We start from the raw sequence: 143,807 nt of genomic DNA, 5'->3' as shown, positions 1-143,807 counted from the left end.
ATTAGGAGCAGTAAGTCTTAATCTCCCATCAGATATCTGTCGCAGACCCCAAATGCTACAGATTCCAGTCTGAGAAACTCTTTTATCTCAATTGTCTCTTATGTTATGGTTTCACTTTGTATCTTGTACAGCAATATAATTCTGTGCATTGTACCTTCCAAGGAGCACAGAGATTGCCCATAATATTCCTTCTCAGCAGGAAATTTTGTCAAATACTTAAGAAAAACTCATGTAAGGTATAATAGACTATACCTATGTAACTGAACTACCTATGCTTTGCAATTCAAAAGCAAAAATTAAGGAAGTCAGGGAAAATGAAGAGGAAGCCCAAAAGCAGAGTGCCTTATATTTAAATAAAAGCAGGTTAACTTACTTTATCTATACATGGCTTGACGCCAATCATGATAGATTCACCAAAAATTCTTCCATCTTTGCTTAAGGCTTTCCGGGCTTGAAGCTTAGACTGATATCGAACATGCATCCAGTTTCCTGTGTTGGACATCTGTATGAGATTAAGTGAAAATTGTGAAATTTAGCCTTTTAAAGAATGAGCCAGAATGTTTTCAGAAATAAGTCTCAAACTAAGACATACCACATGCTTTAATATGTTTCCATACTGAGCGAACTGTAGAAGAATATATGAAGCTGATGCTTGAGGAAATCTGAAAGACAAAAAATACCCCCAAAATTATAATGAGTAGTTTAAGAATTACGGTGCTAAAATACAAACCTATGAATGGCTTTTAGAAATTCAAGCGAGATCAGTGTGTTCATGCCATTTTAGAATCAGTGACTTGAGGAATATTATCTTCTAGGCATTTTTACTTCACCACACAACTCAATGGTAGACCGCTGCCTTTTTAACTTGAAAAAATTAACACGTAGCTTAAGTTAAGGTGCTTCACTAAAATATATGCATTTCCTGGCTTTAACCACAGTTGTATTTCCGGCAGAACCTAGGAATGCCAGACAACAGCAACGTCCAAGTACTTCCTTCCATATGCTGCAAAGACTTCACCCATGTTTTTTCTAATACTTTCGAAATCAACTTACCCAAACACAGTTACCCATGTGTCATCAAGCTGATCTTCTGAAGTCAGGGAATCACCCTGAGTATAAAAAGGATCTAGCTGAGCAGGAGACAGGGTAGTCTTCCTAGGCTGCCCAATACTTGCAGGACTGAACATACTTGAAGCTGTTAAATTGAAATGGCATTGTTTAACAAATTACTTTTGCAGGACAGATAAGCTTAAGAGCCTTAAGAGCCTATAGGAAAAGAATAAATTCAGTACCAAGCATTTCACTTGTATATGGAAGAGTTTGATGGCGATTTATTTGCAGGCACAGACAAACAGTAAGTCAACCCTAACTTCACGCCTGTAAGCATGCTAGTAAGTTTTACGACTAGCAACCTAGCTTTCTCCTTGACCTCTAAACACCAGCAGCTTAATACAGAAGCCAAATAGGAACAAGACAGCAGAATTAAGCTTAGCAAGAAGCCACAGGTTCACAGACAAGATAAGAAACCTTACGAAGATGGAAGGCAACCCATCAATCTCAGATGCTTCACTCAAGTACAACCACCTCTGTGCTCAGTTCAACAACAAATTTTTAATAAGTTGATTGAAATTCAGTCAGTCTCAGAGTGGAAAAGTACTTCCTATTCACAACCACATACCTTTTGAAAGCTAGTAAAGAAAGACACAATTCCTTTGCAAATTAGCAAGGAGTTGATGTACCTTGAACAGCGATGATTTTTGTGTATTAAGGAAAGCAGCAAGAAAGTAGATAATATATTTTGACAGGACACCTACCTGTTCCAGGAGTTGATGGCATAGTTCCAACCAATGGGCTCTGTGTTAGGGAAAAGCTGGCCTGCATTCAAATACAGAAAGTAACAGATCATTCTTACAGGCACACTTCTCAGATCAGAAGAGATCATTTTCTTAACTTAAGCATCAGGCAAGAATATTAACTGTTTTCCTTAAGTTACTCCTAACTTTTAAGAGTAAGAGCAGACATTTACATGTATATTTAATACAAGATTATTAAAAGTTATTAATGAAAAGTTACTTGTCAATGTTTTTACATTCTAGCACACAGTCTAGCAGATAGCCTGAACATCCAGCAAGCCTCAGCTGTTACATTCTGGAATTTCGAGCTGATTACTAAGCCTTAGAAGAGAATGCAGTTAACTTTCCTGATCAGAGGCTTAAATGGAAGCATCAAAGAGAGTATGGGAGTGTAGAGCAAACTACAGAAGGGAAGCAGCACAGGCAACAGGATTCAGGGTCTGTCTACAATATTTTATCATCATCTAACAAGAAAGAGCTACTGGTATACAAGAAGAAAGCTTATTTAGGCCTAGGGTGAGCTTTAGGTAACAGGAACTGAAAAAATCTGTCACCTAACACTAATCACATATGCTTTGTGAAACCAAGTAGCTTTAGGTATCAATACTCAGAAATCTTATAGTTTAACTTTTTCAAAATGGGCATCTCACTATTGCTGAGGTAAAGTAATTCACACATTCACGTGCCTCCTGATGGAAAGGATGTCAGTATCATAAGTTACCAGCATCTGATTTCCACTGTCTAAAGAGCTTAGAAATCATGGGAGCATAACCCCCACTTTTATTCCTCATCACTAGACTTACTTTCCCTCTCAACTACTTAGTGCAACTGCACTGAAGGAAAGTATACGTCAATATTTAGCTGCTAGCAGTTATTTTCTTTTTAACATAGAAGCATTTCAATATCCAAAACAATTTTAGTTATTTTTAGCCTGAATCATGGCATTTCTTAGATACAAGATCAAACTGGAGCACCTGTAGACATAGCAACATGCATTCTGATAGCTGCCCATTTTTTTTTTTTTTAAATATCCAGTCCTTTAAGACAGTATTGGATTCTGTCCTTCATAGAGAACTTGAACTTTCAGAATAAACTTTTCAGAAGGCAATACTCAATAAAAAGACTGCTCATTCAGTGAAAGGCCTTCTCCTTGCATCAAAAGAATCATGTTCACTGAGAAAGAACATACTAACACACGACTGCTCAGTAGAGGTAAGTAGCAGAGCTTATTATTAGAATGACCTTGCAGAAATTTTACTGTTACTCTTTCAAAATTAACCCCACCTCCCTGCCCAAATTTGGTTAGATGTTTTACTGAAATGGAAGGAATTTTGTGCGGAGTAAGTGCCTCTATTGCCCACTAAAAGAAAAGATAACGCATATTTGGACCCTTATGGCAATCAGCAGCCCAATAAATTTGCAAGAAGGTGAAAAGCTGCAACAAGTCTACATTTGTCATGTACAAAGCATAGAAGAGACATGATTTGTATTCTTCATTCTCTACAGTATCAAAAATCACAACTACAGCTCTCATTTAGACTACACAGGAACAGGCACTCCAAACACCCAGACTAAGCAACAGCATGGTCTGAGGACTCACCAGTCATTTTGCTACAGCAGTTTATACAACTGAGTTAAAGAATTCACTGAAGCAGTAAGCTACCTCACATCTTCTTCTAAGAGGAGGCCAGTACCTAAGCCACTTACTGGTCTTCTGGAGGTTAGAGGTGTTGATCCAAGTCCAGGACTAGATAATTCATCATATATGCTTCTAACTGGTGGAGCACCACTTTTATCTTTATGCGTAGGGACTACTGGCTGTGGGGGAGATCCTCCTGCAATTAAAAGGAACAAATGAAGAGCATGAGAAAACTTGTAATTTTACTCCACTGCTACTTGTTCTTGAAACTTCAGCAGTAAATTCAGCCGTAAAAGACTGTTGATTGTTTCACTGGGGGTTTGCAAAACTATCTGGCCCACCAAACTGTTCAGGTTTGAACATTCTACATAAAAGTATCACATACATGTCAAAACTGCCTCCTTACACAAGTATCACCTAGAACTCTTATTAACCCAGTATATTCATTACTTACATGCACAGTACAGTGTATTATATAAAGCACTCTCCCATCAAGGTTTTCAGTTTAAGCGATATACTTAATCACTCATTTTGGGAAGCCTGTGTTAGGAACTTAACAGGTTCCCCCTTTCCTAGAATTGATACTCTGAGGCTGTAATAAACCCTTTTAAAAACAATTACGTGAAATTCACATGACTATTTTCAATTTCATAAATATTTTCTTAAGAGGCTTGTATGTGGGGGGGACAGACAAGAGCAAGAAGCAGGAGACCAACAGACCACCAATCACAGAATATGTCAAGTTGGAAGGGACCCATAAGGATCGAGTCCAATTCTGCTTGAAATTGGAAAAAAAAAGTATCTAAAATTATCCTGCAGTACTTTAATCCTCAATTTCTCCTTCAAAATCACTAGCTCACTAACACTATCAGATATTTAGATTATGCCAACTGATTTAATACAAAAGCCAAGAAGACCCATGACATGAAATAAATCAATGAAGCTCTTCACAACTCACTCATACTTCTCAGACAAGAAAACACACATATAATACCACCACCCCCTTAGAAACACGGGTGAGGACTTTTTTCAGTAAGATCAACTAGGTGGTTGGAAAGAAATGAGCATCTATAGCTAGGAAAAGTCACTACTACAGCCCAATTACAGCAGACATCAACACTGTAAATATAACCACTAGATAGTAATTAAGAAGTATTTTTTAGTTTTTCTCCACCCAGTTTTTAGAAGTCTGACAATCTGTAAGTGACTTTTTGGAATTCATTGCAAAATCAGCAACTTGCACAAGTCGCATTTAGTTTGCCAGCAGACATCTCTGTTTTAAACAAAGAGAAAACATTGATGGCTGTATGTGTAACTGACTTGTAAAGAGCTGTATAAATTTATTTTATATTAGGAGAAGTTCATATTACCTTTCCTGTAAAAGCAACCTTTCCTGGTACCAAAACTGCCATGTTTAAAACATTTATTAAACTTAAGTCTGCTTTGAAGAGTTTAGGCCAACTCCATTGAATACACTTGAGTTCACCACTTATTCAATGAGTTGAGCTCATTTATAACAAGTTATAAAACTACAAGAATTCAAGTCTGCAGCAGTCATGTAGAGCAATAAAACAAACCAAACTTTGACTTTCAGGACAATTTTTCAGCATGTAATGAATTCTGACCTGCAAGTAGCGGAGACCTCATTTCCATTACACCAACTGAAGGGCCACTTAAAGCACGTGGCTGCGGAGTCACTGGCGCAGGTAAATCGCCCATCAAGAATCCAGGAAGAAACTGAGCACTAGCTCCTGGTTTTGGAGATGTTGGGGAGCCAAGAGTCATTGGCTCAGCTCCTGTGTTAATGAGAACAAAATTTTAAAAGATGGAAGAAGCCAAGTGATCTAGTTTTTTCCATCGCTTAAATAGTGGTTCTATTAAGAAAATGTAAAACAATATACAGTAAGTGATTAAGACAGTTCTAATCATTTATTTTCCAAGTAAGCAAAGTTTATTACAGTCTTGCATTTTTTGCAACTGCAAGAATGGCCACACTCGAGACTTCGTTCTTAAAAATATACTACTGTGGTTACGGCTGGATTTCTGGTTTTGAGGATAATTATGGGGTTTGGTTGCTTTAAAGGTGTTTCTTATGTAAAAGCAATCACGCCAAGGCTGGTTTCTCCTCCCCTGCCGGCCGCTTCCGCGCCCCAGCCCGCAGAACGTGCTCCGACAGAGCACCGCGGGCTCCCGCCAGCCACATCGCGGCTTCCCCGCGGCCCTGCCGCCGCAGCTGGGCTCCCGCCACACCCCTGAGCTGCCCTGGGGTTTCGGGATGCTTCAGGTACGGATCTTACATCACGGAGCACCGGCGCGGCGGCTGCTTAGTTTAACCCCACGTCCCCTTTCGCTGTCCCCCAGCGGAAGGCGCTCATCCTGGCGCGGTCTCCCATCACCCGCTTCAGCCTGGCGGCGTCCGGACTCCCCCAACGCGTCCCCCCGCCTGGAGCAGGGGACCGGCCCCGGCCCCAGTCCCCTCACCAGGCCAGAGGAGCGGGGGCAGCGCCGGGGGGAAGCGCCGGGCAGCCTGGGCCAGGCAGCAGCGACCTGAGGCGCCTCGCGCCGCCCAACGGTCCTGCACGCGCCCAACGGCCTCACGGAACACCGCGCGCAGGGCGAAGCGGCGCCCGGCAAAGCCGAAGGGGGCACGACGGCGGGAAGGGGGGGCGGCCCCGCGGCCCGACTCACCTGCGGCGGGCGGCTCCATGGCGAAGGCGGCCATGTCGGCCCAGGCGGCGGGAGAGGACCGGCGGCAGCTCCGCCGGCCGCTTTCAAACGGGACGGAACTTCCTCCTGTCGTCACTTCCGACCCGCCCTCCCGCCATCTTGTGAGCGGCCGCGGCCGGGGGGTGTTACCTCACAACGGGGAGGGGCCCGGCTGCCCTCCCGCCCCTCCCGGCCGCCGGGCCTCTCCCCCAAGGCGCCGGCCTCCGCCAGGGCTGGGCCGCAGTAGCGGCAGAGGAAGCTGCTCAAGGGGGGGGCCGGGTTCCGCCGGCTTTCCTCGCGTCCTGGCGCCGCTGCCGGCGAGCTGCGGCCGGACCCGCGCCTGACGTCCCCCGACAAACGGCCGCCTCCGCCGCCGCGCGCCGGCCGGGCTCTCGGACTGAGGGTCAGGTGTCGTGAACTGCGATCGTTACGCACACGACGTGAAGAACCGTATTTATCGTTACAAATGCTGTCCTGGATTATTTCCGTGGGCTAAGAACTCATACACCTGCCGCTGAAATAAAGCGGGAAAGCTTACTCACCAGGGAGGAGACTGTCATTTCCAAGGCTGACAGCACACACAGCCCTCCGCAGCTGAAATGGAAACACAGTGACCAGTTCCCCCATGGAAATGGGGAAATGATGACCACAGAATAGCAATCATATGCGGGGGGGTAACCTAAACCTTGCATTAGCCTTTAGCATGAGCAATTAATATTGAGAACAAGACACAATGTAGTTCATACACAATGACAGCTATAGTTCAAGCTAGTGGTATGGAGAGAATACTGTATCAGTTCTTGAAACCAAACCTTTGAAATCACTTTAGCACAAAATTTATCCAAACACAGTGTTCTTTTTATTTTATTGTATATGAATATATCAAACCATTCAGAACTGGCATGAAGGCCACAAAAAATACTGTTAAAATTTTTCACAGATTTTTTTTTTTTTAAATGCCATCTTATTCCAGCCTGAGATCTGTCACGAGGGTCAAAGTTACCTATCGTATGAAACCTGTTCTTTATACATGATGTGGAATGGAGTGAGGGGACAGCAAATGAGGACCGAATGCAAAGCGAGTCAGAGAGAGCTTGTTACAAACATTTTTTTGTATCTCCACCGAAATGATCTACAAAAAAACCCCAATAGCTTGGTTCCAGCACTTTGAAAACACCATGTTAGTGCACTTCAAATCACTACTTCATGAGAAACAGAAAGACATGAAGCATTAAAGCATCCTATGTATTTTGAGCATGCTCAAAAGACCACCTATTTTAATTTCCAAAAATATTTACTGGCTGGCTAGCCCACAAAATTCAATAAAATCCTCTTTAGTTGCCATATTAATTTAAAATCTAATATCAAGGTACTTCATTACATGAACATTTTATTACCTAGATTTTACAACCAACTAGAACGCATAGATTTGGTTTAGTATTAAAGTAAACAGGGCAACTTATCTCAGTTACTTTATTTCCTTTCTCTATTGCCTGCATTTTCTGATGGTTCAATAAAAAAACATCGTTCTGTTTTTTTCTAATATGTCAAGGAAAATTGAACTTTATCTTTTTATTAACGCCATAGGAAGAGCTTGTTCTTGGGCAAAATCATCTCTGAAGTCAGTGGAATACCATTTGGCCTTTAGACTACATGCTAAAAAAAAGGGGGGTCAAAGAGGGGTAACAAAAAAAAATAAAATATGTGAAGACTTCAAAATGCACATGTGAAAGGGGACTGCAAAATGACAGGTTAAAGTACATCCAACATCTGTTGCTGTATAGTCAAAACAGATTGTTTCACTTCTCCCCTTTGATCAGTCGTGATCATTTATGCTTCCATTTGCCTTTATATTCTGTTCTTGGTACTTGTGAAGCTGCTCCATGAAGCCAGGATTTGGACAAGCCGCAGGCCTTGCATTTTTCACCAAGGAAAAGGCTGTAGCAAAACTCAGTCTTTCTGAATTCATTAGAAAACCGATGACTACTGCCGCTGCACGGGAGACTCCTGCATTACAGTGGACCAGTACCACGCCATCCTTCAAGAAACAAATGAAACATAAGTTGGGATATTCATTAAGTAAATAGCACCAAGTATTAGAAACTTTACATAAAAATCTATTAAGACTTGTTAAAAGCTCCTTGCTGAGCTCAAAGCAAATATTTACACATACAAGTAACTCCAAACATAGATATATATATGCCCAAACCTAAATATTTTTCTAACCAAAGCCACTTGATAATTATCAAATACTTCAAAGCTCATTCATACCTTAGAACTAAAAACCACTCCTCTGTCCCTTTCCCCAAGACCTTGCATGTAAAAAACAAATCACAGACATCTGGGATACTAAGGGATGTGATCTAATTGGGTGCCAATTTTAAAATAGATTTGCAATATGGAAAAGAACTTGACTGTATCTTGTTACCAGGTGAAAAACATAGCAAGGCAGCAAACAGCTAGGCACAGAGGCAGATTTAAAACATCTTGTAGTTTCAGTCGCACGCTTCTTGCGTACTCTGGAGTTCTTCAGCGAAGATTCTGGGTAAGCAGGATCATGCATAGGAACAGAAAAATCAGAAAAGATATCGTGTGATTTGCAACAAATCTCTACCTCCCCATCACCCTGCTGGTACAACTGCAGTGGCTGGTACAGCTGGTACAACTAAGGTCCCTTAACTGGGGGACTAGAGGTGCAAAATCCAAAACTACTGATCCTCCCATAAATTCACAAATGTTTCTCCTGGGGTTTAAATTCAGGCTTATCCTGAACTATCTATAAAATTAATGTTTTTATCCTACTTAAACATTTCCCACACAATCTTTGAGACACCTGAATGACTCTTTAAAAAGACACTGCAAGTTTTGTTAAGAAATAACGGGTGTGAGTCAACACAAAGACAACTAGACAATCTAGTGTGGCTTAGGCAACATTTGCAAGGCCCAGGCTTTGTGATGATGTCATGTTTGTACGTCAGACTATGACCTGGAAAAGACTTGGTCCAAACTGTCTGCCAGATGCCACTTTCACAAAAAAACAACCCCAAACCCCTAGCATCTCCATATGCTGAATAAAGGTACTGAAACATGACACAAAGTGCTCAGATACTTGAGGCTAAACAAATATATTCTAGATACAAACAGCCTGCTCTGTCTGCCCTTAACAGGCACAAATTATTCAATGGGCATTTTACCCAGAGGAAAAAAAGACCTTATAACCACCAGGGTTCCTTTCCAGGAACTTGATGGCTTATGTTACAGACGTGGGCGTTGCAATTATCTGGTATATTAATAAACACAGAGCAGAAAATGGTTCCTGCTCCAGAAATCTTCCCATTTAAATAATAAGACAAAGAAGTATGAAATTGAGTGTTATTATCCTTGTTGAAGAAATGCCAAGCTGAGACTAGAAGAATGACTTGCTCGAGTTAACACAACAAGATTATGGCAGAGCTAGGAACTGAACCTAAGCTCCTGCATCCCAGCACAATGAACTGCAGTACCACCCTTTTTTGCAATGGAAATCACATCCCCTTTGCATTGTCTGCTGGAAATTGTAATCTTCATTCCCTTCCTCACATTCGCAGGGGCATGCTTTCTGATCACACAGCCTACAGCAGAGTGCAAAGCAAACTTATACATGTATTTCAGCTACCTGAGGAAGTGCCAGTGGTGACCTGTAAATCCACTATCTCCTTTGTAATAATGACATTAAAATTACGACATTAAAAATTACGTTTTTGGCCCTGCTAATGAAACAATTGCTGAAGCTTATCCACTGTAGATCTGGAAGAGTTTTTACTGATTTAGTGGGAGGTATTTCAGAGAGAACGTACCATAATCAAGATGGATATCTAGCAGTGGCACCGAGGGCAAAAAATAAGCATTGAAAGTGATTCTTTTTTTTTTTCCCTTTGTACAGTTCATGCTTTATTTTTCTCTTTCACATTTCTTTTAAGTGTTTGTTTGGTCTTTTTAATGACTGTTCTGTTGTACATTGCCAAAAATTATATAGTGATATCCACGGAACAGACCTGAAAATTACTGAACGTGAATGAACATGGGCAATAACATTAAACCAAATTCAATACTGTGAACATTTTTCTTTCCTTGCTAAACCCCATTGTTTCTTTATACAAAGATGAATTTGGCCTGTAATTCTGAACTAATTTCGTATTAGATATGAATACCGAATAAAAGTGAGAAACAGATTGCAGATACGAAATTAATCTCTATTTACCAAGAACTCCTTGCTCTGATCCTGATAGCCTAACCTTTGCCTACCCAGAAATGGTCCACGGTCTTGCAAGAACCTCTTAAGATTCAAGACCAAGTTGGTTTTTTTAAGTTTTTATATAGAGGGAAGCAAAATCACCTTCCACCAAGAGAAAAGGTAATTATACAGTGCTTATACAAGTGCGCAAAAAGCCTCACTGAGAAAAGAAATGAAAAAGAAGCATAAAGCTTTTGGTGAAGAGCCATGGGCTAATGTAGTTCCTTAGGGATCCACTTTGCAGTGGTGCCAGGGCTTTTTCTTTAGGAGGGACAGAGGGATCAATAAGGAGAGATGTTCATGAATGAGCTAAGATTTCCTCCCTGGAAAGACAAGACTTCAGAGGTTTTATAATTAGACATTAAACAGAAAGATTAAAAAAAAAAAAAAAAAGAAATCCCTCATTCATAGCACTATGATCTGACATGGGTCATCTAACCTGTCATGGAAAATCTGCCTGCCAATTTGGAGCCTAGAAGAAAAGGTGAGCTCTGATCAGTATCAGAATTTGTACCATGGCCTCTACAGACTTGAGCAGTTACAGTTTTAGAAAAGTCAATCCTGTTACACGTACCAGCTGGCAGTGACTTACTGAACAGTGCAGGCTTTACTTGCATTCTCAAATTCAAGTGCTCTCATACTCCTTCATTAAGTTAACCACTTTCTAGTAATAATTTCTTATATATCACGCTCTCTCACCAGTGAACATCTCTCCCTCCCCCACGGTAGGAGATGAAACAGTAGTATCTCTTTGCAATTACTTAAACAGAAGAGCACTTCATGATACAATTTATCACAAGATGTTTTAACAGTATTTTGACAAAGCAAATAAAGTGATTCAAACCATCCAGAGATCTGTCTCCACATACTACTATCACACACTTCATGAACTGATCCTGGAGAACATCTATTCCATCAATTACCTGCTCTTTTACCCAACTCTCCCATTAAAAAACTATTAATATTGCTGTAAAAGTTTTCAGGAAAACTCCTTCGCTTACAAAATAGTAACTGGAACATAAACACTGGAGGCAGAAAGCAACACTGCAGTTATGAATGGCAAGTCTCATTTAGAAATGAAGTGGAAACCGTAACTAGAAACCTTGAAAAGCTCATTAAGTGACAATGCGTATCACATAGCTCATAAATGATAAATGAGAGAAGGAAAGAACATTGTGTGACACAAAGAAAGCCTGGGCAAGATTATCTTCTTTTATCCCAATCTACGTAAATAATGAATATGGTAGATATGGTGGAATAACATGCAATAAGGTGCGGTTGTCAAGTCGTAGTGTTGAGATCAAAGCAATGGTTATCATAAATGACACGCTAAGCCTGAATTTAACAAATAGGAGTCAGGGATCGTCTTGGTTACAGACAGGGCTGCCAAGCAACCCCAGAAGGAGTCCCTTCACCCTACTTCCTATGTCATGTCTTTTTCAGGATTTTGTTAGCAGTTAAAATCACTGGTTGGCTCCAAGACTACTAACACGTTCTCTGACAGTCTTGGTACATAGTTGTATGTGGACTCATAGCTCAATGTGTTGCATCTTCAACGGGTGGTCAAGAAAAAGCACAAGGATGGTGGACAGCTGCTGACAAACCACACAGATCTGTAAAAGCCCTGTTAGGCTTCCTCCTAATCCAAAACAACATCCCCGATGGATAAATTAAAGTAAAGTTTCTCCTTTTCCCTCTGTCAGATGTAGTGACTTGGACATACGATGGGATTTCTTTATCTAAAGTCAGCCACTGGTCCAACTGTATTAAAGAAGCATTTCTCTAAAACATGCAAGACAGTCATTCTGAAAAAACAATACTGGAGGGAATGCAGATTAACAGCAGTGCCCTGTCTCTACGAATGCTTAGAAATTGCTTTGATTCTCGATTTAAAATTTAAAAAGGCAAAGGCAAAACTATTCATTTGGTACCATACTTTCTTTTGACAAAAGAAGCTGGTTTTGATTTTAAATAGTGCAATAAATAATCTAAACAGGATAACTACTAACATTAATTAGTGCTATACCATACCTGGATCTTGGCTTTCTCAATAAACTCAAAACATTCTGGGAAATAGGAGGTAATATCAGTTTCTGGGAGGTCCAGAATAGAAATGGTCTTGTATATAAAGTCATTGAGAAAGGCGTTTTGGACTCCATATGCCACATTTAGAACGTGAGTAACCTAAGTCAACAAAAATAAAAAAAAAAAAAAAAGAAAAAAAGGCATTTTCTGAAGACAGCAAGCAAAATGAGCAGTAGCAAAGGTAAATTATTCTTTAGGCATACATAGACTGTACCTTACACAGCTGCAATGTTCAGTTTTACATACACACAGTGTCTATGGTATGTTTTCTCCAAGCAAAGTTCTAATGCGTGTTAAAATATATTGTGATAAATTTCAGTTTCCTTGGTTTTTTGAGAGGAAATGAAAAGATCCGTGCTCAACCAAACACCGACTACAGTAAGGATTGTCAACAGAGAAGGGAGTTGTCAGCGCACAGACGGAAAATAAAAGAGAAAGCAATAGGAATGAGAGGACAGACCACTCAACAGTCCCCTGAATTTCAAGCCTGCCCTAACCCATCAGCTTAACGTTCCTCCTGCTGAGTTACCAGTACCATTTACTGGAGCAGAAAGATTTCAGAGCAAACTATACCTGTACTTGGCAGGCGAGACCACCTCTGGCCTCCTGCCATCTTTGCTCTGCTCAGGCTACGGCCAGGTTGTGGGTTCTTTTAACTTACAGTGAAGTGACATTTAGATGGCATCAGATGCCAGACTGGTGCACTCCCTGTCCTGCAGAAGCACCACTGTCCGAAGGCCTTATCACCCCATTACTGTAACAGAGAAGAGTAAAAAGACCAAAGTTCGGGACAGACTTAGAGCTGCTGCTTGGTTTTTCTTGTTTCATCAGCCCCCATAAGGCAAGGAGGCCTGATGCTGCTCAGTGTCTGAAACCGAAACGCATATGGCAATGCAGGAATCTGTTCCAGAAAACAGCTCTAAACAATCATGAGCCTTGCAGCAAAGTATTTCAGCTTCTTGTGAAGCTCAAAGGCTTCCACACATCTGCAAATGGAGCTGCCTTTTAAACGTGCAAATGTAATATGTTTTTTCTTAAAGTTACTTGAGAATATTTTAGACTTTTTAACTTAAAAAAGAAATCCACTAGCAAGCACTATGCGAGATGCATTTTTATTTCCCTGTCACGTTACCTTATACTTTTTCATCGTCTCCAGGTCGTGAGCGGCATCCTGCGACCCTGAAGAGAAAGCGAGCCGGTTGCCACGCTAAGCCCCCTCCCGGCCGGCAGCTCTGCCGCTTCGGGAAGCCCCCGGGCCCGCTCCCCCCGGCAGGCGCCTGCTTGGCGGGACGAACCGCGGGCTCTCGGGCCCGCCGCCCCCCGCCGCCCCCGGCCCCACTCACCCAGCAGCAACCAGGGCTTCACCACGCCGACCTGCAGGTCGGCGCTGAGGTCCTGCACGTAGCCGCCGCCGCCGGGCGCCGCCTCCTCCTCCACCTGCAGGCAGGCGCCGCGCCACGTCTCGATGATCCTCCGGCCGGTCAGCGTCGTCACGCGGGTGCGCTGCTTCCGCAGGTTGGCCCTGGAGAAGCTGCGGATCTCCTGGGCGAGGGAGTGCATGGCCCGGGCACCGCCGCTGCTCGCCCCGCGACTGACGGCGCGGCCCGGCCCGGCCCCGCCCGCCCGACGCCCCGCGCCTGCCCCCGGCCGCTGCGCCAGGCCGAGCGCGGGCGGCCCCCATTGGCTGCCGGCCCCTCGGGGGCGGTGCCTCGGCGCGCAGTGGCGGGGGAGCGCGATAAAGGTTCCCCTCCGCCGTGAGGAGGGGCGAGGCGGCGGGGGGCGCGGCCGAGGCTGCGGGCGTGGGGCGGGGTCGTCCCGCCCGGTTTCGCGGTGGGAAGGTGGGTTCGGGCCGGCCGTTACCGGGGCTGGACTCTGCGGCCTCCCCCTGCCCGCTGCGTTGAGCCCTCGGAGCGACGGGAGTGGGAAATAACCCCCCGCGAGGCCTTCGGGTCGCCCTGGAGAGCGGAGCCTGGCCTGGTCTCTGGTGGGGCCAGCCACAGGAGATCTGCCAGTGCTTTTTCTTCGGTACTTACAAGCCTGGGAGAAACCTTTGGGTTCACCTAAAGCTTTGGAGGTTTAATTATTCTTATTCCCGTTAAAACAAATCATGCAGCAATGCCTATCTGACTGTAATTGGGGCTTGCTTCATGGGAAAATATTGTAAGCAGTTAAATGGAAAATATTAGAAGTAAATACTCCCCCCCCCCCCCCGCCCCCCCCAAGCCTTTGGGCTTGTGACCAAAGGCTAAATAAAATCAGCTTCTTATGTTTACAAAAGAGGCAAAATAGGAAGAAAAGGGAGACAAGGTAAGGCTGGTTTTTCCGTTATTCCCAAGCCACTTAATGCCCATGTTTTCATGTATTCTCTATAGAGTACTATCTGTAGTGTTACACAGCTAGTATGTAAGTGTGTGAAATTTTTGTCTGCAAAGTTAAATGGTAATACTGTTAACTTAAATTGTGCCAGAAATGCATTTCAGTTTTTTAACAATCCTCCATGCTGATTTGTAGAATAAGGATGTATTACTACAGTACTTCCCCTCTGATGTAATAATATTCCTCAAACCTATGCTGGCAGGATGTGACTCTGAACACATCCTTCTGATAGTTCCCAACAATGCGGTACAGAATGGCAACTTCTGTTCCATGTAAAGTGGTCTGCAAATGCCTTGTCAATTCAAGAAGCACAGAACAGTGTTAGGAACTGCAAGGGCATAAGTTATTTCTAGGAATGCCAGAGGCAATCTTCTCACAGGAATTAGACATAAAATCAAGTTCATCTGAGAAAGGCGGAATACCCCACACACTGTCTGGAAAAGCACGAGTCTAAACCAAGAGAGAAAATCAAGGAAGATGCTTAGGACAAGGAGAGGAACAAAACAGAGATCTGGGCTGGATCAGAGATCAAGGTAACAAAGGTGCCAAACAGAAGGCTCCAGGACAAACCATAATTCTCAGCAATCACCTGCAACAAAAATTAAATTAGAAATACAAGTAGGAGGTTTTACAACATTCTGCGTGGTAGATGTATATTCAGTAGCCTCTCTGAAAGTGGACTGCGGCTTATAGCAGTGAACTTAAAACAATAATGGTGTAGAAGTTGATTAATTCATTTTTGTTAAGGTCTTATCAATACTTTTGATGCAATTGATCAGAAGAAAGCAATGGAGAGCTTTAGCTTTGTGGGTTAAGCCAGCAATTGCACAGTATTTCATGGCTGTTTTTCAAGCTGCATTAGCTTGCTACAGCTGCCCCTGTGAAAGACCAAGAACAGTAGGGTATCCTGCAAGAATGTGGAGAGGCTCATGTGTCAGGCAATTGGCAAGGTCTGAGCAAAATTTACTTGCAGTCCAGACCCAGAAGCCTGCCATTTGAGTAGCAAGGCTGGAGGATGTGCTTTGTAACCAACTTCTGCCCCATACAAGTATGGGACACGCTGTGTAAGCATTTGCAAGACTAAGCTGTGGCAGATCTGCAATTAAACTTAATAATACAACTACATATTGTTCCTTAACTTCTGAGGAAGAGTCTGCAATATGTGTGGACAGAGAAAGGCAGCTGATTCCAAAGTAATGGACTCATTTTCTGCTAGGAATGTTTTATCATTGTTATAACTACCTTAAACACCAGGGGTCACTACTGGACATAAAATCTATACTATTATTATCTCTCTGAAATCCAAATATTCTGCAGATGTTTATATGCAGAATTAGTATATTATTATTTAATTAGTGAGTCCATATCATAAGCATTAGATCTAGCCTGAATATTCATAGACGCTATTTTTTGTGATGCAGGCATTTACATACTGCTGTCTAGTTGTTCATACTTTCCATTACAAGATAGAAGAGAAGATAATCGTGAGATTAGAGTTTAAAATTGGGACCTCAGTTCACAGATGATCACTGCCTCTTGCATGCTTTGCTGAGGGTAGAAGACTTCTCTAAAGATATGGAGGAGCTGGATGCTGTCTCTGCTTCATTGGTTGAATGCATTTATGGTATTGCTGGATCTTTAGGTTTTTGAATAAGCTACCTACCAATGCAAATGCAGTAGAGTTTTAAGTCATTTTTAAGTTTATGGTTCTTCTGTTTTGTCTGTCAAGAAATTCAACAGAACCTGTTCTAGTGGGTATAAACTAAGAAATGTGTAACATAGACACTAATTACAGAAAGCAGCTTGTACATATTCAGAAAGCTCATATGATGACACGTCATCTCTCTGTTGTATTTATTTCCTTCCACTATTCATTTTGGTCTATGTACTCCCTGTACTTATCAATGCAAAAGAGCTATCTTCTATCAAAGAAATGATAAGCAGACATTCTGGATAGCTGACTTTGAGAAACCAGCCTTGCACCCTGAAGAATGCATATGTTAGAGGGCTGAACTTGATTGTAAAATGCACCAAAAATTGAGAATCAATTGCTTATGTCAGTAATTTAACTGAAGTGGAGAATCAAACCCTTATTAGTACACTAATTACATCACATTTCAAACTGCAATAACCAGATGAATTTGAGGAGTAAGAGAAATGGGGCAAAAATCAGAATATTGTCAGCTAATATCTAACTAATAATACAAGCCTCTGCTGCAGACTCTACATTCATTAGTTGAAAATAACTGAGAAGTTGAAAATAACTGTGTGCACCAGTTGGTCACAGGATGACTCTGAATCATGAATGTAGTGTGGTGATGAGAAAGGCGAGCATGACCGTAGAATGCATCAGGAGATATTTAAAATAGAAAGAGGGAAATAATAATGCTATTGTATAAAGTTCTAATAAGCCTTTTCGAAAGTGTATTGTGCTATTCAGGGATGACCATATTCAAGAAAGATGATCTCATACTTGAAACAAGTGCGGAGAATAGCTTAAAGCTTAAATTGCACTACATGGGTTAGACTCTCATCAAAGCACTCTGTGGTACTTGGACCCCTTGGGACAGGCAGCCCCTGTCCGTACTGACTTGAGCGGGAGTTGCCCCCTGGCATAGTAACTATTTCACCACCGTTTGTGCCAACGCACATATAAGCACTTCTAGCGGTGACTTGTCTGCCTCATACGCTCCAGAATGATGTGCTCCACACAGCGTGGAGGCCCTTACCTGACAGAGAGTCTCAGTTTCAGCTTTGCAAAATTGTCAAGACATGATGCCTGCTGCTGCTGTCTTTCCTATTTCTGAAAAAGCAAGCAATTTGGAGGCACAAGCTCAGGGTCATTCACACCCTAAGCAACAGGCCAAGATAGTACATGGGAGGATGGCTGGAGCATGACATGCTAGAGGGGGGGAAAAAAATCACGTTTCCCTTCAGAGGCGTTTGCTTTGGCACGTGTCTGGGCTCCATGCCCTTTCCCTCATGTAGAGAGGTTTTGGCTGAGACGCAACCACTCATTTGTTCTCACCCATTTGTTTTCCATCCTTCAGACTTGTCTACATCTGGTAGGCATGGAAGGAATATTCTGGAAGAAAACTAGAGTCCCAGCAAAGTGAGAGTGGGGTTGACGGAGAATGACTTGTCCTCTTTTCCAGCCTGGTTGTGTACCTTTGTCCCATATTCTGAATAAGGATGCAGATGCTACCTCTTTTGTCCTGGTATCCAGTAATGTGCCTGGAAAATCTATATAGAGTCAGATCCTGACTGGGAAGTGAAACCTATGACCTTAAAAAGCTACTGAAGTGTAGACAAAATCTTGAAATGTCATTTTTGGGGAAGAATGAATTTGTAGCAAGGCCTCTTCTGGAATGGAATATAGTGAAGAGTGAAAAGTCTGCAAGGATTGTCAGTTTTGTGTACTGAGATCACTACATTGCTGAGGTGAGCCATATAGGCCTAAGAAATTAAAAGTCTGTCAATTATTGTAGTTGTTTTTTTTTTCTCCTAGGATGGCAGGAAGAAGGGGTGAAGGCAGGGGCAGATTGTTAAGTATATGCCATTTTAAAAGTGTCGCCATAGTACTTGGTCCAAATAGGGAAAGTTCTGGGAAGCAGGACTACGCTGAAGGCTGTGTACAGAAAGTTATCAAAACAAAAATTTGACAGGGCATTGCTGCGCGTATTGGTGCAGTTACACGTGCTGTGACCTAGTTGGTAGTGAGCCAAGCTCCAGTGTAAGGTGTTAGTTTGTCTCTGGATTTCTGCCTCTGCCAGCCTGTAGCACATTAGAAGCCCTAGACCCTGTTGGCTAAACAATGGGCCGTTGCTTGTGGGTGGGAATGGGGTGAGGCCAGAGGTGGTGGGAGTCATCTTGAAATCTTTTGTGCTTTGGTTCTACATAATTGTGGTGCTCATCTACTGCTGCAGAGGGTTTCCCATTGTAGGGGCTAGTATATATCCTAAGCACACATTTACATATCCTCTCTTCCTATACCCCTTTAACATACAAATCAAAACATACATTAAAGCTATGCTTCCAATGTATGCTACATCATTCTTGACCAGCTTCACCTATGTAGTGTTTCTCTGGGTGAGAGCAGGGGATCCATCTTGGTCAAGCCCTGAAATAGAGCCAGTTCCTCAAGTCTTTGAGTCTGTAGCCTGGGAGACTGAGTGGGTGATCTGACGCTGACAACGTGCATATGAAAGCCCAGTCCGTGCTGCAAATGACTGTGAATAATCAGAGGCCAAGTGGTCGCTCCTAATAATATTAATAAGTTTGTGGACCTCCTCCAAACACTGCCTTCTATCCCTGGCCTGAAGGGTAGGCAGCTTCTCTTTATTCTATTTATTTATTTCAAGCAGCATTGTTTGCTGGTTCTTATAAAGCTAGCCTGAGCCAGTGGTGTTTCCACTGGCTTATCTCCTCATATTGCTGCAGGGAAACTTCCTCAGAAGCAAAGCCAGGCTCATAACCAAAGGCATGGCTCTACAAACACTTATCAGGGCATTCCTCTCTGCTCTCACCACACTTTGTGAGCAATCCATGCAAATGAGCTGGCTGATTCACTGATCTAAAGATGTGTATTTTTATAGTGTGTCATGGATTATGCTGAATAATGAGCACTGAGGAACAGGGTAGAATGCAAAGCTGAAATGTTTAATAGCCATAGGAAGTATCCCTGGAGACCTCTTGGTGTGAGGAAGATCTGACATACCTCATGTCTGTGTTACATAAGTAGGATCTGAATTCCACTCCCATTTGTGCTCAGGTTTCTCTTCTCCAGGAGCACTTCGACTTGCTTCAGTGCAGTCATGTGTGAACGAAGATAGATCTATATAAAGAGAGAGAGATGTATAAAATGTTCACGTGTTCATGAACCTTGGTGTAAAACTGGAAATGTCAGCTCAGTACTAGAGACACAGGTAAAGTTAATCAGGGAAAGGAACAGCTATTAAGAGACTATAAAAACGTGACCCATTTTAACAAAAATGGACACATACAAAACACCTTCCATTCAGGCTAGCTGCTCTGCAAAGGAGTGATAGTTAACTATACAGTTAGCACAGGCCATCAGTCACCAAGGCAGTTGTTCTCCACCATTTGTGTGTTATTTCATTTTAAGAATACCTTCACTTCAGAAAAAAAACGACTTAAGAGAAGCTGACTTCGCAGTAAGGCCTGAAAAGAACCTGTAAGGGTCAAGACCTTCAAAAAGAGAAGAAGAGATCTGAGCTTTTCAAGAGAAATGATGCTAGCATAGGTGAGCTTCTGTAATGTTTTTAAGTCCTTTGAAACCTGAAGCATGGTTTTCTTTCTCCATTTTAGGGGGCAGGGGTGAAGTAAAAGGTAAAATTATGATTTTTGAATGGCTGACCATTATGACTACTCGCAATTTGGTTTTTTATCAGGACACTCAAAAGAGCAATTTCCATTCTGCACTTCAGCCTCTAGCAGCCTACTTCTGCATAAATGCAATTAATCTGTCTCCCAACCTTCCTGTTTCTCTACAGGTTTATTTCAGTGGTCATTCAAAGACATGAGAGCTACTTTAGAAGAGAAGTCCCTGAAAGTTTCTCTTGCAGCAAAGACCAAGCCTACAGCCTGGAAAGTTAAAATTAAAGAAGGTAAAATCAAAGTTTATTTCAGAGTTATTGTAGCATCTTATATGTAGCTTTTGCTTATATGTAGCTTCCACAAGCATAATAAAATATTAATGTTACAATTTGTACCAGGATGCATAGCAAGTTTTTCTAGCTTCACAGAGATCAAGAAGGAAACCATTATAGCTTCTAGTCAGGATCATAAACTGAATGCAGTAGGAGAATTATTTTGTAGATTAGCTTAGTCAGACATGGAAGTAGGCCCTATTCTTACTGTTTACCATGCAGAGATGCCTTCTGAAAGTAGGGGTTAAGGTGAAGTGGAACATGCATAAGCATAGCATCTCACTTCCTGGAAGAAAAAAAAAAAAAAAAAAATTGGAGAATACGATTCCTCTGCATGCCCTTTTCTTGCCTTAGCATATTGCTAATATTGCATTGTGCTTGCATGCTTGTGTGTGGGAAGAAGTTCCCTGCAGGCAGGGAAGGAAAATGAAGCTAGCTATCTGTGCCCTATCTCATTCTACGTCTACAGCTTGATCCAGCCAGCCTAGAGCTTCCTAATTAACAACTTCCGTCCCACTAACAAGGAGAGATCTAATTTTCCTTTCCTTCTCCAAATGCAAATATATTAAGGCAGGAGCTGGCCTGCGTTATTTCTTCAAATTCCTATATACAAGACACAGTTAAGCTAAGTGAGCTTTGCTACAGAATCCTAAAAGTTTGCATGGGTTCAGAAGGCGATGGACACATTCATAGAAGAGATCAACAGGTATTGAATGCAAGACAGTGTCTCTGGCTCACGAAGTCCCTGAGCCACAAACTGTTGGAGTCTGGGAGTACATTCTACAGAGGCAGTGGTACGTGCTTAGTCTGTGCTCACACTCTTCCTTAGTGCTCCGTTCTTTGGCCATGGGATAGAGGCAGGGTACTGAGCTGGATGGGCTTTTGCTCTGACCAAGTTCTTATGTTTTTATTTTCTTTCTGGTCAAGTGAATAAAAAAAAAATGAGTAAGCTTAGCATTATAAAGCTTAAAAATTCCATAAAATCACTTCATATTTTAATTACATAAAATCCCTGACCCCAGAGGCTGTATCTGCAAACTGTAAGAGAATACAAATTGCAGGTGATAAAGCCTTACTAGTCAATAGTGTTGAGGGGATAAAACTACCATTATAACTAAGTTTGTAATGTGATATTGCATGTGTCAGCAAAGAAAGCGATACTGCTGGGATTTATTTTTTCTGTGAGGACTGAGATAGATGCATCTATCAGTATTTGGGGGATAGCTGAAAGTATTTGAAAATCAGGGCTTCCAAAAGAAGAAAACTGATAACTTAAAGGAAAGACATTTCTAGAAAAAGAGGTGACATCCTGGAATATACACATACGCACACACACAGTTAGAAAAAACTAATCATTTTTGTTATACTACAGAGTCAAAGAATGACCCAGATTGACCTAAACTGTCTCTTAGCGTTTAATATTTTTCTCTTATTCTTCAGTAAGCAGACAGACTGAAAGGTCAGGGTTTTTTAACTATGTCTTCTCTTTGAGTATTTCAGTAAAGAGAAAGTACAGAATCGTTTTGCTTCAACTCAAAAGTAACTCCTAACTTTATCTTATTCAATAATTATTTTTAAAGTAGTCAAAACTTCCATTCTGTTTGCTTATTAAAATAATTGATTAATTATTTGATTTTTTAATATGGAATTCATTTTTACATGTAGACCATAAATGAAATTCAAGATGATGTAGCAATGTTTTCTGATTTACTTTAGAAAAAACATGTAATTCATTTAGACTTAGACTAATGGTAGAAAATTACAAAGGGATGTCAATATGAATACATTTGACGTAATTAATTTACTACTTTGATAACATCTTAATTAGGAAGATTTCTTACCTTTGGGACTATCTGGTCAAAACACGTCATGACCAGCATTTCCCTTTCTTCCTTTTCCCCCCACATGTTTTAACCACACTTTCAAAATCACCAAAAGATTACTGAATAACACTGTCCTTGAATGTGAAAGATTTCCATTCAAGTTTGATTGTGAAGACAAATGTCCTTCCAAAAAGGATGTTTAGTATTTAGAGTACCAGTCAATGACTTTTTGTGAGCAGCACTGAGAGTTCTTGGCTTCACCTTAATTTTAAAACTTCACAATTTCTCATACGATGGAATTGCTGTTTTCTGTCCAACCCTAAACAATGAGCTTCATTAATTCAAGCAGATGAAATCTCTGATGCTACTTTGCTAATGGCATCCCTTGTTACTGGAACATAATTCAGCAAGCTGAACAAAAGACTATTTCTGACATGAGCGCTATCTATGAAGGGAAAACATTTTCCTGGATTAGAGATGATTATTTTTTGTGAGTAGCACATGCTAGATCATTAACAGTTTCATTATCAACGTCACAAAATATTGCAGGGAAAGCAAAACCAAAACTCAACCCTGGAAGATATATATAATGAGTTATACCTATAAGCCAAACTTTTTTCAAACATGTTAAATGGTATTTAGGGGAACATCCTTTAAAAAACAAACAAACAAACAAACAAACAAACAAAAAAACCCCAAACCAAACATTACAACAACAAAAAACCTGAAAATTTTATCACCAAAGAAGAAATGTATGTGAAAAGCCCTAAATGCAGTAGAACTAATCTATCTAAGGAGATCCACTAGGAATAATTGGTATAGATCTTGTAATTAATTATTTTATCACCTTTTAGACATCCTTAAAATTTTGTTTGTATTATTTCACATTCTGCTTTATGACTCTTAAAAGGATTACTTAAATGTAAAAAATATTTAAAAATACGCAAAGCATTAGTTGTTCAACTAATCTATACAAGCAAATTCTTTGATATCTAGTCCTCTCTTCAGTGAAGGCAATCATGCAGCGTTTCCCTAGAGAACAAATAACTAGGAAATAAGTATTTTTTGAAGTACTTATGCTCCCTGTAGTAAAATTACCGTACCTGGTTTCCCCACAAGCAAAATTTTCTGCATCTTATTTCAAAGAAGAGCTCAACAAACTAGGCTATTTGAATGGCAAATGTTAAGATCAGATTAATCCCGTCTGTTTGTTCAAGTGATGTAAATTTGAAGATATGACCACATATAATTTTTATTGCAGCAATCTTAATGACCACTGAACTTTAGTTCTGAGCTACAATTATTTGAAGTATAAGCACTCCTCATTGTTCACAGCCTTATCCTGTCCTGCTACCCTTCTCCACACATAGGGATTCACACTGCATACCAGAGATAGACTTTTGTCGTATCTGTCACAGTATTGTTTCCGTTTCTGTTTTAAGTTGTATATTTCTGTGCTGTGTGAAACAACTGGTTTGGTTTTTTATACCCTCAAATGATTCATATTTCTCTGTCAAATGGAGAAAACATTACAGATGGAAATGTCAAAGATAACTGTAGTAGGTTTTCAATTTTTTTTTTTCCCAGTTTGGTGATAGCTCATGGGTGTGACAATTTGGGTTATGCTTGTGTCATCCTTCTCCACTAGCTTGCTTTTCTCCACACATATTTTCTCTATAAAAATCTACAGTTGGACTGTTCTGTCATATGTAAACCTCAAACTTTTAAAGGGAACATTTTAGCTTGATTTTTACTATAATCAGTATTCAAGATCCCCACTGACTGGTAAATGTGATTCCTAGAAACACTGGGGGAAAACCCTTCATTCTTTGGGTGTTCCTTAGCTAAAATTTTCCTCCCCTAAATGTAGGGTAAATTTAAGGCAAAGGGCTTCTTTCTTAGTCTTTGCTGGATGGACCATAAAAGCTATTGTATTTAAGAGGTACGTGCTACTCCCCTGGATTCTCATGAGAGAGCAGGAGAGGAAGGGAGGAGACAAAGAAACCTCTGATAGGTTATTTTTGTACATTTATAACTGTAGCCACACATTAGTCCCTGGAGTTACCCCATTTATCTAGGACAGAAGGAGAAGTGCAACAGAGGCTAAAGAAGGTAGGTCAGAGCACATGAGCTTGTATGTGCCTGCCGAAGAAGGCTCTGTAGGTGGACGAAGATACTGAAAAATGTGGGGCCAACAGAAGCCCCCCATTTTTTCTGTGTGCAGGACCACCTTGATGGGTCCTGTTTGATTAGCTGGCACCTGTATTCCAGCATCAACGCACAACTTTCTGACCACATCCCAGTTTCAAAGAGGACAGAGATCATTCTTTGCAAACTGATCACCCGTGATTTTTTCTGGTCCCGATTTATTAGCATAGGCTAACTCATCCTTATGATATAGATTTGCAAGCCTGTTAGGCATTCCGTCTCTATTTAGTGGCCTCACAGGCATCTCGGAGATCGCTGTTAGTTCTTCTTGACTCTTCAGCCTGTAGGGAAACTGTAAATAAAATGCCCTTTTTAATCTAGGTGGACTCCTAATCCAGTGCCCTTTCTGATTTCAGTATTTATCAGGATGTTTTTAAAGCTGGTGATGTAACCCCTGCCTAGAAACCTAACTTAAGGTCTACACCCATATCAGTTCAAGACCTAAATTGTTGGGTGACTCATTCTGACAGCCCTCCTAAGCTTTGTTTGATAGCCAGTGAGAAAACTCTTTAATCCATTTGCTCAATGGTTTCTGCAAGAGTTAACTGTAATCCTAACTCTGAAACTATGCAATTGGATCTAACCTACCATCTTGATTCCACCTCTGTTCTAAAAGTAATCAGTGCTTCGGGCTGAAACAAGCCAAATCTTAGCCCAGTACTTTCTAAGCTCATTCTCTTTAGCCATGCTGGTAGCTCACACGTAACCAATTTTCTTCCTGCTGTCACGAACTTCCATAGCCAGCAGGGTGACATTTGATTTGCCAGTTAAGCATTACTGGTTAGTCATGGACCTGGGACACACTGAGAAAGCTAGCTCTCAAATGTTGATAACAACCTGCTTCCCTGCTGATTAAGGCTCATTCGCATAGTGTTGGACTAGAAGTTCTGGAGCAGGCTCATCATACTTGTCCCTCCAGTATGAGCAGAAGTGCTCGTGCGTTCTCAAACCAGCAGGTTTCCGCAGCGCATGAGAGAATAGCTGCTCTAATATTCATCGTCTGTTCCAAACTGGCTTTGCACACCTCTTTTATGTCTTCCCTATCCAATGTTCATGCTCTTTTCTTTTAAGTTCAAAGGCTTAGTATCTCTGAACAGCTGCTGTATGTCATACACAACCTCGGCTAGAAGGACTTAGAGACATGCACAAAATTGAACAGGGAGCTGGTACACATATGAGCTTGCATGTTAATGACAGAATAGATTAAACTAATGCCCAAACACCTTTAAAGAGAGGAGAAAAAGAGAACGTGGGAAATTGCGGACATGTTGGCTTCATGACAGATTAAATAAAGAAAAAGGTTTGGATTCATCAAGAAAATTGTAGATTAAAATACAATGAATCATCAGCTTGGTTTAGTGAGGATGATAAGTCTTTTGAACGTGTTGCTCCTTCAGATAAGATTAAAAGTCTGTCTGATAAAGGCAACCATATTTGTTCAATGCTATTTATTATTTTTATAGGTGATCTGAACAATGATATAGCCTTTGTATGGTAAAGTTTTCAGCTTGTGTGCCTTTACATGCAAGTTTAAGGATGTGATAAATATTTATGCATTATTAACAAATAAACACTACGACATGACCCAAATAACTGGGATTATCATGACCATTTAAAAATTCTGGTCTGTTCAAATAACAGTTTGGTTTTGTGTTTTGAATTGTTTCTACCTGAAAAGGAAATATTGAACAAAATGAGTCTGTAGAAATTGCTTCTTGATTTCTGTTGGCCAAATGGGCAGAAGTCATGCAGTGGACCGTGCTAGATCACTCATGGAGAGTGCAGCTCCTGATGGCTGCCATTTCACTGAAACTACTGGTCATGGAGTTTTGAATAGTCCCCAAGTCAGAAGAAGTTAAACCAAGGAAAAAATGCAGACAGGAAAGGAAACATATATATAGAAATACTTTTACAGAAATGTAAGTTAGAAGTGTAGCAAAGACTTAGGTGGCAATACAGTCTACTCTGCGGTAGTAAATTGTCCATTACACGTTTTAAAGTACCAATGCTAGAAAAGTATATGTACAGTTTACATGCTTCACTGAACACCAGGTGGAGTTGATATATGTGGAGCTACTTGGTGATTATTCTTTTGAAGCTTCTCAAACAATATTTTCATTACTGTCTGAAAGCCCCATAGTGAATAGCACAATTAAACCCTGAACTGAACAGAAAGTTGACTTTAAAAGGACCAGAGCTGAGCTCAAGCCAAATCTAAAGTGCTGTTTGAAACTTGCCCTAAATTTGTACTTTTGGAATAAATATAGAAAGCTGTTTGAATGTTAATCATTAATAATCATCAAGCAAATAGTAGTTGTGTGTTTTAAAAATAATGGTTAACCTTATTCTTCCCTTCATTTAATTTTGCCACACCTGTAAGAGCCATGCTCTTACTGACAAAGCTTGTATTTCCACTTTATTGTTATGCTTGCAGCTAGACTGGTGAACCCAGATTGTACAATGCAGCTATTTTTATAGTCTAATAAGCAATAAATCTTTCTGCCAAAAACCTGTACATATTCCTGCAGTTTCTACACAAAGTTGCAGCAAAAGTAGTACGACAACATGGGCTTTACCCTGTCACCATTAAAAGTGATGACAAAACTGTTGACTGCTTAGGGACATGCATTCACATTAACCCAGTTTGATCTCGGTGACATCTGCTTTCTGTTACTGTGATTTCTTCATTCACATATAGCAAAGGTTTCCAAGTTTTTCTGATGTGGTTTCTGTGAAACCTAACTTTTCAGCTATACTGTATCTTCCCTAGATGTGCACATTTTCTCCTTCTAATAAACAGTAAGTGTTTAAAAGCAAAAGGAAAAAAAATGCATGCTTTGTAGTTCCAAACTTGACACCAGTCCTGACACTCAGATTAGCAAGATGCTGCCAATTATGTGATCAGCGGCATCTTGTGTCTGTGTGGGCAGTAACATCTTCTGTCACTGAGTTTTGAACTCGCCTTTCATGTCTTTCTCTGAGTTGAGATATGGTACACCTTCTTTTCCTAATCAGGTCTTGGCACCTCACTGATACCTTTGCTGAAAAACCCTCATTTCGTGGAAGGTGGCAAGGGACACTGTACTTGAAAACATCTGGTCTACTTTGTCAGGCTCTACTTAAAGAGGAGATTATTTTTCATTTTCATATATCTGCTTGCATGTTAGAAGAATATTGTTAAAAGCCTGTGACTAACCCCGTTACAGTGACAATTCAGATAATCTAGTATTAGGTCTGTATGGCTGCATGGTGGTAAAAATTCCTTGTATCAGAAATTCTTGTTTACTGATATTGATGCTTTGCCTATTCCGGTATTCAGTATGTTTTCAAGAAATGCAGCAAACTCAGCACCATTTGCCTTAAAAAAAATTATAGAAACCAGAGGTGCTCCTTATAATAGGATCTTGTAAACAGCCTCGTGAATAGCGTGGGAGTTTAAAAACAGGATGCTCTGCCATTACTACAAAGGAGAAAGAGTCAGTCATTTCTCCCTTCTGTGCCTCAACCTGTTATCTGTGCAGTGTGGAGAGCGACTGTGATTCCTTTCATGTTGAAAACTACATTAGTAGTTACAGAGAGCTTGGAAGTTCTCCAGCAAGCTCTATAAGCACAAACTTTATCAAAACCAAGTGGCTTTGACCCCATTGTAAGTTTTTCTACTAATAGTTTTTATACGAATTCCGGAGGAAGAAAGATTGGGATATTAGATCATAGACGATTCAATATGACGCACAAAAACTCCCAATGAACTGTCATGATGTTTATATCATTCCACTTGCTTGGCTATATATAAATTACAAATTCTGTGATTGTTAATGTTTGAAACTTCCAGAAGACTCAATATGGCTGAAAAATAATTAAATGTGGAATTAAAAATTGGCTGCTGTTGTTTAGCTGTAGGTGAGAAACAAAAAAATTGCTCTCAGAAATAGTATTTGTTCTTATTTTGCAGTGCAACTACGTGGGAAACATCTTTATTGCAACTAGAAATATTTTATTCGATATTTTTAAAAAATTAATAATAGAATGAAGATGCTTTGTGTAAAAATATTACTATAGATATTATTCATTAAATACTTTGAAATTACATAGCATTTTATGCTTTATAAATTTAAATACTGATTTGAATATTTCTGATGTTTTCCATAGACTCCAGTAGTGAAAGGTCAGGTCTAAGCTAATTAATCATTACAACATTGTTGCTAGGTATTCCTGACTCTTGGACACAAAGCCGAGGCAGAAAATCATCTGATAAAGGCCAAAGAATGAGTCAATAGCAGACTTAAGATTGGAACTCTAAGTTCTTGCTTCCCGGTTTCATTCTGAATCATAAATTATCTTGTAACTGCTGAAGAAGGAGGTCAGTAACAATTTAATTACATTTAGGCTTCTCACATTCATCTCTATGCTTTCTAAAATCTATTAGCTTAAAACCGCTAAAAGACTGAGATTGTCTGATTCCGATTTCTGATGCAAAAATGCAAACTGAAAATTAAATAGAAGTATTAATATGCAAAAAAGGCACAGATGGTGGTGCCATTATAAAAAAAAAAATGAGATTAGAAGGTTAATTCTTAAGCCTATCTCCTATTAACAAGACCTGAGAGCCCTGCATCCCAGCTGGTTGCGCTGGCCGCTGAGCAGCGCAGCCGTCTCAATAACAGGTTGCAGTAAGGGAGAGCTCTGGTGGAAGCCTCTCGTTGACATTCATGGCACGGAAATCTCACCATTCTTAAAAATATATGCTTTTCATTCCCGGGGCTTCAAGAGAAAAAAAATAGCAGTGATGTGACTCATCTAATTGGCAAAATGGTATTTCTCTGAACGTGCTGTACATCGGCCTGGAGCAGCGGCTCGGGGGAATGGTGAGAGCCCCCTCTGTGGCGGGGGGTCGCCGGCTGCCTCGCAGCCCCCCGCTCCGTGGGTGCCCCCCGCTCCGTGGGTGCCCCCGGCTCCGTGGGTGCTCCCCGGCTTCTCTCTGCTTCCCGGGCCCCGCCGCCAGCGGGGCTCTGCGGTGCCGGCAGAAGCGCCCTCGGAAAATTAGGGTCACCGGCGATGATAGTTGTGTCAATACACGCCGTGCAATGCCTTTCTGAGCTTCAGTTCTTGATTTCAGTCGGTTAAGTGAAAAAATCGGGTTTTGTTTTAAACCTTGAAGAAAAATGAACGTTCTCCATGGTTTTGAAGCACACCTTGGGCTTCCACCTAAAATACAGCCTAACGGCTCTGCTATAAAGAACAACGGCAGAAGACGCCAGCCAGGAAGGCCCGGCGCCGCGGGTAAGCCAGCCTCAGCCTCTCAGCCCGCGGCTGGCGGCGGGGCGGCCCCTCCGCTCCCCGCCGCCGCCGCCCCGAGCCCGCCCGCGCCGCCGCCCGCCCGCAGGGGGCGGCCGAGAGCCGCGCCACGTGACCCGCGCCGCGCCGCGCCGCGCCGCCGTGGCCACGCCCCGCGGAGGCAGCAGCGAGCGAGGCCGGCGGCGGCGGCGGGGGGAGAGGGGCAGCGCCGGGCCGGCGGCCGCGCCACGGCGGGGCTGCGAGCGGCGGGGCCCGGGCCGGGGGCGAGGAGCGCAGCGCGGCAGGATGTCGCGGTCGGTGCTGCAGCCGAGCCAGCAGAAGCTGGCGGAGAAGCTCACCATCCTGAACGACCGGGGCGTCGGCATGCTCACCCGGCTCTACAACATCAAGAAGGTGCGGGGGCCCCGGCGGGGAGGCGGGGGGAGGAACCGCCCCGGCGCGATCCCCACCGCCGCCGACCGACCGGGCCCCGGCCGGCCCGGCGCTCCGCCGCCGCGCGGCTTGCGGCTCGGCCGCCCGCGCTGCGGCCTAGCTGCGGGGCCCGAGAGGCAAGGCGGGGAGGCGGCGGGAGCCGCGCCGCCGCGGTCAGGCGCTCCGGCCCGGCCCGCCGCTGCGCCGCCTGCGGGCCCGGGGGCGGCGGCGGCGGCGGGGGGCGGGCCGGGGCTTCCCGGGCGGCCGCCGCCTCGCTACCTGGCCGGAGGGAGGGAGGCCCGGTGCTGCGCGGCGGCCGCAGGCCCGGCGCCCCCCGCCGCGGGGCCTAGGCCCGGCGCGGCCCCCGCGGCAGCCGGTGCCGCCCGGAGCCGCTCCCGCCCCGCCGTGCGTGAGTCACGGGAGCCGGGAGTGGGCTGCTCAGCCCGTGCTTTCCCACGCCGAGTTGCGAAACCTGTCGCTACCGAAGGGAAGGGTTTGGGGTAAAATTAGTAAGTTTAATTTCAATAAGTTCGAGGCGCGCGTTGCTTAGCAGCTCCCGGCGTGAGATGGAGCAGATGTTTGAAGCTGCCGTGGGTGCTAGCACTGCTCCCCGCCTTCCCGACGTGAAATAAATGGGTGTTCGCATAGGTGAGTGAGGTGGTTCGGCGGCGCAGGAAGCTGCGGGTCTCCGTATTGACGGAAAGGAAGGGTTACGCCTCCCTGCGTAGTTAATTCCTCTTCTGGAGGAAATCGTTGTGCTTTCCTATGTGGAAGAACGTAGTTCATGGCCATCCCCTGCTCCGGGTGCTTCATGTATCCTTACCAGCTTCATTTTCCTGACGTGCGATGCATCATCTGAATGTGTACGGCTGCTCGATCCACTTCGAATAATGAATATTCGTTAGGATTTTATTGCTTTGCCTTGAACGCAGTTATTTCTGAGAGGTTTTTCTTATTTCGAAGAAAATGTTAGTTATTACCTTCAAGCAGCGAGCATACCTTTGAAGGTTTAGCGTGTTAAAATTTCTGTGCCGTTCGCGTGCTGCGTTCAGCTGGCCTGTACTGCAGCAATAGCAGAGGGAGTTTTAGGTGCTTACTTGGTCGCTCTGTCTTCTGAACCCAGGTTGCTGTCAGGAGTGATCCTGCCTAACAGATCTGAGCTAAAGGACATGTTTTGTCAAATTGTTTTGCTCATATGGGAGACTTGTACTCCAGAAGTAATAAGGGCTACTTGGCTATACCAAGTGCAATGTTGATTTTGCTTAACATGTTGTTTCCAGGAGAGAAAAAAAAAAAACAACCAAACAAATGATTGAAGTATTCAGAAGTCAGTGTTGAACCAAAGCAATGTCAGGAGTTGATGTGCACTTGAGTGTTTCTGCAAATCTTCACTGACATAAATAAAGCATTTGAACTAAATTATTGCAAATTCCTATCTTTCTGAAATAGAAGTGAGGTTCCTTTTAGTTTGCAATTATGTACGTTGGAAAATTGCTTCAACTTAATAATTATATCAATATACACACTTTTAACACAAAACAGAAATTCCCTATTTATAGGGAAAAGCATCAAAATGGGGAAGACATTCATGTGTGCACTTGTTATGCTTTAAGAGAAATATACCAGGTGAAAAACAGGCTAGGGGAACTTTGGCTGAGCATAGCTGTGCTTTGGGGGGAGAAGGCAGGAAATGAGACAGGAAAAATGAAACCTCATCTTGACGTACAGCTATGCCTTAACCGTTGTGAGTGCAGACTCTGTTTTCATTACCAGTGTTCTGATTTGGGGACGCTTACTCACGTTAGGCGGTCCAGTGCCTGCAGACATGTTTTTGCTGGCATGTTCAGATGGCAGAGTCCTGAGCACGTTTGCCCATATGGTGGTAGCTTCTGCCGTTACTCATGTTAGTGAAGTGATGCGAATGGATAGGTTCTCTGTAGCGGAGCATCAGTGCTAGAGGTGACACCAGTTTTTCCTGCAAATGCCATGAACTGAGTCCAAAATTGCATAGGTCTTACATGCAGAGAGAGAGGAGGCATGGCCAAGCGGTTTGATTATTGCATGACGTGTAGTTTTGCAAATCTGGAGATGTCCCAGGCGCAACTCTGTGCATTCATATAGTGATTTGTGATTCAAATAGTTGTTTTCTTAAGCTGCAGTCAGTACTGCTTGACAGTGGTAGCTGGTTAGCTCTGATGGTGAGCCCCAGAAGTCTCGGGATTGATTGCTGTATTGTATTGGGGATCTCTCTTCAGCCCAGCTGCAGCATAGCTAGCTGCTTGGAACACTTTATTTTTCTTTATTTCTTTCTTTTCCCCCCCCCTTACTTTTTCCATCTCTGAAAACAGTCGATTCCAACACTGCTGTTTAAGATTCTCATAGCTTCCTCCATTGAAGATATCGAAACTCGAGTTACTAGAGATAACCACACAATATGTGGTATTGCGGTTAAAGGAAATGGTTAAGACTTTTTTTAATAAGAGGAAGTGAGAGGTGAAGTATTCATAGTTGCCTTTCAGATTGCTGTAGATGCTGTCTAGGGAGTAGAGATTTTAAAGGATTAATAATTTTCTCAACTGTTAGAAAGAAAGCAGGAAAATTTTACTTCCCAAGGAATTACAGAAGTTGTTAAAAGCCATTAGAAACTTGATATTTATACTTCATCTTCCTATATAAATTTCAGTTTTGATGTCATTCTGCTTATAGCTGTTAATTGTTCATCGTTTCCTGTTTACTGCCCTTCTGTACTGTTGTTGTCTTCTCAGATAGTTTAAAGTTTGTTGTTTTTAAGATAGAGTATCTGAATGTATGGGTTTTTGCATCTGAGTGTGACATGGAAAATACGAAAAGTGGAGTTACTAAGGTAATAGTGGACGATGAGACAAAACTCACATTTGATCTGCATGGAGGTAGATTTTTTGATGCTGCTGTTATTTTGAAGGATGACCCTTTGGTTGCTGCTTTCAGCTGTCTTTTGTGCTGGGACCAGTATTAGTCCTGAACTTGGAAATCTTACCGTTGTGGCTCCTCTCCTGGTTTGTTCCTTCTACTTTTTAAGAACTTATCTGCAATTACCCAGGGTAGCAACTGTATTATTGTTTTCCATGTAACTCTTTTGTCATTACTTGCCTACAACTAAACCTCTATAAATCAAAGACAGCAGGGTTTTTTTCATGCCATCCTGGCTCAGGTGAAGCTTGGATTTTGTGGTTACCTTTCAGAGCAGACCGAGACTGTGTTGGTAAGCTTTGTGTAACGCTGCCAGTACTGTCAAATAAGTGTATTGTTCAAGAGTGGTGGCAGAGAAATAATCTTGTTTTCTGTGGGCCTGTCTTTTGTTTGTTTATAAAGCCCTTGGAAACCGGGAAGTATTTGCAGTGAGAGATTTCATCTTAAAATACCTGAAGTATAGATTTAGCCACAGCAAATCAAGAGAGTGTGATTTTTGATGAATGTCAAAGCAATGCTACCATTGACAGAACTGCTAGGGATAAAATTGAAAGTTTTGAATTATTTAGAGTATATGTTATGCAAACGTGATGTGTCTGTTATTTAGCATTAATTGCTTTGCTAGCAATGTTCTCTTGTTATTCACGGTACAGGTTTTATGTTTGTGTGCAAAATTTTTTCTTAAAATGTCATTAACAAAACAAATTCTTTTGACTTTCACAACTGCGATGATTACATAGTATCTGAAAAGTGAGAATCTTAAACCAATTCTTAGATATTCATAACCAAACTGAAGTCATAGATAAGGAACAGAATAAATATTTGCAGGGGCTTTAGCTGACTTTATTTTTACTGTTCCAAACTAAAAACGTGGTCCTAATCCTGTTGTGAGCACCACATAGCTGAGTATGAAGCCAGATTTAAATCATTTAGCAGGTGATTAATTGCCAGTTAGTTCTTTAAGGATGTAATAGTGGGAATATTGGAATTTTACCTGTATTGAGCACATTACTTGTTAGCCATTTTAAAGACTGAGTACTTTTTATTTTCCCTATTTATTTTCTCTTCTGCAGCAGTTGAAGTACATACTCTTTTCAAAAGAGCAAGACAAGGCACATGCTGTGAGGGAAAGAGGAGGACTGCATCAAGTCTCCCGTGGTAAAACAATGACAAGTTGACCAGATCAGCCAAGGCTGAATAGAGGTCAAATCTTACTTCACCAGCCTTTTACGCTGCTTATGAAATTGCAGCGAAGAAAAAGATCCCAAAAGCTCCAAAACTGGACGGGAGAGGACTTGACAAAGCCTAAACATTGCAGGGGACAGTTGTAAAAGCCAGTTGATAAACTGTACTGTTTTGCTCAGGCACTAGAGCGGTTCTTCAGGAAAAAGTAGGAGAGATTTTAGGTGACTGGGAGAACATGGAGAAGTTTCCAGTCTGAAGTTTGGAAGGGTGTAGGATTATATCACCCTTTTGACACGGAGCTCTGTGCTGGAGGGCAGAGCTTGGAGCTGAGGGGAAAAGCTCACAACTAATCTTGTTTTGAATTCTAAGTCTGGTATTGGAAAGAACAGATGATGTCTTCAGGTCATCAGGAAGTGTCTTAGGGTGGGGCAGTATTGCTTCTAGTGCTTGACAGATGTCAGCAGTTCTTTAAAGATTAAGATGACAGTATATGTTGGTCTATTTGTGTTTGTGATCTTGGAGGACTGGCTCAGAATAGTGTCCCACTGATGATAAGAAGAGGAGGAAACCTCGAACAAACTTACAGTCAGTGCTGGCAATAAAAAAAAAAAAAAAAAAAAAGATTCCTTTGCTCAGGAGCAAACACAAGCTGATGATACCATGTCACGTTATTTTTTTTTAGACTCAGAAAAGCAACTAATTTTGTAAAGAAACAATGAGACTTTCTAATACAATGTAAAAATATCCCTTGGTATCTTCTAAAATATACAGAGAGAAAGCCAGGTGGATTTTTCCTTTTGCATCAAGTGTAGATCCCTGGAATTATCTTGCATTGTTTCTTTGTTTACAAATATGAATTACCTGCCCCCCGGTTCCCGTTTATTTGCCCTGCCATGTGTTGACACAAAAAGAAATCCAGTTTTAATTGCAAGAGATTTTTAAGGTCGTGTGCAGAGGAGATACAGCTAAAAAGCCCTAACAGTTCACGTTTTAGATTCAGAATAGACAGGGCATTCCCATTGCCTTGCTTTCTTTTATTAAGATGTTACTTTATAAATCACATTTAGGGAAAGTTTTGTGGCAGTGAAACTTCTCCTTATTTTTGTGCTTTGTATTTCACCTGCCCCATATTTGATTAATAGAACCAAGTGCTTACTTAAACAGGTGCTACAAACACAAGAGGACAATGTGAATTAATCACTGTACAGATAGTGTCAAACTAAGTGTATTTCTTTCATTGGCGAGGTGACAGGTCACTCTAGTATGGATAACTTAGCAGAAATTTTACACATTGACCTTAGCAAGGCTGCTGACATTACCTCATCTGATTGTTCTCACGAACAATCGAAGGAAGTACAGTCTGGATGAAATTGTAATGATGAAAGCAGATGGATAACCATATTAGGGAATGCTTATAAAGATCTTACTGTCAGATCGTGGTTCAGCAGGGTCCTGTTGGGGTGTGTCTTACCTCTGGTTCCAGTCGCTCTTTGTATTAACAACCTAGATAGCGACTACAGTGTGCTTAATGAATTTGTAGGTAGGAAACTGGGAGAAGCTACAGAAATAATGAAGAACCTAATTGGAATTCAGTTTGAGGTTAACAAGTTGTAGGTGTGGTCTAACAAACTTGGAGGTGGCTGAGCAAGTATGATTGTAAGCTATTCTGTGCTTAGTGACATTTAAAATACAAAATGAAAAGTAATGAGATAGGTCCCCAGAAAATAGCTGGGAGACGTTAAAGACATGCCAGGGCAAACGTGAGCCAACTAAGTTTCACTGCAAAAAATCAGGGACAACATGAGGTTTTATAACGTGTGAGCAAGATACTCTGAAAACAAAGACAGTAATCCTTTTGCTCTGCATGGCACGCATTGAGACTCATCTGAGATGTATCTGATTCAACACACTTTTCAAGAAAGATGTGGACAAAATGGATAAAGTCCAGAGCAGAATAATAAGAAAGACCAGTGGTGCAGAAAATTTCACCCATTAAGAAAATGGGGACATTTTTTAAAAAGTAAATTAATAAGTGATACAAATTCTTAAGTATTTAGGACTGCTGTAGAGAGAAGGGGAGTAGTTTGTGCAATTCAGTATGGCCACAGAGATCAAGAAGTGATTGATTAAATTGTAGAGAGGAAAGTTCAGTTTAGATCTCAGAACTTTCTAATGAAAAAGATCATTAAATATTGAAAAAGACTGTGAGAATGTTTTTGAACATAGCCTGTTGGAGACCTGTAAGTAAAGATTTGGCAGACATCTCCCAGGAGCAACATAGGTACAGTTGATCCTGCTTTGGAACAAGAAAGTAGGGTAGGCAATTTTCCAAGGTCCTTTCTAGCCTTTTCTTCTGATTTCACATGAGTTTACATTTTAATGGGTTGGATCTCTGAGTAGGGATACACTAGGATATAAAATATATACTTCGGGGTTCAAGACACACTGAATAATGAATAATGGTGGGGAAGACATCTTGCTTAGCTCTAGAAAACATTAGACTGACTTTTAACACCTTTAATTGTAATTTTGAATTAATATGAAAGTGCATTATCTTTCAACTTTTGAACCTTCATGCATGAAAAGTGCGATAGCTGTTAAATTTATAATAATTTTGAGCCATATTTTGGATATGTCCGAGGCCTATAGAGACTGTCCCAAAATGAGTTAACTAGAGACTTTCTTCTGATTCCAGGTCCTGATTGGATCATGGAAACAATACAGTTCTGGTTGAATCTGTTAGCATAGTTTATATATAAAAAATATAGGTTTACCTTTTGTACAGGTATCATTTACGTAACTGGAAGCATCAGTAATGTTATTTACTTGGTACAGGATTACCCAAGTGATACTGGTGTAGGACAGTTAAATTTTAGCCATCAAAAGCATTAAACTATACTCTAATAATTTGTCCATGTGGGACTGACTAATTCTTGCATCTGCTTGCATTGCTGTTGAGAGGGACAAGGCTTCATTCACAAAGCTTGTCTAGGACCAGCCTGTTTATTATTAAACTTAGGCTTCCACAAAAGCTAAAATACAGCAAAGCGGTTGTGGTAGGCTTCTTCAGAGATGTTAAGGCAAACATAGTGTGAACTGTTTCCTTACATATTCACCATTCAAAGCAGCTCTTTATTGATTATTCACCTCTCTCCTTCTCAGGAGTTCTGCTTTTTCAAAATTATAGATTGTCAGTTTGTAATCTCATTATTTTAAATGCATGGCAGAAACAAAGAATAAATAATACGTTTCATCCTACTGAAATCTAGAGTTAATGATGAACCTGTCTCTTTGAATGTTTCTTTGCCATGTATTATTTAGTATAATTTATAGGATGCATAGCCGCAAACCAGGCATTCAAACTTATAGATACATTTTAGGGTGAAGTCTTTAATGTCAGCAGCTATTACAAGGGAAAAATGGTTTTACTGTGCATGCCTTTCTTGCGTGTCAAGAGAATGTGCTGTAGTAAACTGTAAATGGTACATACAGGAGTGTTTTTCCCATTTTTTTAATACGAGAAATTCCATTTACTAATGAAATTCCGTTTACTAATGGAAGTTGCTAACTCAGGGGATGGCTTATTTTTTTGCTGTTGTTGAAATTCCATCAATTTGCTGGTTAAATTCACAGAGTTTTTTAGTGCAGATTCATTTGTAAATGAAAGTTGAAGGTGAGGTGATTTGTTGACTAAGATTTATTGCAGTATATTTTGTCACAGTCCAGTCGAACTGTGCTCAGCAGTGTTTTATCTCAAGTCTGCAGTAACAGTAAATCAAGAGCTCTTGAAGTAATAAAAGCATGTTAAATTGCTGCAAAATATGACTTGTTTTATAACCATCTTCTGATGTAGGAGGTTTGGGGGATGAAAATAGGAAATTATTGATTCAAATGGCCCCGTTTCTCTTTTATTGGGAAACAGCCCTGCTAATCATTTGGAATAGAATAATTTAGGTTGGAAGACCTTTAAGATCGTCAAGTCCAACTGTTAGGTTGGGCTTAGCATCAAAAAGAAGGGTATAAAAGGTATTTCTATAACACAGTAACATATTTAGGCTTTTGTTTTTTCAATCATCCTACACTATGTAACTCAAGTAATACTTCACAATGTTCTTACTCAAGGGCATGTGGCAGGTTTAGGTAAAAAGCATGAGTGAAGTTTAGGTTTTCTAAATGCAAGTTTGCACCCTGTGTATACTATGCCGTGGCACTGGCTTTTGGCAATCATAGAATCGTTAAGGTTGGAAAAGACCCTTAAGATCATCGAGTCCAACCCTTAACCTACCACTGCCAAGTCCACCACTAAACCATGTCCCTAAGCACCACATCTACCCATCTTATAAATACCTCCAGGGATGGAGACTCAACCACTTCCCTGGGCAGCCTGTTCCAGTGCCTGACCACCCTTTCAGGGAAGAAGTTTTTCCTAATGTCCAACCTAAACCTCCCCTGGCGCAGCTTGAGGCCGTTTCCTCTCATCCTATCACTTGTTACTTGGGAGAAGAGACCGAGCCCCACCTTGCTACAACCTCCTTTCAGGTAGTTGTAGAGAGAAATAAGGTCAGGTACAATGATTGTACCTGAACATAAACTTCCCTTTATTCATGTCACATCAACTGGATATATGTAGTTATTTTGCTGATGGATGATTTTTTTGTTCTCATCCAACATCCACTGTCCTCAAGTAGGAAATCAAATGTTAGGCTTTGATTTTTGCAGTGATAGCTGTAACTGTATTGGGGAAAAAGGTCTCTTTGCTGTATCTCTTAATGTTGGTACACTCGGGGCCAAAGGCAGTTGTACTGGATTCTCTGTTCTTCTTTAGAGGCTACTTATCTTAAATGTAGACCTTAAGCAGGTTTTTGTTGTTGGGTATTTTCTTGTTGGCTGCTTCTGAATGAGTACAACCTAGAAAGTGAAGCTATGTAGTATTCTTCATTTTCAAAGTGGAAATAGTATAGAAGAACCTAATAGCATCAAGTGAAGAATAGAGTCTGAATTTTGTTTAATAACAATAATCTAGTTATCTAGATTATTAGGCTAGGTAGGAAAACGCTGCTTTAATTCAAAACGTGTGGCGTAGTAAAGCATCTCTAAGCAGTACACGTAGTCTGATGTGTCTTATCTGAAGTTTGATGGCCTATGCATATGATAGCAAAGATGTATTCTAAATAATGAGTCTCTTAGCTATAGAAATCATGTTGTTCTTGTTACAGCTGGATGCACAGAATCAGATCAGGGAAATACGTTCACTTAGTTGAGAGCTTATCATACCATTCTAAAGCGCTGTGGAAAGAAATGCTGTGTAACTTGATAGAAATCCAGTTTCTGAGTCCTTTTTAGTTTGTTTTTTTTTCATTACTTAGATTAGTCTCTGATGGTAGCTTTGCATCATCTTTTTCAGCGTAACTGCTTGACAGCTGTTTAGTAATGTACAAAGGAATTTACAGAGGACTGCTGGGAGATTCTTTCAGTATAATATTTTGGGGCTGAAGCAGCTGGAATCCCATAGCTTCAGAGCTGTATTCCATGAATGCTGCACTACTAAGAACATTTTTAATTCTCAAATTTCTTTTTAATGCTCAAAAAATGTAGCCATTCTTTTGTTTGGTTGTTTGTTTTTTTTTTAAAGATGAGAAATGAAAAAAGGTTATTTCAGCCCACTTAGGGGAAAAAGTGACATCTAAGGCTGATTGAGGAAGGGCTACTGCATTTGGCGAATTCTCAAAATTCTGTTTGAATGCTGGAGAGCTGTATATGGCAAAGTGATCTTTGTATGCTGTACCAGGATGTTCCTGCCTATTACAGTACTGACAAGGGATTTTATATTGACTAATACAGCTCTTAAAAGCTACCTTTCTTATCTACATTCTAAGACCATTGCCCTCAATGTCTTTGTTCTTTCTGCAGTGCAAAATTGTGGTTATGTGCCTTACCACACTTTAACACTTGTGTGAAAGTGCTAGGATTGAGGTTTGTGTTTTCATTTTTCTTATGCTTTCTCGAGTAAACTGTAGTGAGCTTGAGCTTCATAGGTCTGTTTGCCATTTTAGGAGAGGTTTAGCTTACGTAGACTGTTTTACATGGGATGCTGAATGCAGGTAACAGTATGAATGAAAACTGTATTGATGCAACAACGCTAGTAATCAAATAATAGCAGTTCTTAGAAAGGAGCTGAGCTGCTGTGGAGTATGGGAGAGGGAAGGAAAAGGCATTGACCCACTGGTTTGGTGGTGTCTGTTGTCCTCTTTCTATTCAGTCCACATAGGTAGGCTTGTACAGCTTTTTAGAAGCTGGAATTTTGGAACTGTACCAAGGATACCTTTTATATCTTGCAGCAGTTTTCTTTCTTATCTATGGATGAATCTTGTGTAGTTTATTAGTAGAAAGAATTACAGTTGCTTTAAGTGTGATGTTAGCAAACAACGGGAAGGAGCAAAGCTCTCTTGCATATTCAAGCATATCGAGGGGATTGCCAGTTAAACTGAGGATACTATTTGTCACCTCTGGGAATGGAGTTCCTGAAGCCATGCCAAGATGTGCATGTTAGCATTTTCAGATGTCTGTTTCCATGTGAATGATCTGTGTGTAAGAGCTTGGGTAGAACATAATTTTTAGTAAACATTTTGGAAAGCTGATTTATAGGAGGAAAAACATCTGTTGCTAGGAAAAATAAGGAGTGTATGTAGAAGTAATGTTTCAATTCAGACTGAAAACATTAGGAAGTCAATGGTGGCAGATACCTCATCTCCTATATAAGAGCAACCATATTGGATTTTAACAGGCCACAAATATATGTTGTCCATTAAGCTGTTTTCTTAGCTTGTAGTCCTTCTTTTAGTAGAGAAAGTGATATAATGTATGGCAAGGACAGAAAATGGAAACAATCTGACACAGATTCTGACAAACCCATGGCATCTAGTTAATTAAGACTTTGTAAATTTGAAGCGCGCATTGTTTGCTTTTTTGATGTCGATTTACAGTATAATTTTTACTTTTGAAATTATGTAAAGACTTCAAAGTGTGTACAGAATAGATCTTCTGTGGCACGCATTGTTTGCTGCTGTAAGAATATCAAAGCAACTATTTAATATCTAATTGATAATGTGGATGTTGCTGAATTTATGTTCATTATAAATTCCTCTTGGAGTATTATAGATGTGACGTTTTAATACAATTTAGTATTTTTGTGGAAAAAATTAGTGAATGTGAGAGTTTTGGTATTAGAGTAGTATGTTAGCATACGTCATGATGGTCATGTACTGCTGGTAGGAGTTTTAGAAACTTAAAATAATGACTCTTTTGTTTTTTTTCTTGGCTACCGTTTCTTTTTCAGGTATGTAAAACTTCACTGAGTTTCTCTCCTTTTCCCCCCCGTAGTTGCATGTGATGTTTGTTAACTCCTTTTTTTTCTCTCCCTGCCTGAACTTAGTTTGGAAATACTATTAGAAGTTACATGTTTCAGCATATAAGCAGCACTTTGCACAATAGTAAAATTCTAATAAGTACATGTAAAGTTGTTTGTGAGTATTAGAATAATCACCATTGAGTAGAAAGTATGCTGCCTAGAGTAACAGATGATCGTAATGTTCTCTTGGATGTAGGTAATAGTGTATTAGTTCACTTAAATGTAACATATTTTAGAATTTAAGAGTAATTTGTTTATATGTAATTTTTCTCTCTTTTTATTACACTGCTTTCCCAGCAAGGACAAGTTTGGAAGGTTTGCAAAGCTTTTCACCTTCCCTTTGCCCGCTTGCCCGCTTTCAGAATCGGTCTCATACTCCATGACTTCTGTCTCTACAGTCCACAACTCGGTCATAGAAATCAATGTGGAAAAGTTTTTAAATGAGCTGTCATTTAAAGTTCACTATGTTGCGTAGAAACGCCTAGCATGTAATTTAGTTTTGCATGAGACACGAAACTCCTTTGCAAACCCCTATGAGGACTATAAAACTAAATGAATATTTGAGAGAAAACACAATTTGAGCACAAATTTTGTCATGTAAGTAACGCTGCTTTTAGTGTGTTTCTCCAAACTAAATGGTATAGCATGGCTTGCTAGTCAGAGTAGTTGAGAAGTGTGTCTGACAGCATGCACTGTAGCTGGCAAAAGTAGGTGCTTCGTCAGTCGTTTGTCCACAGAAGCTGTTCTGATATGTCTGTAAGTTATTTAAGAGACTTAACACTTAGTTGCGACTTCTGTTCAGATCAAAATTTAATGACATTTCTTGATTGCTGCTTTTAAAGCATAGCCTATGCTACTGTCGGAGTAAAGAAAATGAGCAAAACTTGAGTTCTTAATTAAGGAAATAGGATACTTTAGGCAAGTACTGGTGGTTTTATTGTGGGATGGAAAATTGTCTTGCAGTTAACAATTTAAAGAAAAATTAAATGCAGATTGGTGGTGGGGCTTTTAATTCTGTTCCACAAAAGATAGTTTAATCATTTAATGTGCCCAGCGCTGTCCTCCACAGATGATGACATGATTGAATTTTCTAACAGTTATTAACTCCAGATGAATACAACACTACCTCAAACCAGGAATAGCATTAAAAGGAAACCATTTTTTTTTCCTCCTTCTTTTAGGATTGAGTTTTTTCCCTCACTGCTGTTCTGCACTAACTGCTTTGATACTTCCATGCATCTTTTTCAGTAGAAGAGCATCTCTGTACTGTTTCCCATTGCATATTTCAGCTGTGACAGTCCCTGCACTTTGCCTTTCATTTTATCACCTGCTCACTAAAAACAAACAAACAAAAAAGAATCTTTCTAGTTTGTCTTCAGATTTGCACCTATCACTTAGCTTTAGACGAGTGATTGTATTTTTACTTCATTTTTTATTGTATTTTTTTATAGGCATGTGGTGACCCCAAAGCCAAACCATCCTATCTTATTGACAAAAACCTGGAATCTGCTGTCAAATTCATAGTCAGGAAGTTTCCGGCAGTAGAAACACGCAACAACAATGTAAGTAACTAAATGGCTATATAAGTATTTTTCTCAATACCCTTCAGCACTTGTTGCTCAAATATATGAGATTTTATGTATTCTTATAAAGCACCTGATGCTGACAGTTGCAGTTGGAATATAGTTGTTGATTCAAATGTCTGACAGAATACTTCAGAAAGAACTGTCTCCAATGAGAGACTATTATACTGTAATTCTGGATTGGTTTTGTTAGGGTAGGACACTTTCTGGTTTTCCTTTTGCCTACTCTTTTCTGTTCCATTTCGAAGAATTGTCAATGGGAAGTAGTCCTCGAAAAAATCATGCCCTATTTTGATAGCAGAAATTCTTGGTGACCAGCCTGATTGCAGAAGATGGAAGTTGCATAACTTTATTTGTGATGAGAGCTGACCAGCAGATCAAAAAAAGGCACCTGACTGCAAAGTGTGAAAATCTGTTTGTACTTTACAGATGCTCGTACCGTATAGGTGCCCTTGCCTATGAGGTCAGTCCCTGTGGGAATAAAGACTGCTTTAGTATGTCAGGAGAAACCTTGTGATGTACAAAAATACAGAAATGTAATTGTTTCCTCCTCAGATGTAGTGAGTTCAGTTGCAGTAGGAAATTATTTTTCACCCTTCTAAGTGATCCAGTATTGCTGAATTTGACTTTGTAGCCTTTTAGAGATAATGAAGATTGTTAGATTACAGGTAGGCTTTTTGACAGGTGATGTACCCTTGTTTCTCTGTTTCAATTTGAAAGTCAAGGGAAAGCTTTTTGTTTTACCTGCTTATATTTCTTTCCAAAGGTGGAAGTGGAGGTAGGTGTTGGGTTTGCATGTTCCCTGCATGCAACTACTTGCATGTGTGCTTGAGAGGTTTAGGCTGGCTTTAAGCATTCAGGTTTCTGCAGAACGCTAGTGGTAATAGCAGTGGGAATAATTAGTTTCTTTTACAATGCCATCTAGAATTTCTATGTAATGTCTCCAGTAATACCAATGAAAAAAAAATCAGAAAAACTTGCCCTTATGGAGGAAACTATTTCAGTAACATTGCTTTCTCACTTTAAAATTTTTACATGTTTTGCATTGTTTAGTATCACTCATCTTTGTATTGAAGTTGATTGTGTTAGTAACAAATATGGCAAATTCTTTATCAAAGTTATGTAAAAATAGTAAACCCTTTAAACCCTGTTTGGTCAATGCTTCTGTATTCTCTAAACTTCAGTGGCAGCTCTACTATTAAAAGTGAAAGATTATGCACACAGAATTTGTTTAATGCAGTTGCATGTATGGTCTACATGTCTTGCGGTTGTTGACCATGAATTTGGAGCTTAACTAATGATAGATATTTAAGGATTTGGTACTGTGAAGTTTATGGAAAGAGATCAAAGCTAACTTGATATATTTTGACAATCACAGTTTCTAAAACAGGACACGCTCATAATGTTTTGTCATTGCCTTGTGTTTATTTACCATGAGCCAGCCAGGCCTGTGTTTATTAAGCACAGTTATCAAAAGCCTACCCTCTTTATGTATGAGCACAGTTTAAAGTAGGGATTTTGAGTTCTAACAGTAGGCAGCTGAGGTTTCCCTCCCTGAGGTCAGAGCTGACGGCAGTTTGCTTGTCTTAGTTATTTACAGATGTTTTCCTGTAGTGTGTTGTGTGTCCCAAAAGAAACCTTTACCCATAACAGATACCTAGTGAGACAAAAGCCATGTCATGTGCAGAGAAAGTTCTAGTTTGATGTAAGATAAATTTTTGTTTGTAAACCTTAGCTTCAAAAAGGCAGAAGCATCTAGCTCCTGGTCAGGAAGGTGTTCCCCTCCTCGCTCTTCCTTTGTCTCCCTCCTCCCACTGGCCACCAGCCAGCTCACTGTATATTAGGAGGGCATACCAGTGAGTTCCTTCAGTAGGGAAACGGGTGATCAGAGATTTGAAAGGGCAGGAAGCTTATTGAAACAAGGACACATCAATTAATGAAATATTACAAAGGATTATTGTAGGGGAAATAGTGGAGAAGTCATAACCTGGGCTTCCTCCTTGCAGTGAAAATTCCAGGACAGCCTTTCAGGGAGGCATTTTGGATTTTCTATGTTCAATTCCAGCGGTTGCCATAGCTTACCATTGTGCATCTATACAGTTAGTAATACCTATTGACTTGTCAGTAGGTGATGTTGCTAAACAAGCTTCCATTCGGTGAGAGAAGCAGTGGTGCCTGCTTTTTTGATTTTTTGACCTATTCTTAGCTGGCAGTTTGTTTTTCTCGGGTGCCATCATTTAGTGTGTTTTATGTCTCAGAGGTGAACAATGCATTTTATTGAAGAGTGAATCAGATAAATGCCCGATCTCGAAAAGCCTGCATTTTTAGTCTTTTGAAACAAGTGATTCTGTTATGTTTGCTATTGATAGCTTTTACATCTTTATTCACAAAAAATACAGCTCCTGGTTTTGTTCCTCCTTCAGTGTTTGACATGCTGAGTCAGACTACAGCGATGTCTGACAATCGCTGATTTTCAGTATTGTAGCAAGAGTAAAAGTTTATGAGCAGTTCAAACAAAAATGAAATGCCCGATGAATCCTTGCTGACCAGGCTAAAAAATAAAATGGAATAGTTCATCTTCCAGAGGATCGATTACAGATAACTCTGGACCTCATTAGTTCATAACTCACTCTCTCCTGTTGTCCTAGGGCAGTCCCTGTGATCTCTTACACTTGCCCTTTCTTCTCCAGTCACCATGTGAGCCACATAACCTTGCAAATGTGCAGTTTGAAGACTGAGCTCTTAAATCAACTGTTAATGATGTTGGCCAGCAATGTAGTACTGCTTAATAGTGTACGAAATACCTGCAAAGGAGGGACTGTATGTAAACAAAAAAATTAAAGGACTGACAAAGTGAGAAACAAACATTTTAGAGTCCTATCTGAAAAGAAAGCTGTATAATAATAAAGAGTATCTATCTTCTGTGTTTGGGAAGCCTTAGTATTTATATTTGTTTTAAATTGACTAAAGCTTTGCTTTGAAAAAGCCTTCTAAACTGGAGAAGCCTTCCAAAAAGCTTTATAGCACCATCATTCTTGGTCAGATCAGTGATCTGATTGTGCTAGTATTGACTCAGGGTAACGTTTATTTTTACTGAATTTCCTTGACTGGCTTCAGAAGAAAAGTTCCAAAGTAAGCGACGCAGAAGCAGCCTGATTTTTCTGAAGGTTTTTTAGACCTCATCCTCTTATAAGGTGTACAGGCAATGTTCTCACCACAGAGAAATCAAAAGGGAATATACAGAACTCAAAAAAAAATGTAGTAGCACCTAAAAATTGCTCTTCTCAGTCAATGCTAACATTTAATGCCATTGTAAAACCAGAATAAAATACTTCACGATGGGGAACTGAAGATGCAGGGAGAAAAGACGTAGGTTTTCTGTAGATGGTGTGTGGGGTCTGAAAAATCTGCTGCCTGCACAGGTAAAGCTCTGTGTCTTAGTGTGATGGAGCTAGCCTCCTTTCTGCTTTCCAAAACACCACATATGGGAAGTAGTGGGAATATCAGCCTTCTTTCTTGAACATATGTTTTTCTTTTACTCAGATTGCTCCTCAGCAATTGCCCTGTAGAAAAACTTCCTGTATTTTTAAATGTCTACTGGAGAAGTTAAGGCTTAGTCACTGCTTAGCAGTAAGCAGACCAGCGAAACATTACTCGGAAGTTTGTAAGTGAATGGTTAGTGGGAGAAACCTCCATGTTTTCTGCGTACTGCTGATCTTCATCTTTTAGTAGCTATCTTCCCAGTATTGTTCGTATCAATTCCATTATGGTTTATATTGACTATACATTCCGTTTCTTAGGAGATAGTATTTTGGGGCATTATTTCCCTGATTAAGTTGTAATAATTTTCTGCTGTATTATGTCAGCAGGGACTGAAAACAAGATCATATGAGAGTAGAGTACAAGCAATGCGAGCATTTCCAGCCTGCCTGTGTTAAGATCTGTAGATGTAAATTAGTTCACTTTACATTTTATTTACTTTTTCTTCATGGGTGTGTTGGCTTTTTCCTTTTAGATCCCAGTATGTATGTTTGGTCTGCTTACTGTGTCTTTCACAGTTTCACTTTATAGTGAGCTGGTTGCGTCGCAAATTAGCTGGATGTGGGAGAGGTGGTGCGGGCACAGCGTGGCTGGACCTCCTTGGCTAAAGCTTATTAGAAGACATGTTAATGCATGCTTTTATTAAATGCTTTTTTTCTATAATAAAATTATTGAAATATGTGCTTTATAACCAGTCTTGCTTTTTAATTTGTGATAGGTGCTTGCAATAATTAGTCTTTCTCAAAACACTTCACTTTTTGAAATACTCCTTTCAGCCCCTGCAAGGGGTACAGTGTCAAAAAGAAGATGTAATTTGTTTGTCTGCTTGTTTCTAAGGAAGCTTTTAATATTGTAATTTGCACAATGCTAGTGAAGATAACTTTAAATAGATAAAATTAGATAAAATTCTCTTCCAAGGAGAAATCAGGGTTTCAGCTGTGCTGCTTCATGTATTTGTAATTCTTTTTCTCTAAAAAACTTTTGAGGAAACGGTAGGGTAATTAACACCCATGGCAGCTGATTTCTTAAGATTAGCTTAAGCAAAGTAACTTAAATCCCCAAATTCAGTAAACTTAAATATTTTTCCCCAGCTTTCTGGAGTTCTATATCTGTCTGTCGAGTCTGGGAGACTCGATTTTTCAGACACCTTATTGCTTACTTAAGCAATAAAAACCCAACTCCCTATATTCTACCACAAAACTAACTGGGTTCCTGGCCATGAAGACTAAAATCTTTTCCAGGTAAGAGGATGCCGTGCTTTCCTTGCACGGCTGCCTGTTCAACTCTGCTCACTGCTGCTCAAGGAACATACATTGCTGAAGGGACTGCAAATGAAATTGGTTTTCCAAAACTCACCAGGGCAGTAGTTTAGTTTACAGGAGATCCCCCTGCACGAGTAAAGCCAGACGACAAGTAACTAGTATCTGTTCAGCTTTGTACAAGCAGTTGAGATTTCTTGTGCTCCAGAATAGGATGTACTAAGTTTATTTCAGAAGAAACAGCAAAATATCTGCGACAAATAAAATTTTATCTACATTTAACTAAAAATCATTCAGAATTGAAATTGCTCTGCTAATGCCTTGCTCTGATCCAACCACACCTACTGTTCTGATTTTGTACGCAGTATCATGTCTGATATCTTCAGTTGTTGCTTGCATAAGACTGACTTTGCAGCTTAAAATGACTTATGCTATAATATAATCAGAGAATAGTACGTAAAATTTTTCAGCCTATCATTTGAAAGTGAGCATTTTTTCCTAGAGATTCCAAAAGGTAATGTGAAATCTTAAAGTCTCTTTAAAATGTTTCACCAAACAGAACTGTCATAATGTAACTTACCTTTTTTCAAAATTGTAAGTATTATCAGCAGCGATGTTTATATTCATGGCTTAACCGCCGATTGTGCATGAATTTGAGATGGAGTAGCATCCAAAACTAATTTATTTTATATCAATTTTTGTAATAAATCATTGTAGTACACTGCTGTAAGTCAAATCAGTCCATATGAGTCACTTGCCAAGCTAAACCAACTAGTCATGTGCTCACTCTTGTTGCTTAATAGCGTATGCAATACCTGCAACGGAGTGAATGTTTGTAATACTTAACCTGTTTTCTTCATCCATTAAAACTGAAATCCTCTTTGATTTGATGATTGACAATTTAAGAGCTTGGGCATTAGAAAAAAAGTGAAACAAAAAAACCCTCATTAATACCTAAACAGTATTTTAGTTAAGCAGTGTTACTGAGATGGCATTCCAAAATAAGTTTTCATGCATTTCAAATGAAGTCTTCCATGATTTCATGACATAAATGTAAGGATGAAGGCATCTAGAGACATATGTCCAAAACATTTTTATCTATAGAATAGCACAGACGAGACTTCTATTCTGTAAACAGTTGCCTCGGAAATGTCAAGACCTGTGGCCAAAACTTGTGCAATACAGTAATACATAATAAGTCTAATGTAGGAATTACTGTATGAATTTATGTAAAAGAAAGTGAGAGAATGGGGAAACTGTTCCTTATGACTGACAGGTAGATCAGTTTTTAAAGAGGAGCCTCACTGCTCCAGTTGTCTGCCATTGTTAATAATATGGTCAGCCCTGGGGCCAGTGACAGTTGTGGAGGGTCATGGGTGACTATTTTCTTTTCAAAAGAGTTAACTTAGTGCTAGAAACTTGAAAACAAACCAAAAATAGATCTTGCAGTAGAAACATTAGTTTAGTAAACATGTTAAATATTCCATTATCTCTTTTTATATGCAGCCTGTCACTTCAGAAGCTGCTTTTAATTGGAAATAACAAAACCAAGGACACATCCATTGTTCTATAGTTAGTTTACAGAATTTAAACCTCATTTTCTTCATTTGATTAGATCCTTCTCTCTCCCCACCGTTCTGCTATGGATTTTGTAGATACAGAACTTTGTTCACATGAGTTGAATTTTTAAAATCTTCATCTGAAGACTCTACAGGAGGCAAGCATAGTGAGTATAATAAATGACAGTAAGAATAGTGACAGTGATGATTTACCCCTGTCCCCAGAATTTTACCAGTCAGAATTTGTAATACTGCTTTTTGGGGCTTGTATTCCAGCTAGTAAGATTAAGTTGATGGTGTTTTCTCTGAGGAGATTGTAATATCTATGGTGTCAGTTTGTAGAAAACAAATACAAGTGTTTAATGACCATACTTGCAGGAAAAATATCACACTGGTGTAAGAAGGAGAAAATTCCTCTACCTACTGTATATTCACAGATCGTGAAATAAGACATTTATTCACATACTACTGCTATCAGTCAATTAAATATGATAAAATAGTTACAGAACTACAGTTATCCTCTGGTTTTCCACACACAAAACTCTCTGAACAACCTTTTCTAGTTGTCTCGTATTTTTCCTGTGCCTTCATATTAACTTGTATTTATTCACATTGTTAATATGCCAGCATCTGTGTCATTACTTTGTTGTCTCTGAGCCATTGTGTTCATGTAAGCTTTAAGTGAGGCTGTCTTGCACTTTCCAATTTGTTTTTCGCTTCCTTTAATGCGCTGCTTTTAATGTACTTTCTCTGTGTACATAATTAGTTCTGTAAAGATTTGGGGGGTTTAGTATGAAGAAGGAAAGGCACAAGACAACTTGGTAAAGATCAGTTACTTCTCTTGTAGATAATGTACTTGATAAAGTGTCAGCTTCACTCTCTGGTATTTAAAATCCTGTTTTATAAATAATATTCAAATATGATTGGAGAGGTGGTATTTTGTTTATAGACAAAATAATTGATTTCAGATAAATTCTTTCAATTTTTTTTAATCTTGCTATATTATGCAAAATAATATACAGCTTTTCATACATCTTAAATCTAATTCCGCTCATTCAACAAAAACACTATTGTCCTTGTTGGTATAATTTGTACCTCATTCTTTAAGAATAAATAAGACTTATGTCTAACCAATCAACAAGGCATGGTTAGCTGTAGTGAAAATAATCTTTTGATGCTAGTAATGTTTTAAGAGTTATTTCTTCCGCTTATCCTATTTTAAAACTTTCGTTGAATATTGGAAACAGAAATGTTTGCTGATAAACGGAAATGCAGGCTAAGGAAAAAAGCCTCAAACCAAATATATAGCACCAGCTATTTCTTAACAGCTGTTAGGAAATTAGTAATGGAAAGTTTTGTTGCAGTGGGTGTGGAAAGAGCTACACCCACATTCCTGAGTGATAAAAATGCAAATAAACATCCAAGACCCTACATGCTCTAAGCTGTACTTTTAAACATCACTGGTCAGGCTGTGCTGTATGAATTGAACTGTTTGCATCATGCTGATTTAACAGTGATTACAGTTGACATGTTGATTTACTTTGATACTAATATTTTTTTAAAGAGTTTTCTTACACCCTCAATGCTCAAGAGTTCAAAGAATGATCACCTTAACTCTGTATGAAAGTTTTAGCATCATTTAAGTATCAGTATTTCTGGGAACACAGGCAACTAGTTAACAGTGCACAGCAGTGATTCCTCAGTTCTTGGTTGAGTGTAATGAATACCCCCCTGTATTCTCTTGTTTAATGTACAGCTTCACAGAATTTCTGAAAAAAAGACTATTTATTTTGCAGGCATAGTTCCCAGCACTGTCTCTGTATTTGCCATATCTCCCCACTTCATGGATTGTGGCCCAAATGTGTTGTGGCTTTGAAACTGTCACGTCCTCAGTTGCTATTTGTTATACCAAACATAGGTGTTGTGTACAACAACCTATAATCTTGATAGTCTCCCTTAGCATTGCGCCTCGTTTAGTGTGAGATAGGATTGCAGTAGGAAAAAGTTGTTAAAGTGTATGTGCAGTCGTAATGCAAGTTTTGGTTTCGTCGTCTTTCTGCGCTAGAATTATTCTTACTTCTGAACGATACCATATGGTCTGTTTCTGAAAAATCATGAAACATCTCCTCAAATTCATCCAATTCACGCTTGTGTTAGTTGCACAGAAGCGAATCCTATTTCTGCTTGGTGTTTTAAAAACAAATCACTTGCAATAAATAGATTAAATGACAGGGGCAGGATGAAGATTAAAACCAAGCATCTTAAGTGACGAATGTTCATCGTAACAACTGTTGACAGATGAAGCAGCCCTGAAAGTACAAAGCGCTCTTTCCTCTGGGGAGGTGCTGAGTAGAGACGCAAGTTGGCCTGGAGGTTTGCTGGAGCTGTGCAGACCTGCAGGGGCTCCAGGCTTTGCGTATGATGATGCTGGATGCTTCGTTCTCTGAGCACGAGGCAGTTAAAGTTTAAGGTACACACTGTGAAAGGTAGCAGCAAATTCATACTGAGGATCAAAAATGCAATTCATAGGACGTACATTTGAAAACAGGTTTTGTACAGCAGCAGTTTAAATGGAAATAACCTAGTGCATGAGAGGTTACAGAATAAGTATATGTACTTGCACCCATTTTTCATTTAAGTCCCAGCTAATGACTGTGTGAAAGAAACTCAAATATTATGTAGGGCAGGCATTCAAAGTTGGACCTTCAAAGTTAAATCCTCTGCTCTGGTTTAAAAGTAGGCAGGAGTATTCTATAATGTAGCCATTCCAGTTTGCTCGTAACTCTGTATATGCCTGTCTTCCTTGGCTACAATGGAAGCCTTATGGCTCAAGGCTTCTAAAAATCATAATCACTTCTAAAAGTCATAATAGCTTCTAAAAATTCAGAGGAAAGAAGCAAAAATTATCTTACATATGATATAGTGGTCCAGGTAGTCTGTATTTTTTAATTTAGAGGAATTTTAGTGCTTTACATAAAACTGAGAATACAGAGCACAGCTTTATGAAGAGAGGGAGATGAAGAAGCGCATTCAGTTCTAACCTCTCATGACAATAAGCTAACTAATTTGAAACAATTTATTTAATCTTTCTTATAATTGATTGCTCTTGCTGAGAAGAAAATCCTATTTAACTTTGTCAGTCTTTAATTTAAAATCTTGCAGCTTTTTGGAGGGCACTTTTTCATATTGAGTATTATGACTGCTTTAACTCATTTCAATTCATACATCAGGAAGGAGACTTAATTAGTAGCTGGATATTGCAAGTTAAATAATTAGATTCTTGCAGTGCTGTGAGACTGTAATACATAGATAAACAGTATGGCAGTTCAGTAACAGCTGCTTTTTTTGTGTGTGTTCTTAATTGTAATTAAGTGATCTGTCTGGTTCCTCCAGAAAATTTTGAAAAATACGGAAATTAAATGATATTTCATTGTCTGTTTAAAAGAAAAATCCATGTGAACTATTTTATGCCTTTGTATTCACATTTGCCTCTTCCATTTTATCCACCAGTGTCTAATGCTAGTGTTTTGCTTCTTTTTTGTTTCTTTATTTTGTTGCTTTTGTTTGAATGTATTATTGTGTTTATATGGAACTGGTCAAAGAACCGTTACTGTATTTTATGTTTGTATCTACATTTTATTTTGCATGCTTAACGTGGCTTTGCCTGGATATTCTTTTTGGTAAGTTCAGAATTTAAAAGCATAATGTTTTTCTGTAGTAAAGTTTGTAACCTGCCACCTTCTTTTCTCCCACTTCAAGTAACGTCATTGGTTTTTTTTGGTCATACTGATTTGTGCTCACGTACTGTTCTGCTTTTGCTAATTATACATATGATAACACTGTTTTCCTAACTACCCATTTTCATCTCTAGCTGAGCTAAACAATATGACTTTGGTACTAATGTGTACTAATTTGACTTTTATCTTCAAAGTATAGTCGGCAGCTGTTAAAATGATCTGTTCTGAGAACTCTTGTGTGTATTTGAGACACACAGAACCTCAGTCTTAGAAAACCATGTTAAGGCTTCTTTGCATAGCCTGGTGGTTACTCTGCACTTCACAGGTATTATTTTTCAGCAGTCTTCTCAAGTTCTTCTAAGAACAGTGTGCATGTTTATGTTTCTCTTTTAGCAACAGCTTGCTCAGCTCCAGAAAGAAAAATCGGAGATTCTGAAAAACCTGGCGTTATACTACTTCACTTTTGTTGATGTTATGGAATTTAAGGTAAGGTATTGCAAATATGTCAGTTGTTCTGTCACATCAGGTTTCTGTCTTTCTTTTTATGAAATGACACTATATAATGAAATAGCTGGACTTGTAGCTCTGTTCTTTAAAAAAAAAATCAGTCTCCATCACTAAGCATCGTAAAGTGATTTACTGAGGTTTTTTTTAAACTAAAGTTATTCCTTTGTTTTTCAAGGACCATGTTTGTGAGCTGTTGAACACTATTGATGCTTGCCAAGTCTTCTTTGATATTGTAAGTTTCTGGGTTTAAACTTTAAAATGCCACTTAAAAATGTTTTTAATCAGAGTCCTCTGTGGAGAATTAGAAGGACATGTTTATGTTAGTCCAAGGAACATGACATCTCTGGTTATAAATGCAAGAGAAATAAAAGTACTGTAATCTTCAGATCTCTAACTTTTATAAGACCATTTTAAACATGGACAGCAGTAACAGGATTGTCTGTTACCAGGCGTACAAATCTTTCTGTAATTTTTCCTTTATTGTATCTGCAAGTTTATTCTGTCATCTACATGCTTAAGCCATGTAGGCTTACAAAACGGGAATGTAACTGCTGTCCACCTAAGAGATCTGTGAGAAGGTCACTTCTGGTGTTGGCTAAACCAAGTATAACAGCAGCTAAAGGTGTTACATTAAAACAAACAAACAAACAAACAAACAAAAAAATCCCCAAACCACCAAACACCAAAAAAACCCCTAATAAAACCTCAAACACCTTTTCTTTTTGGTGTCGGCTTTCTTTCCTCATGTTCATAATGTCACCTTGCTAGTTTTAGTCATTATTCTAAATTTTGGCTGACTTAGTTTCATACTATGAAAGAGGAGCAGGTATATATCCTATGGAATGATCTTACCAGGCCAGTGGAATATGCGCTAGTTTTTTTACATTACACAGTCTTATTAAAATATAATTCACAGGCCAAGGCACTTGCTGACTGCTTAGTAACATCCAAGAAAAGTTTTCCGATCTGTCAGCTAACCTATGACACTTGAGCCCAGAAAGATTTATTTGCATGCTTGCTTTCATGAATACAAACAGTTCTGGGGATCTGAGTGAATAAATTAAGATCATACAAAGTCTGTATGCAACCAGAACAAAAACTTTGATCAAGACAGTCCATTGTATCTAAAAAATGCTGAAAATTGGTGGAAAGGTAAGGAAAATGTTTTATACTTGTTTCTGAACGTTTTAGAGTGATGATTTACTGTGTTTTATCTCTAGACTGTAAACTTCGATTTAACAAAGAACTACCTAGATTTGATTATAACCTACACAACTCTAATGATATTGCTGTCTCGAATTGAAGAAAGGAAGGCTATCATTGGATTGTATAACTATGCCCATGAAATGACACATGGAGCAAGGTAAAAATCTGTTGTGTAGGAAGTGTGTTTAATAATACTACTACTAATATTAACTACACCTGAGTGAATTGTTTGTTGTTGCTTTTAGTGACAGAGAATATCCACGCCTTGGCCAGATGATTGTGGATTATGAAAATCCTTTAAAGAAAATGATGGAGGAATTTGTACCTCACAGTAAAGTATGTAACTACTTTTCACAGGAACACAGTAACCTTAATTGAGAGAAGCAGAGATAAAAAAGTAAATATGCGGGAGTTCGTTTTGTCAAAAGCCATTAGGTATAAATTTTACAGGAGAGTTTACTTATAGTGGATGTCTGGGGCTGGGGATTGATATCCTATTAAATAACAGCCTATAGAAATACAGGAATGCTAAGACCCATTGGTAAGGTTCCATTTTATTCACTAAGGATTTGAAATTGATTAAAAATCAGTAGTGGATCATCTGATAATAGCTACATCTGTGTTTTGGTTTGTAGCTTGAAATTAAGGAGATTCCTAATGTTTCTACGAAAGCATTTCTTTCTTCGTTTACCATCCTAGATTAATGTGTTTTTCTGTTTTGAAACCTGAGGGTTTTTGCTTTGGATTGCCCTTAAACTGGGGATGCTGGAGATCACCACTGCCTCTTTAATAATATCCCCTATGCTCAAAAGCTGACGTTGTGTACCCTGCTCGGTTGACTTCACTAAGTTAAATTAACCCAATTCCTTTAGCCTTTTCTGTACAAATGTTTTTAAGCTTTTTATTCTTACACAGCTGGTTGTGCTGCAATTCTGTGATGATTTATCTAGGCTGTATGTTCATATCAGAATACCTTGGAAAAACGACAGAAGCCTCCCCAAAGTCAATGTATATCCTGTTTATCACTTCCTGTTTGTCCACTAAGCTTGGTCCTCTGTCAAAGGAAACTAGATTTGTTTGATCGGTACTGACAGACTGTAATTTATAAAGTGGTTATTTTCTAGGTGTTTGCAGATTGGTTGCCTAACAACCTATTTTGGAATCTTTGGGAGGAGTTTAAGTTAAATACTAAGTTATTGCCTGAAGTTTTTAAGGTTTGCGGTCCATCCTCCCCCGCCCCCAGTTTTGAAGTCTAGGTACAAGATGTGTTTTCCTTCTCTAGTCCTCTTGAGATTTTTCTTAATTTCCTTAAACTTTTGAAGATAGTCACTAGAAGCTCAGAGGGTTTTTCACCTACTTCTCTAAGTGCTTTGAAGTGAAATGGTTTTGAATACTTCTCATTTGTCTAAATAAGCCGTAATCTTATTTTTGTTATACTTTCTTCTGCATGATTCCTGTCTTGTTAAGACTTACTTAGCTAAGGATCTCGTTTGCAATTAATCTTCTCTTGTATACATTTTAGCAAAGATGCTTCACTTTTCACTATTATTTTTATTTATGCTTTCGTATTTAATAATGGACCAATCCTTTCCTTTGAAATGTTTTGTAAAACTATTTTTCAGTCTGATTTTTGCTCTTCTGCTTATTCTGTGCTAGAGGTATAAATTGGGGTCAGTGATCCCCTCAGGCACCATGCTATAGAAACAAATCCTTAGGTTACACTCTCATGGAAACTGCACACTGAAGTTATCCTTCCATCATCTCACTACTTTGCAGTAAACCTGACAGTTGTTTAGTCCTTTAAATTAGCTTCAGCAGATGACTTTTTTGTTTTGTTTTGTTTTTGTTTGTGTGAGTGACCTTCTTTGCTGCCATAATGCTTAGACCTGGCTCCCTGAGGACTCATACAAGCACCAGTATTGGTGCAAAAAACCAGGGAGAAGGTGTGGGACAGCACGTACTTGGATAAGCTTAATCTGCTATGCAGATGCTCTTGTAGACAGTATCTGCTCAAAATAATTATAATTTGCTAGCAAAGAGGGAAGGACCTACTAAATGAAGTGTCAGAGAAGGGAATAACACAATAATTGGGATGCTTGAATAAATAATGAGCAACTTTCAGTTATACATGACAGATTTGTTGTCCCCTATTGATTTTTTTTTCATGTCCTCTAATTCTGAACTCAGAGTTCTATAACTCTTAATTAAAAAATAATAAAAAAAAAAATCAAAACCTTCTGCTTCTCTTCATCCCTCCCTTAGCCTGGAATAGTCTTTTATATGTGAAATAAACTAGATGCAATGGGTTTTAACCTCAAGTTTAATTTCAGAACTAGTTCAATAAAATGTTTTGAGTATTGTTAGTAATAATGCTGAGAAAGCAGCACTACTGATAAAGTAGTGTCTCTTGTGCTTGGAGCATAGCAGTGTCAATACACAGTTCACAACACGAAGTAAAGAACTTGGATATTTATTCAAGACTGAGCCTTGAGGACATATTCAAACTAATCATTGCTCTCCTTTTTAGTCCCTTTCAGATGCTCTGATTTCACTCCAGATGGTCTATCCTCGAAGAAATCTCTCAGCTGACCAGTGGAGAAACGCACAACTACTGAGCCTCATCAGTGCCCCCAGTACAATGCTTAATCCTGCACAATCTGACACAGTATGGCCTTTTAATTTGCATTATATGATAAAGTTAAGCAAGGTTTCCCATAAAATAATGTAGAGATGTTTTGTTTTCTATTTGATTACCTTCACGTGGCTTTTAATAAGAGATGTAAATAGGTTAGTTGGGAGAGCTGAATACTTTAGTATGGGAGAGAAGTTTTCTCACATTAATTAAAGCTTCTGTTGGTTACCTCATGCCTTCATTTCCAGTATTTGATAGTCAAAAGATGAAAGGAAGCAATGTTAACTTCTGCAGTGTAGACGGAAGGAATCCTGTGTACTGTCTCAGATGTTTGTGGGGCAACAGACTGAGAATCAGACCTGATACTTCCTTTAAAATTTTTACCCTTTGCTTTTGCTCCCTCAGTTGTGATATGAGTGGTCATCTTTCTGAAAAAATTCAAGCGTTAACAGCTGTCAGGTTGTGATTAACATACATCAAAAGCCTTTAGTTCTTTGATATTCTTAAATACAATGTTTGTGGAAGCTAAACATTTGTCAAAAATTGTTCACTGTTTTGTTCAAGGTATTGAACAAAATATATGGAGGGTATGGAAGCTCATTTAATGTTCAAACCCTCAGTTTCTAGAGGGATGAAACAATGCCCTGTTAGTAATTAGAAGCGTCTTACATGATTCATTAGCATTTAAGGCTTTATTTGTACCTTTTTTCCTAAAAAGTACTTCTTATGAAATATATTGTCTTTTTATATAATCAGTTTGGTACAAATTCCTGTTTTTTCAACAGATGCCATGTGAATACCTCTCTCTGGATGCAATGGAAAAATGGATCATTTGTGAGTAAAATCTTCTGAAACAGCTCATGGTTGTATAAAAAAAATAGTTATCATTTAAAAGACTACTTGCTTTTCTGTACTGTAGAAAAGCTGTTGTATTCAAATAAGATTCTAAAGAACTTGACTAACTCTCATTTGTATGTATCATACTTTTGCATACAGTGAAGTTAGAATTCAGCATATGCCGGAATGGAGTTGTGTCAGTTTATTCCAGACTGACTAAAAATGAAGGGTTTAGTAATTCTGATGAAAGTAGCTGAGTAGTGTCAGGATTAAGGAATTCATGTTACAAAAATATTACAAAAATACTTCCACTAGAACAGTGTGGGGTATTTTTTCATGTATAAAACGATATTATCCATGAAACAGTTTATCGATGAACTATTTAAGAGAAAATGCGTAATAATCTTACTGTTCTCTTACTGTCTTTGTGCTTCTGTTTTGTGACACACATCAATATAAACTTTTGAAGTTGGATTTATTTTGTGCCATGGAATCCTAAATAGTGATGCTACAGCTTTGAACCTTTGGAAACTTGCACTTCAAAGCAGCTCTTGCTTGGCTCTCTTTCGAGATGAAGTATTCCATATTCACAAAGCTGCAGAAGACTTGTTTGTAAACATACGAGGGTAAGTTTTTTTTGTGCTCTTTTTCTCCTTTTAGAACCTCTCTTAAAAAAGCACCATTTCTTGAAGAACTGTTTTGAAAATGTTACTTCTACTTCATGTAAGTTTTGCTTGAGGATAGTCAATACACAAACATTTTTGCTTAGTATCTTGACTGTTTCTTTAATGCATAACTTCCAGGAGCCTGATTTCGTAACCATCATGCCTTTTTTTATCTCCGTTCTGAAAAAGTCTGGTGAATCAGTCTCTAAAATGGCAAAAGTTAAAATTAATGATCTCGCCCACAAATCTTAACCTAGTGAAGAGTAATGATGTCATGAATGCAGAGTTTGGTTGAAAAATTGCAGCTGTCTGCCACTGCTTTTGCAATATATCATATGAAAACGCAGACAAAAACAAAGTTGAAATCTCTACCAGCAAACACCAGGAGCACTGCAGTGGAGATTATTTTTGGTTTGGGTATCCAGTTTTAGCATTTAGCTCTGATCAGGGAATTAAGTCTTCTGTGAGCTTTTTGCTGTATCCTGCTTGCTATGGCTCCTCTCAAGTACGACTCAGCTCCTGCTAAGTTGTGCTACTTATTACTGTATTGCATTGTTTTTTACTTGCAGCTACAACAAGCGTATTAATGACATCAGAGAGTGCAAGGAAGCTGCAGTTTCACATGCGTAAGTGTCCTGCAAAGTTTTCCTGACAGATTTTAGTGTTGGTTTTCTTAACAAAGTTATAAAGAATGTATAAACAGGATTCGCTGAATTCTGAATTAGCTGTGCACATTCAAATGCGATCATGTACTGATTGTTCTTCTAAATCTGGGTTGGCTTAATGCCATTATCAATTTAACATCCCAAGTTTTTTTCAAATTTACAGGATGGAAGCATTTAGTTTACTCTCCAGTTTCTTTTTGTCTAATTACTTAATGTGAATGCAAATTAAATATAAATGTTTTAGTGGAGTCAAATGCAGATCACAGAGCAGGGGCAGAGAAATTGGGTTTTAAATTTAACTGTACTTCAGGAATATATAGCATTGGTGATGGGGATGCCAATTTTAATTGAACCACATTTTTCAAGATACTGAAGTTGGTATATATGAGCTGCCTACGCTTGGACTTAAGTGTTTGGAAAAATCAAATGTTCTGTGGTTAGCACAGTGGATGATGTTTCAGTTTGTTCTTTTGATGCAGTGGTTCAATGCACAGAGAGAGACGCAAGTTTTTACGTTCTGCACTCAAAGAACTGGCTACTGTCCTGTCTGATCAGCCAGGCCTGTTGGGTCCCAAGGTAATTACAGTTCTTATGTTTTGCATTTATTCAATCTTACTTTTTGTTTCTCAGTGATAGTAAGACATTTAGTTTGTTCGGGGGGGAAAAAGCCCACACTTTGAGAGAAAACCTACTTAGGTTTTAAGATTCTTTGGTTTTAGAGACCAGTTGCCTCTTAGTGTGCACAAGGTGTCCAACTGTTGTGCATATCTATAAGCTTGTGAACAACTTTTCTTTTTCAGGCACTTTTTGTATTTATGGCATTATCCTTTGCTCGTGATGAAATTATTTGGCTTCTTCGTCATGCAGATAATATGCCAAAGAAGAGCGCAGATGATTTCATAGATAAGTATGTTAACAATTTTTAGTGTGATACCTTAAATATTTATGAGAATTTCACAGATGAAATGCATTTGAAGGCAAGGGAATCTTGGGAAAGGATAGCTATATGGAAGAGTTGGGACTGTTCAGGAAATCTTTACCTGGGAATCCCAGGATCTGAAGCACATTGGTGAAAGTTTGTTTTCTCTGGAAAATGTATTTATAAAAAAAAATTTTATAAAAACTTCAGGCATTTTTTTTTCCTTTGAGAAAGCAAAACAAAAAAAAAGCTTTATCAATGTGTTTTCAGTGTTACTGATTTGTATTGAAGAAATCGGGGGGGGGGGGGGGGGGAACTGTCAAAAAGCTTGATTTGTTGATTTGTAGAATGTCTCCTGTATTGTAGCAACACTGTCTTTGAAATCAGAGAAGATTTATTTATATGATACAGCATTAGTGTCATCATAAACGGAAGGGAAAAATGAGAAATGGGTTTAAGATATTTATGAATATGGATAGGCAGAAGGGCACTAGTTGTCTTTGAGTTGTTCTCAAGATTATTGAACACAAGATTGAACTGAAAGTGTGTGCATTGACTGCAGGAGTTTAAACAACGAGTGGCAATCACAAGGCTAGATATAATCTACAGCTGCAGTAGGAAAACCTTGGGTTTTCTTCACTGGGCTAGGTGCTAGGGATGGAGGTCCCACAGCCTCTCTGAAACAACCTGTGCAAGAATTTAACCATCCTCATGGTTTTAAAAACAAACAAACAAACCAAAACCAACCCAACAGAAAAGCAGTTATTAAAATTGTATTTTTCAGATTTAACCACTTTTTGAGAATTTTTTTTTTTCAAATTGAGCATTATAGAAGGGCTTCTTCAAAAAAATAAGTATATAGTTACACAAACCGTTGAGGATTAGGATGAGGGCATCCTCCTGCTAATTTATCTCCTGTTGAGTGGATTTTACCTTGCAGAGAAAATTACCTATGTAAACTCATTTTCCAATGTGAACAAATATTTTCATATAGAAATTGCCTATTAATAGTTTTAAGAGCAAGGTATAGGAGGAAATCCCCTTGAGAAGCATTCCACTGATAGAAATTGGTTTTAATATTGTGGGTGTTTCATATTTGTAAGCTTTTCCTTGTCTTCTTGCCCAGACACATAGCTGAGCTAATATTCTACATGGAGGAGCTCAGAGCACATGTGCGAAAATATGGACCTGTGATGCAGAGATACTATGTACAGTATCTCTCCGGCTTTGATGCAGTGGTCTTAAATGAGCTTGTTCAGGTATGGCAAGGCTGTGGTTTTGGGTTCTCAAATGCAAACTTTAAAAAGTGCTTTTTGTCCAAAATTACTTTATGAAATGCATCCTGGTTTATGGATTTTGATGAACATCATGGAATAAGGCAAATTAACTTGCTGTTTTAGTTCTGGGACTTAGAGCTGTACTTTTGGTTACTATATGAATACTTAAATGTTACTAAACAATGTTATGTTTAGAGACAATGAAATGGATACTGCCAGTGAAAGAGCATTGCAGAAATTATTTTTCTTATTTAGGCTGACAAAGAAATGATAGACTTTCTGAACTGTTTTGATTTTATTCCCTAGTGACCACTAGATGGAGCCCAAATTTTGTACTAGTTAACTACTCAAACTGGACAAGTTTGTATTGCAAGCTTTTTTGTTTTCAAAAATTAATTTCACACTTCAAGCATTACATCAATTACCCGAAGGTGAAACTGACATTCTTTACTGTTTATTTAAATGAACTATTTGAACAGTTTAAATATCAGTTCATTTCACTGTTGTGATAACTCTATATACTTATATGTTAACAGATTTGTTAGTGTGACAGAGTGAAATATTTTTGAGATTTGTCATCGATTCCTGGGAGATGATTTCCTAGATTTAGCGAATGACTTCTAAATGCTGTACAAGTGGCACAAATGTTCTGTGTTCAGATAGGATAATCCTTAGGATCAAACTGAAATGAGGGAAAAAAAAAATTGGCTTGAATTTCAGTTGTAATTAATTCATAACAGGTATCAAGCACAAGACTAGACAAATGATTGAGTGATAATTTGAATTTTTTCAGCCTTGAGGTTAAAATGCATGTCAGTCATAGCTAGAATTATGAGAAACTTGTGTATTGGATTATTTAATAGAAACATGATCTTATCACTTGCTGAAACTGCTTTTTCATGAATGGTTGCATTTTGTAAAATTTGAAAACTTGATAGCCCATCTTTCAGGTGGCATAAATCAGTCAAATCAATGTTAGTAAAAAAAGTGTTGAGAGAGGGTTTTGTGGGAAGCAAAATGATGCTGATGTGGGCTCCATTTGGCCAAATTTTCTATGCAGACAGATGAGGTGCCTGTAGAGATCAGAAAAATGTTCAATGCCTGTTACATAACAGGAAAATGTTTGATGTCCATTTTGTAAATGACTACAGCCTGAAAATGCGTGGGCACATTTACTGACAGACTTTTCCATTTTGAGCAGATGTTGGTTTGGAAGCAGGCTTTTCTAGGTATCTGTCATCAACGAATGAATTAAAAAGTGAAAGTTGTTAAATAGCAGTATTTGAAATATTCCATTGATTAAGTTACCTTCTTTAAATTTTTGTACATTTCAGAGTATAGCTGTTAAATTGGGCATGACTATTGACATTGTTTCTTAAACCAAGTTTGAAATAATAATAGCAACAACATTTATTTTAGAATCTCTCAGTGTGCCCAGAGGATGAATCAATCATCATGTCCTCTTTTGTAAACACAATGACTTCACTAAGCGTGAAACAAGGTAAGTTTAAATGAACTTGGGAATATTGTAACAGAATGGTGGGTTCCTCTGGAAAGCTTCATCACTTTTTGTTTCATGCAATCAGTAGAAGCAGATAACTTGCATAAATGGAATTTGTTCCCTTGTTTCTCTTTTGTTACAGTATCTGCTTCTTGTTGTGTGTCCCTTTTTCAGGGCAGCTCTATACAGATAGAGCTTTTGAAGAATGTTATTGGGAAGTAATTCTACCTTTTAATTTAGAAAGCATATTACACATGTTTTCATCTAGATACTTTAATTCCTATTAGTGCCGCTGTGCTGAATTGCAATTCTTAGGTAAAAGCATGAGTAATTTAAAAAGTACTTTTACTTACTAAAAAGTACCTAAGTAATTCTTGAGTACTTGGGGTTTTTTTAGAAGGTCTGATGTAGTGTATCTGAATTTGTAGTTGTTTTCCTAAAGGTTTTTATGTTCTGTATTTTTCCCTGATGCAGTTGAAGATGGAGAGGTATTTGACTTCAGAGGAATGAGATTAGATTGGTTTAGATTGCAGGTAAGACTTTGTAAATATGCATGATGCTTTACTAACTTAAAACTGAAACATTTAATATATTACTGCTCTTCTAGGTTACTCTCATACTGCAAGTGGATGACAGGCTCTCTAAGAACAACGTAGTCTTTTAAAATCAAACAAATACTTAAGCAGATAATTTGCTACATTTTGATGTAACTTTGCTTAGCATACTTTTTGCAAATCATTCTTTGGAGCGTTTATAACAGTTTGGAAATAGAATGTGTTGAGGATGAGCAGTTTGGCAGCTGTGCACTGTTCGGAGTGTGATTCAGCCTGCCCAGGCAAGGGAAGGTAGAGAGACTGTTCAGAGGGTAAATATTATTCAGCGAGATCACTTCTGTGCATTGCAATAATAGTATCTTCAATTGACTTAATAGAGGGGAGTACTGTTTAGACTGTAAATAAATTGTCTCAAGATTAGAGAGACATGTTATCTTTATGTTTTCAAAATATGCATTCTTTACTTGCTTTCCAAAACCTGACTGTTAAAGGGAGGGCTCACAACTGTGTGTGTTTTGTCAATACATTTGTTCTACAGTTTATCTGTGAATCGGCATCATATTAAAATGACATTTGGAGACTTCATTGAAAGGCAGTTTGCTTCTCTTAAGCTACAGTGGAAAGATAAAATAGTCTATCCACGATCTTTAAGTACACAGGTGTCCTATGCATAGCATAATCAGCATTTAATGTTTATATTGGGCAATAGCAATGGACTTTGCAAAAAAGCAGCTGTAGATATAACATAAAATTTTTCTTGTGTCTTTCCAGGCCTACACCAGTGTTTCTAAAGCTTCACTTAGTCTTGCAGACCATAGAGAACTAGGAAAAATGATGAACACAATCATTTTCCACACAAAAATGGTAGATTCTTTGGTGGAGATGTTGGTTGAAACTTCGGATCTTTCTATATTTTGGTATGTTACTAACCTGACTGTAGAAGCTTTTTATTATTTATTGTTTGGTTTGTCCTTGCAAGTGTAATTTTTAAATAGCAAACTTTGTAGGAAGATAGGCCAGTGGGAGAATCAATTAGAATTTCTGGTTTCCATCTGAATTAGTTTGATAAAGGTATTTCTGAAGATCTGTCAGAGAGATTCTTCAAGCAGTCACATAATTGATCTGGGGTCATTTGCAGATTCTTCCTTAGTACATTTGTGCAAAAGGTGCAAGTTTTTGCAGTGCCTATGCGGCAAACATCAGAATAAAAATATGTTAATAATAGATGCAAATAAAATGCATAAGAAGTCAACACAAAACAAATTACTTTGAAAACATGATGCAATTTTTCATATAAGTTATGACTACAAATCTAACACTAATAGCATATTTGATTTGTGTGAAGTAGACTTTATTTGCAGCAAAATGATGTATGTGTTCCACTTAAATGTCTCTTTCTGATCAGTTTTTATAGTCGTGCTTTTGAGAAGATGTTTCAGCAGTGTTTGGAGCTTCCCTCTCAGTCAAGATACTCAATTGCATTCCCACTGCTTTGTACTCATTTTATGAGCTGCACCCATGAACTATGCCCGGAAGAGGTAATTTTAAAATATATAAGTTATTTTCATCTCTTGTTTAAAGTAGAGAGGACTAGAGCTGAACGCTGCAAGATGATGTTTCTTATAGCAATATAAGATTCGAGGGAGGAGAGTGGTAAAAAGGGAAGTAAAGCAAGTAGATACCTTCTTATGTGATTTTTCACCCACAGATCCCAAAATCCTTTTCTGAAGTGAGTAAGTAGTATTATCTTTGCTTTAACGAGAGATTAAACGAAGGTACAAAGATTAGATGACTTTTCAGGGGTCATTCAGGCTGAGATGCTAATGAATCCTGTATGCCTATTAAAATTTACAAGCAACAGTGTTTATACGCTCATAGTTAGAAACAGGAAATAGGAAGTTGGGAGTTCTGTATGGCTTGTTTTAAATAGTGCCTCTGCAGTAAGATTAAAAAAAAAAAAAAAAATCCTAAGTGATATACAGTATGATGCAAGCTTTTGTTTCGGTCAGAACTGGGTAATGCAAACACTTTGGTTAGAATTAGAAATGAAAAAATACAGAATGTTGCTTAAAGAAGTGGACCCTTTCTTAAAGAAAGTAGTTTGATTCTGAGGAAATTTTTTCTATTTTTGTTGTAATGAAATAGATCCTTTAGTACATTTCCTGTATGTCTGTTGACCTTGGAATTACTCTGGGGGTTAGTTAACTTGGCCAATTTTGTGCAGTGCTCATGAAGGTGTATTTTCATTCTTAACAGTGCTCATCTGAAACAATTTGATTAATAAGATCTATTGTAATATGAACGATGCAGATTTTTCTTATTTAAACTTCAAATCCTCTTCTGCTAAACTTCATCTCAGTAAATGTCTATATCATTATTTTCTCTGGATACTTTGCTTTAAACAGCTGCGAACTCTATTTATACTGGACAACCACTAAAAAGTATCTAGGAAAGCTTCCCTTCAGGACAAGAGATGTCTTTCAGAACAATTACAGTAACAGTAAGGAATTGGTAGCTGTCGTGGTTTAACCCCAACCAGCAACTAAGCACCACGCAGCCGCTCGCTCACTCCCCCCCAGTGGGATGGGGGAGAGAATCAGAAGGGTAAAAGGGAGGAAACTCGTGGGTTGAGATAAGAACAGTTTAATAATTGAAGTAAAATAAATTAGAACAGTTAAATAGGCAAAGCAAAAACCGTGCACGCAAACAAAACAGAACAAGGAATTCATTCACTACTTCCCATCGGCAGGCAGGTGTCCAGCCATCTCCAGGAAAGCAGGGCTCCATCACGCGTAATGGTTACTTGGGAAGACAAACGCCATCATGCCCAGTGTCCCCCTCCTTCCTTCTTCTTCCCCCAGCTTATATATATACTGAGCATGACGCCATATGGTATGGAATAGCCCCTTGGCCAGTCTGAGTCAGCTGTCCTGGCTGTGCCCCCTCCCAGCTTCTTGTGCACCCGGCAGAGCATGGGCAGTTGAAAAGTCCTTTACCACTGTGAGCGCCACTTAGCAACTACTTAGCAAGAACAAAACGTCAGTGTATCCTCGACATTGTTCTCATCCTAAACCCAAAACACAGCCCCATACCGGCTACCAAGACGAAAATTAACTCTATCCCAGCTGAAACCAGGACAGTAGCCAAAGTCCACTGTATGCTAGTTACTCTGAATGCAGCTGCAGCAAGCACATTTTGCCACAGCCAACAGAACTTTTAATTCAATATCTGAATTGTATGACTTTGTAACTCTTTATCATTTCTGAAAAATAATCTTTGCTGTACTGCGTACAATATGTGGTACTGTGGCTGTTAGAAAGTAAACAGTAGTGGTGAAAGAAGGATTTCATTGAGACGGAAGGCTATGCTTGTGCAGATCCAGTGACAAAGAAACTGAATCCAGAAATTAATGTGGTAGAGCTTCACTATTGACTTTCTCAGTGGTGTGAATGACACTGTGCTTTCTCTATAGCTTGAGTTGCATGCTTTCTTCTCTTAGATTTAGTACTGGTACAAATTAATGAAGAGGAGATTCACAGAAAACTTGAGTATTGGACACTTTAAAGTAGATTAGATTAATTCCAAAATGAAACATGAAAACCTACTTCTTAAAATGTATTTTGTCTCCTTTTACAGAAAATGTTTTGCAAAATATTTTTAGTGATGATATGCCATTTTGACTTCGAACATTTCATGGTTCGAGTTGCTTCCAAAAAAATAAAATCCCAGGGCTGAGACTATTAAGGACTAATGAATTCATTATTTCTCATACCCCAGTTCTATGATTTAGTGAACGATTAACTGCAGTACAGTGTGTGTGTTGTCTGAATATTGTAGGACTAACAGGAACCTGAAAATAAGTCTTTTTTTTTTTTCCTCTTTAACAGCGACATCATATTGGAGATCGTAGTCTTTCCTTGTGTAACATGTTCTTGGATGAAATGGCTAAGCAAGCTCGCAATCTTATCACAGACATTTGCACAGAACAATGTACGCTGAGTGATCAGGTGAGCGTGGTTGTGTCTATTCTTTTAATTCTCCTTTGGGATTTTCTATGTTGTTCAACTTTCTGAATTTTTATCGTTCTATTTCCTGTTCACCTTTTTTCCCTGTTTTGGGAAAGTGTTCTGTTTATAAAATGGAAAGTGGTTTGAGGAAAACTTTTTATATTAGAATTGTGTAGCTAGTCGTCAAAGGAAGAATATATTACTTGTGTGCTGAAGTCTCCACCTGGACCATAAACTTATTTTGTATCTCATGGCTGCTAAGAAGTTGGATTTTAATTTGGGGGGCTATTTTTTTCCTTTACTAGTTGCTGCCAAAGCATTGTGCCAAAACCATCAGTCAAGCAGTGAACAAGAAGTCAAAAAAACAGACTGGAAAGAAGGGAGAACCTGAAAGGGAGAAACCAGGAGTAGAAAGCATGAGGAAAAACAGATTGGTCGTGACAAAGTAAGCCTCTTCTATTCCTTTCACCCAGAATCCCAAGTCAAAACACGTGTTTTACATATTGAATGCTTCTTGCTTAATTTATCTGAGTAAGTTTAATTGACTGTAAATATAACAACTTTGTAGTTTGCGAGCATATGATGCTTCTGTAGCTTGTATAGAGACTGAATTCTGTTACGTAAAGCAATAGGAATGTGTATCTCTTGAATTTATCTTCTCGGATGTTTCCTTTCCTGAGCAGACAGGATCCCTGTGCTGTAGCTAGGTTTCCTGTATAGTCATGGTAATTGTTGTGGGAGTCCAAGGAGTGGATGGCATCTTCGATTCTGCCTTGCTTAACACTCTGAACTAGGTAAAGTACAGGCTGGGCTGGAAGTTCTTGCTGCCGAAAGGCTGTTTGCTGCCTTCAGCTGCTGGGATGGAGTTGAGGCTCCAGTGCCTGTACCAGCTCGGGAAGGTTTCCTTGGTAGTGGCTGTAGAAAAATGGAAAGTGCCAGCAGATAAAAAACCAAAAACCCACCTGAAAGAGATCACAAACATTAATAAATACAGTTTGGGGTATAAGAGATGATAGGGGAGGAAAAGGGAGAAGATAATTGTTAGGAAAGATCATAGGACTAGATGGTAGCGTGATAAAAGTATGAAGAGGAAGGAAGCTAAGAAAAAGGAAACAATAAATGTTTAGTGTTGTGGCTGGGAGTGGCTAAACAGGGATGCTGCCGAAAGGAAAGTGGTTTTGCTACAGTTGCAACAACCAAACATCAGAGAACTGTAAAGATTAGAGAAGTAGAGGGAAGAGAACTTACTTGTAGCTTAAGATTCCCTCCTCCAATATTTTTAGGCTTTTAGTACTGGCTAGGAGCAAACACGACTTGTGTTGCTTAGTTGTTAGGAAAAAAACACTTTAAGACTGTTCTTTTCAAGGGGAAAAAAAATTTATATGTATATGTATAAATTAGTGTATCTCTCACATCACTGTATGTGATGCAGATCAGTATGCAGTTGTAGGATGTGTTCTTACCCAAAATACTTTTTTTAAAATAAGCTAGAAGAGTGTCTCAAAGCAGAAAAAGATAATGAAAGGGTTAGAACTGTACCTGCTCTTGAGGCATCTTCCATCCAGTACGTGCTTTCCGTGATAATACATACTTATGTTCCATTAAATATTTTTCTTAATTTCTTGTTGTCTGTTCTTAAAGCCTGGACAAACTGCACACTGCACTTTCTGAGCTCTGCTTCTCAATCAATTATGTACCAAACATGGTGGTTTGGGAACACACGTTTACCCCAAGAGAATATTTAACGTCTCACCTGGAAATCCGCTTTACCAAGTAAGAAACATTGTAAAGTTAGAAGTATTCATATACAAGATAAGTCTTTGCTGATTTGACATTGGAAGTATTGTATACTTCCTGTGGAAAACTAGATCTTAAAAGGGTGGATTGCAAAACTTGTAAGTCAAATTCTGACTGAAATGACGATTAAGTTATATGTGCAGACATACACAATTGTTAATTCCTACTTTAAAACAAAATGTATTGGAAATTAATATCACCTATATAATAGCCTGATCCTGCATTCCTAGTCCTATATATTTTGTAGGAGTTCGTGACATTTATTTTTAGGCATTTATAAAGACTGCCTTCCCACCGTTCTTTTGCAGAGTGCTGGATTGTTTCAAGTGTTTGAGTTTACTTGCTTGCTGAAAGGGAAATGTAAAGATCAGAACTCAAAACCTGACAAAGTCAACTGAAAAGATGTTTTAATTACCTTTTTTCTTAAAACAAAAAGTATTGCCACTTGATATTCCTGTCTGTTCCTACCTTGATCTTCCCCTTGTTGTTTACAGAACTAGGCACATGGCAACTTCATATTAAAACAGCCAGCTATCCTGGTTGTATTTTCTGCCAAGGATTACTAATTATATATTCCATACAAGGTATAAAGACTTAAAACGTTTACTCATCAAGACATAATGTTAGGTCTCTGGAGCCCTCCATCTTTAAAGTAAGACAAGGTGGCATAAAAGTGAAGATAACTTCATGACTTTATAAGAAGTCAGCTGTACTCTTCAGGTCTATAAACCTAGACCAGTGAAGGTCGTATTTGCGTAATTCGGGTATGTTGGCTTGTGGATTGGGGCTGAAGCCACCGGCAGATGGCTTTCAGAGTCTGCTTTCCTTTTTATTGCCTTATGGAAGAAATGAGACTTGTTAGCCAAACAGAATGAATGTTCAGTTTATAATTAACAAAAATGTTACTTAAATCAGCTGATGATCTCCTCCAGAATAACTCATCCTGTTCACCTGTGGTGAAGGTAGTAATCTACCAATTTCTTCCCCCCCCCCCCTTTTTTTTTTTGTTGCTATTCTCCCTTTGAAAAGTATGTGCCACTCAAAAGCTTAGCTCTGAAAGTCTGAGACCATTATTAAGCCTAAAATGAATACTACAACAAGCATTTGTTTACTAAGAAGACTTCGTTTGCGTTAAGAACCCACTGATACAGCTTGCTTCAGGGCCTGGTTTCAGTGAGATACTGGGTAAAGTTCATGTCCGTTTATGTTAAAAGGGAGTACAGAGTCCTTTGTGCAGTTCTGATCTAGCTTGAAAGCTAGCCTGATGTATAGGGTATCTGTTATTAGAAGCCTGGTTTTATTTATAGTGAGAATTTGGACAAATCAAAGTATTTCCTGCAATTTCTTGACTTTTTGATTAAAGATAGAAATCACTGTGTCAGCTAAAGGGAGATTTGTTTTTCATTAATAAAATTCCTATTTATTTACTTAACATACACCCAAATTTTTAAAATTGTGTATACAAATATAACTGAAGCTTACCTACCAAATGATGTAAAAATGTTTCCTTTTACCTACTTACAAGATAATTGCTGAGAAGCATTAGCTGTTGAACACAGAGCTTCTGATAACTTTCTTGAAAAGTTATTTAAAACAGTTAAAGTGTAGTTTAAAATAAATATGCTCTAGGAAAGCTATCTGTAGTGCAGAAGAGATGAGATCTTTCAAGATAACTGAGGGGGTTTTTTTTAATACTGCATGAGCTGAGGCAAAAAGAGAGATTAAATGGTATGGTCTGTGTCTTGCAAAAGTTATGCACTCAAATACAGTAGGCATAGTTAATATCACAAGATAATCAGATGTGCCTTTAAATACTTATGCAGAGCAACGCAAGATAGAAGTTTTGCTTTGAATATTTTCAATTCATACTTAATTATAGCTATATGGTTTTTTCACAGATATTTCAAACTAAAACTATGAGAGCAACTTTGGTCAGAGAATTTTTGCCTTGGTTAATATGCTTTGAGCACTTTAATACATCATTGCTCTTGCATTTCCCAGAAGTTTTGCATTTTAAGACTTTAAGGATAATTTATTTACCAAAGTAGTTGTAATAAGTCTTCCACATTGTGGATTGCACTTATATATGGGCGGGGGGGAGCTTTATTTTAAAAATACTCAGTGAGTATTCTTACAGTCTCATGAAATTTTTGCTGGAACCATGAATACAGTTGTCGTCGGCATCTAGAACTATTTTTAAAAGTGCTGGTATAGTATATTCATTGATTAGAGTTTTATACTTGCAGATTGGAAAAGCATTCAGAGAAAAGCTTTGAATATAAAATAATTTTATAGCTGCATCTTTGTCTCTGTTTAATTTTACTAATAAGTGCAATTTATTTGTTTCCAATTTTTTTTGTTTCTAAAAGGTCAATTGTTGGAATGACTATGTATAATCAAGCAACACAAGAGATTGCAAAGCCTTCCGAGCTGTTAACCAGTGTAAGAGCCTATATGACAGTTCTCCAGTCAATAGAAAATTATGTACAGATCGACATTACACGAGTATTTAACAATGTTCTGCTTCAGCAAACCCAGCATTTAGATAGTCACGGTGAGCCAACCATTACCAGTCTGTACACAAATTGGTAAGTAATTATATGAACACTTGTTACAAGTTTTTTATATTATTTTTGTTTAATCAAAAATCTGGAATTCGAGAAGTGGAGTTTGAAATTTTCTTAAGTTTCTGACTTCACAAGTTTACTTCTCCCAGTACCTGTTAAAAGCACCTTAAAAGTTTGTGTATCGTGAAATTCACTTTTTATAAGGGGGAGATGTAGAGTAAGATACTTTCATAGTTCAACTGATGTCTGTAAAACTTTAGTCTATAGGCTTTACTGTCCCTTGTCACACAAGTATACTTCATCTGTATGGAGTATCTATGATCATGTGTCTTTTCATCTAAAACTTTTTCCGTTTCTGATAAGGTATTTGGAAACTTTACTACGGCAAGTCAGCAATGGTCACATAGCCTATTTTCCAGCCATGAAGGCATTTGTGAATTTGCCTACAGAAAATGAATTAACATTTAATGCTGAGGAGTACTCTGACATATCAGGTAAACTTTGATGTTTCTACTGAATGCTTGTGAGGGATAGTTATGTGTGCCTGAGTAACTGGAATAACAGCAACTCACAGAATGTTCTATTATAGGCAGCATTTGTTAACTTTCAGTAGTATTTTAAGTACTTTTTATTCATGCTGCCTCTATGCCTTGAGAGAGTTCACCTTTCCTATTTTTGGTCAAACAGGGTTGTTGCATTTAAGCTACAAGAGATAGGAGAATAGCGTGTTGGTGACTGCTGCTTCAGTTCTATTACAATACAAGTTCTCATATCTAAATTTCTATTTGGTGGTAACATATTTTTGCAATTAGAACATTATTGCTAGATACATGATGGGCATCAAATAACTGAAGAAGGAATCTTTGAAGTAAAAAGGTTTGTTTTATTTCTCAGAAATGAGAGCCCTTTCTGAACTTCTGGGACCATATGGTATGAAGTTCCTAAGTGAAAGTCTGATGTGGCACATTTCTTCACAGGTTGCTGAGCTAAAGGTAACCTTGGGAAACTGGTGGGTGGGAAGGCGGGTTGTTTTCTGTTTAAGCTTTCTTTAGGATATTTAATAGCTATGCGTCTGCTTGCTGTCTTTTTGAAATGACTGCATCAAACAGACTGTCAAAGCTGTGAATTTTGTTTTGTAGTACGTTTGCACATGTAGTATGTGTGTATCCCACATTCTTCAACAGCTGAATGGGCAGGACTTAATGCAGGCTCTGTTGATGTCTATGTTAGGTACCCTAAGTTAGGAGTCAAGTCTCTTTTTATCATCAATGGGAGAAATGTTTTTCAAGATCTCCAGGTGCTTGCAAAGCACTTATCCGAGTCTGTTGACTCTCAAAACTTAGCATGAAAATATCAAATGTATTTTAGTCATCTATAAGGACCTACTTTCCTCACCATGTATGTTAGCCTCTATTGTTCAGTTTACATGGGTGGGAGACTTCAGGTCTTTCTTCTTTGTTTGTTTTCCTTGGTTTTAGACATATTCTTCTCCTTGGCTGAACAGTATCCATTTATTATAAATGTCTGTATTCTGATAAATCTGATACCTACAGCAGCACAAACAGTGAAGTTGGTGCCGTGAAAAAAGATGAAAATATGGGCATTTCAAGGAAGCTAGTTGCGTGTATATTCAGAACAACGAACAATGACAGGGAAGCGCTTGGTGCCTATGTAATTAACTCTTTCTGGAAAGAGTTTTTAACATATTTAATTTCAGGTTGTTATTATATCTCATCATCTTAGTACTACTTTCCCAGGATAGTCATGCTATTAAAATGCCACTAATTGGCATATATTTGCTTTTCTTGTGACTTACTCTTTTCGTGTCACTTCCAAATTTAATTCCAAGTTGTTATTATAAAAATATCTCATCATCTTCAATTTATTTAACTACTAATTACAATAAGGGGTTTTTTGTAACTATTCATGCATGCTGTGTTTTTAAAAATGCACATGAATACTTCAGAGATCTAAGGAACTTTCATTTTTTCATTCAACAACAATTTATTATTATTAGCATACCAGGCCTTTAAAAGTGTGTGTTTTTGATATATCCCGTGTTACAATTTTGAAGATCTTCTTCTCCCTGTAAACATCGTGAATTTTGGTGCTGCTGAGTTGCTAGGATGTATGATCACCTAAAAGATGTGAAGCCTTTTATTCAATGTCACAGCTTAAGGAGAGGGGCTGCTTGTGCTTTCCCGGCTACCGCAAGAGCATGCAGCAACCCTGTCCTGAGTGACCAGCCAGACAGGGTAGTTGATTCCTTATGCCCATTTCAATTTTTGAGTTTTGGGATGAGACTTTCCAGGTGAGAACGGTATGGTTTTAAGGTTAAATTGTGTAACTCCTGGCTATGCACAAAGTGACATGTGTCACATTTCAAGTAAAACGCAAAGCTATTGGGCAGATGTTTGTTGGTTGCTGTTGTCTTTGTCCACTTACTACGGAGTTGTCGTACTTTCTCAAAATCAGCATGACTGATACTGTAGCTCTGTATATTTTTTTTAAAAAGCAATTTCAAATTGTCTCTGAGATTTGTTGTTTTCTGATACTGCTAAGGGTAAGCAGAACATAATGTAGATGCACAGGCACATGACCACATATTTGGAGGGAAAAAATAAAGTAATAAAATGTTCATCTCTTTGGCCGAGATGCAGTTGGCTTAGCAAGAGAGCACTGAGAAACATCTGTGTTTGGGGGAAGGAAGCAACAAGAGGGATAGAATGGGGAATTTATTAAGAGTAGGGTTCAACATGCTTGCTTTGCTTCCCGCAGTGGGACCAGGTGTTGGTTTTATATCTGAAGTTTAAGACTGGGGTGAGGAGGGGAAGTTTGCCTCATTGAAGTAACTATTTGAACTGTATTCCAGCCTGTTCCTTTTAAATCCTAAACTAATGTGCTGGTTATTTTTTGTAAAGCTGAAAGCTTGACTCAATAACAATGTGCGTGGGCTATTGCCTTCAATCTTGCGTTCTGGAGAGCTTTGAGGGATTTAAATTAAAATGTCACACATCTGCCAAGTTCTGATACATCAGTTGGTTTAAAATCGCCCATCTTGATTGCAGTGCAAACCGGTCTGGCTTTGGCTTTCAGCATAGAAGTACATCTTGTGTGTCTATGTGCGTGCACATGTGCACACATTCTTGGAGGTGGTTAGTTTGCTACATCTTGTACAGCTTATTTCTTTCCTTGCTTCTCACTGAAAATAAGAATGAAAGTGAGAAGACTGAGTGGATTATGGATAGACTTGAGGTTATGGAAATAGCATGACCATGACACAATGTAGTTGAATCTGAGAGGTCTAAGCTGTTGGACAGATTTGCTTTGCACAGGCTACTTGACTGGGTGGGAGTAAATACAGACCACTATTTATTTCATAGCAGCATTATAGTTTAAGTTGTGTTGTTTCTTTCTCCTCCTGTGGTCACAGGAATATTTCCTCTGAAACTTCATTTCCCTGCTTGCTAGTTGCTATGTTTTGCCCTGTTTTCAGCGTGGGTTGAAGCAAAGTAAAATAAAACTATTAAAGCAGTAGGTTCCTGCAGGTATATCTCTTCTTAGATTTTGTATGATATATCTTAAATTACGTTCCAGGCTTATAATGGCCTACATGTTTGATGAATAGTAGGTTTTCCTGCTCTCTCCTCATTGCTCCTTTTGTTTCTGCTGCCTAGTAAATAAGGGGGATTGGAATGCACTCACTTGAAAAAGAAAACTATTAATAATCACTTTGGAAGACCACCCCCCATCCAGAATATATTGTTTTCTTCCTCCATCTTTCAGTTCGTTTCTACCTTGATATTAGTATACAAGTATATATTTGTTTAGTATACAAAGCACTAAATTAAGTCATCTTTAAAAGAAGGGAAATGCTTTCTTCATTTAATGTTCAGAAGCACACAAGATATCTAAATTTTCTTAGATGCTGGTTGTCCTCTACCTAAAGAGAGATAATCATACTTTCCATTTCTGAAACAGGGAACTTTGCATTCAAACTGCAAAAATATTTTTTGTAAGAATAAAGTACCTATTCCTTGCTTGAAGAGAGTTTAAAAATACTACTTGGCACAACGTAAGTTCCTCAGCTAGCGAGAAACCCTTTTTGGATCTGACATTTTATAGATGTGATTATGCAATCTCTGTAACTTAAATTTAAATCTGATACATATTTGGAGAATGATTTCAAGAAAGTTATTACATTTACCCTAATGCTACAAGTTGTGTGTATGAGAGCTGTTACAAATTAGAAACAGACACACATTTTCTTTTCTTTTGGTCAAACTGACATGAAAAATACTGCACTTGAGTTTAACTGTTTCAGGCCGAGGTGTTGGGACTTGAATGAATGTTTTTATTTCATATTATAATGGAAGAAAATGTCAAGTAAATGCACCAAGATTTAAGATTCTGACTCTTACACTCTTCATTCCATTTTTCAATTTTACCAACATTAAATTTCTAATCCTTACACCATAACTAGTGAAAGGAGCAACCCAAAGGAATGGATTACTTTGGAATCTGCATTTTCATTGATAGATGTATATTTTTCTTATAAAACGCATGAGGAGCTATTGTCTGGTTTTACTGAGTTTAGTTCCATTGTTTTAAGAAGTTGTACACATTGCTGAATATAAAAATCATGTTCCAAGGGGGTATGTAATCATCTGCTTTTTGATTCAGAGCTTGCTTTTGTGTAGAGTAGTGCCTGATAATAATACTGATATTGTAGTCCCATTAAGAACACAGTGGGTACATCTGTGTTCCATGAGTTTAGTTGCATCTCTGCCAGACTGAAATATCCTAAACCATGCATTTATCCTGTTAACATACTGAAATCTATAGCTGACCTGAATCCTTGCTTCTTTTTAGAAACTTGTGGTGGAGAATGTTGAGGTTCTAACACAAATGAGGACCAGCTTTGACAAGCCAGACCAGATGGCAGCGCTCTTTAAAAGATTATCATGTGGGTAACTAGCAAGGTCCTACTAAAGATACAGAATTGTTTTTTATCTTTGTCTTTGTAAAGAAAATGACAAAAATTAATTTCTCTGTATTAAGTATACAAAAGCAGCAAAATGTATGTGAGCTCGTGTAAACTGATGCATCTTTTCAAAAGTTTTCAGTCTTCTCATGTACAGACAAAATGAGATTTCAGTGTTAGTGCATGGGCACTGTAGTAGTGATGAGCTTTGAGCATCTTTTCTCTTCAGGGATCACAACACATAGCTATTACAACTGGGTGTAGCCATAGAAAAGAAAACACAAACTTTTTCGACATGCATTTCTGATTTGATTCCATCAGTGTAAGCTATTGCATTCTTTAGAAGGATTTTTACATGTAATTAACATAAGTAATTATTTTTAACAAAAATAATAATTATAAAGAGAGATTTTTAGCCTCAGGAAAACACAGAACTAGTGTTAGCATCCAATATTATCAGCTGCGAGTACTGAAAATCCCATTATCAACTCAGCTATAAAAACCTGCTTAAGCACTGTTTATTTTGGCTCTTTTAAGGAATGCCATTGTTTCAGTACCTTATGTTTTTCAGTACCTTATGTTTTTCAGTACCTTATGTTTTTCAGTACCTTATGTTTTTCAGTACCTTACGTTTTTCAGTACCTTACGTTTTTCAGTACCTTACGTTTTTCAGTACCTTACGTTTTTCAGTACCTTACGTTTTTCAGTACCTTACGTTTTTCAGTACCTTACGTTTTTCAGTACCTTACGTTTTTCAGTACCTTACGTTTTTCAGTACCTTACGTTTTTCAGTACCTTACGTTTTTCAGTACCTTACGTTTTTCAGTACCTTACGTTTTTCAGTACCTTACGTTTTTCAGTACCTTACGTTTTTCAGTATTTTGTTAAATGTTATCTTTCTCCTTTTTGAATTGAGCTTGTAAACATCAACAGGTTCTTGTTCACTGTTGCTCTTGTTTCTCTTCAGCTGTTGACAGTGTTTTGAAGAGAATGACGATTATTGGTGTTATCTTGTCTTTTCGGTCGTTGGCACAGGAAGCGCTTAGAGATGTAAGCAATAACTGAATATCTTCTGAATAATTTTCATTGTATTTAATTTAATGGATTGATAAGGTATTTGAAGCTTCACTGTTTAGAAATGCTACCTCTTAAAAGGTTGGCATGTGGGTAAAATGGCAATACTAAGCCATAACTGAACTTTGAATTACAAGTTGGGGGGGGGGATCTGCTTTTTGAGTACTGTTCAGAGAAATGTTACATTAAAACATACAGGTTTTACTTTGAGCATGCCTCTCTGTTTTCTGTGTTTAGTACATTTTAAAAGCTTTCATTTCATTTTTTGCAAACAGCTTGATTTTTTGAATTTATTGGGCTTTAATGTCTTAAATCTGCAAATTCATATGCATAAATAAAAGCTCATTTTAAAAAAATTAGTAAGTCCAGTAAAATAATGGTAGTGTCTAACTGATCATTAACATGGGAAGTATTTTTTCTCATTTTGTATGTGTTTGTGTCTCTTAGGTCTTATCCTACCACATTCCTTTCCTTGTAAGTTCCATCGAGGACTTCAAAGATCACATTCCAAGAGAGACTGACATGAAGGTAATGTTTGGCCCAAAGAGTGATGGAGTCATTTTTGGAGCTTACTGAAAATATGTGAGGGGCAAGACTTTCATGCTTAGTGTGAAAAACTCAGAAGCAAAACCCACCCTTTTTTTCCCAAAGAGCTAAGTAGTTGTGCATCTGCAGCCTCCTAATGTTCTAGGAAAAACAAACAAACAAACAACTGATAGAATAAGCACAAGTCTATCTGCCCCTGATCACATTTGAGAGCTTTCATGGAAAGAATTAAGAACAAACTTTGTCAAGTGTTAAAACATGACTAAGTGATAAAGGGAAGAATATCGAGCTGCTTCATAGTGTGAGCAGTATAACTGGTAAAACTAAATGTTTCAAGGACACAGTGTACATGGTTGGAGCACTAATGCATGTAATAGCTACAAGTCTCATTTTGACCTTAAATTGAAAATTCTTGTGAACTCACCGTCTGAAATGCTTGAAAAAAAGTTAGCAGCTTAAATAAGGTGCCTTGCTTCTGAATAGTAGTATGTTTCTATTCAAAAACCCTTGTCAGTACATCACGTGGCTTCTGGCCGCATATGCACAGTAGCTGCAGCCTAGATGGTTTTTTAATCTCTCATTGCAGCTTGGAGCCTATGAAGGTTTGCAAGCTTCTTAATGGTATTGCGGTAATTTGATTTGCAGAAAATGTGTAGCGGGATATACATTGTGCAACTCTTGATTCCCTTTTACAGAAACAATTTTTAGAAATCTGCTCTTGAGCAAAGTATGGTTTTTGAGGGACGGAATATGTTGTTGTTCTTGAACTTGAAGTTTACATTTTGCCGTTTATTCTTGAGGAAAGAAACTTAAGTTCTGTTGTGTATAAAGATTCACCAAATTAAAAAAAAAAAAAAAAATCCTTCTCCTTTTTAAAAGTACATTACAAGAACTGTTCAGAGTCCATTATGGTGGGCCTCATGATTTCAGAAGACATCATTTAGCAGTCTGTCTGAAAATGAGTCAGAGGTTGCGTGAAGAATGTAAGTTACTCAAATTTCACATGTATGCTATTGTAGTCCAAAATAAAATCACATGGTCTCTGAAACTTGCAATGCTGATAAACCAGCCATGAATGTTTGATGTCCCAGAAAACTTTGAAATTCATACCACAATAGAGGAATTCTGTGAAAATGCTATGGAAAATTACCTTCAAGGATACTGGCTCATGATAAAAATTATATCAAAATGATGCAAGTTGACTTTGTACGTCTCGAAAAGCCTTTCTAAAACTCTCACCTAGAATTACAGAGAAAATCATTGATCACCAAAGCATCATGTTCCATTATTGAACTTGAGGAATTGGCATGCAGAAGAGATGAGAAGGGAAGTTCACTGCTTACTTTGCCTGATCTTTTCAGAAAGCATCTTACAGCCTCTGGTATCAAAATGGTCCTGAAAAATATGGTAGGATGAAGGCTGCAACAGTAATGATTGGAGACAGTATTTTACCATTGATATTTTTAAGCTCATCTTAACAGATCATTTTAAACATCTCAGTGGATCTCTAAAGACATCACTGAACTCATTTGTGTCAGCAGATAGAAGAAAGCGTAGTACTTGCTGCTTCTCTCCTGGAAGTCACTGGAGTAATTTGGAGTCACTGGAATAACTGGATGGCAAAAAAAGCCAGTTACTACTGCTAAATAAAACCATGCTGAGGACTGTTCTCTGGCTCGTGCCATGTAGCACCACCTAGTTGCCGCTGCTTCACGTAACATTTGGCTGTTGGCCTTCACTGGGCCTGCTGTAGTTCCGCTGTGATTCTTAAATATACCTCTTCTGTGTGTGGTTTTTTTTCTAGTTCAGAGTGTCTGAAATAAGGACTAAGTGCTGTGGTGCAGTCCACCATGCTGGTGTTTGCATGATACCAACCGTAGCAATGATGTTTTGTGGTGTGGCATCATGCCACGTAGGCTTGTTTGAGGCTACATAGCTTGCCTGGATAACGTTGGAGGACTGTGCATGGAGGAGCCAAACCTGTGTAGTCTTGTCCATAGTGCCTACTGGGAACTCTGACGTGTGCTACACCGCAACTCTGCCAGACCTTTGTCTTGAAAACAGCTTGTTGGAAGGGCCAGAACTGAGCTATGAGCCTGCTAGCAATTAAGCCCTGTGGACAATCTGCAGCTCCTTGGCTGAGCTTTCCCCTGGCCTTGTCACATGCAGCAGTGCAATTGTAGGCAAGAAAGGCTTGTTTGGGAACAATAAGGCAGACTACTTTTTCCTAAATGAAGGCATGTCAGCAGACAGATCTTTACAAGGCTTTGTACAATGGGTTGGGACAACTGTCCAATTGGGCATATTCTAGGACATAATATCATAGTAATTTCCTATGAACTGAATTTACCAAGCAAAGCATAAATAGCTTTAAAGCTGTTGATGAAATAAATAATTGTTATGAAATGTTATTTTTATTTTAGTATCCCTGAAACTTATGATTTGGGGTGACTGGCAAAATGGGGGTTTGTTCTCCTTTTATTTGGTTATTTTTTTAATATTAAATTGTTGGGATGCGTATACAGGCTTTTAGAAACAGGCTTGCATTTGTTCCACTGTTGCACCTTAACCAGTTTCTTGTGAACCACCTACTGTCCAGATGCCCTGTAATTCTTCTAATGCAGGACTGTACTCAAGGTAATATCGCATGTCCTGCTGACAGCATAGCACTGCGCAAGCAAAATTGTATGCTTTTCGTATCAAAACTTGCCCTTGGGTAGCCAAGCTGGAGCACACGAATAAGGATGATCTGCACAATATCCCCGACATGCAGCTGACCAACTATATGTGAGAATTTATGGGCAAAGTGTTAAAACTTCTCAAATGTTAATGGCAATAAGACACATAGCTAGCATTTGCCGTAGTCCTTTGTATTTTGTGTAAACCTGCTTTTGCAGGGATGCATCTGAACTACAGCTTCAGATACTTTGTCCAAAATGTAAACTGGGGAAAGAGAAGAACTGTGTTGAAAGTTTGTTAATGGCAATAAAAGATACAGCCTGGGACAGGCTGGAAAATGGAATACGTTTAAAGAAAGATGTTCTTAGTTCCTCCAAGTGTTAGGGCCACTTAGAGTCTAATTCTTGGCACTTGGAATCACTGGACGCGGAATCTGTATCAAATTTGACTGTTGTAAGATTTCTTTCCTGCCTTATTCTAATATTTACCCAGATTGTGACTTTTGGCATTTGTCTAAAAATGCTATATTTGCAGATGTTAGCTGATACTTTAGATCTGGTAAAGAAAATGTGTTAGTTTTCTTTTGAACAGTAAAGAAAAATGTAGAAACAGCTAATTGGAAGTCAGGATGTTTGCTTTGGAGGTAATATAGAAAAGTAGACAAGCTTTGTTTGGCTTGACAGAAAGAAATTATAATTTAGCACACAAAGTACTGACCCAGCTGTTCAACGTAGGTTAGAAACAAACAAAAATCTTGAGTCTCTTTATCTTGTTTTAGCCAAGTCTCTGAAATTCCTTAGTGCCTCAGACTCTAATATGTACATTTTAAACCTGACAGCAAAACTGTGCTTCATCATGTTTACACAAAAAGCATTCAGTGTTGTCTTTTTTTTGTAATTATCTTTCTTCTGCTCCTCAGGTGGCAATGAATGTATATGAACTGTCATCAGCTGCTGGATTGCCTTGTGAGATTGATCCTGCCCTGGTTGTAGCACTGTCTTCCCAAAAATCAGGTAAGAAGTTACAACTTGAACAATACAAATGCAAAAAGGCAGAAAGAAGGGGGGGCGGCAAAAAAAAAAATGCACCCAGGCATGGAAGTGTTTAAATTGCTAGGAGGAGACTTTTATATCTTGGGTCCTTGGTGTTCCTTTGATGAACTTCATAAATGGCATAAGAACATGAATTATTTGTGCCTGCTGCCTACTGATGTATTAGCTTGAGAGTCTTTTCAACCACATATGAACTTGTTGACCTAGAAAAGGATAACAAGTAGATGTCGAAGGAGTTTAATAGCTAATGGTGAAAACTACTGTAATTTAAGGACAATGAAAATAGAACTGTGTTGTGAACAGCTATGGACATGATCAGTTCTGTTGTACACATCTGTAACAATCTGTGTCACGTAAGTAGGCATCAGGAGCTGAAATGCCAGCTGAATGCACTTCATGAATTTCACAACATTGTGTTACCAGTGTGTTACACAAGTGTTAACATGGGGCTTACAAGGGGAAACATGGTAAAATAAACACGGTAATGTTCTAACATGTATAGTGCTTCCTCTTACTTGCTTTAAAGCATCACTGTCTAAGCTTTTCAGTTTTGTTTACTCTGGCAGGTTTGAAGGCATGAATTAAGACTCTTAAGTGCTTTTTGACAGTCTTGAGCTTTTTTTCAAATCTTCCTTACTGAGCACTTTATTGCTTTTTTTTTCCCCCCCCTGTGCGTAATGGATAGTTAATGTTATAATCAGATCGTGAATATTTTAAATGCTACCTAAGTTGTTTTTTCTTGCTTTAATAGTAGCTATTTTGGGAGAGGAAAATACAGCTAATTCCAAGGGGCATTTTAATATTCAAACGTCAGTGTCAAGCACAATTTCTTTGTATACCTTAAAAAAAAAAAAAAGTCTGTTTTATATACATCATATGTATAATGTAAGTTTAGGTCTGTCTTTGGAAGATAGCTACTATCTGAAATGGCATTTTAAATAGATTATTTTCATTTTGGTGCAGCTGTGAAATGTTTAAGATGGGTGAACAAGACAGGGAATTTCTGTATGTTTTCATGATGGGTTAGGATCTTGTATTTTGATTCTTACCTTTGCAGTTTGAAGTATTTTGCTTTTCGTAATTCAATTTGTACAGATAAAATTACTGTATTTCACCAACTGTTGACTTTTTTTAAACTAATCTTACGCTAATATGGGGTGATGCTGCTGTTTTTGAAAACGCAAGGTTTTAGCATGAATTGAGGTGAGTGCACATCACCTTCTGCTCGTTTACCAAAGGGAGAGTGCAAGAGAAGCTCTCCTCACCTCAGAGCAATAACTGGATTTACACCATCATGTAAAAATACTATTCTGCTCAGCATATTAAAGTCTTAGTAACTAAATGGTTAGAAGTGATAGGGTGACAGCAGCTTGCCTTCATTCTTGTAGATAACAAACTGGACATTTTGAAGCTCTAACGTGTGTCTTTTGGCAAGACTGACATAATACTCCTCCTTTCACAACACGAACATCGAGTTTATTGTTGTTGGGTTTAAACTGCAGTTTGGTCCAACATTTTATATTCTAAACTACCTGCAGTTGAAAGGAAATATTTTAAGATATTTAAGATATATTAAGAAATATTCTTTTACTTAAAGAACTTTGTTTTTGTTTTTAGAAAACATTAGTCCAGAAGAAGAATACAAAATTGCTTGCCTCCTCATGGTCTTCGTGGCAGTCTCCTTGCCGACTTTGGCTAGTAATGTGATGTCTCAGTATAGCCCCGCCATTGAAGGTAATGTAGAGTCAGCTAAATATTTGCTGTGAATGCTTTCTTCATAATAGTCCCAGTAGTTTCTTGAATACTTTTGCTTTAAATAGTTACTTACATTTTTGTAGTGAACAAAATTTAAAAATCAGTTAGCCCTAATCTAGGAAGATTCTTCTGAAAGTTGCTTTAAAAACATGTACCTTAACTCTTATTTGAGATAACTTTCTATGAAAAATGAGTCTTCTACTTGAGATTTTAAAAGCAGTTCAGATACTGTAGGGGGCAATCTTGTCCTAATATGTGGAATTGCTACAGCATACATTCTACATTAGTGTAAGACTTATGTAATAGTATAGATGTTTTAGTAATCTTTACATTGGCTTCGGGCCACTCATACAAGGTGTCTTTTCTATATTTAATATGCTGTTCATATTACTAAGCATAAAATTTTGAAAACAGAATCTGGAACGTGTAAGCTGTGAACAGAATTATATCTTATACAGTAGTTCAACTTTCTTATTTAAAAAAATAAAAATCTTTGCCTCAAGGAAATTCTTTGCATGTAATCCACAAAAAAAAAGTTCTCTTTCAGAGAAAAAAGTTGGGGGATGGCGGGGAGACTGACAGAACTGTTCCAACACATACAAAACTCACCTTTCAGCTGTTCAAGCTATTTCCTTTGTGATGTGTAGCATGGCTTACATAAAAGATCATGTTTATTCTGTATCCATTTGCTGGGTACAGAGTTTTTTTCTATTTTTCTTTTTTTAAGTTGCATTATTTTTAATCCAGTCAAAATTTAACTGTCAAAGAATGTCTAAACTGACTTCTGAAAATTCAAAGTACCAGGAAAAGACCAAAAATTCTGAAAGCCTTCTGTATCACTTAAGGTGGTATGCAAATCACATTTTTTGAGAGACCCGAGATTGTTGTTTTAAATGGGGTTAATTAACGTTTTCTTCAGTTTTGAGAGGTTAGGGATTTGTTAACTCTAGTTTGATTTTAAACAGATAGTGTAGCCTTTTGCCAATTGTGAAAAAGTTGGATCTCTGATGCAATGAGTAGAACTTGAACATTGATTTTAAAAGTTACGAATTTTAAAGTTAACATTTTTTTCTGATGAATAGGGAGAACAACCGGTAACCCGCAGAGTATTTTCATGTCATCTGCACTCTCATAATATTTCTACTGCTTTTTGCGAGCTTTTTCAAAGTTACGATGGCTGAATGAAAATCTCAGACTATAGGCAAGAGCAGGGAATATCAAATGTGACTGGTAAAGGCATGGGTAGAAACTTGCTTGTTAAAGGACAATCAGGTTGGTTCTCTTAACTCAGTCCAAATGAACTTGCTTATGTGTGTTTAAGACCACACCTCTTAATTATTACTTGTTTATAGTTTCGTAAAAGAAGCCCTCTGGAAGCACTTTCTGCTACCAGTTTCTCCTTCGAAAGCATCTTACCTGCTGTAGAGTCTCAAAACTTACACTACTTGCCAGGGGGACGATACTAAAAGTTTCTAACGGTGATTATATTCTCACATTCACCCCTCTGCAAATTTATTTTGAAGAACGTGAGTCAGGCTAGCTAGAGGTTCTCCAGCAGGTTAGAGCTCGTGCAGGTTTGCCTTCCTCCATTCCCCTTTCTTCCAAGGACTCTCTTAGTCCTCAAGGTCTTAACAGGCTGAAAAAACAGATAATTCTATCTTCTGCCTGTTTTATATGACATAGCTTAAATATTCCAGTTTCTGTGATTTCATTTACGTTCAGTAACTCTTAACATGAAGTCAGACAAAGCCTGTTTCAAAGTGGGTTCTTAAAGTAAGTACAGTTAATAAGATCTCATAAAACTGTGACTGGAGAGAAGTTAAATCTAGAACTCAAATAAGCCCGTATTAGGAGTTGCTACTGATTTTATGAGATGTGGCCTCTGTATTAGTAATTCTTTACTGAGTGGGCTCTTTTTTTTATTGAGAGGAAAAATCTGGGAAAAGGAATATATAAAATATGTTCATTCTACAAAAATAACTGAAAAAACAGAATAGACCTTGCCAGTCCTGCCTTCCTTGCATAATATTACTTTTTCCTGTGTTCTGCCCTCATTGTAGAACATCTGGCTTTAGACACTTAATATAGATGCTATTTCCAGAATGAGAACTTAATAAATGCTGCTTTTTATGAAGCAAATTCCCTGGACAAATCCTGAATTTATCCATCAAGTCACAGATCCGAAGGAGTTTCAGGTTTCTAATATGGCAAGACATACCTCCCAAACACAGACAGTTCTTGGACAGCTTTAGCAACGTCTGTGTTCTCTCTGCCTACTTCAAGATCAAGCTGGTTTCTTCCACTAGCTCTAGATAAAGGCTCAGACTCTAACAGACATTTACTTTTGTTCCCAGTAAGAAATCTGAACTGCTAATCAAATATCAGGCTAATTTGTTGTCTAAAGGCTAGACTAGAACACTCGTCTGCAAGAGACATAGCCTTTTCTAAATACTTGAAACCCGTCGCAGGTTGGAAGAGAACAATTCATCAGCTGAATTCCCTTGCTGATGCTTTTTCTGCAGGCTCTGAGACATAAAAATGAAGGCACTTCAAAAAATCAAGCCACTTCAAAAATAAATATAAACTTAAATCAGCAGAATTAAGAAGAACAGATGTTCTTGACTGATATTCAAGAAAAGTGGTGATCTATTCTTTTTTTTGGACTAGCATATTCATGCAGTGATATTTAATTAAAAAATAGGAGATGGAGTAGGAGACTCTGGGGGCCTGCTGGTGGAGATCCACAGGGATCTTTGCTGGGACCTGTTAGTCATCATATTCATAGACCACCCAGAAGGAGAGTGAAGAAGAGTGAGGTGAGAAAATGTTCATATCATGAAGTTACTGAGGATAATAGAGGAGTAAAGAGCTGCAGGTAGATATTATGACACTGAGTAAATTGTGCAATAAAATGACAGATAAAATTAATTGTCAGTAAGAATAGTAATATGCGTGGGGAAAAAAAATTAATCTTGTGATGTGGAGTGATGGGGTCTAGCTGACCTTGCTATTCAGGCATGATCTTGGAGTTATGATAAATGACTGAGTGAAAAAAAGAGCTCAGTGCTCAGCAATGGTCAAAAAGAATTGGTAAGAATCAGTAGTGTTTGCATGCTTGTATGCTTCTTAACTCCTTCGAAGACCCCGTCCTTTTCATATGCTAGCACTCCCCCAAGATATTTGCCCAGGTGTCTATTAATTTTGTTTTGAAGTGGTAAATTTGACTTAATTTGCCTAGAAGAGATGTCAGGCTTACTGAGGAGCAGTTCTGCTCTGTTTGAAAACTGGTGTCATTTAGTCACCTTCCAGGCCTCTGAAGCCTGGGAGAATTTTAGGCAAGATGTTATGTACAGCAATTAGCAATTCAACAATTTTGTTCTTGAGTTCCTGTAGATCTCTTGGGTGAATGCTGTCTGGGCATGACAACTTGTTCATTTACACAGAGGGGAGAAAAACAGCCAATTAGCTTGAAAAAAAATCCTGCTTGCACATGTCTTTTTAGCCTAGTCGAGTGGTAATACTCTCAAGTTTTGTAGAAGCCAAATAAACTTCCAATATGTTATTCTTCCTTATTTCTAAAAGCCACAGGGACCTTTGTCAGGTTGTTGTGGCTATTACAGCATTCAAAAGGGAGATCTGTACTTCTGGTGGCTTTCCTGATGGCAAGTTCAGAGTACCAGTACTTCGCTCTTGTTGTTTATGATGCTGAAAGTTGATCTTTCATTGTGACAAGTCTGTTCACTCTTTGGTGATATTTTCCAGAGGATACTGTCATTTTCTAACATGATGCTGAGGTAATTTGTATATGTTTTTGTTTAGGGCATTGCAACAACATTCATTGCTTGGCAAAAGCTATCAACCAGATTGCTGCAGCTTTATTTACCATTCACAAGGGGAGCATTGAAGACCGTCTTAAAGAATTTTTGGCCGTATGTATAACTTCATTTCTAGAGCCAGTTCCTCTAAAAAGAGGGGAACTCTCACCCCCTAATGCCCCTCAATCCATCTTTATACATAGTCTAGCTTGCGCAGTGCTGTCATTAAATTATCGACATGTTTGTCATTGCAAGTGTTAGCTTTACAGTGGCAATCAGCCATGAGTAATCTTAATCACAAGGACATACTATAAAGATTTACATTAGTATGGATGAGTATTGATTAACCAACATTTATTCCAATAGCAATATTGCTTCATAATGTTTGTGATGTTAGTTATTTTCCTGTAGTTATACATTGCAGAGAAATGTAAGTTATTGTATAATACAATGTTGATTTTGATTAGGAGAAAATCAGGTGTGGGAAGGTTACTTTTTGAAGTCTAGCAATAAGTTAAAATTTGTATCTTAGCAAGAAAAATATCTATTGACTTCAGGAAGTGTTTTCAAATTCAGGTGGAAAATGTAATATTTATTTAAGATGCAGTGCAATTGATTTTATATAAATCTGGTTTTGGTGCACAAGAGAGAAAAGCATGCTGCTAATACAAGTCTATATGTAGATTGAATTTAGTAGGAGTCCTTTAGCAATAGTCAGCTGTGTGTGACATTGGAAAGTAACAGTACGAAATCAGTACAAGTGTCTCTTTTTTTCAGTATAATCTTTAGTATTTTAGCACATACCATCTCTTACATTGTGTGGCCCATGACTGGAAAAAGAAACGTGTGATGCATATAGAATCAAGATTCTGTCTAGCAGACTTTCTCCCATGATGTGTTGGACTCTTTAGTTTATTTTACTTTTTCGAAGAAGGTAACTCCACGGTGGCTTTTGAGTTGTACCTTCTGACATGTCTGCCTTTCTTAAACACAGTGACTGTCTGATCGCAGTATGTTACAAGGATATTTGGGAAGAGGGATTTTTATGCTTTCGGGGTAGGTTTTGAAGATCAAAGCTTCTGAGATCCTTAGTGATGCTTAGAAAAAAATCAAAAGCCCTTAGGTGGTGGTGATGCATTTTTAAATACATTTTGGTGTGCTGCCCGAGTAGAAATAGAATTTTTAAAGTGTCTCTTAATTAGCCAATACTTGAAGGGAAACTACAGGCTAAAACGGCAGCTTCACTTTAATTTCTAAAAATTACTACTGATTTTGAGTGATTCTTGATTTTTTGCTGTTTGGCCTTGAAATATGAAAAAATATCTCTTTCCCCCTTATTTTAGGTGCCTTGCACACTTACAGGGGTGGGATAATGGTAATTTTCTGTAACTAGAAGTCCAGAGAAATTATTGTTCTTGGTTGTTTTTTTGGGGTTTGTTGTTTGTTTTTCCTTCCTGCCCCCCCCCTTTTTTTTTCCCCTTAAAAAGATCTTTCATTCCTGGAAGTTCATTGCATTTTGTAAAACAGAAAAAATCTTTGGCTTTGACCTTGTCTAATGCAACTGCTGGCTGTAAAAGATGAAAGAGAAATGGTTGTGTCAAGTTGCGTACATTTGACAAGTGAAGGAAACCAGTATAGTTTCATGTGATAAAAACAGTTTTGGTATGAGGTTTGCATTTTTTCAGTGTTTACGAACTGGTTTCAGACCACTGCTTTTACTGCACAGACCATGACTTGATGGTTCAGATATTTTGATAATCTTTCTTTTCTAACACCTTTTATATATCACATACTGTTAGTCTGAAAGAAAAACATTTCTCTTAAGAAGAAAATGTACTGCTGGGGATGACATCCTTTCCTGTCAAAGTTAATTAAATACAGAAAAAACTTACTAGGTTATTTAATACTGATGAGTATGTGCTAAGGTTATTTTGAAGTATGCGCATTCACTTTATGTTACAAATTGATTAATGACAGAATTTGTTCAAGAGGAATCTTGATTTAGATCTTAAAGTTAACATTTTAAGTTAAAATCCATTTCTGGTAAACGTGGTTTAGGCATATTGCCATTGCTTGGTGTGAGCGCAATGTATAATGATGATTATACATCTGAAAGTTGAAAAGAGTTTTTTCAAATTTCTGTAAGGCATGAAAACGTGGCTTATCAATGCATCTGCAAATTAAGTATTTTACTGTATTCTGTTATCCTGAGCTTGTAAATTACAAGTTTCTAGGATATCTTTTACAACTAGTATTGTGGGATTGTTCATGGTCTGATAAAACATCATTCGTTTGCATTTAGGATGACATTTCTTCAATTAAAAATATAGTTTAGGAAATAAAACTTAATTTGTCCTTCTATTGCAAAATGGATATAACTTCAAACAATAAAAACTCCAATCACTTTACATCTTACCAAAATGCAGTAAGTTTTATATGCGTTTTGGGAAGGACAGAGAAAATGAGATCTTGATCCCTTGGACGTTCTGTCATTAATTTCAGTAGACTTTATAATGGTCAACTAATGATTAGAACCAAAAGTTCTTTGCAATAAATTAATTCACTTTTTGTATTAAAATAGCACATATTGCTTATTAAAAACTGCTAGAAATAAAAAAAATGGCTCACTGAGACTAAAGCCCAGTGATGATCTGTACGTTCAGGATTATTTAACTTTCCTTTGTAGTTATTAGTACACTGCAGTTGTCTATTGATTTCTCCAGAAAGGTTTTGTGTGTGTATGTGTGTGTGTGCGCGCGCGTGTAGCAAAATAGCAGAAGTCAATGCATTGTTTTATTTATTGCTTTGAAATACTCATTTTTATATAGCTTGCATCGTCTAGTCTGCTGAAGATTGGCCAGGAGACGGACAAAACTACTACAAGGAACAGAGAATCTGTTTACCTACTACTAGACATGGTAAGCTTCTGTCTGTTTTATGGAGTAGGCTCCCCAGTGCGTCATTCAATAAGGGGGTTTTGAGTGTCACCTTGTGTGTTGTAGCTCATCAACCAGCAGAAACAATTTTTTATGTCATTCTTTCTGGCATTCTGATGTCGGAAATTAATTTTTTTCATTCCCCCAACACACACACACACATTTTTACCATAGTGCTTTGTTGCCTAGAGCATTGTATCACATTGTTCCGATCATTTTCATTGATCATTTAGTACTTACTATATTAAAATGAAATTTCACATTAAAGAAGCACTGTTCAGAGTGTTCAGAAAATCCTCCCCGATCAGAGGTTTTCTTTCAGTATTCTGTACCTTTTGGAAGTGGCAGGAGTGCTATATGACTATATATATATAGGAAAGCTAAATGACTAGCATTGAGAAGTGGTGAGTTCATAGCAACGTGTTTCTCCCCAACATTTAAATTTTGTATTATTTCTTTTTGCTATGAAATACGTGAGTGGTGTTGTGGTGCAGACCAGAAGTATTTCTGTGAAATAGATTAGCAGCAGCAGGCAGTAGAAGGTGTTCTGCAAAACCTTGTGTTTCTGGTATTTTTCAGATTGTGCAGGAGTCTCCATTCCTGACAATGGATCTCTTGGAGTCTTGTTTCCCTTATGTCTTGCTGAGAAATGCATACCATGCTGTCTACAAACAAAGTGTCACATCCTCTGCCTAAGTATCTACTTACTGGAGATAAGACATAGCACGCATCTATGTGCCCTCAGTTTTTTATCTGTAAACTGTGGAGCTATTTTACTTTATGGCCTGATGAACAGTTTTGTGGATTATAAACTTTTTCCATAAAGTTGTATTTCTGATCAGTGGTTTCTTAATATGGTTGTACTACAATATAAGCTTGGTTGATTTTAGGTTGCACATTCATGGAAAATCTTTTTTTTTTTCCTCATTCCTTCTTTTTTTTTTTTTTTTTTTTTTTTTTTTTTTTACACTTTAGAGCATCGGTTATATTTCAAAAATACTACTTCTGCTATATGTTTTTGATATTGATCATGCAGAACAAAAATTGCTTGTTTATTTCCCAGAAGAAAAAATGTATTTAGTGATTATTTTAGATAGTGTAGCTTTCATCTGTGTGTAAATTATTTCATATAGGGAGAGTTATAATCTTGTACCTATTGTTCTTATTGAAAACAAATATTGGATGTGCATTTCTGTGAAGTAATTACAGCATTTCTAGTTTTATTTTGAAACATTCACCAATCTACGTACTATGACACTATCTAACATTAAAAATGTTATAGGACTGCTTATCCTTCAGACAGAGATCCTCTCCCGATACTCTTATTAAACAACAGCAAGTGGTGTTGTTTGTATAAAGCATAGTGGAAATTTTTTTTAAACTAACTTCTGTGGTGCCCTGTTGGCATTAACACTACCATTGTACCCTGCTGTATAATAAACATTCTTACACATTTATCACATGTTGATAAAATGTTAGCCCTTAACCACTTTTTATATGTTTTAAATTTTTGAAATTCAAGTGTACCTTCCATAACATACAATAAACACTAGACTGTATTATCTGTAGGTGAATTATTTTTAATATAAATGTTATCCTGGTATTTTAAGCTTAAACTGTGCTGTTGTGCATTGATTTACATCTCACAGTTCATTAAATATCAATCCTTAGAGCTTTTATGTGAAGACTTCTTTTAATCCTTCACCTTTTGGCTTCTGCGATAGTGAATCTTGTAAAAAGTTGGAAGAAGGAATGAAAAACAATGTAAAAAGTGTCAGTTTAGCGCCATTATCCTTTGAATCTTAATTTTACATAATAAAGCGAGAAAAGCATTTATGTAGTACGTAGCAATGCCAGTTGTACCCATAGAAATAAGTGTATTGTTAAAGTATAAAACTTGAAATAATCATAAAACAGGAGAGTGTTGCTAAAACCGTAACATCAGACATTACTGAGACAGATGTATAATAGGCCTTTTTTTTATCAATCGTGCAAATTGGCATGCAGGATAGCATTGGCTCATTCAGCCTGAAAGCTGACCAGATGGTTGTGCTCTTTAATCCACAGCATATAAAAGCTATGTGTTTCTCAACAGGCTCTGGACATTGTATAGAGCCCCTGTTCTTGATGCAACTTATGTGCATGCTGGTAACTTTTTCTATTATGAAAGAGCTGTTGTGTGCTCAGTTACAATAGCTTCCTCTGTCCAGAGGAAAAAAGTACTGGAATAAAATTGTCCTAAGGAAGTAAGACAGTACATCTATATTTTTCCTAATTATGCATTTTATGTTATAACCATGGAACTGTTTTTAAATTGATAATTTAGTACCATAACGAATAAGTTTGTTCATAAAGAAGTTAGGTTGAATGCGAGACTTAAGAGTTCTATTCTGTAATATTTACAATCTAATACGTTCAAATGTCTTGATTTTAATTATGATTTTGATTGTAATGTAGCCTTTTGTGGAAGAATAATGCCTATCTTGAAGACTGACTCTTGAAAAACTCAAGTTTAAGAAATAACCTATTTTGTGTCTTTAATCTTTTGAAGTACAAAGCAATTGTATTTGGTTGTTGACCTCAGATCCCTGTCAGCTTTCCACTGTCTGAGGTGTTACTGAACTAGGCCTAGAAAATAGGTAATCTCTGACAAACCGATGACGAGTGCAGTATCTCTGCAAGAAGCTACTTCTGACGCAGTTGGATTAGATTTAGTCGTGAACCTTTTAGACTCAGTAGTTTCTGTGGGAGCCCTCGCACGATTGCGCTGTGCTGTCTGGCACACAAATGCCTGAGTTGATGCCTTTTTAACTACCCTTCCTGCGAGAACTTGGAGCAAGCTCAGAACCAAACCAAAAAAATGGGGAATTTGGGAAAGAATTATGTGGACTCATCCACGCATTGGTTGGGTTTTGGAGTGTTTTTTGGAGGGGTTTTGGGTGGGGGTGGGAGGGTGTCCTTGCTTGCTGTATTTCTATTCTTTCTGGTCTCAGCTGAGCTACCACAAAGCTATTTAGGGTTCAGCCTGCTTGTGGAAGGCAGAGCACATCAAGCATAGTCCTCAAGGCAACCTGTGTCCATGCACAACACAAACCATAAGCCTGTCAAACCAAGTTCGTTGGGGAAGAAGGTAGAGAAAGAATTCTTCCTCTGGAGCCAGCAACGCCATGTCCACAACTTAGTAAGTTCAACTGTCGACATTGTATATTGAGTCATCTCAGGTGGCCTTTTGTGCATTTCCAGAAGTGTTTGTAATTCCTGAAGCATGAAGCACAGGCGGCTGAGCTGGTCCCATATGGAGCCAGTTTGGATCAAATGTCTAATTCGCGGGGGAGGGCTCTGCCTCATGTGAGAGAGAGCATGGAAGAAGAATGTCTTGTTGCTGCCCAGAAAACTATTTTTATAATTTAAAAAGATGTGTCCATCAGGAAAAAAGATTACCATTAAAAACAAGGGCAACTGTTAAACCTCTTTTGCTGTAGCAATTTGTTTTCTAGATAGGAAAAGGAATTGGTAACCAAACTTGACACTTGGAGTATACTAGTTCTGATGCGCTGGAGAATGGCATTCTCCCCAGAAAATGTTGAAATGAGGCCGGTGATTTGAGGAAAGATATGAGCCTTCTTCAGCAGGTCATCATGGGCTTGTATGACTTCAGAGCTTATTCATTCCAGATTCAAGAATTCTCAACCATAAGTAAATACGCCTTGCCTCTAAATTGTATTTTTGCCAAAAGTTTCCCTGGTCCTGGGATTCAGCATTGTGATTCATACTAAAGAGTGAACTCTCAGTTACTTACCAGTAACTATTGTAAATTCTGTAAGTACGAGTATGTCTGAACTAACGCTGTAACGTTTTTTAGATGAATTGCTCTGTCAGGCTGAACCAACTCAAAGCTAGGTTTATAGGTGCAGCCAATTATCCTGTTGAATGAATAAAAGAGTTTTTTAGACATAGGCTTCAGATTGTTTTCATCTTCAAATTCAAGCATCTTTAAACTCTGTAATACATTTTGGATACTATAGAAGTTTCACTACTAAACTTGGCTGATAAATTAAGGATTGAATGAATACAGGGAAACCGCTTTGATTTCAATCCTTGTGGCTGGCTGTGGCAAAGCATGGTAATTTAAATGACAGCTACACACATTTGATTTGGTTTCATGGATGAGGACCACTGTTTCCAGTGTTGTCAAATAACCAGTTTTCAAAAAAACCTAAAGTTCTGCCTATTTTTTCTTTAAGGACAATTTTTGAATCATTTTTATGATAAAGGTAAATCTTCCCCTGAAATGACAAAAGTTTTGTACTTGAATTGGCCACTCCTTGTATGCTGTTGCTATTTGTCATGTTATAAAGTCTGTAAATATTTGTACTAACACATAACAAAATCAAAATGGCCCCCGACCTGTGTCCAAAACTGTATCTAATTTGCTATTAGTCATGCTGTTTCTAGTACTACTAGGTCAAAACGACCTGCTCACTGGATGTAATGTCAGTGTGTCTTACACGATTCAGTCATAGAAAATGTTGGTATTAAAATCAGAATGAAAAGCGTATGTTGAGCTTAGCGTAAAGCAAGGGGATTTGAATAGTTTCTTGTGTAGACTTTCAGGCTATTGCCTTGTTCATGATAACAGTAATCTTAGAGTGCCTCCTCACAAATAATGAAGGTCAATAATAAAAAATGATACTGACACCTGTGTGAGTACAGGTACGAGCTGCAAAGCTATTACAGCTGAATATTTAAAACCCTGATACTAGTAAATCCAGTTCAGGTTCAGTGTCCATTAACAACATAATTTTGTATCTTGTCAGTACTCACTGCAGGTTGCGACCGGAAGATGGGGAAGGCATTACCACAGGTTACCTGCAAACTCGACTGCTCTTGCCCTCCCTGCCCTTGCCGTTAGCCTTTGAGTTTGGCTAAATTTGAGGTAAACTCGATGGGCAGCCAGCACAGAGAACAGACGACTTGCATTTGGCAAGAGCAGTATTATTTCTAAATACAAATTAAATGATAATCTGTTTAATAATAGCAAGGACACAATAGCAACAACAACGAAACCATTCCTTGCATAGGCATACAAAGGAAAGAGAAGTAAAACTAAGAATGCACTGTAAATTAACCTTATGCTAATTATGATGATACAAAAGAGGAGTGAAAAGAAAAGTGAGGTAAGAGGGGAATTGAAAGTGGTTGTCACAGAGTGTTCAGAGAAGTTGGGAAAGACATTACTCGGTTACTCTGAGTCCATTTTGTAACTCTGAAGTCTTATTTGACACTTCATGGATTAAATTGTAGATTTAATTGCATCTCTACATTGTATCTCACAGACTTCAGAACTGCATTTAAAAATCTCAACTGAGGCGTCATCTCTTTTCCACTCTGCGCATGAAGCAAACCTGTCCAGCTTTAGGATCATTTGTAAGTAAAGGATGCCTGAAAGTGTAAAATTTGGAGGCATCTTAGTATGAGCACGTGTTTGTCAAGACTGAGCCAGCAGAACTGGATAGGAACATCTCGTATGCCTGTTACAGTGAAACCCTGAAGACAGTCTGTGCTGTTGGGATTTCGTTCCATTTATGTCTTTAAAGTGGAAGATGTCAGGAATGATGTTTAGTGTTACAATGAGATCAGGTAAGTGAAAGAGTTCATCTCAGCAGTTTATTATTTTGGATAACAAAGCATTTCAAAGGGCCAAAAAGCAGCTGAGAAAATAGGCTGAGCCTGTGACACTTGCTTTAGAAGTGACTTTATTAGGGAAATAATTGCACCACTATTTTCATAGCAATTTTTGCTTGAATGCGAAGAAAACGTGAACTTTTATCTAGTAAAAGCTCAGAGGAAAACCATAGCGACAAGACAGTAACGTGCATTTGAATTTTATCATATCATGCTAATTGTTTGCTGGCTAATCAGTGGTGGCACAGGCAACGGTTGAAAGTGGTCACAGTCATTTGCGAAGGGGTGTGTGGAATCAGAGTTCATTTGGTTTTAAATACGTCTCTTCAGCTGGTGGAAATGGACCCCGTCCTGTGGATTTTGTTGGCTGAGCTGACACTTAGCGTAGTTGCAATAGGTATCACATGCTTTTAAAGAAGGATCCTGGAACATTTCAAACCAACATCACCTTGGAGCTTCTCAAAATCCCAGTTACTGGAAGAAGATCCAAGCAGTAAAAAAGAAGTTGTGTATCGATACTGTAGTTTTGCAGGTAGGTGATGGGGGCAAAGAACAGCAAGTCAGGGCATAGCCTCTGGCATAATGTTGAGGTGCCTAGACCTCAACTTCTAGGTCTATGTGCTGTTAAGCTCTCAGTGACCCTAGTGTGAAGGGGGAGAATGAAATTAAAGCCAGTGATAACCACTGAGGACCATTTTAAAACCACCATATACGCTGCTTGAATCAAGTGGCGTGGAGCTGTGGGAGCGTGGGTGGTTTGCAAAAGCATTGGAGCTGAGATGCAAAGCAGGCGATGCCCCTGCTGCCTTCTCCCTAAGGAAAGCTACCAATAAAAAATCCTGTGGTACTGGAAAATGTCTTTTTCTAAACTTGTATTCTAATGATTCCAGCATGGTGACCGACAGCCCTGCAAATAGAGGACAGGCTCATCGGGTATTTAATTAGTCCTTAGTGAGCAGGTAAAATACGCAAGCTTTTCTAAGTCACAAAACCTTGATCAAGTTTATTCCTGCCCAGTTAAACTGGCAAACGTTTGTGTGTACGCTTGTGAGCTATACTGCTAAAAAAGGATTAGTGTTTCCAATTTTAGTAAGCAAGCCTGTGGCTTTGGGGAGAGGAAAAAAGCAGCATTGTTGTATGAACAGTCTATAAATGTGGGGGGAAAAAAAACCCTAGCCTGAGAAAAGCTTGTTGGGAGGTTAGTTTTATGGATCTTGTTAAAGAAATACTAGGGGAGGGATAGCGAAATGGCCACACTTAAAACCTGTAAATATTTTCTGGAAAAATGCCACTAGCTTTTTCTGTTGGTATTAGTTGAGCTATGGAAGTTTGTTGAGTAGAGAAGTAAAGCAACTTTAAAACATTTAGTAATCAACAGTGTCATCCCATTATTTCACCTTTTTTATTATTTTTTTAGTTAAAAAACATTCTTAATATCAGGGAACTGGAGGAAGATAAACATGTTAATAAATTCCTGGGCATGATTTTTATTCTGCCACCACGAAAGTATGTGTGGGATTAAGAACTATGATCTGAAAGTCCCAAAGTTCCCAAAATACCCAAATCACTTTTTTTTTTTTTTTTTTTTTTTTTTTTTTTTGTGGGCGAGCTTTAGCATGTGCCCAGTGCATACTTTGTCCAGTGACTTAGATTCACTTCATACTAAATGCTGTGGGCTGCTGCAAAGGGCTAAAAGATCTGGTGAGCAAGGAAAGGGTTCTGCAAAAAACCCAAGATTTTCGAAGGGACTGGGCACTTACTTTAGTCTAGGCTGTGGATTATGTTGTTGTGTAATTGCTTCGCACTTAAATGACATTGTGGTATTTGTGCTTCTAAACCACCAGCTCTTCCTTAATTTTTGTGAATCTTTCTATACCTATTTTCTGCCCTTGTTACTCTCTCTCACAGAAGTAAAAATAAATCGGCAAAACATGAACGCTCTCCTGAAGTCACAGCAGCGGCTGCAGCCTCAGCAACTGCCCAGTTTTAAAACCTTTCAGTAAATCAGAAATGGGACAAGAAACTGAGTTGTGAAGTTAAAAATAAGCATGGAGGAGCTACTCATCTGGAAGGCATCATCGGCTGTGCATGCTTACTGCTGTAAGGGGTCTGATGGAGCAAGGGTGCAATCGAGGCGTACACGTAAGGCAACTGGGAATCTTAACCTGGCAGAGTTAAAAACTTCTGCGAGCGCGGGTTGACTTCTTAAAATGAAACTTTTTATAGGATTAGATTTCACAGTTTTCGGCTTTCTAGACCATCTGCTGTTTGTGTGGCTCGCAAGTGTGTTAGTAAAAGCTCTCACGAAAGGTAATGTTTCTTTTCCTAAACTTGCTGAGGTTCCCATACAGAGCCCTTTGTGATCCCACCAGTAATTGCTAAAAACATGAGTAAAATACACACAAACTGTGTTGGCTTCTATTTATAGGTAATACTTGATCCTAGGGCACGTCAAACTCAATCAGCTCCCACTGAAATTGGCGGTGAGTCTGAGTTTCAGCACCTGGCGATATTAGGCTGTTACTGTAAAACTCAACTGTTTGTGCAGGGCCTATTTTTAGGCACAGGTGTGATTTTCGTACTTAATACTGCTGGGTGCTGCTAATAAATCTGGGTAAGCAGGAGCAGAGGCAGACTCGGGCCATGCAAACGGAGAGGCTGTAAATCTGAAATAGTAAATTTATGGTTTAACAAAATTAAATTCTGAGTGGTTATGGCCTTTGAGCTAGGCATCTCAAATTAATTTCTTCAGGGGCCAGACTAGAAATGCTGCGTAATGTATATGGTATTATAGAGCTTTGCAAGTTTTTTTTGTCTTAAACGCTCCGTCTGGAGGCGATTATAACTCAGAGAGCGTTCAGTGGATTCTGTTGTGTATGGCCCACAGTGGGAGGGAAGGATGTGTTTTTTCATTATCTGCACGATCATCGTAATAGAGTATAGCAATTTGTTGCGTTAGAATAACGAACTGAATGCATATTTAAATTGAACATCTGTACATAATACTACCACAGAGGCTATCTAGCATTCATAAATACTTGAGCAATAGTTTAAAAGAAAAATTGTACGCTGGGACGTGAAGCAGAGGAGCATGCTCCCTGGTGTCCCCTCTGGTGCAGCAGCAGGTTTCCAAAGAACTGCCTTCAGGACATGAACTATGTTTCAATCAGTAAAGTTAAGAGACTGTAGATGGTTGTTCTTCATCTTTGCACTGGGGAGTTGCTGTATTAACACAGACTGATGAGGAACAGTGGAACGAAATGAAACTGGAGCTACTTTGCTCTGAAACGCAGGCAAATGCTTTCCCAGTCTTAAGTCTACAAGCCCGAGTGCTATCCAAGCTGACTGTGCTTTGAGTGTGTGATCAGCTCAGCTCCCTTTTGCTGTTTTCTTAATATTTTCCAGAATGTAAATTGATTTTGCAAGTATTTAGACAAACATGTTAGTCTTGCAGCACTCGCAGTACTGTTATCGGAAGGGGGACCTTTATGGAACTGGGGACAAAGTTTCTGTTCTTCATGCCTCCGAAAAATAGGCTCCTCTCACATTTCTCAGTTTTAAGTACCTGTTGGATGCTTTTGCCTTATTTTCCCATGTTTTTGGTGATAAACTTGCATGACTGTGAAAACATTCCGATTATCTTCATATGAGCTCTTCAGTGGAAACAGAGAGCTGTATATATGGTGATATATAGGAAAAAGTACTTCTGCTTTTCTGTATTTTGAAATGTGAAAACATCGTTCTGAATGTGATCACAGGCTTTAGGCAATTCATTTACAAAGAAGAGAGAATTACAGTGGACATGATGTTTAGATGATTTTAAAGATTTGGAACAATAAAAAGCTCTCTGATATTAATTTTTAATTTTGTGCAGTGGTCACAAATTTGAGCAGCTATAGATTATAGATAGAAAGCATTTATTGCCTCTGAATTTAAGATGTGCTCTCCCAAAGGAAAAGATGGAAGTTCCATCCATTGCTTTACTTGAATGTGCACTTAATGCTTGCACAACCCAGGGATGAGGAAAGTTGCGGACATCATAATTCCAGCTAAACAAGAAACAGGAGCAGTTCTCTTTCCACTGGCATCTCTTGTGCTCAGATTTGCACAATATATCCACTACTGCACTTAAAAATGAACTGGGAGGATTGTCAGAGGAGGATTGCAAAGATGGTTCCAAAGAAGGTTCAGCTTTTTGTCTTCTGCTCTAAGTCTCTTCAGCATGGCTGAGTGTTTTGAAAAGCACTAAATCGTTTGCAATAAATCTGGCTGTGCTTTTCTGCAGAAACACAATACGAGTTCCAACATCCAGGTGGAAAAGCAGCATTGCAGGTAGCAAAATTCAGTACCGAGAAGCTGTAAGCCCTGACATGGCCACAAAAATCTGGGAAAATCCCAAGCAGCAAACAAATTCACCCTGCAAAATGAGACTTCTATGGGAGATGTATATGAGTGCGTGTCTGTGTTGATAGACTGAAAGCCTACAATAGGCAATATTAAACAGAATGGCTATTGGCATCATTCTGTCTCTGAAATGCATGTTAGTTGGGCTTCTTGGTGTTTAAAGATAAAGCAGCATATTTTCCTAGCCATACTATTAATTTTACCAGTAACCCAGGATGCAAAACATTGGGTGAATAGGTTTTTTTGCTGCGATCTCAAGAAGACAGGGAATGTGAGCAAATATTAATGCGAAAAAATTTATTCTAGGAGGCATGCAGACCCTGAGGCCATGGGATAGTCAATAATGAGTTCTCTAATAAAAAACAGTCCCAAAAATTACCAGTCTGAAAGAGACTGCATTAAAAGAACCTTTTCTTCTTCCTTGCTACTTCCAAGTCATCTCTGTAGAGGCTTGAAAGATTATTAAAATAAGTTAATAGTCCCCTGTGTTTTGTCTACCTGAGGAAGCTGAAACAAGACCCTGGCTGGAACAGGAAATGTACAATAAATCCCATTTTTATGACTCTGTAAGTCAATGATTTTATGGTTTTAGTACCAGCAGTGTAAGAAGTATTTTAGGGGTTTGGTTTTGGTGAGTTTCTTGGTTCTTTCTGGTTTGTGATTTTGTGTTTGTTTCTTTAAGGCAGTGTACATAAGCAAATTAAATTGTATGCAATCCTGAGATTGCTATAGAAAGGTTCAGGAAAGCGAAAAGTTGTTCTGAAGAAGTATTTTTATCGCAGCTAGTTTTCTTCTTAGGAACAGTCTGAATAGATATGGGCATGCTTGCACTTTTTTTCAGTTGGAATGGGCAGGAGCAGACTATAAAACATAGCACTTGGTTTATAAACAGCAGCCCACTGGGCGCTTGGGCAGCCTGAACCAGTAAGAGGATGGGAAGCCCACCAAGCAGAGGACAGGCTTGTGTCTTCTCTGAACACTGCCGCAGGTTGCTGGTCTGAAGGGTCTGGCAGAACATGCAAACTGAAGGGGAAAAGGTGACTTGGAATAATGTCACCTAGAGCTTTCAGCCTAACGCAAGCTGTTCCCTACCAGTGCCAATGGGGTTTATGGTATCTAAAATATAAATGTGCCATGCAACATGGGCCCTTTAGTTGTTAGACCGGGAAAAAGGACACATCTGTTCTGCATTTTTTTTTCCTGATCTTTGCTCTAATTTTCCCTTTCTGAATTTCACCTCTTCCTTGTTAGTTTTAGGCATGTACTCATTTCTCAACAGGTTGTAATGGACTGTGGAGTTACACACATCCACAGTATCTACTTAATGTCATTTCTCTTAGAAATGTAAATACAGATTCGTTGATCTGCTGAACTCTGCCCCAAGCCAGAGTAGATGCTACCTGGTTTGAGCTGGGCTCTCGTCCTCCCTGTGCCTCCTCTGGCCTATAAACGCCCTCTGCCTCATAGAGATAAGCTGCTGGGATGTCTATATGGGGATGTTTTATGTACCTAAAGCACTCGAGGATAGAGTTGATGCTAACAAGTGCACTCAGGAGTGCCTTGGCTACAACCCATTCTCGGCCAAACCCCTATGCATTTCTTACTGTTGCAAAGAAGGCTTCAAATGTCAATTTTATTTTTAATAAGGCAAATTTCTATTCAGTAATTTACTTCTTCCAGCTTAAACTTTAAAATATATACATTTACATATTTTAAGACACAAAGTTTTGCTAGTGTGCAGTTCTAACAGCTGAGCTGGACATCAGAGCATCTCAGAAAGCCCCCTCTTGCTCCTTAAGCCCGTTGCTGTTTATCTGACTCCCACAAGAGAAAAACAAGCAGAGACCAGGGAAAAATAGACACTATGTAAGGAAAGAACCAACAAAGGAATAAATTAATGCCAGCCGTCTGGAAGCAGTTCCTTATTTAGCTTCCTTTTGGGGAACAAAGCCCTCAATCCCTTTTCATGTTCTCTGCAGCCCTCCTCATGCTGCTGCACTTCTGTACCCCAAGAAAGTCACTCCGCCATCCCCAGAGCTGTGAGGGTCATCCAGCCACCTCCCACTGAAATCCATCCTCATGGCACCGCAAGGCCACTGAGTTGTTTGTTTGGGTTTTTTTGGTTTTTTGGTTTTTTTTTAATGGGGTTATAGATGAGTAACTGAGGGCAGTTTGGCCTCGGGCTGCATTTTGCTCTGTTGTGGCTTACCGTGATTCTTGCAGGATGTAATAACAATAATAAACTTTTTCTGTAATTTTCGTATGAGCTACTCTGGGGGCAAATCCTTGCCTTAGGCCTCAGCCCCACTGAGGGCTTACTTATTCTAGGAAATTACTTTGTGTGATACTATGGGCTGTAGTACTATTCTTTAAACTTCTAGGTCTGTACCAACCCCTCAAAGCCCACCACAAAACTCACAGGCAGGCAGTGCTGATCCCAGCCCGCTGCCTGGGCATGCTTTTATTAAGAAATTCCTGCTAGTCATACATAACATCGAGCTGATGTAATGATAATACACTAATTTGACTAGCCCCTTTTGGAGTTGTACAAGATTAGAAATCCGATTATTGTCACCACCCACCCCCAAAGGTTTAACATTGCCCCTGTCGATGCAAGCTGTAAAAAGAGATTTTGTTTTCTTCCTAAATCTTAAGAAGGTGCAGTAGGAAAAGCGATGAAATTCCCAGCAGTGATGCGGTGGCACCCAAAGTAAAAAATACTTTCCTGCCAAACCTTTTTGATTATATACGAGCTTTGGGTGAAAATCTGTGCATCGTTTGTGCGGTCATCTGGAAAGCGTGCACCCTCGGGGCCGCGTGGCGCAAGCACAGACAGCCTGGGGAGGAGCGAGCGAATCTCGTCACCTCTCCCATCGCAGTCCTCCCTCTGCAAAATGGGGGTGGTGGTTTTGACTTCTCTCATACAGTATTTTGAGATTAGTGGGAAGTTCTAGATACCGCAGCACTTAGTTTGTTCAGCTAATGTATGAACTCCACCTTCCTCATTTTAAGTACGTATGTATATTTTAGTTTCAATTAGCAGTTTCGGTGTTTTGCAGCAACTGCGTGGGAAGACAGAGAGCAGCTTGTTACTTTGCTCTCTTCTTCCAACCATTTGATATTCCCTCTAGCATAACCTCTCCCTGTGCAGGGCAAAGCACTGTGACCACGCTTGTCATAACACAGATTGCCTTTGCCAAGTTTCAGCCAGAGGTGACTTTTTTTGCCACCAGATATAAGCCAATTTATACTGGAAACGCCGAGGGGTAATTAACGCCGACAGCTCCTCCGGCCGGCAGCCCCCCATCCCGCTGGCAGCCGCTGCTCGCCTGGGCGCTGGCACCGGCTGCCTCCCCCGGTGCAACGGCAGGAAGGGCTCGCCAGCGCAGCAGGACGGCGGGCGATGCTCTGCCAGCTAAACGCATAGGAGGTACCTTCACACCCACGCCGGAAGATTTAAAGCCAGATCTCATGGGGACGTAGGTTAGTGCTTGTGAGGTTGTGGGGATGTCAGCATTTGCTGTGCTGAGAAAGTAGCTGCAGTATTTTTACTGTTTAAAAAAAGAAGTGCGAGGTCATCTCATGTAGATCATGACTTGGGGTTAAAAAATTAAACGTATTTAAGTGATAGCCTTATAACATGCATAGGAATATTCGACACATCGATGCTTTTTCCTGCAAAGCACAGGAAATTATCTTAAAGCAGTTCTGTGTAATTATCAATTCTAAAACAGATTGGAGGTGATCTGAAAAATTATTCCCAGAAATAAAACACAGAGATTAGAAAATTTCATGTTGAAGGGGAAAAATAGGAACTAGAGGTCATTCATGTTGCTGGTGCTTGCATCGCTCTGGCCCATCTTGCTCAACTCGGATACCCTGGGATGCACTGCTCCCACATCCATCATCGCTGCCAGGTAAGGTCCTGCAGAGAAAGTCAGCGTATTCAGTTCCCAACCCAGCTGGGTAAGGTTTTTATTACACCACATACTTTTTCAGCATGTATTTTACACTACGAGAGGAAATTCAAGCCTTGGACTTTGCTATGACTTAATTTGAGGAGCTGAGACGATGAGTCAAACCAGATCTCTCTTTAATACCCCTTTGCTTACCCTCATCGCTATTTTGCAAACCTGGATGCAGGCTCAGGGGCATGGGCGGCCTGACTGACAGCTCCTGAGGCTGTCACACGTGTATGGACATTTCTACTTGTCTCTGAGCCCCAAAGTTTCTTCTGGAAGTGCAGGGAACAATTCAGCCCTTGAAAGTAGCACCCGACTGCAGAGGTGAGCAAATAAAAGGCCAAGTACTGCTGAAACATGGACGTGGTACCTCTGCTCCACTGGCTTTATTACAATTCGCTGTTTGCTTGATGTGTGCCTTCACTGGAGCCAACAGGACTTTTGCAGCTGAGTTAAAGGGATCAAGGTTTCATCTGCAGTGATAAAGTTAAAAAATGCAAAAACGCCTTTCCAGGCGTAGCACCCCGCATTTCTGAGTGTGCATCCATGGTTACTTTCGTAACCCAGTCAGATTTTTGGTCTGGCTTCCAAGCACTGGCTGCTGGTAGGTGTGTATCTACTCACAGATTTGATTTAATGGCAGAAACTGAAATAATAAACCTGCTAATACTACAGTAAACCTAAACCAAACACACGATCAAGCACTTGCTCCGTACCTTTATAACTAGGAAGAATTTATTCAGTTAATAAATGTTAGTTCGTTTGTATCAAGGTTCTTTTTGCAGAGCAGGTAGGGCGGGCTGTGTTGCGCCACTGCTCTGCAAGCTATTTAAACATCAATATATGTCTTTTTTTTTTTTTTTAACCTTATGAAAAGAAAGCACCTCTAGCCCAGCTGAATTAATCTCTTCTTTTAAGCCTCTCACCGTCCTTACAGGGTCCCACGCCACCCTTTCAAGGCGCCTTCCACCCTCTCCTCTTCCCTCGCCTTTCCCTCCCCAGCTGCAAACGCAGGCATTTCCCGCGTAGTGCTGCGCGAATCGCTGGCCTCCGGCCGATCCCGCCGAGATCAAGGCATTAATTAACGCCGCGGCCACAGCGACGCTTTTACTTTCTTCCCGAAGCAAACGCCCGCCGCGCCCCGCGGAGGGAAAGCAGCCCTTTCTGCCCCCCTTCGCGCGTACAACGCGGACCCGCTCCCCCTCCCACCCCGGCGCCGCGGCGGCCCCCCCCGGGCAGCGCCCCGCCGCCGCCGCCGCCGCTCTCCTTTGTTCGGGGCCGAGCTCGGGGGCGGAGCGGGGCTCCCCCGGCGCCGCCCGCGCCCCGCCGGCGGGGGAGAGGCGGGCCCCGCGGGGCGCCCCGTCCCGTCCCGTCCCGTCGCGTCCCGCCCGGCGGCGGGAGGCGCGGAGGGGCCGGTCGGCGGGCGGGGGCAGCGCGGCGGCCGGCGGCGGAGGAGCCGCCCCCCGCGCCCGGGTCTCGCCGCTCGGCCCCTCGGCTCGGCGCGGCGCGGCGGGGGCACGGCGCCGTCGGGGCGGGCGGCGGCATGTGGCGGGGGCTGCCGGTGCTGGCCCTGGCCGGGCTGCTGGTGCTGGGGCGGGCGCCGGCGGGGCGGTCGGCGGCCTGCGAGCCGGTGCGCATCCCGCTGTGCAAGCCGCTGCCCTGGAACATGACCAAGATGCCGAACCACCTGCACCACAGCACGCAGGCCAACGCCGTGCTGGCCATGGAGCAGTTCGAGGGGCTGCTGGGCACCAACTGCAGCCCCGACCTCCTCTTCTTCCTCTGCGCCATGTACGCGCCCATCTGCACCATCGACTTCCAGCATGAGCCCATCAAGCCCTGCAAGTCCGTCTGCGAGCGCGCCCGCGCCGGCTGCGAGCCCGTCCTCATCCGCTACCGCCACGCCTGGCCCGAGAGCCTGGCCTGCGACGAGCTGCCGCTCTACGACCGCGGCGTCTGCATCTCCCCCGAGGCCATCGTCACCGCCGAGGGCGCCGGTGAGTGCCCGGGGACCGGGACCGGGCCGGGGCCGGGGCCGCTCCGCTCGGCGCCGCCCGCCCGCCCGGACAATGGGCGCCGGCGAGCGGGGAGGGGAGCCCGCCCCGGGGAGCCCTGCCTTGTCTCCGCTCTTTCGGACTTCTCTCTAAGCCTCCTTTCTTGCCCTCCACTTCTTGCTTCTCTTTTTCTCCGCCTTCCGTAGCCGCGTCGCTCCTGGAAAAGTTTTGCTGTTGGGAAAGAGGGGGTGTGACAAATGACAGCCCTGCCGTCGCGCGGGGGGACGCTTAAAAGTGTGGGAGCGACAACCCTCCGTTCGCGTAAACGGGGAGCGTCTCGATGCCCTGCTCCGGTATTTCATCGGCGGTTCCCCGTTAAGAAGGCAGAGCCACCCCGGGGAGAGGTGCTCAGGCTTGTCCCCAGGCTGCCAGTGCCCCCAGCGCCTCTCCTCGCTCATCCCCTGCCGCTCGCTCTCCCCAAAGCAGGCTGCTCCCCTCCCACCAAGGCCATCGCCCCCCCTGAGTGCAGCCAGCGCATTTGGGGGCAAGAGCCGTGCCCAGAGGAGCCCCGGGCAGGAGCTGGGGGGCTGTGGCCTCCCCAGCCTCCTCCCGTGCCAGCGCTGGCACACGCGGGGCTGAAGGGGAGAAACCAGCCTCATCTCTGTGGTTGGTGCTGAGTGCCCGGTTGCTGCACGGGTCCCCCGTCAGGTCCCTGGGCTCACGAGTGTCCATCGGGAGAGGAGCACAGCAAAGGTGCAGCCTTCCACTGTGTTTCATTCCTGGCATCCACCAGCGAGCCGAAGGCTGCCTCCAGCACCGAAGCTGCTCCAGCACAGCTCTGATGGTACCTGACCCCCACGGCCTCCGAGGGGCTGTTGGAGCTCCTTGGCTTTCTCACTGCATCCCTTTTCCCTGGCTGCGCTCGCTGTCGTCCCACAGGACGGCTGGCACCGGGTGTCCGGCTGCCGTCCCGGGGTACCAGGGAGGCAGGAGCATCTCTGGGTGGTCAGGGGAAGGCTGCTGGCTGCTTTGGCCACCACGATGCTGCAAACCTGCTGTTGCTCAGGGACCCTGCTCTGTTACGGGTGTGCTCCCATCACGGCTGCCTTTGGGCTGGAAGAGTTAGCAGGGCACAGCTCCAGTATGGCAAGATGAGCACCACAGAAATATTAAATTGAAGGAGCTGTTGAATAGGAAATTAAAGCAAGCCAGTGGGTGGCTATCACGAGTGAGGTTTGACCTTTACAAAATGACCACAGTTCCTGCCTCACTTGCGGAAGGCATTTGCTGGTGGTGGAACCAAGCTACGTTTCCTTGCTGCAAAGTGGCAGTGTTGGTGGGTCTGCCAGACCTCTCCCTCAAAGCAGCGAGAGGGCAGAGCTGGGGCAGGGGAGCAGCTAAGAGGGGTCGGAGGCTGAGGAGCCCCCATGGGCTCGTGCTGCTCTCTGGCTCCTTCGGTGCCTGCAGCTGCAACACTGGGTTGTGGGAGCTCGCCGACAGGCAGCGGATCCCACCTCTCTATCCTCCCCCAGCAGTGTCCTGTGAGTGAAAGGGGTTTTTTTTATGCTGTGCTCAGCACAGTATTTGACTGTGCTTCTGTCCTGTTACCAAATGCTTTATGTATCCCACTGCCAGCAATGCCAAACACCGTAATTCCTGTTTTCCTCTCCTAACGAAATCTCATGCTTCGGTTTCCTGACTGTGCTCCCCAGCTCAGCCTTCCCAGGTGAGCTGCTCTCTCCCCTCCTCCCCATTTATCTGTCGGCCAGACTGACCCCGCTTCTTCTCGGACTTCATCGAGTTACCCTCTCCACCTCTTGAAATCTCAGCTCAATGATCATACCCTGATATCTACAGTCGTTACTGCTGTTTCTCTCCAACCCTTCTAATTGCTCCCCTCTCGCCTTTCCAGCCTTCCCCTCCCCCGCAGTTGACCCCAGCCCGCAAACCCAACCATCTCCCTCTGCTGCTGCTGCTGCTGCTGCTGCTCCCTGGGGGCTGCAGACCTGCTGGGATGGTTTGGGGAGGTGCAGTTTTGAACACCAAGTGCCTTTCTCCGCAGCATTGAGGTGCTTTCAAAACCGCCTTAAAAATGGCTCCAAACTGAGCGAGGCTTGGCAGGCCTGCAGCGATTTGAAAGCAATCGCATTCAAATCTGGAGGGAGGAAGTTTGGCTAAAATTGCCCCCAAGTTACCTATTTCTGAGGACCTCAGCAGTACAATAACCTCTTTGAGGGATTCCAGGGCTGGATCCATGAAAACTCTCTTTCAGTGAATGAGAACCTGATGACATTCTCATTTCTGGGCTGAAAATTTTCAACTGATGCATTATGCACCAGACTGAAAGAATCCTTCTTGAGGGAATAAAACTGCTCCTTTAGAAAGCAGAGTGAAGGATTCCTGTTCTAGGAAGAGGTAAGGTGAACACTTCCAAATTCAATTCTCCAAATAAAGGATTGCAGCCAAGTAGAAGACACGAATAACCAACTGCCTAATGGGGAGCGTGCAGAATACTTGCTCTTATTTTATCTCCTAGTCACTCCTGCCCCTTGTGTTGTCTGTAAACCAGATCTAATAGAGCAGGCAGAAATAGAAATCCAGTTTTTCATGGGCTTCTGTTGTAGAAGAGGGTTTTTTATTCTTCAGAAGTGAAATTTTGATTTTTCTTTCATTTTTTGCTACATGCAAAGTAACAGGATTCTACTGTTTCCTTTCTTCTTGAGGTCTCTGCCTTATTACTGGTAAGGGTTGTTGCATGTCCCTTCCATAAGGCAGCAGCCTGAAGGATGACATGGTCAGATGTTTGTCCTTATCAGGGCAGGAACAGGGTTCGGAAAGCCCCATTTCCATTCCTTTTCCAATATTAGACCATGCATCTTTCTTCTGAGCACATGGTTCAGCTGGGTGTAAGAGCTTTTCTGACCCTCAGGACACACTTTCTTCGGGTTGAGTCGCCTGCAAGAGGCTGCAGCAGGTTAACGTCATGCTGGATCAGTTATCATCTGCTCTTCTGCCGCTGAGAAGAGCTTGTGTAGATGCTCACAAAAATTCCCTGTCACCATTAAAGTAATTGGTCTTGACTCTCATTTCAGTGATGCCAAGTTGAAGATCATTTGAAGTTCACTTGACTTTTTTTCTTTGGCTGGCATTGCAGTAAAAGATGAGAAATTCCTCTCCGATCAGTTGTATTCCCCATGCTTAGTAGACTGTGGCTGTTGCAAAATGTGGAGGAACTGTGGTTAGTAAAATCTCTGGCAAATCCCAGTTAGAAGTTCACTTTCGGTTATTGAGGCTCAGGTTATGAGTCCTCCACAAACATCTTCTAGGACCTTTTTCCACGTGCAGCCCAGGTGGTAAGGAAGATCTAGAGGCTTCCTCTTTGCAGGAACGAGGGAGGTACTTGTGTCGTTCTCCTGATGTTCTTCAGGGCTGCTGACACGTTGAAGGGATGAAATAGCCGCTGCTACGTCTGCGATGGTGAATGCTGACAAGAACAGTAGAACTGCCTTGTTCAGGGCTCAGAGGAAGAGCTCTGCAGACCTCCTGGGCTTGTGCTGGTCTCTAAAACCTGAGCTGTACCACACTGCTGATTTGAGGTCTGAGGTTCTTCAAGTTACAGGGACCACCTTCAAACACGCGTCCTATGGGAAACATCTCTTTCTTGATTTTTCATTATCTTTGGGAAACACCTGGGTTCCTTTACACCAGGCAGCAGAGGGACACTCCAGGCACGGTGTGGGTGTTCTGGAGGCAGGTATGACGCTGAATATTTTGGCTTTTTGTGGAAGATCTGACAAATCACAGTCCAGGATGGAGGATGAAAATGCATCTTGACAATACATTAGCATCCCAGATGCGAGGTTAGTGCATGATAATGATGTATGGCTTTTATCCTGCATCCCTGTCCTTTGCTTTTTGGGGATGAAAGCGGTTCCGCTTGCAGACATCGATACAAGCTGTCTTGCCTGTGCAGGAGGTCCCATTCACGTGCACCATATGTTTCGGTCTCCTTGTGCTGGGTGCATATGCTGACACTGCGTCATGTCTATCAGGTTATCTGCTTCCTTCATTCAGGGTCCTATCAAATCTTCCTTAGTCCGTGAAGCAAGAAGTGCAGATAGACAAAAACTGTCGTGCATCTAAAATTTCAGTAGCGGGACCTGTCTTTAATTTTACACTTAATAAATGACCAACCTGACCACAGTCATTGCTGGTGTTGGGATGCTGATTCAGAAAAGCACTTCAGCACACGTGCTTGGCTGCTACTGTCTAGCAGAGTGTTTATGTCTCAAGTGACATATTTATTCCTGTTTTGAAGAGGGAACTGGCAATAAAAGGAGAGCAGTATGATGGGTACCATGCGTATCAGAGGACAGATCCGTCGGTTGGATTTCTGTCTTCATCGTATCTTATTTAGATAGAAGAAGAGCTTGAAGGCATGTTGGGTTGTTAATGATATGTTGGAGAAAAGGGAAGCATCATCACAAGGTATCAACCGCGTGTAATTTATGACTGAACCATTTTGGGTGATTATCATAAGATGGCTGAGGAGAACTCTGAATCTCTTAAAAAAAAAAATCACCTCTTAAACATTAAAGAAAATTAAAGATTATTCAAGTGATGGAGACTTATTTTCTTAAATCTTATATGAACCCATGATTTCTCCAGTAGGCCAAGTCCTCCGTACCTGCTTGTCTGCCTAAGTGAATTCATGGTAATCCAGTATGTGAATTTGGCATAGTATGCTTAAAAGAAAAGTGAAAGAGCCGTTTCCCATGCTTGTTTTTCATATGTTATTAACTTCATTTCCAAAACAGTGGTTCCCAGACTCCAGATCAAATGTGCTCTGACTTGCATAGCTCTACTTACGGTAGCTGAAATGCACAGTGGTGTTAGGAGAGTGTTCCAGGCTGTACGGAGGACGAGCAGTCGTGCCCAAGTTGTCATTTTAAAGTTGAGATTTGTTTTAGGTGTTTGCTCAAAAGTTGGAAGCAGCCTCGTTTCTCAGTTAAACAACAAAATCATAACAAGCTTCAAGCCTTAAAGAAGGCAGGAAAAGTAGGTAAGAGCATTTAAACCTTACTAATGATGATAATATTGATGGTGTTATACTGTCACTTCAGTTTGTCTGCCTTGGTAGGCTGAGTCCCCTAGAATGGCTTTTACGGTCTAAGCATCAAGTCAAGACCTAGGCCGTTAAATGTCATCAAAACCCAGCAGGATTCGTTATGTGGAATAATTCATTATGTGGAATAATTCATTATGTGGAGCCGCCATATTGTCATGTTGCAGGCTGCTCTGCGACTTGGAGTTCAAGTGATCTGTATCAAATTTTAACGAGGATCAATTTTCCTATTACTTTGGTTCGCTATGCATGTTTTTGCAATCAGATTAGCAAAGATCCTCTCTGTATTAAGACGTGAAGTAAATTACAAAGTGAATTCATGCATATTTGAAGGTTTCTTAATCAGTGGGGCTCACAGATGTCTCCATCTGAAGAAAGTGCCCAAGCAGCAACCGCTTGCTGCGGTTTTGTTCTTTGGAGCAGGGTGCCTGGAACGGCTTCAGTAATAGCTGGGCCATATTCCTTAATCGCCGTGACAATCAGGGTCGTGTTACTTTTGGCTCTTTCTCTGCTTCTTTTTTTTAATTTAAACTGTGACGCAAGAAAGATGTTTGCTCAAAACTGAGTTTACCCACTTGTTTCCTTTTCCCAAACCTCCCACCCAAATCTGTGATCTAGGCGTTGTAATTTTGCACACTTACTATGCAAGTGGCTTTTATTCTGCTCTCCTTGTTAGTGGTTTGGTTTTTTTATATAGCATCCCTCTGAAAAGCGATTAATTAAAACGGCTTATTGGAAAAATCAGTTTGGATTTTTCCCCCTGCTCTTAAACAAAATTTAGTGGGAAGCCTTTGGATTGGAGCTCTGGATATTTCCTCTTTGGCAATCCTGCTAATCATTGCTGACAGATATTTCTTTCAAAAAGATTGTTTTGCATAGACAAAACTTGGCAGAGAGGTCGCCTCAGAAGAGAAGTGGAACAATAGGAAGTCAGTTGTTTATTTTTAAAAACAGCTTTTTTCTTTTTTTTCTGTCCGCATTACGGCTGGAGGTCTAAGCAGTGGGCATCTCCTGATGGAGAGAGGCCTCTGCCTGTTAGACTGCTGGGGTCAGGGGATTTCGAGGTTGCTCACGACCACCTAAGATCTTGCAAGTGGCTGGTGGCAGGGCTGGCCCAGACCCTTTTTCCCATCGTTTCCCCCATAGATGAGAAGGGACCAGGTGGTATGAGCTTGACTGGGGAAAGGATCAGGGAGATACGAAGCCTTTCCCGAGACGTGTTGTTCAACGGTGGAGGTCTCTGGTCCCCTCTGCAAGCCCACGCTACTCTCCATCAGTAGAAACTGCTCATCCCTAAATAAGCGTGAGTGCACCGGGAAAGATAAGCATCAAGGCAAGGTCAATACTTGCCTGGCCCAAGCCCTCGCAAGTAGGGAAATGAATCACAAAGTGACGTAGCGATACCTGTTTACTCCTCCTTTGCTCTTTGACAGACACCGTGCTCTGACTACAATTGCAGAGCGCAACGTGCTGCGCACCACAGCCTTCACGCAGGCACGGAAACGGGAGCCATTTCCATTAATAGCTGCTCTGCGCGCATCTGAATTGCTCTTGTTGCACAGCCAGCTGCTTCATCAGATACCTGCAAGCACTGGTTTGGGGTAGGACAAGTGACCTGGCGAAAGAATCCAGAATTAGGAAATAGGTTGAGGTTGTGGTGCATCGTAATTTGGTAAAAATAAAATGAGCTGTGTACTTGGAGTGGAAGGGAACATCTAGTGGAAAGCAGTTTAGTGCTGTGTTTGTTTGCAGGACCAGGCTTATATTGGGCCTATTGAGTGTTTACCAGCCTCCCTTGCATCGGTGTAAGTTTGAAGGACAGTTCCTCAGCTGATACACGTGAGCATTGTGCCCCCGAGTGGGGTCAGGGAAGGCTGCGAACCCCTTACCTGGCTCTGGTTTATGTTTAGTTGTAATTCCAGCGTGAACTGGACTTGGTTTGCTCAAACACGATGAAGTCGTGACCGCTTGGGTCAGCTGTTGGTTTAGGAAGGGAGAGTGCACTTCAGGACTTCTTTTTCCTTGCCTGTTCCCTCCATGGATGTGAATATGATAAACATTCAACCTGGTATTTCCCTTGCCTCCTCTGCTGATGAAAAGTTTTTCTGCCCCCAGTAACAATCTTGTTGGCATAGGGAATGTGCTTTGGAAGTGTGAACGAACCACCCCTTTGGTCATAACTGAAGTACCTATTTTGGCAGGAATTGTAGCTTGCTGGGCCACGTGAAGCACCAAGGAGTTGCCTTGGACATGTGCAAAGCCAGCCAGCCTTGAAGGCAACCTGAGAAGTTGGCCAAGGCAACTGAACGAGCGGGGCAGCGAATCTGGAGAGCTTTCTTTGCTGGCGTCTTGAATGCCCAGAGAGTGGTGAAACATCTCAGGCCAGTCTGAGGCACACGGAGAGGCAGAGCCACCTCTCCATGGTTGTGGGCTGGGATGATTTTGCAGATGAGAGCAGATGGGAGGATTATCAGGCTGTAGACCCAAGCGCTCTCTCTGCTGTTACCACGTCAGAAAGAATTGCAGGTTTAAAGCAAAGCACTGGCTAAGGGAACAAGACAACAGAGGGTTGGCCCAGGACAGGAAGAATGAGAAGAAATGTGGTCATCCTTTTACTTAACCATTTACAAGACCAAGACCATTTTAATTCCTCTTTCATCCTGTCCTGGAATACAGGAAAGCACTTGATACAATGTAAAATGCATTTAAATTTGATGAAGATCTCTTTTTTTTTTAACTATATGCTGTTGGTAGGGGACACGATCTTTAATTACCATCTGGTAACAACAGCTTTTTTAAAATTTGAGGGTAGCTCAGGTGAATAACGAATATAAAACACATAAGTAAGAATTAGCCTGGGTAACTTGACCTGTTTCAAGGCAGCATGGAGAAGCCTTATAGCTGCTGTGGAATTACCTGATAACTGAAGACCAAATTGGCTCTATGAAAACGTTGGGTTTGTTCTATAAGCTAAGATCCTGCGGTAGGTTGGAACTTTCTTTGGAAGAAAATGGGTGTGATTTTTACTAGCAACAGGATATTGGATGTAAAAGGGCATTTATTCAAGCTATTCTATTCTATGCTATTTTCTATACCCTTTGCTCTTTATATTGTTAGGAATAATTACTCCTGAAGTCTCATTTTTTTTAAGTTAATTATTATGTTACTAAAGGAATTTGTTGTTTTTCAGATATACTCTTGCCCTGACTGTCATTTAGCTGTATCCCCATTTATGTAAAGGAAGTTTCATGTTGCTATGAGAAGTATAAATATGCATTAAGATGGAGATTTTTTTTTTTTTTTCCAAAAGGATGGCCAACTTAGAACATTAACTAAGTAATAGTAGATCTCTTGTAAACAAGTATTTTAAGTACATATTTACAGAACTTGTGATTAAATAATGGCCCCAGCCCTTAAAATTTTGGTCCACACATCTAAACCCTTCACCTATGCCAAACATCATCAGTGTTCTGGGCTGTATTACAGGCAGATCCTTACAGCTTCAGCTGCAGGAGAGGAGCTTTTGTTACATGGTCTTGTATTAATTTGTTCTGTATTGTGAAAGCAGTGCTGTATCCATGATAATGTAAGGATATAAGAAAGATGATGTTTGTATGATACCAGCTTCCAGAGTTGAAAAAGCTGTGTAAGCGTTTGGGCATGCAAACTTAAAGAACAGCTTTTTATTTGAAAGCTCATTTGTTTTTCCTTTTTATGTGTCATTCTAATAAAGCATGCTGCCTCTCTCCCAAGTCTTGTTTCTCGTGCATTTATTTTTTCCTTAACTTGTACAACATTATATGCATTAACATACTTGTTTTTCGTGATTAAGTAGATGTATAAATCCATTAAATTATGTGATTTAAGAAACAATATGTTTGAAGTGATGCATTTTACCAATGTGGGACACATTCCACTTACTTAAGAATGTGTCTAAAAGCAGTTCTTTGGGCATAGTGCCTTTTTTTCCTTCTGTTCCTTATCTGTCCTTCAAAATAATCAGTATGTTTTTAAACTGAGGGGAGGGGGAAGGTCTGAAACATTTGTTTTGGCATTTGCTTCAATGATATGATTGTGGTTCGTTGGTTTGATTTCCTCAGTAACCAAAAAAACAAACCAAAAGTAATTTCCCCTTCATCATCTAATTAAATGCAAACAGTACATGTACTTTTTGTAGATGCTCATAAGTTCATGCCATAAATTTCCATCCTTGTCCTAAATCTGCCAGCCTATGCACCAGTAGAAATGGGATATATAATCTGCTTCAGCATTTAACATGATGTGCCGGATTCAGGTGAAGTTCAGATAAGAAATTGTGTCAACTTCTAACAGGCTGGCCTGTAGAACATTGCAATCTCTTAGTTAATTAAGTTATTAAGTTTTAATATACTAAATATTAGAGAAACAGAAAACATTGTAATGTTGGGTGTATTGAAATAATCCAATATTAAAAATACTAACATTTCTTCACATATTTTACGAATCCGTGCCAGATTTCCCTATGGATTCTAATAATGGCAACTGTAGAGGCGCCAGCATCGGTGAGTACACTTTTATAAAACTGTACAATAAGTTATAGTCTTTCAAATCCTTTTAATACTTGATTAAGTAAGAGGGGTACTAAGTGATGTTTAAATACACTGTCCTGTTGTGGAATCCTGTAGGTTGTGCTTTTGTATCCCATGGGCAGGTGGGATTTGGGGCTGGTCAGCCTGTGGACCTCTCAGCAGGCAACTCAATTAATTCTTTAGCGTGTCTTTTAGTGCTTCTCTCTTCTGCTTTTGTCCAGGCAAAATTTCCATCAAATCAAAAGGGCTGTGCTGATTTCATTAAAAGTTTTGTCTTGAACTGTGAGAATGATCATTAAATGGATTTCCACTGGGGAAAACCAGTGAAGATAATGGTTCATTCTGACTTCAAAGTTTGCAAATTAAATTCTGACCTCTTTGTAGATAATGGCAAAACTCCCATTAATCTGAGACGATCGAGGCTGAGACCTTCTGAGACTGCTTTTATTCCAGCAGGTCCCCTGTTGCTTTTATTTTTGGTTTGGTTTGGTTTTGCTGGAACTGAGTAAAACCTCTTGAGTGTTACCACTAGTCATAGGCAATGCAAAGAAGCAAAGCCCAGATTGGTAGCTAATAGGTTACAGAAATGTGAATTTGTTGCTCAAGCCAACCAATGACTATAGGTTTCCTTGAATTTTATTACCATTCCTTCAGAAGTTTTCCTCTTAGGCCTTTGTCAAAAAGATGACACTTAGAAACCTAGTGTTGGCCATTGTGCCTTTCCTTCTCCAGAGGTGTTGACCAGCTACAGCACGCACTGGTGCCCAGTTTATTATATAAATGCCTAAGGATGGTTGTGGAGCATAAAATTGGATACCAAGTTTTGATAACTTCAGCATTAATCTCTGTGACCGAATTGTAAAAAGGTATTGGTAATGCCCAGCTTATAATGCAGTTTTAAAATGTGATCAGTAGGTCCCAATGTGAAAGTAACTGTGTAGGTGCAAAGTGTTATTTCAATCGCAGTGCATATCCTTCAGAAAGCCAGCTGCAATTAAAAAACCTGATAAAAGTAAGCCCCTTAACAAGCTTCACTTTAAATTGCCTTGAGCGCGTCTGAAAGACGTTCTAAAGATTTTTATTGCTAATATTAGTATCTTTTTAGTTTTAAGCCATTTTCAATTGCGTGGCCTTGAGAAAGTGTGGATTTCATGCTCTGCAGTGACTGTATAAAGAACATACAAGCTACACTTTGCATCTGAAAGTAAAGCTGGATACTTCAACATCACCTTATATCACAAATATTAAACATATCTTTAGCACTGCCTGCCCTCAGGGATGCAGACTGCATGTAATAGCAGTAAGCAACCCTGCAGTGGAGAAGAGTAAGATTCAGTTATACTGTTGCTGTCATGATGCTTTTCAACTAGCAAAAGCAAAATGAGACCTAAAAAAGTCCCATCCAAAAAATAGGGTGAAGGTGTGCAGAAAAAGAGCTGATGAAAAGGAAGGGTAATATTTTTGTCACTGCTCGAGGCACCTTTTATCCCTGGCAGTGTCCACTGGCAAAACCTTCCCTCTGAGTCTGCAAGGGTTTTTTTCTTTTTTGGGGGGGGAAGCTTTTTTTGCTTCTCTTGGCAGAAAACTACATTGTTGCCTGCTTCATCAGATGCTTTTCAAGTCGCTTAGAAGTTTTTCCAGATTTTTTTTTTAATCCTTAATTTATCAGGGAAGCATTTGCCAGGTTTGAGTGCTTGTACTGATCACTATTACAGCCAGGTTTTAGATTGTGCATGCATGTATATTTAAGATGGCACATTTCTTGGTAGTGATCCATGCAGAAAACCCTTTTCCCATGTAGTCCATTTGTTCTGGCATTTATAGGGAGAAGTTTTCAAAGGTCTAGATGTTGAGGTTTTGTTAGTCCTATGTTGACTTGTGTTAACAAAGAATATTTAGTGGCAGAGTTAGCTGATATCTCAGTCAAAACTGGTCTGAGCCTCTGGTGCCTGTCTCGGTGCTTGGGATATAATGTTGTTGTGGTCCCAGAGCTCTTCTGGTAATTCTGGCAGCTTCAGAGGAAACTATCATGTAAGATGGGACTTTCCTTCAGCATCAAGAGATGCAGTACATTTTTATAGCCATCTTTTGTGGGTGTTCCCGCTCCCTGAGGAAAGCTCAACTTTGCAAGAAACATGCATCGATCAAACGTGTGCTCCCTTTGAAAGTCGCTGTAACAGGAGCTGGGAGAGAGGAGCTGGTTCTAGCTCTGCGACTGACTTTATAGCTGACCTTGGCAAATAACTCTGTGTTAGTTTCTGGATCTCTAAGGAGTAGTTAGAAATAATGCAGTGTTTTGTAAAGTTCTTTGAAATGTAAATTTGAAAAGCAGTAGGGTGACTCGGAGATATCCATCATTAAGAACATCAGCAAGTTTATAATTTGTTTCTAGAACAAGACTAATAAAATATATTCCTCAAATTAATAAAATAAAATAGTCCAACACCGTCTTAAAATTGAGGGAAATGTGAGGCTATGTATTCTTGTCTTGTAATTTAGATTATTTTATTCTACTTGTGCCACAGAGCAAAGTACTGTAGAGCAGGAGAACGTTAAAGTGTATGGCTTGTTGGATATGAACGCTGAGATGCCTGCGGGAGTATTGGTCATAGGAGCACATCTTTTATGGCCTGTTTTGAGGCAGCTTATAAAATGGGCCATAATTTGGCCTAAAGTATGCATGAGCTCCCACAGGCAGAAGGGAAGCCAAAAATCACTTCCCTTCTCTGCCTTTATTATTTTAACACAGTCTCATACAAAAGCTGAAGTCTGTAGGACTCTATATATAGATTCCTGAGGATGTGTTTGAAATTCAAGGAAACAATATCCTCTTCTTTTGAAAGGTTCTCCTCTTTCCTGTATTTTTTTTGTATTTCCAACAACTACAAAAATTCTTTCAGTACAAAATAAATAAAGATTTGAGAAATCCATGACCATACGATGCCAGCTCTCTTTTTTTTTAAGTGCAGAAATATTATATACCAAATAAAAGTTCTTTTTCAAACTTTTCATATGGGATTTAACTAAGTCACTAACTATATGCATTGTTATTTTAGAACAATGGTGTATAGAAATAGGCTGCATTAAGTCTACTTCTACTTAAATGCCAAGTCAAATGTCAAAATAGATGACCAGGTATACGTAATACTGGGACCTGCTGTTTGCAATGGGTGCAGCAGTGGGCTTGGAGGGGGAGATATCAGTCAGCTGAGCTTGACCATGCGACTCCACCAAACTCCACTTACACACTAGCTTGAAATACCTAAATGTTTGCATTAGAACAACCAGCCGTGAAATATCGGTGGTGTTAATGAATACATGGGTCTGGAGCTTCAGCCCCAGCACTCCCTGGGCACTAATGAAAGCGTTTTTACCTCTGTTGTGGTTCCCAGCTGTCTGGAAGCTGCGCCACTGGAAGTGCTGCTCTGACAGTGCTGATTTGTATTGTCTTTTGAAGGCCATCCTTACCGCCATAAGGGCTAATAATTTCCCTATGTTAATTAAAGGTGAAGTTCTGGGTCATAATTTTATACAGCAAACCCCGACAGCAGGGCGGCTCTGTGGCCCGTGTTTGTTACTACCTGTGCCTGAATTCCACATGTGTGGCACGGGCTTAAATTATATTCAGGTCTGATCCACGGCATAGATTGATGAGGAGGGTTGGTGGTAGCCTTTTCAGGCAGCTCCGCTAACTGTATGTTTGAGATGCCTTTTCTGGTTTGTCTTGTCACAGAATTGGTAAGATCAAATGCAAACGTGCCAGTGGTTAATATTCTCCACATAGTGCTCTAAAATCTCCGTCTAGGTCGGTTCTGTGTAAAGCGTGAAGCTGTTGGGTCGACAAACCAACCAAGTCTGGTAAAGACTAATCTACAGTTCAGTCAAAGGCCATTTGCTCAAGGCTGGCTTTATTAATTGAGGGAGAGTGCAGAGCAGGATCAAAGGTAACACTAAACATTTGCAGTAGTCAAGTGAGGCCCTTTTTCAGCCTCTTAATGTTAAACTTAAACTTAATCTCTCTTAAACCTTCTGCTAGACACTGCTGAAGAAACATGGTTGGAGTTTCATTTTGTCGGGACCATCCCAGAAGCGTTCAGAGCAGGGAGCTACATGCCACTTGGTCCCACCGCCCTCTGACATGGTTCGTCTGTCGACTGCAGCTCTTAGACATCTTTAGGTGTAAAGGGGCTGTGCCACTGTAAAATCTTGCGGTGCAGTTCCAGAGACAGACTGTGTGTTGAGAATTAGCCACAAAAATCATATTCCTTATGGTGAATGCCTGCTAGCCAGAATAAACAGTGTGTTAAACTGAGCTGTGTAGTGTCCAATCAAATGTTAAATCATGCCCTGTTGTAGTATTTCATTTCTGTGTCTCTATTATAGTCTGTATGATTAAAGGTGCAGAAAGGAGGGCGTTCAGTAAGTGTAGTACAGAAGAGAGAACGGCATTGTAAGGATATGGAATCGCAGCACCTGTGAGCGCCAAAGAAACCAAGACTGAACCTTGAATTGGCTTAAAATGGAAGATATTGTCACTTCAGACTCCAAGTCCTTGTATCTTTGTTGTTGTGGTTTTTTGTTTTTTTTTTTATTTTTGAGGCATTTTTGTTTTGTTTTGTTTTTTAAAATTCAGCATGTCAAGTTTTCTCCTAGAAACCTTTGAGATCTCATGGACAGTTCCACAGCATCTTCCAGCAGAGCAGACCAGGAATACTCTGTGGATTTTAATATTTCACTTGCCTGTCATAAACAAGTCAATTCAGTGCAATTGTCATTAGGCATGAGCTTGGGGTTTTGGGGAGATTGTCACTGAACATATGCTCTTTTCTTTCTAAACAAAAGTTTCTGTCTTTTAGAGCGCTGCAAATGCAAGCCTATAAAAGCTACCCAGAAGACCTATCTACGCAACAATTATAATTACGGTAAGGACAGCTGTGTGGCCAGCTCTTAGCGTTTCTACGGCTAAAGTAAGGGGGGAAATTTTCATTAAAAAAACCTATGGGCCCAATTACTGATGGTTAATACAATAGTACTTATTACAGAAGGAAGATGTGACCTGAAACATTTCCAAATTAGAAGGATGGAGGGGATTAGCTTAATATGTTAGTACAAGAGTGTCTTTGTTGAGGTTGAGTGTTATTTCAGTGTCAGCGCAGGCATCTGGGCTTCATGCACTTCTTTAGTGTGAAAAGTGATGTGACAAAAATGACGTTGTGGGCTGCTATGCCTGAATTGCCTCTTTGATTCCCAGCTCCGATATGCTCTGCTTTCACAGGAAAGGATGTTTTTACTAACTTTTATGCCTACGAACTCACGTGGGATCTAATAGGCATACTAGGTTCTTTTCACGTATCGAAGCCAGCAGTGAGCGTCTTGCTGGCTGTGTTATGCTGTCAGCAATACATGTAAAAGTGCACGGTGCCCATATTATGTCCTCTCTTGTCCAGGTTGTCCTGGTCTGCAGGCACATCAGAGGTCCAGGCTGCTACTTTTCTTCATACTGTTTGTTTGAAGCAAATTAAGCTGATGAAGCCAGTGAATACATATCACAGGAATTGAACAATTGGGCCCATCCTTTTTCCCATTACACGTGTGAATAGCCTTAGGCTCGCTGAACTTAGACTTCATTGAAATTATAGTAATTGTGTAACATTTATTAAGATTATGCATTTATACAGCTATTGTCAGATAAGCTTCTTTTAAAAATAAATCCCATTAAAAGCTGAAAGATTATAATTGTATTCGGTCTAACACCGTTATTTTTAGGTGACTAGTTGGTTTTATGTTGTTTTGGTGGATTTGTTTGGGAAATCTTTACGGAGTGACTATTCTCTGGTGGGTGCCACACCTGCACGTGGTAGGGAGTTGCTGAGCATGCTGCCTATCTTTTCAAGCTTTTGAAATCAAAGAGGTTTCAAAATGCATTTGAAAGAACTCCAAATTAAAGCAAGATTTTGTTTTGAAATCTTAAGAGGTTTTAAGGAAGTGGGTCACTTGGGGTAAATAGCGTATGTTAAATGCATAACGGCTATTAATTGTTAGCAGCTGTATTTAAGGTGGCTGCAATGCATGCTGGCTGATTGTCTTTATGGGCAATGCATGTGAAGAGAAAAGATGTATAAGTCCATGGTTTTCTTTCTTCCGGATTACCTTTTTCACACAGGTTAGAAGAAATTGGGAGTCCAGGGAATCTGCTGTCTGTAATGGAAAGGGACTCTTGTTTGCAGGCTATGAAAGATGTGGTATTCTCTAGAGCATGACCTCTGGATTGGCTTTGCATTTGCATGTGGTATCAGTTCACTGGTCACAATGAGAGAAATGAAAAGCGTTGCCTTTGAAAGGCAGCTTTCCCTCCTGCGCAACTTCAGGCAAAAAGAACGGTTGAGGGAGGAAACAATTAGACAGGTCATCAGGTCAAGATCAGGAGCATTTGGAGTTCATAAAGAGCAGAGCAGATTGGTGCTGGGTCACTGGAGAGAGAATAAAAAAAGTAAGGGCCTGTCATCCAGCAGAGGTAGTGATAGGAGAAGTTTTAATGCACATTCATGTTTCATGAAAGGTTGAGAGTGACAAATTAAGTTCAGTTATCTGTACTGCAAGTAGTCAAAGAGGGAGCAGTTGTAGCTTGAGGGAGGAGGAGAGCATACAAGGAATGAATCAAATATATAAAGTGGAAAGGGTGAAGAAGAAGGGATGCTAAAAATTAAGCCTAACTTAAATAGGATGCAAATCCAACTGGTACATAACTCCTGCTTGTAACCATACTATTACAAGATACACTGAGGTACCTGCATCTGTCTTGGTGGAGGATGAAGTAATGAAGTGAAGAGATGGGGGCAGGGACATTGCTGGAGTTCAGCTAAGCATTTGATAATGGACCATGCAAAAGACTAATCCCAGAGGTCACCGAGAAGGGCTTGGGGGTGACCTGCATTATCTGCTGCTGCTAACTATACTCTTTGTGACTTTTTCCCAGTCATTCGGGCTAAAGTGAAGGAGCTGAAGACTAAATGTCACGACGTCACTGCGGTAGTGGAAGTAAAGGAGATCCTAAAATCTTCCCTGGTGAACATCCCAAAGGACACTGTAAACCTTCACACGAACTCCGGCTGCCTGTGCCCACCGCTCAGTGCCAACGAAGAGTACATCATTATGGGCTACGAAGACGAGGAGCGCTCCAGGTAGCTCTTTCTGCATTACCCTTGGAGCATATTTGTTGTTGTTTGTTCCCCTGCCCATAAAGCTGAACTTCAGAGCCACCAGCTAAGGAAAACTTGGTGTGACTCTCTGTATGGCTCCTTACTGGTGTTCAGGGGGACAAGGCTCTCTGCAGACACAGAGATCTTACTCTGGCATGTGTTGGGTTGTATAGCTTGTGCATGTCTGTTGATGGAGTAAATGGTTGTCTCTGTTGTGTAGGTTACTCTTGGTGGAAGGCTCCATAGCCGAGAAATGGAAGGATCGTCTTGGTAAAAAAGTAAAGGTAAGAAAATACCTCACCAAAAGTTAAGTGTTGCAGATACCATGAAGCATCTACCTAATCTTTTCAAAATAAGGGAGGACAATACATGTGCTGACCCCAGTTAATTAACATTAAAAATTAACTCGCTATGTTATTTGCTATATTACTTAGAAATTATGCTAAATAAACTGAAGGGATACATTGAATTACCCCAAAGTATACCGGTGTAGCAGCAATCAAAACCTCTGTCTCAAAAAAGCAAATAGTCAGAGTGTTTTAACTCCATAGGCAAACTGTGCATTCTGCAACACACACCTGCTTAATTGGGATTATGGTACTAATTGAAAGAAAGAGGGCTTTACAAATGTTTTTCAGACTAAGTCAGAATTATACTTTTCAGATTTAATGTTCTTTAAATACAGTTCTCTTACCAAATTGTGTGGATTAACGACTACTTTAAATGTACCTTTCTGGTTTAGATGAGGGAGGTACCTGATAAGGAAGTCATGTCATAGCAAATTGGAAGCAATGAGCTCAAATGCAAGCAATATATGAAAATATATTCTCATGTTTTCTAATTTAAATGTATTCTAATGCCTTCCAAGTTCTGGAAGGATTGCCTTTTTATGTTTTGATGCACCACAAAGTATCAGTGATTTCAGTGTTGTTAAGAGTGTCATTTTACACAGGATATTCTTATTTTGACACAATTTCTCAGCCGTTGATTTGACATAATGGTTGTGCCTGTGCAAACCAGTCTCCTCTTCCATTCAACACTTTCATCAACAGCCATAATGGTGACTGGCAGGAAAATACTGTTCTGATTACAAATGCAAGTTTTTCTGTGCACATTTGTCACATCCACAGAGGTTTCATGAGTGAAAAGATACAGGGATCTTACTCCAACTTGTTTGATTTGGCAGAACCTGATGAAATCCAGTGCCATAGAGCAAATACCGCGTTATTGCCATGGGCTGGCTTCTGCTTAGTTCCCGTTCTGGGGTGGCACTGTCATTTGTTGGCGTTTTTTTGGCAGCTGACTTATTTTCTCACTTACTTCCTTGCGGCCGCGACCCGCCGCGCTCTGCCCTCGCGCCCGGCCAGGGGCTGCTGAGGACCACGCCACATCGCCACCTGCTTCTCATCACAATGTCCTTCTCCAAAAGCATCATCGGTTGTACCAACTATATTTATTACGTCTTTTTGTACGGTGGTTGCTATTACCTGGAAAAGTAAAAATAAATAAATAGTAATCATTTTTTAAAAATTAATAAAAAACACTTGCCTGTTTTTTCATCCTGCTTCCCCCAGAGATTGCACAGATAGATAGCTTCATTTACATTTCATTATTTAGAAAGTGAGACGCTTTTCTGCTGAAGCCATTATGCCTTGTATCAGCCCCTTCATTCACAAAGGCTACAAGAAAGCCAGCAAATGGTTTTTCTTTTTAAAGTGACTTTCACTGGTAACCTCACATTCCACCATTTGAGCCCAATGGAGGGTAACACAGTGGAAACAGCTATGGCTTTTATTTTTTTGCTGCTGTTTGTAAACACATGCAGTTGTTTTACATATGACTTATATCTTCTTCTGTAATCTCTTTTGTAATTTCTTTGCCTTTCAATATGCAGCGCTGGGATCAGAAACTCCGCCACCTTGGGAAGGGGAAGGGAGAGCCCGGACACAGCGACTCGGCTCCAAAGCCCGGCAAACCCAGCAGTGCCCGACAAGCACGTAGTTAGATGTGGGATGCCATACATTGACATGCAGTGGACTATCTACCAAGACTTCGTTGTTGGAGCAGCAAAGGAGAAATTGCACTATTGCACGTTATATTCTATTGTTTACTACAAAATAATGTTTTAGCTTATATTAGTTTTTATTCTCCCTCTTGTTTTCTGCCTTTTTTTTTTTTTCAGATGTGTGCAAGCTCTGGAAATATATATTTTTTTTTTTCTGTTACTAAGAACTGTAGAAAACTGCTCTTATGAGATGGGGAAAGATAAGGACATGCTGAATTTACCATTTTATCTTCTGAATCTTCTTAGGGAGAAAATTCTGATGCAAGCAGGAATGAGATCTGGCAAAGACCATCGCTTAAAGTCATGACTCACACTGGCTTCCCCCTTTCCCTTTTTCTTGGTCACTGTTTGCTGAAACTTATTGTGTTAGGGGAAGGTTGTTATCTGTTTTTAAGTGCATAATTTTTTATTCTGAAATATAATTCTGAAATATATAAAGAAATGATGTTAAGAGAACTGTTTTAATCAGTACACCTTTGTTAAGTTTTCTTATAAATAAACCACTTGTGTAAGCCAAAGTCTAACTTAAAATATTTCCTGCGACAAACGTGGTGTGCTTGTACACAGGGGACTTGGGTTTTCCAGTGCTCTGGACCTTGCAGGAAAGGTTGTATAGTTCTGTTACCACAGGACGTAATTTATAATATACATCTTCTCTTATAACGGCAGTTTTTTCCCCCTTTTCTTTCTCTTCTTTGCTGAGTTGTAGGAGTAGACTGACTTACCAGGCCTGCTTCTCAGTACAGGTCTGCACTTTATCCTTTTGATTTTGTGGTGTTATTCTTAAGTCTGTGCCTACATAAACAAGTGTTCAATGCTCAGTAAAATATGTCCAATAAAAGAATTGTAGTTGTCAACACAGACCTTATCTGACTTTTGAACCACCATCATATTTTTTATGTTACCGTTCAAAATGTAAAAAGAAAAAAAAAGTTCATTTTTGTGCTTTTATAGAATTCTTTGCAGATAGTGCCAACATATTTGAAATGATCTTCTGTTTTCCTATTCTCTCATGCTCAAAAGAAATTGAAATGGAGTAAATAGAAGAACAGTCCTGTTCGCTGTAGTCTACAGAGGGGAACCCACTCTAGTTAAGATGCAAATGGCTGTTGTGTTCTCAGCTGTCGGTATTGTCTTAAGTGCATTAGGGCTGCCTAGCATTAAGAAAACAGTGATGCAGTTGTTAGGTATTTGGAAAATACATTGATAATAAGTAAACACAGAAATATTTGGGAATATTTATTGTAATGCTATTTTAAGATTTCAGTTCATAACCAGAGGTCTCAGGACAAGTTTTCCATTGGGCTGGATACCAAGCAAGTTGAAACATAGAACTGTTTCCTGCAACACTCAGAATCTTTATTTTTTTTTGTAAAAAAAATAAAGGGGTAATTTAGGGGAAAGGTTGGCTCTGAAGGCTAGCAGTGGAATATTAAGGCTCCAGCTAGTTCAGTGTTTGCTCAGAGTACTGCACAGGCAGGCTTAGAAGCAGTGGAAGGACTTTCAAAGAGGAAGCTGAATTAGAAGAGTAAGAATCATTTAAGCAACAACAACAACAAAGCTACTCCCCTTTGAAAACATTTGAAATGTGTATTTGGACATTGTAGTTTGGTGCTTCCGTTCTCATCTACTCTGGCGCTTGGTTCCTGTGTTTTCCAGCCATGCTACCAGCGAGCAGGTCTCTGCCTATGGTGGTCACAGCAGGTACGGCAAGGTGAACATCACTGAAGCAGCAAGTCCTATGAAGCCCATTGTCAATCATATTTAATTATTGGACTTTGGACTTCTCATTTTTTTTTAAGAAATCAGTGAATAGCAGGCAGTTTATGTGAGAAGGAAAATCTGCTGCACAAATGCCAAGAAAACCAAACTTCCGTGTAGTCTTATTTACTACTGTCCTCCTGTCCCCGTTCTCAGAGCCTTCTGAAGAAAGCAAAGATTGTTATTTTACATCTTGCTTAATCAGGTCTCAGTTCAAGACTGGCCTAACCTCTCATGCAGTTTAGAATTAGAGTCTATGGTGTGAAAATGTTCTCTTTTTATTTTCCCCAAGTTGTGTTGAGCTTTGCCTTGTGCTTCCTCAAGCTGTTACCCCAGTCCTGCACTCAAAGGTCAGTGTCTGCTAACAGGTGGTGTTTTACTCAATTAAATTGTTTGTGAAGGTCCTGCTTCCCATCCAGCATTTACTTCATTCATCTCTTAAAGGAAGACACTCTTGCTTCACCTTTCAATCCCCCTAGTTAGGGTCAAAGGAAAAATAATGCTCTCTGGGGACAAAGAAAGGGAAAGAAATAGATCTACTTCATTAATTGATGAGAACTGGTTTCTTATCTTCTTCAAGTCCTTTATGTTTTATTTGCTAGGGTGAAGCTCTTGCCCATTCTTCATGTGATCAGCAAGCTGATGACCAGAAAGTGAGGCAGCTGTTCTCAGTGTCATTAACCACTGCTCTTTAGCATTTTTCCAGTGAGGAGAGGAGGGTGTGGTGGCTTCCTCTGAAGGAGAGCAGAGGTGCTAGTGGTGGGTTTGTTCTCTGTACCATGCCAGCCAGGAGGATTGGTTACCCATCTCTCTTCCCTTAGCTAAGGGAGCAGTTGAAGAGGTAAGGGGGAGCTTGTTGAGATGTGTTTGCCTCTGTGAGAGCAAGGTCTTGGCAGCAATCACCTGAGAGCACCCTCAGATGGCTGAGCAGTAACGCTCGTGGGTGAGGAGCATCTTGGTCTGGCTGGGGCTGTTAAATGGAGCGGTTTCCAATACAGCAAGCGCTGGAGTGGCTGGGAATCCATGTGAACTGATGGTGCGTTGAACTGTCTCTTTTAGCTCTCTGGATCTGAGTTTGATATTGAGAATATCTGTTTTGGAAGAGTATGGTCTGGAGGCAAACCTGCTTCTGCTCACTGCAGCGATAACAGCATCTGAACTCAGGTGTCACCAGAGATGAAAAGCAGCTGTTTATTTTGTGTCCTGTGCTGGCCAGTGTGGTGTTAGTAAGTGACCCTGCAGTTCGTGCAGGGCTCTGTTACCACCACATGCCTGGTTCTGTCACTTGCTTCAGGGAAAAAAGACCTCGGGTGGCTGTAGAGCAGCACAGCTGCATCAAAGCTTCTAGCATGGACTTTGATGGTGTGTCCCTTTTAAACGGCCATCCATATGCTGGAGGGAAAGCTGGTTTCCCTCTGTTTCCCAAGCTTTTATCTAACAGTATAGAGACAGTATACGGCTTTTAATCTTCCCTTTTTACCTGCAGTGAAACTACTTGAGGATCGTGCTCAATCTATTATGAAAACCTTTGTGGCTATGGCGAGAGTGCTCTATTGATTATTTACTTATTTCACTTGCAAATGCAAAGACTTTCTTTTTTTCAGAACTAGTTTATTTGGAGGCAGCACTAAAATCCTATAAAAGGAGCACAAACAAAACCACGTGTGACAGCCAGCTTATTAGTTGTGTACAACGTGGTTATTTTACTGGGTGATGCACATACCTATGCGTGCACATGTGACCAAGTGTCATGGGATGTATAGAAGGATTGATTAAAACCATGCCTTTCCCACATCTGGCTTATGTTAGACCAGAGAGAAAATATGCAGCTTAAAATCTCTGTGGACAATTAGCCTGACATGTTGCTTATCAGAAGGCACCCTTTCCTAGTGCAGCTCAGCAGATGAGAACGCAGGAGGAATAAACACCAAAGTTGCTTATTCGCAAGCAATGTCTCTAGTTTCTGGCAAGGGTTGACTCACGGTTTTAATAAATCTGCTCTGGACATGTTAGAAATGGCATGAAAATAACAGAGCTTAATTTCAGCCTGGATTTTGTTATTTCAGTGTATAATTCCTTCCATTAAAGCCGATAATAAGCAGAGTCTATATGGTGAGAACAGTTTTCACATTAATGCTAATGAGAGTAGCATAGTTCAGTTGAACGGGGTTGCAGGGAGAGCCCACGCCAGTAGCAGTAAGCAGCCGGAGGGCCTCCTGCTTTCAGAAAGCCTTTGTTCGGAGAAAAATGCAACATCAGGATCCTCAGGGGGTGCGGCAGGGGCGGGGGGCAAGGGGAAGGGGGAGATGTCAGCATTTTTAAAGGGAAGATATTAGACTATAGAATAGGACTCAACTGGAATCAGTTTCTTTTATAAGATTCTAGCGCATCGAGCCTGAGAAAAGCATCAGTCGAGTGCAATATCGATGATGGGATGAAATATGTCAACTCTGAGTTATACCCTGGACGAATCCAGTGTCTGCTGGGAAGACATAGGCTGTGAGGGTCCCCAGCTTTGGGGGGCTGCCAGTGCCATTTTCTGGTTCCCCTGCACGTTGCTGCTATTCTGTAAGATGCTAAAATCCATATGTTTACAAGTTCGTATATTATAAATTAGGCAGGTAAGTCAATGAGATAGTAAGAATGAATGAACAAACGAACGTTATTTGCTGCGGAAGTAATACAGCTGGGGATGCTTAAATCCAGCTGTGTGGGAGAGATTTACTGGCTACTATTGTTTCCCTTCCCTCGCATGAAACAACCCAAACCCTGTACCAGCTGGTAATGTCTGCTCATGGAGCAGCCTGATAGCCTGCAGGGTGTGTGGAGTCGGGAGCCCTGGCTTGCCTCCCCGCTCTCTGGCAGTGCTACTGTGTAACTTAAAAAGTCCTTTCCTTCATCTATAGGACAGTACGATAGCTCTGTCCTGCAGGAGAGAGCTTACTAAGTTGTTCTGCCACTCTTGGAGGGGTGGTTTTCATTCCCTCCATAGCATGGTACAGGTTATTTGATTATCATTCACTTTGGACAGTGGTGGTGGAGCACGGGTAGGTGCAAACTCTGATCGCTGCTGTCTTTCTGCGCGTGAGCCATGGCTAGCGTGTTCTTTGCACTTCTGTGCTTTGCAAGCCTTCAGCAGTAAAATGAATGAACAGAGGAAGGAGAACAAACTGTAGCCATCCCTGCAACGCAGTTTCCCTTTCCTGATGATAAACAGCTAAGCCCTATTCATAAGATGCATTCCTGAATGGTCACTGCACCACACTATTAACAAGGACAACACCAAAAAGCAACGTGTCCAGAAAGCTGTCTGTAACTGCGTCACCTGCAGCATCACTGACTGGGCACCGCTAGCACTGAGATCGGCAGCAAAACTGCTTGGGCTTGACCCTCTTTGCCAAAATGTTCTTGTTCTCTGTCTTTTGGGGAAAAAAAGCTTTGTTCCCTGTAGGGTTCTTGGGAGAGATGTATTTGCTCACCTCCCTGACCTGTCACCCTGGGGATTGCACCCCCCTCCCCTGAGCACCGGGTTAATTAATGCCTGGTTCTTCCCACACTTCCCAGCTGCTGGAGAGCATCAGCCCATGCTCCAAACCTGGAGCTGCCTTGCACAAGGCTTCCCAGATGTGCAGTAAACCTCGATTTTCATCTTGTGCTGGAGAAATGTGTATAGGTGCAGAATTGTCTAAGCCACAGTAGAAGCAGTAACTGTTTTGATGGGCAGCTTCTCTACAGTTATGAAACAGGGCAGATGAGGATGTAGGAAATCCTGAGGCTGAATTACTCCCTCAGTAATTCCCTACAAACGAGCCTAGGTTATGCAGTGAAACCCAGGGGAAAGACCCCACGTCAGCGCCGACTGAGCCAGCTGTTGTGATCCTAGGTTGGGTGAGGAAAACTCTGTAACTGCTTCCTTCACAGAGTGGCTCTAAATGCCTACACGAGGCCCAAATAAGCCTTGTCACGCAGGAGAGATTATTAGCTTAGCCACGCTGGCAGATACGGTGCTTTGAACCAGCCAATTGCTGTCTCATCTGCTGCAGGGCTTGACAGCTTTAATGAGTGATAACAAAGGGAGATGGGGGGAGTGGTGGAAAAGGGGTGTCAGGATGAAGGCAGCAGAAAGTACTTGTGGCTCTGCTGTTGTGCACCTTTCCCAAGTGATGCACCATGTTCTCCGTTCCTGGGGCGAGGTGGATGCCCGGACAGCAGATGCCATATGCTTGCAAGCATAAATGAGCAACCCTCCACACCCTATGTGTGAAATGCAGTAAAAATGTGAGCCTCTAAAACATCCCATCTAAAGGTGGGACCCTGTAGCTAGTGGGTATTTCTAGTGGGTTCAGTTTAGCTTTCTGGCTGTAAAATGAGGATGATATAATTTCTCAGGGAAGATAAAGTTGTTTATTCCTGTGAATACTTATGGCAGTGAGAACGCCACTGAAATGCTATGCAGCGGGTGGCTTTTCAGCAGCTTCAGGAGGTGCTGAGTAGTTAAAAAATTCAGGAGCCTGCAGATGAAATAATGTGCTGCTGTATAACTAAAGGTGGCATCATACCATCACAGGTCAATAGTGGGACTGAATGCATATGTCATCAATAGCTCTAATACTAGGACTTGCTAAATGTTGAATGCTTAATGTAGCAAATCCAACTTTCCCGTAATAAAGATTTGTGTGCAGTTACCTCGGGTTTGAAATCAGACAGCTGAAGAGATTTTCATCATGTGATCCTATATGGCCCATTGGGAAGATTGAACCTCTTTGTCCTCCATATGGACCTGTTTCTGTCCCAGGTGGTGTGTCTTCTTATGGGCCTCTCGTTGCATTGCTGAGATAGGGAAATCTGCACCACCATTTTTTTTTTGTCCCAGACTGAGTATCCATAAGTGGACATTAGTCACCAGGTCTTAAATCCATAATCCCAGCTTATTCCAGCTTTTCCTTCTGGGAGGTTGTTTGTCCAAGTGACAATTCCTCCCCACAGCACAGCATAACCAGGCTTCTCCATCCCATGCTCCAGTCTCCATTGCCCCAGGGACCTCACAGAGAGGCTCCTAGTCCCTCCGCTCCCCCTTGCCAGTGTTGTTTTCCTGCTGCTGAAGGCCTTGCGGAGCCTTTAGCCCGGCACCCTTGCTCCGACATCCCATCTGATGTTTCCTGAGGGCTTCCTTTCCGATAGGGGCTTCCCTCCTGCTCGCCACTGGATGCCGGTCTTGCTTTTCCCTTGCAGCTCTCCCTTTCTGCTTTCTTGCAGCTTTCTGCCCCGCTCTCCCCTGCCTGTTTCCTGGCTGCTTATCTCCCTTTCTTCCGCTCATTGTCCCCCGTTCCTGCAGCTGGAGCCAAGCCTCCCGCCGCTGCCAGCCGCTGGGTACCAGGGATGTTTGCTTCCTCCCATCACCTCGTGTCCCTTTTCAAGGTGGTCTGTGGGTATCAGTTACAGGGAAATTTGCCCAGTCTTTGGAGAATTTAAACTGAAATGCCCAAGAGCTCTTGGTACATCGTTGATCCCTGTGGCAGCCCTCACAATTTAATGTCAAATTTCTCCCCCCACCCCAGATTGCCAAGAAATGGAAGTGCTGGAGCTGCTGGAAGGATTGGCTTCTCCTCGCCTGTGTGGGTGGACGAAGTGTTCTTCCCTAGCTTTGCCCCCTGGAAATGACTGTGTCTGAAATCAGAGTAAAACAAAACAACCCCAGCCCCCAAACAGCTGATATTTAATATTTTAGGCTGTGCAACTAGTCAGTTGCTAAATATTTCAGCTCGAGGCTTACGGCTCGACAATGGAGAGCTGGGTGTTATTAGGAGAAGTATTGGGCAGCCTTAAATACCGCGGTGTGGGAAGCCCCTCGGCTGATATCTAAATACTGAGTAACCCATTGCCCAGCGTGGCCGGTTTCTTCTGGAGTGCAAAACACAGCACAGGATGCTCTTAACATACTACTTAAGGGAGGGGGGGGGGGGGGGGGGGGAAGAAAAAAAGGAAAAAAAGATGTTAGCATTTGCCAGTTGAATTTCAGTCTGTGGCTTTAGCACATTCATTCTTGTTTAATGTCACCGTGCATCTGCAGCTGGTGGGAGCACCGGCTCTGGACAAAGCTGGGGAGACTCTTCAGGCTGCAAGTTCTGCTGCAAAGAGGTCCCCATCCAACCAGCATGTGGCTGCTGTGCCAACCGTTTGGTATCAGCTGGAGCCCAAAATAATCTCATGCCTTCCAGGTATTTCTGGGAGTGGTTGGGAGAGCCAAGAAGCGCAGTTTTACCTTAAATGGCTCGGAAGGCTTTTGGTCCTTCCCCTACTTAAAATCACATAGTAAATGGGAAACAAATGCTGATGCCCACATTCCTGCCATCATTATCCTGAAAACAGGTTAACATAAAAGTCTTTAATCCTTGAATTTTCATGCTGAATCCCTGGTAACACTCTCTTATCCATTGTAAAGTCTCTGTTAATTCCCAGAAGACTGTTTGACTCCCTTCAGCTAAAATTCTTTTTCGCTTTTCATGTCCTTCCCCATGATTTGCATCTCCCTCTTTTTGAGAATTTAGATGTCTTTGGAGCTTAATTTACATTTGTAATGAAGACTTTGTGAGGGCTCCCAGGGAATATGCGTGATGAACCCAATGGTAAATAGGTTTCACAGAGCTTTACTGTGCCAGCCCATGTGCTTGGAGGTAGGGGCTTTCTCACCATTGCCTGTCCCTCTGGGACCAGCCAGATGTTTGGCTCCAGGAGAGTTCATTTGTCCTCCTCTGGCACTGCTTGTCAGAGAGGGGGAAGTTTCTCCAGTGCTCTGTGAATGGGATGAATAGAAATAGTGGGAAGTCTCCGAGCACCAGCTACACAAGACTGATGGGCATCCTATGTGCTTTCAGATGTTTAATTTGCAAGAAATAAAGTCTGGACTTTGTTGCTCATCCCAGCCACCACTTGGGCATGTCTGTATATCATCCTCTACTAGAGAGGAAGCTCTTCTTCCCCCACTTCTGTATAATAGTTTACAAGTGATATCAAGTTCTGTGGTATTCTGTGCAACCAGCAATTAAACTTCCCCATTCCAAAAATTGAACTCAATGTGTGCCCTAAAGTCTGTCCAAAGCTTTTTTCTGCTCCTGCTGACTGACCTGAATATATCTGAAATTCAGTGTGGGTTTTTAAAGTTTGCAGTTTCAGCAAGGAAGGAGTTAACCTTTTCTGCCTGGGAGCAAGGAAATTCTTAGTTTTAGTGCAGACATTTTTTGCAGGGTTAGAGGGTTGGATCAACCATGGGGAATTAATTCATACCCTCCATGTGCTAGAAGGATACACATCGTTGCTAACAAATTTGCCAAAGATGGTTTCCAAAGGAGCCAGGAGACATGTCTTTGCATTCAGCTGGATTTCAGAGTATTTTGTTCCTGGAAGGTTGAGAGGAAAAGGTAAATGTCAGGGTATTTCTGTCTTTGCCAGCATGTTCATGGAAAACCTATTTAACAAACAGCTTTCCCCTTCACTGCTCTCAGTCCATGCTCCTTCCCAGACCAAAGATCTCATTCAGCCCCTCAGGGGTCTCTTAATGCATCGTTCACCAAAGAGGGTCTAGTGACCTTGCAGGCTCTGAAGCACGGTTTTCCCCCTCCTTTTTTGCCATCCCTACCTTCCACCAACACTTCATCTCTCTCCCCTTAGTTCCACATGCTCCACTATGTTTTTTGGCGATGCATCTTCCATATTGCACCTCTCGTCCTCTCCTGGGCATTTCCCTCTGTGGCTATTCCCAGGCCATGCAGGAATCCTCCTCTGCCCTGCGCAGCTGCAAGACACAGCTGGCTCTTGGCTTCTGCTCCTCTGCTCTGCTCAGGTCACAGCTGCATCATCGCCATTAACAGCCCTGGAAATAATACCTACCAGCGCAGCAGGTTCCCGGGCTGTGTCTGCAAGCCAGGGTGAAGGAGGATATGGTGGGGAGTGGAGGGAAGACCAGCAAATGCTAGTAAAGCTGGGGACTAGAAATATAAATCCATTTGTGCTGTGTGACGTCCTGTCTTTCCAAGGCTGTTCAGCCCAGTAAATGCTGTGCCGAATGGAGCTGGGAGGAAATGTGGCAGGGAGGCAGGAGCGGGCATGTCCGCAGGCTAGGAAAATCAGCTGTGGCTTGGAGGAAAAGCCTGGCAGCGTCCTCTCTCTTCTAGAAGAGCTGAAGTGCATAATGCCTTCCCCTTTAACTTGGCTAAGAGTTTTGTGTGTGTTGCCATTAAGAAGATGAAAAAATATTTCCTTTCACTTTTCTGATTAGGAAAAAAAATCCTCCCACAATGGACATTTTGCACAGGCATCAAAGGAATTGTCTCATTGCACATCAGATCCATCAGACCCTATAGAGGAGGTCATCATCACTGTTATGTTCCTAATCACCTTAAACTAGTTTATTAAAAATATTTTTACCTCTTAAGTGTTTCTAAATCTCTTCCTTCTCTTATGGTATCTTAAGACATGCAGGACATGCCTGCAAAAGATATTCACTTCTTCTAGTATCATTATCCACAGATATCTTCAAATATCACATTGTCACTCGTGGAAAACACATCTAAACAACTTTCTGTAGGAAGAGAAACTTGCGTCATTGTCAAGGACATGCTTTTACCAGGTATTGTGTTCAGCAAAATGCTAGACGTCCTCTTGGTTCTGCTGGCATGCTTGCAGTAGGCTTTCCATGCTGACATATTCTCTTGAGTCCGATGTATGTATGTTTTAAGGCCGATTCCTGTTTGACAGTGGTTTTTTCCTACTTGCAGTCTGCTTTTTAAAGCAGCCACCCTCATAGCTATCAAAATGATAGATATAATTCGATGGCACTTTATGAAATCCTTTTGGATGTCTATTATGCTTTTTAAAAGCATTTTGCTAAACCATTTGAGAGCAGGAAACAGTCCAGGAAAGTTGCTGATCCTACACTAAGACCTACCCTGTGTTCAGCTCTTTCAGAAGAGAAGCCTGATTTCCATCTGATGTCAGTGTTTGATGACTTCCACATGCCCTGTATTTTAAACAACTTAATCTGATCATATTCTAAGAGTGTTTGTTTGGACTGTGACTGATTCTGAAACTGTTTCATATCAGGAGTTACTTGATAGGCTTTGGTGGTATGTGGCAGACGGGTGTATGACACTTCCACCTATGGACTCAACTAACGTAGATTCGTTTCATGCTGTTGTAAATTACACAGTTTGGGTTAATCTCCCCTTAAATTCCATACTTTTGAAGACAGACTTTAGCTTTTTACCAGAAAAAAAAATAACGTAAAACATTGAAAGACCCATGTTCTGCAGTCAGTTAAGGAATATACTCTGAATCACTCAGTAAAAGAAATGTGCTTGATTGCCTAAGTACATTAGCCACAGAGCTTTGAGAGTCAAGCATATTTTTCAGGTGAAGAGTCCATTAATTTCGGAATTTTTTTTTTTTTTTTTTTTTTTGAGATAGAAGAAAACTGTGATGTGGCTTAAAATGCTGTAGTCCAATCTGAAACCGGAGGAAGGAATTATATGCTAATATATTATTCCAGGGATGCATGCAACTCCAACAAACACAAATTCAGACCTGTAAGGGAAGTTTGGCTTTTGCCAATCCATTACTTGAACTGATGTTGTCTTTTAAAAAAAAGGTAAAACCCCAGAAGGTAGAGATATTTCTTCTTCACCATCTGTAACAAAAAGTGAGTTTCAGCATTGAAGCACATCCAAAACTGGCCATGGCACTGTTGCATGTCAGGTACATTTTACAAGGACTTTCACATGCGGTAAAGCCATTGGGTTTTATGTTTTGTGGAAAGGGATGGGTTAACGTTTACCACAGCTCTCCTTCAGGACTTTAAGCTGTGCACAAGGTAAAGGCTGAGGGACTAAGGGAGGTTGGGGAGGAGATGAACGTGTATCTCAGGGGCAGAATCACTTAGGGTGAGTTATGTGCTATGCAAGCAACTTGAAGATAAATGGCAGCCAGCTCCGGGTGGGATAAAAGCTCAGGGTTGAAGCATAATAAAGTAGGGATTTGTTACATCAGTGTCTCAGTATATCTTGCTCCTTTCCAGGAAGGCAAACAGTAAGTCAACATAATCAATGCTGGCACTGCAGCCAAGCCTCACTGCCTCAGACTTTGCTTAGGATCTGCAAGGATTGCTGCCAGAAGGTCTAATATCCTCAATAAACCACGCAGGAATTTTGTCCGTATCGCTGCGACATCGAGCTCTGCCCACGTTGATCACAGGCAGGAGGGCACTGGCAGGGGTCCGAGGAGCACCAGTGCTTCCACGGGAAAGCGGGAGGACTGCGAGTGTGGCCGCTGCTGGGAGGAGAGGGAAATGACCTCTATATTTCCAGATTATTTTACTATGAGCCGTATTTACTATGTCTTTTTCCACCTTCAGGTGTCAAATCAATACAGAGAAGAACTTAATTTAACAAACCTCTTACTTATCTTGCAGCGGACCCCAGACCCAGGGGGGTTTCCTGTACTACCAGGCACAGTTACAGTGACACCTCCAGCCTCAAAGATTTTACAGTCTAATACCAACCTACATTCAAACTTTAGTTGTAGTAGTTTTATAGGAAACTAATGGAGCAACACAAACAAGTGTGTGCTGACCTATCTTGTTTAACTAAGTGAGCTAGTTCAGACTGTTTTAAATAGCAGATCTTAATGAATTTTATTGAATTAATTGAGTTTTTGACTGGTGTATCCAGCTGATGGTGAGGTGGGGCTTGTCTTGAGCAATGAACTCTTCCACAGACAGAGCTGGATCTAAAGAAGGACATGGTGTTTAGTGGGACCCCACAATACTTCTTAAAAATATCTGAAGTATCCTTTTCTTGGAGTTGACTCTGTAATGGGAAGACAGGGTCCCAAGTCTCAAATGATGTTTCTTGGCAATTTTTATAAATCGGTACTGCAGTCAAGATATAGAAACCACAGGAATGGCATAAAAATGTCTGTAAGTGCACATGAAGCTGGACATAAGTAAAATGAATTTGGAAATGGAGTTCCTGTCTGACAAGGCTTCATGTCTTAAACCTTGCTCTCTGGATATGTTATTCTGCCACTCTGCACTATCCCTTCCATGGTTATTTCTTTAGAACGACGCCTGTATGGGACACAAGGCGGTGCTGCTCCTACAAGCAAACACACAAACAGAAATTCATAAAAGTACTTGGTACCTGGTAAGCATCACCATCTCCAACTGCCTTAAGAGGTGCAACTGGAGCTTGTAACTCCTATTCCAGCCAGATCCTTTTCTTTCCCATTCTTTCATTTTTAAGGAATACAATAAATGATAAAAATACAATAAATGATAAAAATTACATCAAAAGTTTGATGGCAAGGTTCACTCTATTAATTACTGCATGGAAGAATCATACAAAGGAAAATTAAGTTACAGTTGAGTTAGAATGATTCACAGAGAGACCGGAGATGCAGAGAGTAAGGAAGACCCTCCTGTTGAGTCATGAGGTTCAGAGTAGACCCCCTTGTTTTCTAAACTCCTGCTGGAGCTTAGGTGTGGCTACGTCTAATCTTAGTCTCAGACTTGTACAATGGTTTATGTCTAATGGAAGAAACACAAAGAGTAAGGAAGACCCTCCTGTTGAGTCACGAGGTTCAGAAAGGACCCCCTTGCTTTCTAAACTCCTTCCTCAGAGAGGAGTCTAGGTGCAGCTGGGTACAATCCTAGTCTCAGACTTGGTCAACGGCTTACATCTAAAGGATTATATGTGCAAAGTTTATATAATGTTTCTTTAGCATCAATTCAGCATGCAATCAAAGTTACCAAGACAAAATCAAAGTTACTATATGCGTGGTATCAGCCACTTACCAAAGATCTGTCATTGGTAAAATGTTTCTCTGCCTCAAGAAGCAACTTTGAGAGGTGTCCCAGCTCAAGGGGGAGATCATCGCCATGCAGCCACACTGCCTAGCAGGGAGAGCGCCAAAAAGGCTCACTTAGGCTGTCATATTTATAGGATAAAGTGGTTGGCTTGTAGTCAAATTACATGCGATAGAAAAGGTATGCAGGAGACTCCTTGTACCCACAACCTTGTTCCTTGATAAAGGAGTCGCTCTGTTCCTTCGTGGGTTTTCAGAGAACAGATTGAAACTAGAGGAGTTCACAGCCCGTCTACAGCTCAGGCCTTTATCTCTTTCGGAGCCTGCACCAAACCACTGCCAGTCTGGTCAAGGGGCCGAGCGCATCCATCACAGAAAACCCCTTCATAACCCTGCAGGCACCAAAATCCTGGGAAAACCGAGCTTGTGAACCACCAAAAGACACACAACATCTTTGCAAAGCTTCTGGGGAAAAACCACAGGGTTATTCTGGTAACAATGGCTGGCACCAGGAATGGAAAATCACTTGCTAGAGAGTTAAGCTCTCTCCTTGCCTCCTGCTGCATGAACTGATGGCTCATCTCAGGCATCTCATCTCTGACTGCTTGCTTAACCAAGCCAGAAAGCTAACAGGGGTTACCATTGCTGTACCAGGTATTAAGGATATATATTAAGTCAATACATATTTCTCTGCAGTATTGCTTACCTGGGTAAATGAAAAAGGTTATTACATTCCCACACGACATGTTACAGGCTGGTAAAGCTGCTTTGGGTTGTACGTTACCCTCAAGGACAAAGGTTCATTTCATAGCAAAAAGGCTGGATAAATTAAAACTCTCAAAAAAATCTTTTCTTGATACAAGTGTTGCTCATTTTCTTTGGCCTCCTTTGAGTTTTCTGGATGCTAAGCAGAATGAAAACAAATACAGAATTGGAGTAATAGGAATAAATCTCTAAGCTATATATGTGCAGATTTTTAAATATATATGTATATATGAAGTTTGCAGTGTTTGCAAGTGAAGAGTTTCTGTTTTCAGTGGAAAAGTTAATAAATATTAGCTCAATGCTACTTTAAATAAAGATGGAAGATGCAAGGCAATTCAAAGACGGTATTTAGAAGTCTAAAGCAGGTGAACTCTGATGAAGACTACGTCACATGCAATAGGTTTATTATGTAAAAAATGTGGGTTTTTTCAATTGATTTCTTTTGCAATAATGTAGTACGACAAGAAACAGCTATCGTAACAAAGCTACTAGTCTCAAAAGGAGGCAGTGCTGATTCAAAAGTCAGATATCAAATATCATTTCACTGAGCATCCAAAGTGAAAAAATAGAAGCTGAAACTAATAGTATTTTTAGATATTAATGCCAGTTCATCAGCAATGGAACTGCCTGCATTTGAGGAAGATGTATGCTAACAAATCTCCCTATAAAGAGAGGACTTTTTTTTTTTTTTTTTTTTAATTCTGTTTTTAGAATATTTACAACCATTTTTGGTGAAAATTTTGACCAAATGGAAGTGTGTCTAAGCGGCAAACTTTTCACAGGCTCCAATGAGCTATTGCCAGGGAAGATTGTCTCAAAATAAAGTATAATTGGATAATAAGAGAGCATTATATTGAAATGCCAGTAAATTGGATACTTTTTCTGGGTCGAGCTTAGCTTTTTGGTTGGCAAACTGAACCGATGTTCTCCCAGATGGACTGGCAGCCTGGTAACAGGTATTTCAGACAGTGGTTTCCCAGGTGTCAATTTGGGAACCTCAGTGTTCAGTGCTATTTATTAATTAACAGATTGCTTTACAAAGAAAAAAGTTTACTTTTTTAGATTCAATGTATTAAAAATACAAAGGCACCAGTTTGCTAAAATATTTATGTTAATTTTGGTTTATAATTTGGATTTTAGGAGGCATGCCAGCTTGTGCCAACATTGTGCTGTTAACTTGTGGCTCCTAGCAGCTGTCCATAAAATACAGAAGAGCTAATTCACTCTAAAGAATTTCAGTTATCCATGCCGTGCACGGGGCTTTGTAACTTCAGTGTAGGCAGCGGTGTTTTCTGCACCATCCACAAAAGCCAGAGCTGTAACAAGGTGGAAGGTTTTCCAGTACACTAATATATTTAGTCACAGAAGGATGTGACCTCAGAGGTAGCAGACACAGTCAGCTCTGCCTCAAAGGAAGAGGTTAGGCTAGAGTATCTTGAGTATACTTTAAATTCTCAGTTAAATAGCAGATTGTTTCGAATGGTAAGGATTATTCAATGTGGGAAGTACCTCTGCAATAACAGAGCCATTGAAATGTTATTTTTCAATATTTCCAGGCTGTCTTAACAGTTACGAGTGCTTTTTTTTTTTTTTAAGTTGACGTTTTGCATGTGGGTTTAGATGGCCGATACTGTGCATTTCCCCATTTTGCAAGCCTGTAAAACATAGGAGTATGGAAAACTCTTACTCTGGATTTACTTTCTGGACCTCCAGGCTTAGTCTTGGACAATGTCTTACTCTTTGCACCATTCTCTAAGGAAGGGACAAGCCCCGCTGACCTTACTAGGGATATTTGCCTGTGCAGCATTATACGATGATGAGCAGCAAAATTGAGCCATCTCATCAGTAACCTGCAAACTCTTCACACTAACTCCTGTGTCATAAAAATTCTAAAAAACCCTAGATATTAAAAATAGGTATCTTCCTGAAATGGAGGCTTTCTTTAGGTTACCTTTCTACTGTTTTTAATATGGCAACTTTAATATTCACATCCCTTTTCACAGTGAGAGGCAAAGGAGAGACAAAGAATATGTCTGACAATAATTCTTTAAAAAAAAAAAAAAAAAAGAGAGAGAGAAATCAACTTTAAGCTGTAATTACACCCAAAGTATCACAGCTAATTAAAGCTGCGCCCAAAGTGAAGCCAGGGCTGCAGCTGCTGGGAGCAGTGTAACATTAAATGCCACCAGCTGTGGCCCATTACTGGCCCTCCCAGTAGTCAGGGAAAGAAAAGGAGTAATTAGAAGAGTTTGGTAAAACGTAGCTGGTACAACATGGCTGGGTTTTACCTACTGCAATAACACAAAAGGTATCGTCTTACCTTGGAATGGAATATACTGATTAGTTTCCATTTGTTTGCTTTTTGATGGTGTGGTTGGGCTATGTGCTTTAATCAGTGGTAAAGGTCTGCAGGAATGACAATCCTCTGCTAGAGGAATTGTAAATGTTTTATCAAGCTTGCAAATGTCATTCTTGAAAGTTACCCAGAAATAAATGTCAGTTCTAGTCTCATAAAAAGGCAGCAGGTTTGGCTAACAGCTATGTAACTTCTTGGGGTTTTAATTTATTTCTTTAATTCTCACCTTCTGCGGTGAGAGCTGCATTCAGTGTTAAATGGTCTGTGTATGAGCACCAGAGTCAGGCAACCTTAACAGGGTGAATCGAAGATTTTGCTCCAATGTCATAAGGATACTTATTTTTGTGACTCTCTCTATGAAGTTCTGAATATGCTGAATTTGCACTTGGAAAACGGTACTTGTACCTTTTCTGGTTTTCAGGGCCAAATCTCTGCTTGGGGTAGGGGTCTGCAGGTTGGTAGTGCAAGCAGAAGTTCTGGTTGGAGCAGAAGGTATTTCCTAGGAGATACAGATCTCCTCAGTTACCCTTGACT

The 143,807-nt window shown here is 40.1% G+C and overlaps 4 protein-coding genes across 5 annotated transcripts in view; 2 read left to right on the top strand and 2 right to left on the bottom strand.

The window, feature by feature from the left end:
- NUP35 (nucleoporin 35) overlaps positions 1 to 6,301 on the bottom strand; it is a 12,597-nt gene extending 6,296 nt beyond the window's left edge. The window contains exons 1-7 of the mRNA XM_082313174.1: positions 6,181 to 6,301; positions 5,118 to 5,288; positions 3,561 to 3,688; positions 1,815 to 1,875; positions 1,054 to 1,195; positions 593 to 662; positions 374 to 502 (exon numbers count right to left, since the gene is read on the bottom strand). Of these exons, the coding sequence (XP_082169300.1) occupies positions 374 to 502; positions 593 to 662; positions 1,054 to 1,195; positions 1,815 to 1,875; positions 3,561 to 3,688; positions 5,118 to 5,288; positions 6,181 to 6,214 (735 nt within the window). The 5' untranslated portion in view covers positions 6,215 to 6,301. The remainder of the gene's footprint in view (positions 1 to 373; positions 503 to 592; positions 663 to 1,053; positions 1,196 to 1,814; positions 1,876 to 3,560; positions 3,689 to 5,117; positions 5,289 to 6,180) is intronic.
- An 860-nt stretch (positions 6,302 to 7,161) lies between these two features.
- On the bottom strand, positions 7,162 to 14,160 carry DUSP19 (dual specificity phosphatase 19). Its single transcript, XM_082313937.1, has 4 exons — positions 13,900 to 14,160; positions 13,689 to 13,735; positions 12,503 to 12,655; positions 7,162 to 8,236 (listed from the first exon to the last, which is right to left on the bottom strand). Exons 1-4 carry the CDS (start codon positions 14,114 to 14,116, stop codon positions 8,015 to 8,017), a joined length of 639 nt encoding a protein of 212 aa, XP_082170063.1. The 5' UTR covers positions 14,117 to 14,160; the 3' UTR covers positions 7,162 to 8,014.
- Positions 14,161 to 30,151: 15,991 nt separating this feature from the next.
- On the top strand, positions 30,152 to 93,901 carry NCKAP1 (NCK associated protein 1). Of its 2 annotated transcripts, none has more exons than XM_082312809.1 (31): positions 30,152 to 30,320; positions 43,332 to 43,442; positions 53,958 to 54,044; positions 54,241 to 54,297; positions 55,286 to 55,428; positions 55,517 to 55,607; positions 57,799 to 57,936; positions 58,689 to 58,737; positions 59,210 to 59,366; positions 59,975 to 60,031; positions 60,550 to 60,646; positions 60,871 to 60,977; positions 62,116 to 62,248; positions 63,686 to 63,767; positions 64,242 to 64,300; positions 65,093 to 65,238; positions 65,727 to 65,859; positions 68,209 to 68,328; positions 68,634 to 68,773; positions 69,970 to 70,101; positions 72,495 to 72,713; positions 73,056 to 73,186; positions 73,587 to 73,684; positions 77,565 to 77,658; positions 78,644 to 78,726; positions 79,198 to 79,278; positions 82,895 to 82,988; positions 84,645 to 84,761; positions 88,602 to 88,711; positions 91,426 to 91,515; positions 92,113 to 93,901. In XM_082312809.1, exons 1-31 carry the CDS (start codon positions 30,213 to 30,215, stop codon positions 92,227 to 92,229), a joined length of 3,381 nt encoding a protein of 1,126 aa, XP_082168935.1. In that variant the 5' UTR covers positions 30,152 to 30,212; the 3' UTR covers positions 92,230 to 93,901. The 2 variants fall into 2 exon arrangements, with proteins under 2 accessions (XP_082168935.1, XP_082168934.1); XM_082312808.1 differs by having other exon boundaries at positions 53,952 to 54,044.
- Positions 93,902 to 107,067: 13,166 nt separating this feature from the next.
- FRZB (frizzled related protein) lies at positions 107,068 to 127,207 on the top strand. Its single transcript, XM_082312453.1, has 6 exons — positions 107,068 to 107,581; positions 117,197 to 117,244; positions 122,128 to 122,193; positions 124,248 to 124,452; positions 124,691 to 124,754; positions 126,365 to 127,207. Exons 1-6 carry the CDS (start codon positions 107,128 to 107,130, stop codon positions 126,473 to 126,475), a joined length of 948 nt encoding a protein of 315 aa, XP_082168579.1. The 5' UTR covers positions 107,068 to 107,127; the 3' UTR covers positions 126,476 to 127,207.
- The last annotated feature ends 16,600 nt before the right edge of the window (positions 127,208 to 143,807 follow it).

This window comes from Platalea leucorodia (genome assembly GCF_965183815.1).
Source record: "Platalea leucorodia genome assembly, chromosome: 5".
Classification (NCBI taxonomy): Eukaryota; Metazoa; Chordata; class Aves; order Pelecaniformes; family Threskiornithidae; genus Platalea; species Platalea leucorodia.
This window is presented reverse-complemented; position numbering and strand designations above follow the sequence as displayed.

Coding starts and splice junctions, on each gene's coding strand:
- DUSP19 (XM_082313937.1), bottom strand. CDS start 14,116: ATGCACTCCCTCGCCCAGGAGATCCGCAGCTTCTCCAGGGCCAACCTG. Junction 13,736..13,899: donor GAAGCCCTGGTTGCTGCTGG/GTGAGTGGGGCC, acceptor CTTTCTCTTCAG/GGTCGCAGGATGCCGCTCAC. Junction 12,656..13,688: donor AGACGATGAAAAAGTATAAG/GTAACGTGACAG, acceptor TTGTTGACTTAG/GTTACTCACGTTCTAAATGT.
- NCKAP1 (XM_082312808.1), top strand. CDS start 30,213: ATGTCGCGGTCGGTGCTGCAGCCGAGCCAGCAGAAGCTGGCGGAGAAG. Junction 60,647..60,870: donor CAGGCCTGTTGGGTCCCAAG/GTAATTACAGTT, acceptor TTTCTTTTTCAG/GCACTTTTTGTATTTATGGC. Junction 79,279..82,894: donor CAAGAGAGACTGACATGAAG/GTAATGTTTGGC, acceptor TCTGCTCCTCAG/GTGGCAATGAATGTATATGA.
- FRZB (XM_082312453.1), top strand. CDS start 107,128: ATGTGGCGGGGGCTGCCGGTGCTGGCCCTGGCCGGGCTGCTGGTGCTG. Junction 107,582..117,196: donor CGTCACCGCCGAGGGCGCCG/GTGAGTGCCCGG, acceptor AATCCGTGCCAG/ATTTCCCTATGGATTCTAAT. Junction 117,245..122,127: donor CTGTAGAGGCGCCAGCATCG/GTGAGTACACTT, acceptor TCTGTCTTTTAG/AGCGCTGCAAATGCAAGCCT.